Source organism: Aquila chrysaetos, chromosome Z, assembly GCF_900496995.4.
Source record: "Aquila chrysaetos chrysaetos chromosome Z, bAquChr1.4, whole genome shotgun sequence".
Lineage (NCBI taxonomy): Eukaryota > Metazoa > Chordata > Aves > Accipitriformes > Accipitridae > Aquila > Aquila chrysaetos.
The window spans coordinates 20,072,117-20,216,295 of NC_044030.1; the positions used below are offsets into that span (position 1 = coordinate 20,072,117).

General features: G+C 39.7%; 1 protein-coding gene across 4 annotated transcripts; it reads left to right on the forward strand.

Moving 5' to 3' along the window:
- The first annotated feature begins 13,326 nt into the window (after window positions 1-13,326).
- Window positions 13,327-104,818, forward strand: LOC115337143 (synuclein alpha interacting protein). Of its 4 annotated transcripts, none has more exons than XM_030005207.2 (12): window positions 13,327-13,528; window positions 49,933-50,035; window positions 59,436-59,508; window positions 71,553-72,415; window positions 74,094-74,273; window positions 77,354-77,467; window positions 82,800-82,925; window positions 86,919-87,088; window positions 94,161-94,253; window positions 96,738-97,803; window positions 99,604-99,674; window positions 104,263-104,818. In XM_030005207.2, the coding sequence occupies exons 2-12, from the start codon at window positions 49,979-49,981 to the stop codon at window positions 104,345-104,347; spliced, it is 2,898 nt and encodes a 965-aa protein (XP_029861067.1). In that variant the 5' UTR covers window positions 13,327-13,528; window positions 49,933-49,978; the 3' UTR covers window positions 104,348-104,818. The 4 variants fall into 4 exon arrangements, with proteins under 4 accessions (XP_029861067.1, XP_029861070.1, XP_029861068.1 ...); XM_030005208.2 differs by lacking the exon at window positions 13,327-13,528 and adding an exon at window positions 13,987-14,531; XM_030005209.2 differs by lacking the exon at window positions 13,327-13,528 and adding an exon at window positions 48,480-48,644.
- Window positions 104,819-144,179: the final 39,361 nt, after the last annotated feature.

The window sequence follows — 144,179 nt, forward strand, 5'->3', positions numbered from 1 at the left end:
ATTTGATGGTTATTTGCTATAAATAAATAACGGAGACTGTCCAGCGGTAGCAGAGGAAAGACAAACTTTGTCATCTTTTCTTCTTGGATATAAAGGAGGTAGCATGACAACCTTTACAGAAGAAAAAAAAAAAAAAAGATTACATTGAATTTGCAGTTGTAAATGGGGAAGTAACAGAAGAGATTTAAGTTACAAAGAAAACATGTTCTCAAAGACTTCTAGAAGAAAAGAGCTTTAAGTTCTGAAATATGGAAGAATGTTACTTGTTCCAGTTACAGGCATGAAGAAAAGCTGGGTGATATGAACAGAGAATAAACCTCCATGCCTCAATCTAGACTTATTCCACGTGCCAAAGGGTAGTACACCAATAGCAATCTGCATATTTTTATCTCCATACTGTCCAACCTTGGTCTGAGTTCTTCTATAACGCATTTCTTATTTGGTATCTTTTCCTTCATTTTACGGTCTATTTTGCTTGAGGCCTGCTTACTTTGACTGGTTATCCCTTTAGTCTTATCTGCTGTCCTATGAACAGAGAGCCCTTCATCTCTAGTCTATAATAAGCTAGTTGTGACTGTGTACTTCATGGATGCTGCTTTGAATCAAATTTCATGGAGGATATAGTGAAAGATATGAGTGACTTTTGGGGTAATGTGACTGGATATTTTATACTTTCAGAAAAGGTGATCACAAAGGACAGGTCAAATTTCCATAGTTGTACTTTTATTTTTCAAAGGCATACCAATTTGCTGTGGTTGTTACAGTTGACCAGAAAGTATGTAAATTCTGCTGTGCTTCCAACACCTTAATACACTCAGGGGTATCAGCATTTCGGGAGGGGAGCTGGGGGAGGAGGTAGTTTTGTTCGGGTTTTTTTCGTTTCCCATCACCCCCAATAACAATACATGCAATGCACCCAACCATTAGGGTCTTCAAATATCGCAACTTATCATAGAGTACAAGTACTTGAGTTTGCTCTTCTTACATACAAGCAAAATTCATTGCAGCAAAAGAAAAGACTGGTCTGATGTTCTGTCCTTTATTTACCACAAAATTTTCTTTTTAAAACAAATTAATTTACTCGCATGCTCAAACATGAGCTGATAGATCTAACTTCTGCCCTACTTTTGAGACTATGCTAGTCTCCTTGAGTGAAAATCTTATATGATAAACTTTTCATGAATTGGACTTCCAGGATTATAACTGAGAAAAACACTGACTTATAAAGGTGTTCTTTCATGCGTAAGGAGAAAGGTTTATCCAGCTTGATCCTATTATAAAGTCTGTTAGCACAGCTTATACTATTACCATGGCAGTGCTCCCAAATACTTCTGTAGCAAATCTGTCAGCATTTTTCCAACACTTATCTCTTTGAACAACACCCACCTATTCTTTTATCTCTCTTAAACTTCATAAAGATATGTGTTTTAAACAATTTGCTTTGGCTAAACAAGGTACATAGATATTTATAACTGTAGTTGTGTGAGATTGTAGGCTGCGTTATGTACATTGAAAATGTGCAGTAACATCAAAAGCATGTGAACAAAAAAATATAGTGGTGATGAACTTATTCCTTGGTTTTAAGAATGACAGCTTAGTGGAATAAATAAGTGTCTATTTCCATCAACTATCTTCATTTTTGTCTTGCCACATGATGTCCTCCCTAAATCTAAAAGAAGAAATGAGAGCCTAGGCTTATTCCACCCTGAAATAAAGCATTGCTTTCAAAACTGTTTAGCAGAACTGAGGGATCCGATACTTCAGGACTAATCTGCAATCTAACCCCATTCCTACAAACCTGGACGTATTTTGTTATTTTAAGCACTGACAACAGTTTAATTTCAGAAGTATAGAATTACATCAAATAAAAGATTTCCTATTTTAGCAGTTGTTGCACTCTCTGAATCCCTCAGAAAGATTTGAACTTTATGGGTCTGCCTCACAGGATATGCAAAAAGCAAACATAGGTTAAGTGGCAAATGAGTTGACATTTGCAATATGGAAACATGGCATCTTTCAAGTAAAATCCTGACCCCAGTGAAGCCAGTGGAAATTTTAAGTTTTTCCTTTCAGGAGAGCCAGAATTATGCTCTGAATGGGAGCTTGCAACACTTTGATAACCCACTATGAACCCTGTACATCTTTCAAAAAAAAAAAAAAAAAAAAGAAAGGAAAAAAAAGAGAGAAGCACACTGAAAAGGATTGTTTTAACTTTTTAACTTAGTTGACCCACTTCTCTTCACCATGGATTTAGTGATGGTGTGCAAATTACTCTGAACAGCTGTGTCGAAACAGCAAACCAAACAACTAACAACATAAAATTAATAATAGGTAGTTCTTGAGAGGCTGAATTTGTCCACACATTATTGAAGATGGAGTTATGTTACTATAAGTTTCATCCACAAAAAAAAAAAAAAAAAGAAAAAAGAAAAAAGTCTTCCATTACCTTCAGGCATGAAAATATGCAGAAATGGTGAACTAAAATTCACCAAATGCAGATAAAGAGAACTCGAAGAAACTTTATATTATTTTTGTATACTAATATTTTCCTGGAAATCTTAAAAATAATGAGGTTTCTGCAGGTAGCCATAACTCTGACCTTCAACCTTCATCCACTTACCTAACGGGATAGTTTTTCAGTGTATCATGATGTTCAAAATAGATGTAAACTTTCTGTATTCCTGACTACTTATGTTGGAAATCTGGTTTGGCTCTAACTCGGAGAGAAATGGTGATAATGGACAGTGCTTGCCAATGGACATGAGTACCTGAAAACATGATGAATTTGCCTTGTCTGTTGTTGATGGGATAGTTGAAGCAGGTTAGAAATTAAATTAATTCCGCTGCAGCATGTTCACCAAACATTCTCTGCATCCCTAGCACATTTAGCTTAAGCCATTCTGCAGTCAGAATGAAGTAGACATTCATCTCTAAGTTACTTGCCATAGTGTCATGATTCTGACCATGTGGGAAAATGCAGGATAGATATGGAGTGAAAGTATGGAAATGCAGTTTTCCACAACTGATATATCAAAATGCAAGGAGCTAAAGTAGGAGAAGGAGAGAGAAGATGAGCGATGAAAACATCTTGTCCACCCTAGGGAAATTAGATGTGGCAAGTAAATTTTCATTTCATTTGGACAACAATTACCTATGTGGTTATATACAGGATTTTGGATCAGATGAGGTTATTCTGTTTGTTTGCTTTTCCCTGATGATACTTTTGTTGATGTTCTCTTCTTGTTCTTTATCCCTGGTTAGTGTTGCATATGGAAGAATGACATGAACTGAAAAAAAGAAGCAAATAGAGCAAACAAAAGGGACACGTCAAGTCAAGGATGTTAAATCTAAAATAGCAGCTGACTGAGAAAATGTTTGGCAAGGGGAAGACCAATGCCAGAGATATGCATCTTGGTGCTGGGTCGGGATTACTTCATATTCAACTGCATGAAATGTTTTACTATTTCCTTAAAGTCAATAAGTCATTGAGAAGCCATTCAGCAGTCCAGGGACACGTGCTATTTCTATGCAATGCCAGAATAGATGGTTAACAATGAGGTGACGCTGGCAACAACATTGGATTTTTGTGTAAAAAGACAAACAAAAAGAAAACATGGAAGAATTCCTCTACCTTGTAAATGTCAGTTGGGCACCTATGCGGGCACTACTCTCTGTTCTCACCAACAAAAGAACAATACATTTTATAATTGCTCCATATGGTCTGAAATTCCTTGAAGATATTTCTCTTGCAGTTAACACCACTCTGACGTATTTTCTCTCTGGATCTGCTGACTGTACTCCCACCTTTCTTACATGCCATAATCAAGTTCTTACCCACTCACTCTAGACCCAGTATAATCCCTCTCCTGAACGTTTCCTATTTTTCTCTATTCATTGTGCCTTCCTTTTCTGCTGTCAGGATTCTCTCCAGTTTCACATTCCAACCTCTGTTTGGAAAAATTTTGTGAAGTCAGAGTGTTTAACCTTGACAGGTGCTGAGACTGCAAATTCCCCTACTTTCCTTAAATGGGGTGGCTTCAAAGGGAGAAGTGGGGTTCTGGTACCTGTCAATGTCAGATCACAATTACTCTTGTTTATTTTTATCCTTAAAATTCACAAATCCTTCTTAGCTAATTCACAGTTATCTCCATGATCTCCAATGCTTGAACTTTCACTTACATTTTACTTTTGCTGATATCAGCCTTAAGTGAAAGAACTGACCTCAGACTTTTAGGTCTGGTTCTGAACTTGGCCTTCTCATGCTCCACCATTACTAGGTACCCAAAAAGGTATCCTAAAAGCAATAGCTGGCAAAAGTACCTTGGCTTTTGTGGCTGGCCAGGAGACAGCCTGTTTTAGCAGATGGAGATTTGTCTAGGATGACCAATGAGCTTGTGAGCCTTCAGGCTTTTTTATTGCAGTGTACCATATCTGGCCCAGAATAATTTCCCACAGGGCGAAGGATGTAACAGCCTATCACTGTACAAATTCTGATAGTACAGATACAGCATCTGATCCAGTACATTTCTGGGTTAAACTCCTAATTCTTGATGCAAATTCTCTGAGGCATTCAATTTGGATTTGGCAATCACATAAAGGGGTGGGAGGGGAGGAGGGATGAATAGCTTTATCCCTATATTGGTCCAATGCCAGCTCCCAAACAGTTTAAAGCAACCAAAAGGCATTTCTAAACTACACCAGCTGCTGGCAGCTCCAGAAGAACCATCTGTCAGGTTAGCACATCCCAGTGCAGTCATGCCTTGATTGTGCTGCTTCCAGTTCTTGCACTGGGAGGACAAACTGTATGTAAGTAACCAGCTAGATGTTAACATAAGGCTTCCTTGGAAATTAGGAAATTCTGTTCTGGCAGCTGACAAGTTTCAAGCCCCTTTGTAATCCTCTCATACGGCAAAGAGACTAGAAAAAGGAGAGAAGATACAATTTCACGCCTTCATTTTCCAAGCTCTCAACAGGCTAAGTATTCTGGAGTTGTCCTCATTATGCAGGCACACCACAATAACAACAAATATCTAGAACAATAGAGTTGTCACTAAGTGCAGAGGCTGGTACTTCCATGGTGGCCCATGGGTGGGGAACATGCTGCCAAGAGAGATTCAAATAAATCTGTTTTCTTCTGGAGAAAAAAATTGGAACCTGTTTCTTTGCCAGTTCAAATAACAATAATATCTCAAGGGAAAAAACACAAAAGAAGGAGGAAGAGAAAAGGAAATGTCTGGAGAAAAGAGAAAAATAATTCTAGTGTAATACACAATACTAAGAGGACAAATGCAAAGAAAATATGAATACTACGCAAGACGTGTTATCATTGGCTACTATTATGATCCTTATTGACATATTGGAAAGAAAAAAATGAAAGATCAGAGCTGGAATCTCCATGGCTGTAAATCAGCATCATTCTTCCTTGACTGCAAAAAGCTATGACAATTTAGAACAGCTGTTATTTGGCCTGTATTGTTTTTTAAGGGTTTTTTTTCTGGTTTTATTTTTGTAAGTCACAGTGATGATCACGGGACAGAGGATGGATTGACAATATGAGCTGTGAATCCCATGGGACATGTCTGCTGTTTTGAGTTTTCGAAATCTTTTGAATGCTTAATGCAATGCTATTTGAATAACTAACAAAGTTTTCTTTGGCAAAAACCCTATTTGGTATCAGAACAACTAAATGATGACTTCAAATGATAATCACAAATTTGTGTTATTGCTGGTTCATAATTGCATGTTTGAGTGTTGGGAGAGGGAGAAATTAAATTCTGTATCATTGACCATGTCAAGAGAACTGGTATTCTGAGTTCAGAGGGAGTTAGTTTAGACTTCAGTTCAGCTTTTGCTTTGAAAATATGCTTTCTTCTTTGTGGAGAACAACATGTTGTTCCTTAATTAGGTTTTGGTCTGTTTTGCCCACAGTTCTTATCTGCTTGTCAAGGATATTTACAAAGAGTACCACAATCCAATATGCCTTTATAATGGTGATTCTTTTACAAATTATTTATTGCAGACAAATAGGAGTAAATATTACTTAGTAGCAATGGCAGAGTTGTAGAAAAAAGAACATAAATTGTTTCTTCTTTAGTTCACAGAACTTTAAATAGCTGTGTGCTAGACATCAGAGATGGCAAATAGATAAATACACACAACACTAAAAGAAAACAACACTGAAATATAACATAGTACAGCCGAAGGAAAATGCTGTCTGAAATAAGCTTGCTTGTAACTGCCTCCGTACAAGGGTAAGAAAAACAAGTTTCCCTATACAGTCATCAAGCAGTCGGGTTAAGTCAGTTTGAAGATTCACCAAACAATTCACTTTATCCATGAGGAATGTATAATACTGCGTAAAAATCTTTAGTTCAAAATGTTAATTATAGTAAATGAAAGCACAATTCTCCTGGGCTTTTCTTTGTTCACATTACTATTTCAGATCTTATACACAGAAATTCAGGCAGGGAGATGGTTTTAGTAAGCTCTGGTGAACACAGATTTGCTCAATAAGAAGTCATATGACTCAGAATTTTTTTTCTTAATGTGAACTCTAATGTTCAGAAGCATCTTGTCAGCCACTGAGGAGGTGAAAACCCTCAACACCTCAACACACAAAAATGAGACTCCCTTTTCTCTGATGCTACAGGTAAACTGGCTATTTTCCAGGACAAAGCAGCACCTTTAGTGAACATGGCCGTAGCCTCCTGTCGACACTGATCCATGAAATGCCTGTCCTCAATTTCTATGCAACTGCCATGGTCATTTCCTATCACCTGTCTCAATATACTGAAACTCTGTTATTATTTTTACCCAAAGTAGTGCCTTTGATCTTACAGGGGTATTTTGACAGGTTGTTTAAGAAGGCATCACAATGACAGTAGTCTGTAACTGTGTATTGTGGCCACTGTTAGCACCCTTACTTTTATAAGAAGCAAAGCAGACCGCTGTATACTCTCATTTGTTGAGCTAATACAACAGATGAAACCTGTCTTCTAAGCGATTCACAGAGAATTAAGAGGGATAAAGCATTGGTGTTTGCTTCCAAGGATTGATTTTCAGGCCTAGTTTTAGCAGTCACTGTGACAAGTTCCCTTCATACAGATAGATATGCAGATAGATGTGTGTGTCTGTATGCATCTGTGTGTCTGCATGTGTTGTTTGAGATCCAACAGGACAAGAAAACAGGAAACAGCAACCTCTCTAACTGCTTAGAAACTCCTCATCTTGTCTCTGTGGCCTCCAGGTTGCCTCCACCAAGAATTATTGCAGAACTCTTCATTTCAGCAGAGAAGTACCAGGCCCCAATATAGGCACTTGGTCAACTCTCAAAATTGAAGCTTTTCCACCCTAACTTCTTAATGAGAAATAGTCCTCCCTTCTCATGTAAAGATTTATTACAAAGTAGTCTAGAAGTCTTACTTTGCCTTCGTTTTAGGCCTTTATTAGACAGTCAGCTGGTTTCTAGAGATTTCACCAGACTGTTTTTTCGATATCATTATTTTAGCAATTAAAGATTGTTTGCAATGTCTTGCTTTGACCTAATTCAAAAGATGGAGCCTTCTGCCAAGAGATTGACAGTAAGCATGGATTAAAAATTTCTCAGAATAACATTATTAATGGGGGCATCTTCAAAACAGTTGAATTAGTAGTGATATATCGGCTATAGCTGTGAAGTTTTTCATTAATTCATAGGGTTGCTGTGATTAGAATTCATTTCTAGATCTCAATAAGTTTATGGTGGTACACATTTTGCTTAAGGCTCAAGTGAAACATAATATTTGGTCTTAATCCAATTTAATGTGTTGCCCAGTCAGGATTTCCTCTAATGACTCATTCATACTCCTACTGAATTGAAAAGGATATGTGTAAATTGACATTGAACTTCAACTCCAAGACTTTTGACTTTTTATCTTATCTCTAAATTGGCACCATACAACATCTTTATATTCTAATGATATGAAAAAACAACCTTTCCTTTTTACCCTGTTTTTCTTGTCTAATGAGGTCACATCAAAGAATGCAGGTCACACATACAGGGTGGGACATAAGCAGAGTGTAATTCTGGACAGCCAACTACATGTGTATTCCCAGGATAAAACAGTAGCTGAGTAAACCCACAAGCAAGCTATAATGTTGTAAGCTAATGCAGGAGCCAGTGGGGTTCAGCTACTTCGTGGGATCTGCTTCTGTTTGCACTCTAACCTTCCAATGAGTGCAAGCTTACTTGCCCCTTAACAAGAGCACATTCCCTTAGCAAGTGATCCGACTTCAGCACAGGAGAGAGAAGATGCTACACCAGGGCAGTTATGAAGCAGAGGATGTAATCCACTACTTCAAAGTCCATCTTACCTCGTGGTAGCTTGTTTATGTGGCCATATCCAAAGGTGGTCATTGTACATATAGCAGAGGAAGAACAGAAAAAAAAAAAAAAAAAGTATTACCAGCTGTAATTTGTTTTGAGGACCACACTTAAAAGCTTTCCAACTTGCCAACATTAATTTTCAGATTTAAAATTTGTGATATCAAATATTCATGAAGGCAAAGTTGTGGGCTTGTATTATTGTCAAAATCTCAGGGAATTCCAAAAAATCCTTTATAATCTATCCAAAAAATTTTTGAAAGGAAGCTTGAAAATATATTGGAAATACATGGGTGGTAAGAAAATCTATGAGAATGGACAGCTGCTTATTTACAGCAGGCAAAGGAAAAACTAAAGCCAGTGTCTGAATTTCTAAACTCAAATAGCTGAATGAGGAGCTGGACCAAGCATACATAATTTAACAGTGAAGCTAATTATCTGTTACAACAATGTTGTTAGGAGTGTAGTGATCAGGATTAGATCACTTTCTGAAAACCATTCTTTCTTTCAACCAGGGCTTTATGCCAGAACCTAGGGTAGCTGATTATGGTAATTGTCCCTGACCTTTCGATCCAGTAATGCCATGTAGTAGTTTTCCAACCATACATATTATGTTCAGCTCTTCTGCACAGTTCTGCTGAATGTGTGAGCAGGACATTGGATGCCACATTGTGAAATTTTCTGTGCGATCCACCCAACAGACTAGATCATATCAATAAGCTTTTAACAAAGCCCAGGCTTGAGAACCCTCTCCCCTCATGCTAGTTGACACGTAAATGGCCTCTTAAGATTGCAGAAAATACCTTCTTGCACTATTCCAGAAACAAAGCTGTATGCACGGAAAGATGTTTTCAAACTAATTATTAAAGTTTTCATAATCCCATCTCCTCTTATGGATGAGCATCTGACCTGCATTCTTTTCAAGGCAACCTCTTGCTTTCTGAAATTTATTGACAGCAGGTTGCCCCATTGTGGGCTAACAGATCAGGTTCAGACATTATAAACACAAAAACAGTACAAAAACACAGCAGAAAACCAATTCATTTTTACTGCAGTTCCAGGTACACAGTCTCACAGTTCCTTCAGATGTAGCAATTTCATGTATCTAAGATGGTAGACTTATTCATCAGCATGCATGTGGTACTGTTTGTCATGATCAAAGTGAAACAGTAAGTCAGTACTTCTAACAGCCTATGCAATGTTGTCATTCTCTTAGTCTAAGAGAATTATGCCTATACTTATATTTGCTATATTTTTACATGCTTTTCAGAATGAAAACATTTTTCCGAATTGAGTAAAATATTTTATATATTGTAAGGCAAACTGAAGGTAGGAAAAAATATGAACAATGTTTTTTGAAAGTTATATGCAAGGTTAAATTGATCTGTGTCCCATTTATCTCCACTCAGAATCTGAAGGTAAAGGTAGGAACAATGCACCTGGTTTGGGCTCACTCTTTTGAAGGGAGTACACAAATTCTGTCATGCTCTAAAAATGGTGGTTATTCTTACTGGTCCTCAAAGCTGAATGGGATTTTTTTTTTTTTTTTTTTTTTTTTTTTTTTAAAGAGAACATCTAAGTGCCCTGATGACTGCTTTGAATCACTGTGAGTCATCATGGATCATCATATGATGAAGTTAAAGCTTGCTCTTTGTTACTTCAGGAGATACACTTACTCTGTAATTGCTAGGTTTTGCTCAATGTGATACTGTTGGTGATGTTACTTTGTGGAGATATCACACATCAACAGTCCAAGGTCACCATCTGGAAGTCCACAGGCTGCCTTTATATATGAAGTACTTTAAAAACCCTACAGTTTTACCGACTGTTCAAGTTACCTGCACAGCAGAACACTGATTCCCAACCTTGCTGCTCTGAAAAAATTGGCAACATACTGTACCTTACCGGACTCATCTCTCCCAGTCTTCTGCTGCCTCCTTTCTGCTTCTGCCCACATTTTCCATAGCAGGACTGCTGCACATTTCCAGGAAAAAGTGAAGAGGCATCAGAGTTGCTCCTCCACAGGAATAGAAAAGCTCCTGCAGGACATATCTCCATGGGCTTCATGCCTTAACTAAAACGTGGTCGTGTCTTCATGAGCGGTATTATCAAGCACCACACTTTTAAATCTGTCTCAAGGTCATCTCTTAGGGGAGTTTCAAAAGTAGTGAAGGGTTTTGTCTCATATTCATTAACATCGATGGATGTGATCACTGATGGATGCTGCTGACCACCATGGGCCCTTGATGGGGGCCACAGAATTCAGTTTTGCAAGTGCTGCTAGTCCACAGAAGATCTGTCTTTTCCCATGTGCATCCAACCATACACTGTGCAGTTCTGACGCAGATACCAGCCTTGGCTTCATCAAGTAGGAATACTGAGATTCAACAAACCATTAAATGATCCTGGAGAAAGGTTCTGGAAAAACAATGTGCAAGACGTTTTCGAGCCACTTTACTCCATTGGGAATGATGACCAATGAGGAGTTGTTTCTATTTCAGCAAAGTTTTGTATCTGGTCACACAGTAAGAAGAGAGCTAGTGTTCTGTGATTTTATTTTAGACAAAAAGTAATGACGGTGCCATGTAACTGGCAGGAAAAATTCATCCTGAAATTCTTATAAGAACTGAAGTTGTATATCATAATTTAGTTTTTGTACAGCCATGTAGCCTAATCAGCACTTCTTATTCAAACAATATTTCCAGCAATGAGTTCAGAAGTAGATATATAAACAGGGTTATCAGCTCTAATTGAGATACTATCATACATAACACATACAAAGACACTTGGCAGGCATTTATCTTACAAGCTATATTTGCATATGGATGGTATTTATAGCCTCTAAATTAAAATAAGATTTTTTTGGTTTTGGTTTTTCATCAACACTGTTCGTCAAGCAGGCCATACTCCTATATGACATTGTGTTCTGGAGCTGACCTGCATTCCTTTCAAACCATTTAATCACACACAGCTGACCAACATTCCTGTATAAAACCACCTAATGAAATGCGTTACAAATACCCCAAATGGTTAGTTAACCTCCATATATGTACAAGTGTGAAATGTGCAGTGTCCAAATATGCCCTTTCATAAAAGCAAATGACATAAAAGCAAAAGACGTTTCCAAAGTAAACCTCCCTCACCCACCCCTCCACCCCCCTACCCCGCCCCAATCAGCACAGATATTTTTAAGGTGGTTAAGATAGCATTGCTCCACGTAGTTGGCCTTGCACTTGAAGATTAGAATTCCCTGTAATTTGTATTCAAGCTTGTTTTCTACACATCTTAAAAATGTAATTTAAGAAGAAAGAAATACAACAGCTTTCCACTACTGGGCAAGTATGTCAAATGAGCTGCAAAATATCTGAAAATGCGTGATGCTGCAGCACCTGGATAGCTCAAGGAACACACCCCGGAGGACTGACTATATGTCCTTTCATCTCCAAGTCACTGGGTTCAGATGAAAAGCTTCTCAAGGTTGTTACTGTCTGATGACCGTGTCTCAGGATTAAGTGGAATGAGTTCTACTTTTATGTCCAGTAGCCACACTTTGATTAGCACTTTCACTAGAAATCCCTACAGGGAGGACAGAGACACACTGAGCTGGAAACTGAACTGTTTTCCCTGTTTCCAGAGATACTCGTCCAGAGCAGTGCTACGTGCTGACTGATGTGGGCACACTTGCGGTACTGCTGAGTGTGCTCTGTGTGTTCTGTGGGCAATAGTTTTCCAAAATACCAGACAAGCATAAGTTCACTTTAATTTCCTACATGCATTTTTTGGGCTTTTGCAGTGTTTGCTCACGAAAGCAAATGAAATCTACAAAGTTCTGTGTTTGAAATGCAAAAGCACACAGAAGCAGGGGGAGATGGAAAGGTATATAAAGGGATACATTTAAGAGGCAGGATGGAAAATGTGCCGATGAACAGTGAGGCGGGGGGGGAAATTCCCTGTTAATGCTGTGAAAGCACGGCCCAGGGTAGGCTAAATCACGAAGAAGAAAACTAGCCAAAGGTTCACTTCTCTGCTCTTCTCCTGTTGCCATCAGATGCCCCAGCGGCAGGGTGCTCCTCGGGCCGCAGCCCCCGGGGAGAGCCTGCGGGTTTCTGGCAGGCTTGCCAAGTGCTCAGTGCGGCGGGGGGCAAGAGCACCCTTCGCAGCTCTGCTGACCCACAGCACTCCGAGAGAGAACACAGGTTTCTGGCCGGGGCAGGTGAGACCCGCTCAGCGGGAAGGTGGTCGAGGGTGCCACCGGCTCCATCCGCGTGAACCAGAGGGAAGTAGTGACACTTTCCAGGTCTTAGAGCAGACCAAGGAGAAAAAAAACCCAAACAAACCCCACAACCAAAAAAGCCCCAAACAAGAAAAAACCAAACACCAACCCCAAACCCACCAAGTTTTTATTTTAAACAGATGTGAGCGGGTCGAACTGAGCACTTTCAGGTATTTTTGGTGCGGCGCAGTGCCACGCGCTTGGCATTTGGCACGGCGGCGCGGCAATTTCCGATGCCGCGGGCATCGCTTCACACGCACGTAAAACCCGCGTGGGGTGCTGCCAGCAAGCCGCGGGCCGGGAGGCGGCACCCACCGCAGGCCGCGGGGCTCCCGGCGGGGCAGGGCTGCCTCGGCGGCGCGGCGGGGTGCGGCGCCCCGGAAACCCCGCGCCGGCAACCGCGGCCCCCATCGCCTCCGCGGGGGCCTCTTCTTCCCCCGCCCCGGGGGGGGGAAGAGGGGGGCGCCGCCGGTACCGTCCGCCCGCCGCCTCCGCCGCCGCCGGTCACGTGGCAGCGCCCTCCGCGCCCCGAGACCGCGGAGCGCGGCGCGGGCGCGGCCGCATTGTGACGCAGCAGGCCTCCGCCGCGGCGGCGGGAGGAGGCGCGGGAGCGGGCGCGGGCGCGGCGCGGCGGGTGAGTGCCGCCGCCGGGCGGCCGGGGAGCCGAGTGCGAGGCGGAGCCGCCCCCCGCCCTGCCTCCCGGCTGCGGGCCGGTGGAAGGGCAGGGGCGGAGGGCGGGGCCGCGGGAGCCGGGCCGCTGCCTGAGCCCTGCCTGCACCGGCGGGGAGTGGCGGGGGGCGGCAGCCGAGAGGCGGCACCTGGGTCCTTCCCCCGTCTCCATCACCCCGCGGCTGCCGTGAAACGGCCGCGGCCGAGCGGAGCGGAGGGGTGAGGTGAGGCGAGGGGAGCGGAGCGGAGGGGAGGGGAACGGAACGGAACGGACGGGGGGCTTTGTTGCCGCCGCTGTCCCCCGGGGCGGCGGGAGGGGGCGCGGAGCCGGGCCCGGGGTCCCCCGCGGGGGGGCACGGGGGGCGCGGGTAGCGCTGGAGACGCCCGGCGTGGCTGCGGGCTTTCCCCCGCCGGGCCGTCCCCGGGGAGCGCGGGAGCGGGGGTGCCCGGGCGGCGGGAGAGGCTGCCGGGGGGCGGGAGCGGGGTGTTGGGCGGGGGGGGGGCGAGCCCCGGCCCCCGCCAGCCCGCCCCCGCCCCGGGGAAGTGCTTTCCGCATGAAATCAGGGCTGAACGCGGGGGGTTTTATTGGGGCTGAGCACATACGTGATGTCAGCTCTGCGAAGTGCCGCTGCAAAACCCCTTGTAGCGCGGTGAAACGCGCTGACACCCGAAGCCGACGCAAATCTGCTTCTGCTCTGCTCGGAGCCGGGCGTCCCCGGCGGGCGGGCAGCCCTGAGCACCCTCCTGTCCCAGAGGGGTATGCCGAAATCTGGAAGAAAATCAAGTAGGAGCTGCATGTTTGTAACTGTGGGGAAGAAAATGCGAAGTTGCCTGGTAAAAAAACTGCGCCTTGGCTTGTACTTGGGTCAGTCCAAGATCGTGTTTTTGCAGCACCAGGAATTAAACCTTCTTCATACCCGTATCAGTGAGCGGTTTTATGCGATCAAATGCAATTTATGTGAAGAAGAGCTCGAGGATCAGGTCCTGATGATACTGGATACAAACCAACTCCTAAACAGTCTCAGTCTTCATTGTCAGTGTTATCACCTCATGGCACTTTCAATGGCTGGCTTAAAGCCACAGCTCTGAGAGGGATAATAATCAGTCACAACTGCTTCTCAAAAAGCCCCCCCCAAAACCTACCAAAACACTGATAGTGCCTATGGTTCCATAGAAAATCTTGGAAGCATGGCCTCATTGTACACCTCAGCCATCCAACTGCAAAAGGTAACTAAAAAAGTTTTAAAAAAAATTACTCTGAAGCAAATCACTTGATTGTTGGACCCTTTGGTGATACTTAAATGGCTGAAGAAAGGGGATACAAAGGTAGCATAGGAAAATCAAAATTACTTTGTATCTTGTGCAAATAGCTCTGATCCTCCAGCCAGGAATTATGTTGAATGATGTGCATGTGTTTAAGCATTGGCCAACATGCTGTAGCAGACTTTCATAGTGTCCAGCCCTTACTGAATTTAGTAGGTATATGTACTGTGTGTACTCCCAATGAGCCATAAATAATATGATCCATTGCCTTACTACTACCCATAAACAGGAGCTTCTTCACCCTAAAGTCCTCTGCAACTAGCTCATGGGCTACCTGGTGAGCCTCTTCTCTCTTCATACTGCTAAGCCTGCGAGTATGCCTGGTGCTATACTGGAGCCATATTTTGAAGATTTTGCACCTAAACTGGAAACCTGGTCTTGAGATCAGGCATGAGGCATCGTTCAAGAGGGAGTTCAAACACAATGAGAAGGCCTTTTCATGTGAATAAAAACAATTAGAATGTGACCTGTCCAGTTGTCAAGAAGAAACTTGCCTTGCCGCTATAGTTATAGTTACAAAATTGTATGGTAACCTTTCCTTTAGGTATTCCTTCAGTTAACGCAGAGGCATAGTGCCCATGCCTGGTGTGAAAAGGCTCCCTTTGTAAGATGTGGTATGTTTCATTTCTGTGTGTTTTTGTGTGTCAAAGACTGACTTATGCAAACTGACTGTTCCACTTCACCCCGTCACTAATGGTATCTTAAACCAGCAGTTCAGTCATCTTTCAGATCTTTGTGATTTCTGGTCTGTGTCATTGACTCAATGTGCTGCAGAAAGCAAATGTGGCTTGTAGCTTGTTGAAAAAGTGGGTAAAATAGAATTGTATCAGAGGAAGGGGCCAGTGAAGAGGAGCCTGTTAAAAAAGCTCCTTGTGTGAGAGAGTAGTCCAATGCGGGCTACTCAAAATACTTTAAGTGGCATTTTGTCATAAGGAGATGGGCAGTTTTTCCGGTAAGGAAGTCCTATAGAAGGCAGTAAATTATATTAGATAGAAACTGCTCCTCCTCTTAATGTTTTTTCTCTAATGACAGTGACGTGGTAAGTATGACATGATTTCTTTGGGGCCAGCGTCTGAGTTTACAAAGAGCTGCATGTAAAAGGTAGACTGGTTGGACAAGGTGACTGAGTGGTACCTTTGGAGATGCAGTCCTTCCCCCGAGCACTGTGAATAAGTGATAGGTCACTTTGCATTTATTTTTTTTGTGATTGAAAAACCCTAATCCCAAATATCTACACATTTTGTAACCATTGTTTGACAAGGCATCTGCAGAGCTTCAAGAAACTAAGTAGTGGTTCTTGTTGCCCCTCTGCTTCCCAATTGTCTGTTCTTGCCAGGGGCTGAAACCTGTCCCCATGCGAACTTCATAGGTGCCAGAAGTCTTCTTCCTACACATACCTGAGGTGGGATACCACCCACGCTGGTACAGCTCTCCCCCTTGCACAGTCCTCTTCCAGAATGTCCCAGGCCCCTGTTGTCTCTACACCCACAGCAGCTCCATCCTGGTTGGACACTTACCTGATTAGAACCAGGAAGGGGAAAGCGTGACAGATGTGCTGTGGCCGCTCTAGTTTCTACCCTCTGAATTGGAGACATGCAGGTAGTGCTGCCTTCACGCTGTGATGAGGTGCCAGCAAGAAAGGGGAGCACCCAGCCAGAGGCTGCCCAGTGTGTGGGGACTCAACTGTCACAGACAGCAGCACAAAAGTTGCGTTGACAGTAGTGCAGGGATGCTGGTACTCATAGTTGTGGCATCATTTGGTGTCCTGTATGCATGGAGTTGTGATGCTGCACCTCACAAGCGCAAAGACCAGTAGTTCAGCAGCCTTTGTGGGATGCAGCATGTTATGTCCCCATACCTGTTTTTTAAATGTTTCAGCTGACTAGATGGGATGTGCAGCAGAGCTTTATTTCTATCCGTCTGTCTCTGATTACCTGCATAAAGCTCCAGAGGCAACCCATGAATCACAAGCATGGTTACAGGAGCAAGGAAGGGAACAGAAGGGAACAATTACCATTTTTATTTCAGTTTTATTAGAATAAACCTACATCTATTTCAGGTTACAGTTGAAGGTAAAATGCTAGGAGGAGAATATTCTTATCCTTCCTTGTGCAGCCATGTTAATTAATGCTAAGTAAAATAAAGAAAAGTTCATATTTTTCAGGTGAAACTCTTTGTAAGGAACCCATTTGCCAATGCTTTACTGTATATTGCTTAGAAAATACAGTGATTTTGTACAGTTGAAATATAAATGTTCATTGTCAAGATGAAAAATATGTTAAAACAAGTTGAGAAGTATTGGATTTTGGAAGGGGAAGTAGTTGTTCTTTTCAACTGTTGTCAGAATAGGACCATAATTAAACTAAAGGAAATAATGCTTAGATAATTGGCAAGAGGACTTGGAGGAGTGTTGTGTCCATGCTCTCTCTTTTTCTGGCAGATCTGTCTGTTTCTCAAAGGAGGCAGAGAAGATAGGCTTACGTGGAGCAGGTGCATAGTAAACACAAGGGAATTTCTCTTTAAATGCAAATGTGGTTGTATGATAGATTTATATGCAGAGTGGAACCATTGGAAACAAGAGAAGACAACATATGCATCAGATATGCATATTGATTTAAGGTCCCAAGAAAGTTTTTAACTCAGGGGAAAAAAGTAATTAATTAATTATTGTGGTAGAAACATCACCTGCTGCTTACCTGTCTAAGGTGGAGCAGTAATTTCATCTTCTCAGTAAAAGCTCCAAGTGATTCAGAGGTCTGAAGATCTTAGAGGTATCAAAGAGAAGTACAATTCAGCTGTCATAGTTCAGCAGTTGGGGCAATTGTTCATTAGGTATATTTTCTTGTAAGTAGGTATATTTTCTTGCATGTTAAGGAACATTTACAAAAGCTTATTTTGAATATGAATGTGGTTGATTTGCACTTTATAAATAATTATTGAGTAAAGCTTGAAAATATATTTTTCTGGTTAAAACATAACAGTAGGTTTGTAAGGTTTTCTGCAAGCATTTCCTTTTCAGTTCCGTTTCCTCCCCAGTTCTTGTTTGCAGTCAAACTGCTGGCATGTTCTTTGTTTATACCAGAGAAAAAGGCATTGTCTCACTTATCTTTTAAACTCAATACAATGTATTACTTGACCTCTCCTTGTATATAAATCCTCCCCCTTCTCCCCCCATCTGTTTCATTGTTACTGTATCAATCTGGAACTTACTATTTAAAATGAAATTCTAATCAGGAACTTCACACTTCCCTTCAACCCCCCCCCCCCCCCCCCCCCCCCCCCCCATTTTAGCAAACTTGTTTACATCTGTGAGTAAAAATCAGGCTGTGCTGCATAACTTTCTCACATGTGCATGACAGGGGTATGCACATGATTATGATTTCAAGCTATACTGCTCTCCTTTTGCAGGTTCTGGCCATACTGACTGGCATTTTTCTTAAGAAATAAGAAATACCTTTAACTATCCAGACTAACAACATATAACTGCTGGCATGTTTATAAGTGCATGTACATATCTCATGTTCTCTTTTACTAAAATATGACTGTAAATATTCTGCCTTCTGTATGCTACGCTGTTCAGTTCCAGTTGAGTCACAGTAGTAAATTTATGAAGAACCCCAAAATTGCTTTTGAATTGCCTCAAGATTTTAAATATTGAAGTTGTCAGCATGGTGAGAGATTTATTTGAATATTTGTAAATGCTGTATCCAAGATGTTTTTAACAACAAAAACCAACCAAACAAACAAAATAAAGCAGAATAAAACTGGGGAATATAGTATACACAGAAGTAGAAGAGTGCTAGCAAGGTAAATAAGCTGCACGTCACATTCCCTGACCCACACCTCTGTTGTGCTCAGTCTAAGTATACCCTTTTGTCCTCTTGTACATTCAGAGAGTCTTAAGGTATGTGTCCTAATTATGTTAAATATTAGGATATTATCATTTTGCTAACTTGAAAGTTGAGCACTGGATAAAGCACAATATTTGTGCTTGTTGCTAAGACATGGGCAAAAACTTATCTTGAGTTACAGAATGTAACCAGGAAATTGAGTTATACTTACATCATTAATTATTTGCTTTTCATTAACCTAAACCAGATTTTAAGTTAGAGTTAAAGGAATTTAGGCAGCTAAATGTAAGCAACTTTGAATAAATACTGTAATCTTGAACTCCGCCAATGCTTTTCACTTCATATCTGCAGAATCATAGTTACCTGGGCTCCTTGACTAACATTGTTCATGTTTAAGTTAATGGGCATCCTTGTGGTAGATGTGAATGGAGTGAGGCAGTGTACCCATGGAACAAGAAACAGACTAGAAAAAGGAGGATTCAGCTTTTCACAGTCCTTTTGAATATAATACATCCTATAACATCTTGATGTGATACTTGCTTAAAGCAATGTGATAGCATAATTTTTAGGAGGCTGAGTTTGTTTGTATTACTCTGTATACATCTTTGTATTAATTATTTGCATATGGCATTTTAAGTTTTCCATAGTGTCGTGGTTTAACCCCATCCAGCAACTAATTCCCACACAGCCATTCACTCACTACCCCATGGCAGGATGGGGAAGAGAACTGGAAGAGTAAAAGTGAGAAAACTCATGGGTTGACATAAAGACAGTTTAATAGTTAAAGTATTACTTACTGTTTAGCATTATGAATCTGCTACTTGTAAATATGACACAAATTTAGCAGTTATCTCAGCTGCTTGATAGTGCTTTCAAAAGTATTGATAATGTCAGTCTAATGGGTAGGTTTTTCACACCATACTTGGTGACTTAAGCTGTCATTCTCCAAGACTGAACAGAGAGCAATTAAACTCTTGCCCATCTCCTTACAGTTGTTCTTGAGGGTCATAGATGAAGCACATTAGCAAACAGCATAATGGAGATTGTATTTCTGCTCTTTGCTGTGATGCTTCATATGTGGAGGAGTTAACTGTTGGAGCAGCACTGCCCAATAACTGGAGGTTTAGCTGTGACTGAGTGCTGAGATGCCCGTGTCTGGACAGCGAAGTGGAGCATGCCTGTGCACATGCTTAGGGTTTCCACAGAGACAGGCAGCAGCACGGGATTTTTATCCCTGTGCCCAGAAGTTTCTGTATATCGCTAGCTCTCTTCTTCCCATAGTAAATTAGCCTGTATGTAATTCCTGCTGCTGTGATCCAATTCCTACCAGAACTTTAATTGTTGGAGTCAACACTAACTTGTATAGCTTTATACTCTCCTCATAAGGCAGCTAAGCGTGCTGAAGAACTGCATTCCTTTTCCACTTGTCTTCTGGTTGCTATTTAACGAAATGCACACAAAATCTCCCTGGAGTGAATCATTCATTATGCAGTCAGTTTAAGAACATGCATAAGTCACTTTGGTCACTTGCTGGACAAATGGTAGTAAGCCATCTTTGAGAGGATGTAGTGTCTGTAGTAGTTTGTAGCTAGTAGAGGATGTAGTGTTGCAGCGATACAGCAAACCACTGTTTGAGGGGAGAAGGTCCTGAATTTGAAGGACTTTTATCAGCTCCTGGGTTTCTGCATCACAGTAAGTTCTGCCCCTGGTAGCAGCAGTAGTGGATGAAGGCATTGTTGGTATCTTGATGTGTTTTTGAAATAAGTGGCCTTGAAACAGTAGATAACTAATGTGCCTGCTTAGGTTCAGGCTTCGGCATCTGGCCTTAGTACTTTTATGAAGAGGAATGGGTGCCATTTACACCTAGCACGGTAACCTCCAGCTGCTTGTAGAGTGTAACAGTGTCTCTTTGTTAGACAGTAAAGCTGGGTGGGTCACTGTACCTGAAGGATCAGGTTAATCTGGCCTGACTCTGTGAATCCTCACAGGAAAGGCCAACCCGCACGTGTTACAGTGTCCTCCAGGAGCACAAGCGAAGCAGGTAGTGTAGAGGGAGGAACTAGCCCAGCTAATACAATTTAGCAAAATGGACACTCTCGCCAGCATGTGTTCCTCATCAGTTCCCATATGCTTTATGGTATGTTCCCAGGCTTTGCTTTTTGCAAATGCAGTTTTCAGATGAACATATCTACAGTAGCACTATTTCTGGATGTGTCTACACTGCAATCCAGTAGTGCGACTGCAGGACATGCAGACAGATCTGTACTAGGTTTGATCTACATGCGATGTGAAGACATGCCAGCCTAGACTTAAGAGAGGGCTGTCCAAGCCTTCTGGACAGATTGTTAAGCCATGCTGAAGTCTGCTTTCATCTGTCTTCACTGCTATTTTTAACTGTGCTATCTAGATTAGCACTGCCGTGGATACTCCTATACACGCCGATGTAAATTCACAACTGCGTGCCCACTGCTTTCCTACAATGTTGTCTGTCGATGCTCTGCATCTGGGTGTGCATCCCTTATTCTTTGTACTGAGACAGTCTAGTTTTCTTTTGCACTGAGTTTAGTTTGTTATTTCACCACTTAATTCCCCTCTGTAAGGAATTATAGAAAGGGCAATGGAGTGTAGGAGAGACTTCTGGCAATTTTCCACTCCAAAATTTCATTTTATAGTCTCTATTCCAAGTTTGATTGTTAAGCTCAGCCCTAAAGAACCTCCAGATCCAGGCCAAACACATTTTTGCAAGTGTTAAAATCCAGATGAGAGACCAGGCTGATGGAGCAATGTTAGAAAGTTAGCGTTTTAAAATGTTCTACATGAAAGCATTGAATCTAGTGCACAATTATGTGAAAAAAAATGTGAAATTACAGGAAAAATATCAGCAATGACAGTAAGGTGGTTATCATATATAAAACACAGTACAACTTTATATTAAAAGGATTTGAATGTATTTTTAAGACAAGTAATGTGTATGGTTTTTTAACATTTCAAGGAAGAGCCCTGCACTGCTAAGAGTTTCTTCTTGTTTTGGTTTGGTTTTTGTTTTGGTTTGTTGTTTGTTTTTTTTTTAAATGGATGTAATAAGGGTTATTTTTGCTTTGTCAGTCAGATTAATTTTTAAGTTACTCCACAGTCTTGTCAATGAAGTATGCTTCTAATTATGGTACCAAGTTGTAAGAGTGAAGTTTGACAACAACAACTATAATTGCATGTCAAATTTAGTATCTTTTATTCAGGAATAGACTTTCCCTTCCTCATTAAAAACCAACCAACCAAAGAAACAAGCAAACAAAACCACAGAAAACATCAAAACTGATCTGTATCTAAGGATATAGTCTGAAAAGATCTGCTGAGTATCCGACTCTTTTGCTGTGCAATTCTCATGCTATTTAACAAAGACAAGGGAGAAAACATGGCTTGAAAATTGAAGTTAGGACATAAAAAGATGAATTCATGCAATTTTTTTCATGCTACAAAAATATTTCACATGAAAGTGAGTACTGTCAAACAAAGAGGAATACGAAATAGACTAACAAGGCATATGTTTCTGTGACATGAGATACACTGTAGAGGAGTAAGGTGAAGCTGAGCTTTCCAGTTGGTGGAATGTTGCAGCTTACTTATCTGACAAGAAAATATTTTATTTCTAGATAAATGGTTAAACTGAAATAAATAAAATGTTCCATCATCTTTCCTTAAACAGTTCTTAAAAAAAGTATTTCTTATGACTGTCCTTGACACCTTTCTGAGGAAAAAGAACAGCCTTGGTACACTGAACAGAGCAAAAGAATGCAAGCACATACCAGCTAATCCCGGTTCTAGCACCACATGGTCTTGAATAAATTGTCTAACTCCTTTCACTTATCTGCCTATAAAATGAGAAGAAAATATATTAGGGAACTGCAGTAGCAGAATTGTCAATAGCAACATCCTTTTGTAATATGGAGTTCTAACAGTGCCTAATATTTTTCATTATGAAAAAGATTCATCCTTTTCCTGAACAGCTCTAGCACCTTCATAATTTGAAGGTGCTAGAGGTTGAGTGTATCTCCTGTGGTGTACTTAGTCTTCCTCAGTCCCTTCAGAGGTCCTGCATAATGCTACGGGAGCCCTCCCACAGGACTGTGCTCTACACAGATAGTTTGTTGTGTACTGGAAGTGGAGAACTCGATGTCTTCTTTTGGTTGAAGATCCATGAAAAAAAAAAAAGCCATCATTGGAAATTACATGAATAGCTAAAAGATTTGTGATAATTATGAAGTCAGGTGTTTTTAAATTAAAAAATGGGAAAGCCACTTCGTGCTGTCCTTGTCCTTCCCCTTTTTGGTAGGTTGCCTGGTGGGCAGGGATGTTTAGCAGATATCCTTGGCTCATTTGCTAATGGAGCTGGAAGGCACATAGATAACAGGGTAAAGAAATGATGTGGGGGACCTGGTTACACAGCACATGGAAAAGGTGGACGTACTGAATGCTGCCTTTGCCTCAGTCTTTACTAGCAAGACTGGCTTTTGGTGGGGGAAGGTTGGAGCAAGGAAGATGTACACTTGGTGGAAGAGGATCAGGACAGGGAATACTTCAGCAAACTGGACATACGTAAATCCATGAGCCCTGATGGGATGCACCCATGAGTGGAGCTGGCAGATGTCATTGTGAGGCCACTCTCAACAGTCTTTGATCATCATGGTGACTGGGAGAAGTACCTGAAGACTGGAGGAAAGCAAATGTCATCCCCCATCTTCAAGAACAGCAAGAAAGAGGACCCAGGGAACTACAGGCCTGTCAGCCTCACCTCAATCCCTGGGAGGATACTGCAGCAGCTAATCCTGGAAACCATTTCCAGGCATATGAAGAACAAGAAAATCGGCAGTAGTAGTCAGCGCGGGGGGGGAAGTCATGCTTGACCAACTTGATAAACTTCTGTGATGAAAAGTTTAGCCTGGTAGATGAGGGGAGAGCTGTGGATGGTGTCTACCTAGGCTTCACTGAGGCCTTTGACGCTGTTTCCCATAAGATCTTCACAGAGAAGCTGTTTATGTATGGGCTGGATGAGCAGGCAGTGAGGTGGATTGAAAACTGTCTGTATGGCCAGGTCCAGAGGGTCGTGACCAGTGGAACAAAGTCTAGTTGGAGACCAGTGACTAGCAGTGTACCCCAGGGGTCAAATCTGGGTCCAGTCCTGTTTAACATCATCATTAATGATCTGGATGATGGGGCAGAGTGCACCCTCAGCAAGTTTGCAGGTGACACAAAACTGGGACGAGTGGCTGGTATGCCAGAGGGTCATGCTGCCAACCAGAGGGACCTCAACAGGCTGCAGAATTGGGCTAACAGTAACCTCAGGTTACTGCACTGAAGTGCAAAGCCCTGCACCTGGGAAGGAACAACCCCATGGACCAATATACGCTGAGGGCCACCCAGCTGGAAAGCAGCCTGGCAGAAAAGGACCTGGGGACACCAGGTTGAACATGAGCCAGCAATGTGCCCTTTTGGCAAAGGCAGTAAACAGTATCCTGGGCTGCATTGCACAGAGTGTGTCCAGCAAGTCGAGGAAGGGGATCCTTCCCTGTACTTAGCACTAGTGAGGCTATGTCTGGAGTACTCTGTGGAGTGCTGGGCTTCCCAGTACAAGTGAGACATGGACATGCTGGAGAGAGTCCAGCAAAGGGCCACAAAAATGTGTAAGAGATTGGAGCATTTCACATGAGAAAAGACTGAGAGATCTGGGACTGTTCAGCCTGAAGAAGGAAGGCTCAGGGGGAGATCTCATCAATATGTATAAATACCTGCAGGGAGGGTGCAAGGGGGATGGAGCCAGGCTCTTTCCAGTGGTGCCCAGTGACAGGACCAGAGGCAATGGGCACAAACTGAAACACAGGAGGTTCCCTCTGAACATCAGGAAGCACTTTCCACTGTGAGGATGACTGGCACAGGTTGCCCAGGGAGGTGGTAGAGTCTCCGACCTTGGAGATATTCAAAAGCTGCCTGGACACAGTCCTGGGCAACTGGTTCTCGCTTGAGCATGGGTTGAACCAGATGACCTCCAGAGGTCCTTTCCAACCTCAACTGTTCTATGATTCTATGAAGCCCTGTGAAAAGAAGAGACATCATCATAATTAATATGGACAAGGCAACACTGACTAGCCTGTGTTTCTGCCTCTGTGATGGTGGCCTTGTGTGGTGCTAAGCACGAAACCCAAACCATTATATAGCAGGTAGCCATGAAAGCTGTGTGCTTTCACATTTATATTGTCTACATGGAGCCTTTTGGCATCTGATATATAGAAGAAATTAACTGCAGTGAGAGCTGTCTCCCACCTCTGGCAGTGATCAATACAGTCTGGAGACAAGGACAGATATGAACATACTCCCATATGCTTTCTGATCCTGGCCCTTCTGCTGTGTTCTGTGGCTTCCCATAAGTCCCTTTGTCTCTGTTTCCAATTTCTGGATGGGGATAATAATGCTTTCTCATCTTGTAATTGACATTGTGAATGAATTAATGAATGTTTGTGAAACACTTGGACAATACTGATGAGCATCCTTGAAAAAGCAGTAAGGATATAAATGATCTTCCATTCACTATAGGGCTTAGACAGACTAAAATAAATATGATTTAGACTAGCTAAATGCTGAATGGGGGAAAACAAGAAATAGAAATAGCCACCTGATATTTCCGAGTAGTTTTTGTTGTGCCCTGCATGAGGTAGATATCCTTTTGTAAAACATTACCGTGTGATCCTCCAGTTAGATTCTGTATGAAAATCAGTACAAGCAAATGAATGCCCCCATGCATAACTTATTTTAACATTGTAGTTTTTGATGTAGTGAGGTTTATTTCTTTGACATAGTTTCAAAAATGTAGTTCAATTTTTGTAAAGGGTTTTAGGAATCTCTGAAAGAAAGCATTACAAAATTGCAGCTTAAAATGATATTACTACTTCGATAGTTGGCATTTCTGCCATCATCTCGTCCCACACTTTTGTTAAAGCACTGATATCCGTACAACTGAGGGCTAATATTCCAACATATCTGCTGCCTATATTATTTAAAACAAATGGTATTGGATAGCAGTACTCTACGTAGGATAGCATTGTATAACTGTAGAAGTGCAGTTGCAGTCTATTTCTGATTTCTCATTTCTCAAATGAAAAAATAATGACAGTTTCAGAAGACTACATTCTCATCACAGGGGCACAGATGTCTCTCAAGAATAATTTAGCTGTTCTTCACTGAATTTTCCACTTTCCGCCAAACTTTAACTGAAAGAAAAAGTTCTTGTTTGACAATGCTTAAATTTAAAGTAGTTTACGCTGTTTAACTCCTAAGAATTTTTGCAAACAACATCATAGGCTATGTCTAGGGAATCAGGTATGAAAAATTGTCACATTTTTGTCCTTTTTTCACTTTAAATTTATCAAAATAAAGATACTAGCATAGATGTTAATGATCAAGTGCCATTGCTAATTATGAGAAAAATTGATATTCGCAGTAAAATTGTTGAATGTTTTTTAATAGTATTTCTTTGCTTTAAAATTCAATACCTGTAATATATGCATACAGTCAAATTTGTGTGATTCATCAAGTAGTCTCAAATGAAAGTGGGCTGGTCTGAGTGACAAGGAGAGTGAGTGCTTGTGAGTGAGGTTTTGAGTTCAGGATTAGTTTTTTGGCCCATGGCCACAAAATGTGCTGTGTGTTGTGGCCTGCCTAAGGCTGACTCACATATCTAATGGAAGTGTAATGCTGGTTACCCACTGGTGCCCCAGATCCTGACTGTGAGTAAAGCCCACTTTGCATCCATATAAAATTTGCAGTTTGAAATTTGGATTATTACATTTTGTTAAGAGTTTAGCCATTGAATGTCCTAGTGAATATCAGTGTGCAAAAGATGGGACAATAGAGTTGATTGTCCAAAAGTTAGAGAAGAGGGAAAAAAGGGTGCAGATGGAGGACAGAAGAGGAAAGTGGTTTGGCCCTTGTTGGGGAGAAAACAGGCCTTCCACACGTGAGCAGGGCAGTGCATAGACTTCACACAGATGGTGGATACACTTGACATATTGTGATCCTTGCAGAGAATGTTAGGAGTCTTCCCTTGAATTTATAATTAAAGCTCACATGAAGCAAAAAATCATCATGGGACTAAATGCAGGATATATATTTTGGCAGGCAAATGTAAGTGAGGCAAGCTCTAAATTTCTAACTTCAAATACAGCATTTGAATGTTACAAACTTAAGAGAGTACCATTTGGCATTAGTTCTTTCCCAGGATATTTCTAAAAGTAATTGAACAGACTACTATGGGACTACAAGGTGTTGAAATTCTAATGGACGATTATTGAATTTGGGTTGAGGAATTTAAATAAGAAAATGAAAGATGCAGGGAAGTGTTTGAAAAATGCTCATCCTTCTCATTCTCATCCTCATGAGAAACAGAAAAATGCTGTTTCTCATCCTAAAAACAATAATACAAAAAAACTCAAACCCAACATGACCTAACAGATGTTTTCAGCATTTGAATCATATTGAGCAAAGATACCTCAGACTACTTGGTTTATTGAAACAACAGTTATAAATGAAATGTGTTCTTCAATGAAAAAAAGCAGGTTAGGAAGCTTTATGGGGATGGTATACTGATTAAATTAATTCCACATTTTTCTATGATCAGTGCCACTGCAGAAGATAAGGTGAATAAGCATGTTGCATAGCATTAAGGAGACAAACAAAGCCAGGATTTGAGCACTGTGTCACAAAACTGCAGTGTCAGATACTATGATTTAATTGAGCTGATTGTACTGAGAGCAGAAACTTATGAAGGATCGCTGCCCCAGTGCTACTGCCCCCAGTGCTGCTGCTGTTGATTCAGTGGAAAAAGGAGAGACCTCAGTTTCTGATTTTAAATGAGAGTGCAATGAGTCACATGTGCTTTATTAAAGATGTTGAGACAGAATTCCCCACCTCCCCCCAAACCAACGCATGGTTTGGAAAGGCTGAGCTCTGCTATGCTTGATTTCATCCTAACATAAGTGCTGGAGCCTACATTTGCAGTGGTAGTTGCCATAAGCCCTTTGCTGCTCTGTCTTACTTCGGGGCCAAGTATCTGGTTCCTTGTGGATGCCGTTACTAGAGTGTATTATTTTTGGATTTTTACACAAGAACTAGGCTACCAAAAGAAGGCATATTTTTTATTTCTGTAGTTCATGAACTTGCAACAGCCCCGCAGATGTTGAATATTCATTACCTTTGCCAAAAGACTTTAGAAGTTGTGAACACTTTTATGGCACAGTACTTTTCAGATTGTACCTGGAGAAAACTGTTGCTAAAGCAAAATATCATGCATATTTGTATGTATCACTTTCTTCTCAAGTTGATTGGGAATCATATGTAACCATTCATTTCCTGAATATTATGTTTAATTCTCCTAAAAATGCATATCTCTGAAGTCTTGCTCAAGTAAATACAAGGACAGTGTGTCCACTCACACAGGCTTTCTCATGTGGTGTTTTTTTACTTTGGTTAAGTTTTGTGTTACTATGGAGTGGTTTTAGGTGACACATGCGCTTTATACTTTCAGCCAGGATGTAATGGCTGAATTTTCATTTTTCTGTGTGTTCTTCATACAGAACGAGTCATGGTGGTTGTCTTGACTAATGGCTTATGGTATGTTATGAGGCTTGACAGAGAATGTGGAAATGCAAAGCAAGACATCATTAGTATTGAAATAGTTAATTCCTTCTTATTTGACAATGTTACTGAATAGCTGCACAAGGCTCTGCTCTTTCTTTGCTTACATTAGCAGTGTACCGATTGTGTCAAATAATTTAGGAGTCCTGTCAGCTGATCTCCCAATTGTCATTTAGTGGTTGCCTCCTGAATTAAAGAGAAGGAATAAGCATTGGCTTTAATGTAGAGTGCACTGTATTTCAGTCACTAGTATTCTTTGAAATAATGAAGTGAACTACAAATAATCTTGACATGAAATAGCACAGCATTATATGTCTCTCAGTGTTCCAAGCAACCATGACTTGATCCATATAAGTCTTTGGTTCAGTCTCAAATCTAAGTTTAATGGAGGATTTACAGAAATGTTGAACAGCGCTAGTACTTGTACATGATTGATGCAGTGTTCTATATATATTTTACAGTTCTGCATTATAAATTATTTGGTGTTTTAGTATTAAAAACAGATGACAACCTCTAGCTTTAGTATTATGTATGCATAGAAGATGGATATATACCAATATATACTCTCTGTGTTTGTGATTATTGAATCTCTATACTATATTAAAATGTATTATTCATATCTGCCAACAATCATGAGTTAGTGGAAAATAATGGGCGCAATCATTTGAAAAATGCGCATTCACAATTTGCTTGTATTCATCTCAAAGTTCAGACTGCAGATGTGTAACCATTCATTTTACTGTTCTCAGTGATGCGTGTAAGCCTCCTGAGGATTCACATTTATGAACTTCCTGCATTACCATTGGTATCTAAAGTACAACAGATAGGTAACATGAAATAAAATTTATTCCTGCCATAGAATTTACTGATATAAGAGGTAGTTGTAAAAAAAAATCAACACTCAACCTGATTTTGTTAGTTCAGCTGCTGTATTTTCACTTGTAAAGTCATAAATTCAATTTGCAGTGGGCTTTTCCTAGTAATTGCAAATATTGTATGTGCGTTTTCTTCAAGGAGTCACACTTTGAAGTAGAAGCCGCTTTCTCTTCTAAAATTTTGCAGGAAGTAGAGAAAAAAGATGAGTATCTTTTAAGCTTACTTTGTTAAGCAAGCTTTTCTGGTCAGATTTCACATCTCTAAAATGACTGAAGAACGGAATTGTTAATTCCTGATGTTTCTGCTCAATCATAATTTTCCATGGAAAGTTATGTCATACACAATCTCCTGATCTGTATGTGAATGTATTATTTTAACCTGGGTTTGGTGTTAGCATTAAATTACCAATACTCAAAACAAATGTATTTGAAGACTTCTTTGGGTAGCTCTGCTTAAGAAAATATTTTTAAAGCACAGAGGAGGTACAATGAACTAGTTACTAGCTGTGCAATTTAAACTTGAGCCTTCGTACATTCAGTGCTCCAAAATATATTAATGGCAGATTTCCCACTGTTGTGCATTTTCTGTTGTTTTATTACTGATTGTTCCAGATTGTGCTTCTGGTCTAAATTAATCTTATTCATAACTTGATAGGATATGTAATTTTTTTCCCCTTTGGTTCAGTTGCTTTTGTTTTGTTTTAGTCCATTCATTGATATTATATCCTTTATGTTTTTTCACCATTTCAGTAAGCAAACGAAAAAGCCCTTTCACAGACGTTCTTAACAGAGCTGCTTTTTGAGTAGTGCAGTGTGCAGCGTGAGTGCAGTGAGAGTGCAGTGTGATTAATCATAATTTCAATCTTATTAGAACCTCCATAAGAAAAAATTGCAGTATCAATCCATTGCTGTAATTTGGGCTCTTGAAACCATTTGGAATCCAAATTAAGAAAACCATTTTTTTCTTCTTTTTTTAAGTTTAAAAACATGTTAAGATTGATTGCTGTGATGGGGGAGAAAGTAAACACGGTGTTTTAACTACAGGTATAGTGTAATATAATGTTTCCTAAGTGTATTTTAGATCTCCAAGTGCAATGTAAAAAATGCAAGTTTCACCAGGACCAGCAGAAACAAAAATTCTTTTCCCGTAAATGGAGTGGTTTAAACCAAACAGGATGCTTGAAAAATTACAGCACTTACAAAATCTTTTAAAAATATTTGCAGATTACAGTTTTTCTAGACATGGGCCTCCAGGATGGCAACATAATAAATAACCTGCTTTGAGGGAAATTGCTTCCATAAAATTGAGAAAGTGAAAAAATCACCAATGCTGTATTTACATCACCATAATTTTGCAGAGTGAAGGAAGTAATTCTCTTTCTTGCTTTGAAAACTAAATTTAGTGTACATTAAGACAGAGATAGTAATTTTTTTTTTTTGCATGCCTCACTCACACCCTATGGAGTGCTTTAAGGTGCCCTGTCCTGGCTGAGAGGTGGTGATTTGGAGCCAGCGCAGCTGATGCCAGAACTGTTAACGTCATTCATGGGTGAAAGCAGGATGATAATCAGTGCTTGCTCTTTTCTAGACTCAAAGGGAGCTTTTCAGATTTCTGAACTGGAAAGAGCACATGTCATGAGTTCTGGGGGCTCAAGTACCTTCCCCTGAGTCCAGTTTTGGAGACTGGCTGATTTGGCAGCTCTGGTTTTCAGGTAGGTAGGTGAATCTCAGTTACATTAGCAGCAAATCCTGTCTGGTTGCTCGGTGTAAATCTGAATTTTAGGTTCTGTAGGATATTAGATAGAGCGTGATATTCTGTAGAATTGCTTATTATATGCACTCTTGGTTTCCATATACAAAAAAATACGCAACAGTGTGTTTTCTGTCCTAGTGAGACTGCCAGCTGATACTGAAAGATCTTATTCAAATGTGATTTAGATTCACTTTCCTTAGCATGGAAATAACTGCTTAAAAGGTCCTGCTACATTTTTAGAGAATTTGTGCAAGCCTTAACTAACTTGCAGGCAAATGGAAAGTTGAGTCATCTTGCAGGGAAGAATGTGGCTTCATAAGTATTGTGGTGATGGGCTCTTTGAATCTATCAGTTAGAGGAGAGACTATTGTCTTTACCACTTACAGTTCTACAGATGTGCCTAATCTCTTGTCGAAACTTTCCCATAAGCCATTTAGTAGTTTCTCTGTGTGACTCTTGAGCATGTCTTATGGCTCTGCATGTGGTTCTGCAAATCCACAAAGACAGACACTGCTGCAAAACTCAGTTGCTTATCTGCACTAGTGACTGTGTTGGATCTTTGATGTTTGAACAGCCAAAGTGGGTGAAATTCTTCATAAATGGTCAGAACTTTAAAAACTTGGCCATGAGGGTTGGAGACTCTGTCAGATCCAGGATTTCAGGCAGACTCAGAATTCACTTGCCTCTGTTATTCTGCCTTCTTTAAACTCAATATCCTTTTTAAGGCAGTAAAGTTGCAAAATATATATTTCTGAATAACTGCCTGTTCAGTGCAGTATCTGTACTGTAATTCACATAAGGTTTTACTATGATATCATAACTATTCACAAAAAAAGAACTGATGGTGATGACATAAGAGACATTCATATTTTACGTGAGCCTGAATCACCAGTTTGCAGACGACTCTGACAGCTGCAGACAATGCACTCTTTTCTTTGCCCAGCCAGGGTTCTTCTGGAATTGTAAGACATCATCTCTCATCTCCTAAGAGCATTCGTGAGAGTTACAACTGACTTTTAAGTAGCAAGAACATACTTCTTGGAAGATAGATTTGCTAGATAACAAGCAACCTAAGGTCATATTCGTCCGTAGCAGCTAAATGCTGAACTGACATTGCACTCGAGAGTTCCTTTTCAGACTATATGGCTATGATAAAGATCAGTGAATCATCTGTATAATTGAAACACCATATAAACATCCTGGACCACATAAGGTTTCCAACTTTGACAGTATTCCACAATGCAAATTCTGGGATTGACAATGCTTTCTTCTGTGTAGTAGGATATATGAACCAGGAAATCCTTGTTCCTCCCTGCTCACCAGATGTAATGCCCCTTTTACCTTGCAACAAGTGAAGGGAAAAGATTGGAGCTGGTTTAAAAAGAATAATCTCTTAAACAGTTGCAACTGGTGCTGGTTTGTTCTGAATGGTATTAAACCTGTCTTCTCTTCCTGGAACTGGGACAGATCCTACCTGGAGTGTTGTTGCTTGTTTCACTGTATGTGTGGGGGAAGAAGAGGCAGTAAAAGAAATATTCTTTTGTTGGAAAAATGGAATAACAGTCTTACAACACTGCCTAGCCAACTGCATTTATTCCCAGTACAGTGACTACACTTGTAACTTGGTCATATGCCAAGAATCATGATGTGCTTTATAGATGCAGAAAATTAATGTTAATAAAACTTCAAATTATAGTGCTACTATCCACAAGCACAAGCTTTCCTATGACAATATTGTTTACTTAAAAACTAAACATTATAACATTGATGCTAAATTACTTGTGCAGATTTTAAACCAAATCTAGCCAATCAGTGTTTCTGCTTACTTGTCAGTTGCGGATAACTAAATATTTGCTTGTGAAGCTAAGCTGCTGTCTGCCAAATGTTCTCAGGGTTTTTTTTATCTCAGTAAATAGATGTATTCCCAGTTTCTAATTTTATTCTTTTACACCCTCCTAGAACTAGAAATGTTGGTTGTTTTAATTTTTAGTGAAAAAAAAGAGATTGTGGTATTTGGCCATACATTCTTTCAATAATCCCCGTCAACAGATTTTACTAAATCTAACAGCTGTTCCTGGTGGACCCAATAGTCATTACTGGAGAAGAGTTCAAGAGTGCAGTACAGGCTATCTCAGTGGAGGTGGAGGAGTTGGTGGGACCAGAAATGAAGATGATAGCTCAATGGTGAGATCTCAGTCCTTCTCTTTGTATGATAAGCAGCTCAGGCATACAGTTTCTGTATCTTACATTACAGTCCCTTTCTGAGGTCATCCTAAGTGATATGGTTGCATAGTTTCACTTGTGAAGGCTAACAGCTAGGAATCAGAATTGGATATTAGTTAATAGTTACTGCAGATCAGAAGTATCTGGTTTTGGCATGCTTTCTTGTTGCCTTAAACAGAAATGTAGTTGGTGTGGAGCAAAAATGCAGCTACCGCGGATTAAAAAACTTAGTTACAAATCAGTGTATACATAAGTGTATCTCTCTTGTCCCATTCTGGTTTATCACCAGGCCCTATCTGATCATCTTTAGCTATTAAACTTCCTAGTTCTCACTGTCTAGCTCACTACATGGTTTGATAGCTTTATGAATGACTTTTTGTTCAGTGAAGTTTGAGTAGAATATATAAAAAGAAAATAAAATGTGTTTTTAACAGTTTCGATAGGCTCATCCTTGTTAATGTTTTTGGTTTTCTGTTACCTTTGAAACTTTGAGGTCATTGACCTGATTTTTCATTCGAGGCTGATTTTTGAGTCATTCAGCTTCTTCATATGCTTGAACAAGAGGCGCTAGACTGTTTCTCTCAGCTGCAAACATTTCCTGTTATCCAGCTCCGATTTTTCCTAATGTTGTCACCCATGGCCATGTATTCTGGTGCTTTTCCAGACAACAAGGCTGCTTTTTGGCTCCTTCATTTCCTTTCCATGTGTCCTTAATTAACAGTGACACCCACAGAAGTAGCTAGAGTCCTTTAGGCAGAGCACTTAAAATCTTGCGCTTTAAGGGAGTCACATGTAATGGAGCAGGGGAGTCTGAATAGTTGTCTGGAGAGTACAGTCTTGGATGGAAAGTAACAGAAGTGCAAATGAAAAGTTTTTCTGTTTGTTTTAGTAATTTATAGTGTGGAGTCAAACCCAAGAGATAGATTTAAACTTTAGCGGTAGGACATCTGTGGTCTGGTTTCCAACTGTAGTAGCAAGTCATTGTGGCCAACTGACATCCAAAAAGTTAAAAATACTATTGCAATATTTTTGCATGTGGTAAAGGAAAGCACGCTGGTTTAAAAACTAATCTTACCATCTGTGACACTTCAACATGGAGGACATTGGTTACAAATTTCTGTATGTTCATTAAAGGTCTGATTCTTTCTTTCTCTCTCCTGCATTTTCTGCAGCTGTTTCTATCAATACGGAGTAAGTGTAAGTGAGAGTAAAATACTGGTAAATCAGAATAGTGGAGTTCTAAATCCACTTTTTACAAATGTAGTAAATTACATAGGGCAGAAGTGCACCCACCCACTTTCCTTATCTGTGCTATCTTTTAAACACATAATTTAAACTTGCACAAATCATAAAGGTCAGTATTGCTCCAGCGAGTGGAAGACAATAAGGCATGCCTGTTCGTCTGTCTGGTAAACAATTCTGAAAAAAAATAGCAGTTGAGAGAGGGGGTGATGCATGCTTTCAGAGACAACATACACAGTAGTCCTGGCAGAGTTCTGACTGCTACTGGTTCTGGTTTTGGTAAAAACAGATAATTACAGTAGGTGGTGCTGGATCACAGAGCTCTTCAGGAAGACTAAATGCTAGGTGTCTGATTTGGAATATGAAAGAGCTATACTTAGAATAAAAAGTTCAAGATATTTCTTGCATTTTTCTCTGGTTGCAGTCAGAATGTTTCCATGTCTAGTGTGATCTCATTTGCTTTAACTGAATTGCCTTGTTTCATGCAAGAGGATGAAAACTCAGAAAAGAAGTAGTGAAGAAAAAATAGCTGAGGAAATCATGCTGTCCATTTTAGATTGTAAAGAGTCATCTACATTTTTCAAGTGGAGAAGTTTTTTAAAATTTTCATCAATGTTAGTGTTCCCCATCCAGAAGTTTGTGACTTTTATATGTCCCTAATGGCTTATAGATATTTAGCTGAATGACAATTAGTAAGGGAGCTATGTTGATCTGTTTGTGTTCTTTTTGACATATCAGTCAATAGTAATAAAAAACCTGTAAGATCAATTTCAAAACCTCTTAGCAACCACATAAAAAAATAACAACTGTATTGATTTCTCTGATAATTGTCCTGGAAGAATGGTAGGAACTCAATGGTACAAACGTAATTAAATGCATTTATCAATAGACTATGTGTTGGATATACTGCATTAGAAGCCTACAGTAAGATGCTGTCAGTGGGGGGTCCAGATGTAAACTTTCATGGCCTCTTTCACAGATTGATGGAAGTGCAGAAATCATGAAAATAGGAGAGAAAACAAATATTGCAGAATACCTGTAACAAAAGGCAGACATTTGAAAGGAAATGCAAGAGTAATGTCCCCTTCATTAATCTAGCAAGTTCCTTAAAAGGACATGAAACACAGTCTGTTGTACATATGTTCTAGATTTTATAGAAGAGACTTTGTGAGAAATTTTTTCAGAGCCTGCTGGGATATAGTCAGGATTATGGCAATTTCCCATAAGAACATGTGTTTACCAGCTCCAGCTTCCTTTTGAAACACTGTAAAGAATTGTTTTCATGAATAGGTTTGGGTTGGGGTTTTTTTTCTGTTTGAACAGGAAGAACAAACAAGATATCTTGGTCATAACGAGCAGCATAATGAAATGATAAGTACATCCTAATTGCAGCTTGTTTATATCATGATTACACAAACAATTATTATGATAGGTATTTCTGTTTCTACACACCCTAAAAAGTCATTAAGCGGCATTGTCTCTTTTTTGTTCTTTTCTCTGTTAAATACTTAAATATATAAGAAGGACTCTAAAATGAAAAAACATTGAAACCATGCCAACCTGTAAAAATGTATATAAATGCAAAATTAGTCTTGATCTCTGCCTTGGGTTTAGTATTCAGTGTTGGATATCCTACATTACTAGCATTATGATATCCAGTGTTTGAAATGTAAACTTCCTTTTATTAAGTTTCACACAAATTTATAAGCTAGCAAAATAATAGAAAATAAATGTTTAGGGAAAGAAGTCATTGTTAACAGAACAGCCACCAATACTAGTCTATACATCTTTTTAGAGAATTGCTTGGAAGAATCCCATGGGTTACAGCCCTGGAAAGAAGAGGATTCTGAAAGCACCTGTTGATATACAAGGATCACCTTGAAGCTCAAGAAAAGTCCATCCCAACAAGCAGGAAATCAAGCAAAGGTGGCAGGAGTCAGTCCTACTTGGTGCATGGATGAGCCAGGAGCTCCTGACTGAACTCAGACAGGAAATGTACAAGAGGTGGAAACAGGGGCAGGTGATCCAGGAGCAGTATAGAGTTGTTGTCTGATCTTGCATGGATAGGATTAGGAAAGCCAAGGCTGACCTGGAGTTGAATCTGGCAAATGATGTGAAGGGTAACAGGAAAGGCTTCTACAAGTACATAAATAGCAAAAGGAAGACTAGGTAAAACATGAAGCTGCTGCTGAATGGGGCAGGGAAAGTGGTGACAGAGGACACAGAAAAGGCCAAGGTACTCAATGTCTTGTGTAGGTCTTTACTGGTATGACAGGCTGCAGTAATCCCAGGCACCTGTGATCGGAAGGAAGGTCTGGAGCTAGGAGGAGGAGAAGAAAGAGGAGGAAGAAGAGAAAGAGTAGGAGGAGAAGGAGGTTATGGAGCACTTAAACTGGACACACATAAGTCCATGGGGCCTGACAGGCTGAACTCGTGAGTGGTGAGTGACATGGCTGATGTCATTGTGTGACCACTTTTGATTATCTTTGAAAGGTCATGGTGATTGAAGACTGGAGGAGACCAAATGTCACTCCTGTTTTCAAGAAGGACAAGAAGGAAAACCTGGGGAAAAACACACTGATCAGCCTCACTTCAATCTCCACTAAGGTGATGGAGAGAATCTTCCCGCAAAGCACTTCGAAACACATGAAGTGTAAGTAATCTGGAGTAGTCAGCATTGATTTATGAAGGGGAAACAATGCATAACCAACCTGACAGTGTTCTACAATTAGGTGAATATCAGACAACAGGAGAGCAGTGGATGTTGTTTACTAGGACTTTTGATGCTGTCTCCCATAACATCCTTACAGACAAGCTGACAAATGTTGGGTGAAATAAGTGGACAGTGAGATGGATTCAAAACTGAGTGGCTGGGCCCAGAGGGTTGTGATCAGCAACACAGGTCTAGTTGGTGGCAAGTCACTAGTGGTCTACCCCAGCAGTCAGTACTGGTGCCAGTACTGCTTAAAATCTTCATATTAACAGTTAAACAGACCTGGACAATGGGACAGAGTGCAGTCTCATTAAGTTTGCAGATGATACAAAACTGGGAGGAGTTGTGCTGCCATTCAGAGGGATGTGAACAAACTGATGGACTGGGCTGGGGGGAATCACACAAAGTTCAACATAGGGAAATGCAAAGTCCTGCATCTGGGGAGGAATAAACCCATGCACCAATACATGCTGGGGGCTAGCCGGCTGGAAATGAGCTTTGCAGAGAAGGACCTGAGGGTCCCGGTGGACACCAAGCTGACCATAAGCCAGAAATATGGCCCTGTGGCAAAGACAGCCAACAGCCTTCTGGGCTGCTTTAGGGAGAGTGTTGCCAGCAAGACAGGTGGTTCTTCCTCTCTATTCAGCCCTGATGAGGCCATGCCTGGAGTACTGAGTCCAGTTCTGGGCTTCCCAGTAAAAGACATATATGGACTTACTGGAGCAAATCCAGCACGGAGACACAAAGATGATTAAGGGGCAGGAGCTTCTTTCATATGAATAGAGGCTGAGAGAGCTGGGACTGTTGAGCCCGGAGAAGAGAAGGGTCAGGAGAATCTTACCCATGTGTATGAATACCTGATGGGATGGAATGAAGAAGAGGGAGCAAGGTTTTTCTCCGTGATGGCCACTGACAGGACAAGAGGCAATGGGCACAAAGTGAAACACATGAAATTCCGTCTGAACACAAGAAAACACTTTTTTACTGTGAGGCTGGTCAAACACTGGAACAGGTTGCCCAGAGACATTGTGAAGTCTCCATCCTTGGAGATACTCAAAACCTGACTGGACACAGTCCTGGGTTTAACCTGCTCTAGCTGACCCTGTGAGAGCAGAGGGGTTGGACTAAATGATCTTACGTGGACCCTTCCAGCCTAAGACATTCTGTGCTTTAACCTCAACAACTCTATGCTATTTTGGGGGATAACGTTGATTTATCTATGAGTTATTTCTGAGGATATATAAAGATGTTAAAAATGTCTTTGCTCATTTTTTCATTTTTTTCCCTTGTGGAAATGAATTTTCCTTTTCTGAAAATTTATTTTTTTGATGGAAAAATATTTTTGAAATTCAGTCTTTGCTGTTAAAATTTCTGCTTTTAAGTGCACTGTTTGCCTCAAGCATCCATTTTTTTTAAACCATTGGAACATTTCATATGAGGAAATGAAGTATATTTCATGAGGAAGATACTGATCTTTTTTTGTGAGTGGAAAAAGTGGCCCTTTCATACCTGAATGGTAAAAATGTCACACTTTATGTAGCTTGGGGTTTTTTGTGACTATTTCGTATACTATGAGATGACTAGTTTTTAAATTTACAAGTAGATAATTTAAAATGGACATTAGTATTTCTCCTGTAACAGGGATTTGAGAACTATTATTCTCTACATTAAGCAGAAACACTTTGTCATTTTAGAGTCACTCTGTCACAAAATGTTTAGTGGGAAGACTGAACAAATTAGTTTTGATAACAAGCCATAACTGGAGATAACATCAGGTTAAATACATATTCATAGAACAGTTTAGAGGAAGAAGCAGAATCTCATTACCATTTAAAGACCATTTTTAAACAAGTGAAGGGAGCAGCCATCATGCCCAAATAGGGTCAGCGACTGGCAGGAAGTAGTACTCCACAGCTTAGATAAGTTGGGTGACAGTAGCAGTGGAAATAAGTAGAACTACAGGATATTTTAGACACTTGTCTAGTTTAATGCCCCTCTGTTGTCTCTAGGTCACTACAAACAATGGCATTATAGAAATCAGTTATAGTAATGGAACAGCATGTATTCTTGCTGTGTGTTCTAGTGAGGTTTCTGTCTGGTCTTTCCCTCCATTTATACATATATGTACATATGTCATTTACAGAGGGGAGGAGTTTGATCTGGTTTTGATCTGCATGTTGGTGAGTCTTAAAGCCCATAAAAAAAGTTAGCTGGTGTGAAATAACTGAAACAGTTGCCATATAAGCTAGAGTACAATGAAGTAAGCGTATTAATTTTGCATGACTGTATGCTACTTCATGTTAAGAGCAAATAGCCTTGTAGTAGTTCAAAGGGAATAAAAACATAAATTAATCAAATACAGCCAATGAAATATCTCTTTTTCAATGGAACAGTTGACCTCTTATTTGTTTTGATCCTGTCATTAAAGTTAAGCAGACAATGCATTAGCTTTTGTTCAGTGCTTGAATCACGTATGCTGTTTCAGTTTTAATATAACAGCTATTAATTTCCAATTCCAAAGGTTTCTCCTTCAAGGTTAATTGAAGCAAACAAGTTTATTTTTCTAGGCCTCATTCCAGAATGCTCAAGTGCATATGTTCTGGCTGAGTGCTTGGAGTCCAGTTTTCTTTATGCTTGAATCTTGAAGGAAACATAAAACTGTGGGGTGGAAAGGATGGTTTTATTAGGAGAAATCTGGGGTGGTTTGCAGTGAGCAGATGTCTTTCAAGTTCTGTTACAGTAAAAACCACTCTTCAGTTAGACAGATCACTCAGTAGCCTAAATATTGATTTCTTTTTATTAGGTTGCTGTTTTCTTTTCGAATGAAGAAGTAAAATCACTCTCTTTTAATATTAAATGTAATGGTTATTCATGACAGCACTAAATGGAGTAGTATTTAGAAAAGCAAGAAGGAAGTACTTCCTAACAGCTAAACAGACACTCCTTGCCTTAAGGTGGATGACATCTTAGTCACACAGATATTAATGGCAAAGCTTGCTTGTATTTTACTGGAGCTCAGAAGTCATCCTTGGAGTAACACTTCCCTTTTGCAGTAAGTTATGTGGAGTACTATTCAGTGTGCTAAAAAAACCCAACAAACATGAGGAAATGTGTCTTAATAAACATACTTTTATCTTCACTCTGTGCGTCCTGACATACATATTACCTACAGACTACATAGTGTCAGTCATTGTAATTGTTAAAACTACTAGATGTCAAAATGCCTCAAGTTGTGATGAATTTTCCATGCAATTCATGGGGGTAGAAGAAAGCGTAGGTGAACCATACATTATTACCTACTTCCACATGACTTCATTGAAATCATAGAATCATAGAATAGTTTGGGTTGGAAGGGACCTTTAAAGGTCCTCTAGTCCAACCCCCCTGCAATAAGCAGGGACATCTTCAACTAGATTGGGTTGCTTCAGAGCCCCATCCAGCCTGACCTTGAATGTTTCCAGGGATGGGACATCTACCACCTCTCTGGGCAACCTGTTCCAGTGTTTCACCACCCTCATTGTAAAAAATTTCTTCCTTATATCTAGTCTAAATCTGCCCTCTTTTAGTTAAAACCATTACCCCTTGTCCTATTGCAACAGGCCCTACTAAAACGTCTGTCCCCAGCTTTCTTATAAGCCCCCTTTAAGTACTGAAAGGCCACAGTGAGGTCTCCCCGGAGCCTTCTCTTTTCCAGGCTGAACAACCCCAACTCTCTCAGCCTTTCCTCATAGCAGATGTGTTCCATCCCTCTAATCATTTGTGGCCCTCCTCTAGACTGGCTCCAACAGGTCCATGTCTTTTTTTGTACTGGGGACCCCAGAGCTGGATGCAGTACTCCAGGTGGGGTCTTGCCAGAGCAGAGTAGAGGGGCAGAATCACCCCCCTTGACCTGCTGGCCACACTTCTTTTGATGCAGTCCAGGATACCGTTGGCTTTCTGGGCTGTGAGCGCACTTTGCCAGCTCATTTCCCTTAAGACTCCATAGGTTTGCTTTACATCCAAGCAATATGGATGAATATGTGATCTTGAGGTCTAGGTAGATAAGTAGGAGAAGTTCAATTCTGTTTGGCCAGAAACAAATACATTTGTTCTTATCTAAAACCAGTGCTGAAAGTGCATTGACTTCATTAGGAGCAGAACTGGGCTCAGTATTTGTGCCTCTTCAGGGCTGCTGGTGGATTGTTTCTGCATGTCTGGAATGCAGAGTTTTTCTGAAATTAAATTTTAAAAATAGCATCTTTTGGTCTTGGAAAATTATTGTGCTTTGCTGCATTCCTTCTTCCTGTCCTGTCAGTGTAACTTGTGCACTGATGGTACTTGCGTGGTGATTAAAAGCAGTGCTTTTATTTTGACTTGCTTTAGAAGTATCTCCTATGAACTTTTAAACTCAGGAAAATTTCTGAATAAATGTGATAAAGGATAAGGTAATCCTGGCCTCAGAATTCATTCCTGCATTGAAAGAAATCACATCATTTTTCAGCCTCACTGATAACTTTTCTTTTTTTACAATAAATTGTTATTTAAAATTCATCTTTACTTTTTAAAATCTCCCCCTGCTCCTATTGAGCCTTCCCTTTATATTTTTATATTTTAAATTTGACTGGACAGATAATTTCCTTTGCATGAGATATTTTTCTTGGCTTACATAGAAGGAAGAAAAGTAAATAAAACAAACTAGTACACAAGAGGTGCTCAGTCAGTAATACACAATCCAGACACTGAGCATGACAAGTAATAGAAAAAATGTTATTTCATGTAATTAAAAAAAACACTTTGGGAGCCCTAGAAGGTAATAAAAATTGTTTTCACAATGCACTTCAGACTGCATTATAATATCACAAACCCTTATAAGCATGACACTTTTAAGTGTCAACATAGTCTAACCATGTGTCAGGTTGTCATTTTATTTGAATGCATGAAGCTAAAGTGGTATGCTTGAAAAGCAAATGAACCTCTGTTTGAGCTGCAGTGTCACTCTTTACATTCCCAAAGTCATGTGCTTGAATATTTATTGATTATATCCAAGTAATTCCCCCCTTAGAGATAATGAGAGTGTAAATATGAATGAGAAGCTTGGGTATTCAAAGAGTGCATGTATGTATAGTACTAAATTTAAAGTATTGCTTAGGACTAGATGATCATTGTAGGTCCTTTCCAACTGAAATATTCTATTCTATTCTATTCTGTTCTATTCTATTCTATTCTATTCTATTCTATTCTAGTGAAACTGCAAGCTTTCTATGTCTTTGATGCTTTCTCCTTGTGTTCTGCATTTATCACCTGCGGAGGTGCCATCTGTTTTTGCTGGATAAAGTTTTTCAGTTGTCCTGGGGATCCCCCACAAAGCTTCAAATATGACCTCCTCCAGTGTCCATTGCAGTGTATTTGCATCATGTTTATTATTTAATTGGATTACTCTTGTACCACAGAGCTCTGTTAGTAGACAAGGACACAAGCTATGCGAAAAGCTAGACAAATGTAGAGAGACTACACAATACCCGTCTCAAAGAACATGTAGTCTTTAATATGAGACAGAACAGAGCTGGGCACCGGGGAGCATAAGAAGTAGTAAGAGGTGTGACAGCTGGAGAAGCAGTGGTGTTAGCCCAGACTAGCTTTGCTAGGACCCAGTGGCCAAGCTTTCTTGCCGTCATTCAATAGTCCAGCTCTCATATCCCCTAATTATGGCAGTGCCCTGAACATACTATAGTGCTTTCCTTATATGCATAGTAGATAGGGTTACAAGGCCAAATTAATTTTTGGTAGAACTTCACTCTTAGTGTTGAATATGAGGATGGAGGAACCGAATTCTAAGTCCTAGATATTTCCTGCTGCTGACAGATGATGTGCTTTCCTGTACTGTAGATTTTAGTAGGGTGCTGGGCTTTTCACTGCCTGCTAAATACATTTAACATAATGTAACATTACACTGTTCTATTTGTTTGAAAGTGAAAAAACTTGGGTTTATGCTCTTGGTATTTCTTAATGTTAGGGAATGAAATTCAGATGCTCACCAGATTTCAAGCATTACTTGAAACACATACTGTGTGCTTAAATTAAAGATTTAAAGTCTTCCCTTTCTGTCCATGAATCTTGTTCATCTTGAGCTACTATAGCCTCTGATGCCTAGGAAAGGGCAATATGTTATTTTGTTATCTTAGACCTATAATTGTAAAATGTAACCTTATCCCCTAATTAAAAAAGCAACCACCATGGCATTCTGGCATTTAAAGCCTAAATCTTTAATATTAACTGTGCTTAAGGAAACAGCATTTTGCCAACCACTATAGAAGTATTTACATCTGATTTACTTTATATTTGATTGAAAGTTTAAGTAAGTCCCCAAATATTTTGCTATAGTAGTTCTGAGATGTGGAAAATAAAATCCCATGTGGCATTTAGCAGGATTTCTTAAGAGTTACAACTGCAGTAGACATTTAATTGACAGCAGATCTTTTTATTGTTATTTGTTCTTATTATTTATGTGTCCATAAATAATCAAAATGATGCATTCTCAATTAGTTGTTTTGGTTTGGCTCAATAAAGGACATTTCCCCTGTGCTCCCTCTTGGATTTAGTCTTTCACATGCAGCACTGAGACTGTTTATGGCTGAGGTACTGGATCACATTCCTTTCGAAGCTACCGAATCTGCTACAGCCTTGTTGCAGTCACTACAAATCTGCTATGCTATTTTTTATTCCATAATTTTGCACTGGGCAAACATAACAAGAAACTGAACCTGATGCTTGCTTAGTTTCTGCCTGCCACACCGGTCTCTTCATTCACTCAGTTAATTGACAGACAGCAAATGCTCACCTGTGTGGACTTGTTCTTGCCTGATGTGCTTTAGTAAGGATAAGGCAATGGCCATTGGCTTCGCAATACAAAGTCAGCATCAGGACTGGCTTTTAAAGCATTCCTGCCATTCCACATTGAGTCTTCTTCATCCTCAAAAGATGCACCAGCCCCTAGAGATCGTTGCTGGTGTGTTTTTTAAGACTGTGGCGAGACAAATCCAAGGCTTGATCTACCTTAAAAAAGAAATTTGTGAATAATGTAAGTGTTTCACCTGTAGGTAATGCATGCCATCAGTCTAGAGTGGAGTTTTAGTGTATGCAGAAATTGATGGATTTGTTCCCTGTATGTAATACTTCATTGCTTTTTAAATTATTATTATTGTACTGGGAATTGCTTTCTTTGCCCCTTTTTTTCCTCATTCACTTAATTTTGTCTGTAACAGGATTTGAGTTCAGACAACTAGTTTTAGCTGAGAAGGACAACAGCAGAGAAAATCTATGTTTTGGAAAAACAATAAGGGTTATTGCTGTTGATTGAAGAGGAGAAGGTTTGAGGGGGGGGTTGTGCTTTATTTTACAACCTAATCACTGTTTAGTATCTGTTGCAATGCAACATATGCAGTATGTTATTATACCGATACTACTATTACCACTTTTCTGTGTGGTAATTTTTAGCCAGATGTTTTCTCCTGGTGGAACTGCTTCATCAAACTATAAAAAACACTTTTTCTTCAATACATATGGGTCATGTTTATGCAGTTTTCTTCTTTAAGCTGTGAATTCTGAGAGCAAACAGGATTTCTTTTATCTGTATAAAATGTATATATGTGTGTGTGTCTCTCTGCAAGCCAAATTGCCAGACAAGAAATGCCCGTTTTTGGGTTAAAATTTTGTGGAATATTTAATGACTAGTTTCCAAAATGCGGTTAGGAAAACTGATCAGTTAAATGTCAGACATTTCTGCTGGCAGGCTAGAGACAGTCATCTGTATTGCTTTGGTATTGATGCTGGAAATACATTATTCATCTAATGTCATCCATTGCTGGCAATTACAATTTTGGTTGCAATTATTTTTACCTTGTATTTGACCAGTTGTGCTTATTATCTGCTTGTGAATGCCATTCAGATTGTTTATACTTCTGCTGATATGCTGGATTCAGCCATTTCAAAGGTCTCAAAATAGTCACAACTCTGAGTATTATCCTTACCATATGGTTCGCATTATACATGGTGTAGTTCTACTAAGTTAAATTGCATCAAAAAAGTGCACCTCTTGAATAAGACTCCAAGTATAGCCATGGGAAATCTTACTTGGTCATAGTATTTGTCCTGAGTTGCTGTCCAGTTTTACCTCATCAAGAAAAAAAATTAAAATCTTATAGCAAACAGAATGCATGAGTGTCTTACCCTTTCTTTACATATAACTGAACACTGTCTTCAGAAAGATAAGTTTTCCATAGAGAAAATTTTTTTGTTTTGGTTACCAACTTTCTCTTCAGACTTTGTGTGTTTCATAGTCTTTATGCTTTGAGAAGACAGAAGATAACATTTTGGGGAAGTAATGTTGCAAGACTATGGACTGGCATGAGTTTTGTACATCTCTAGGTGAAATGCAGTTCTTTCATCAGCCGTGGATGGATGCAGCATTTTTTTGCCCCAATGGCTTCTTGCAATTTAAATTTAAGAAGTAAGTTCAGAAGGTTGAGATCTTTTTGTTCTAAAATCTTGAGATATGTGGTAACCAGGAATAGTATTTTTTTGTTAAAGCTGTGGAGGTTTTTTACTTGAATAAATCAGTTTTAATTGCAAAATAAAAACTTTAGGTCACTTCTTGATTCTGGCTTTTTATGTGGCATGTTCAGAGTAGGTTTATTTATTTCTTCCACTGATTTTTAAACATACTGTGTGGGGTTCTTTTTAATCCATTGAATTCCAGTGAAAAACTGAAACTCAGTGAAGTTTTGGTTTGGTTTTAGGCTATTTGTATGTGATACGGTCCATATATGACTCTAACCTTTAAACTTTTATATTTTCATTCTCATTCTTACTTCATACATGTATCATTTTAAGGAATGACACTGGGTAGATTCTACAGTCCTGTAATTTGTGCAGGACATGTACATGTACAGTTGGCATTTATCTTGCTTCTAAAACTGACTTAATAATTTGGTTTGAGCTGGTATCAATAGTCACAGTGGTAAACTGACAGCTTGTCTTTACCTCCGTGGAGGGACACTGTGATGGGTTGGTGTTGGCTGGCTGTCAGATGCCCACCCAGCTGCTTTGTCATTCCCCCTCCTGAACAGGACAAGGGGACAAAATAAGATTAAAAAGTTCATGGGTTGAGATCAAGACAGGGGGGTTGCTCACCCATTACCATCACAAGCAAAACAGACTCAAGAAAACTAATTTAATTTACTGCTAATTAAAAATAGAGTAGGATAGTGAGAAACAAATACAAAAAATAAAACACCTTCCCTCAGCCCCTCCCTTCCCAGGTCCAACTTCACTCCTTTGTTCCCACCTCCTTTACATCCTCCTCCCTGAGTGGTGCAGGGGCACAAGGAATGGGGGTTGTGGTCAGTCCATCACATATTGTCTCTGCTGCTCCTTCCTCCTCACGCTCTTCCCCTGCGCCAGTGTGGGTCCCTCCCATGGGCTGCAGTCCTTCATGAGCTGCTCCAGCATGGGTCCCTTCCATGGGCTGCAGTCCTTCAGGCACAGACTGCTCCAGAGTGGGTCCCCTGCGGGGTCACAAGTCCTGCCAGAAAACCTGCTCCAGTGTGGGCTTCTGTCTCCATGGGTCCACAGGTCCTGCTGGGAGCCTGTTCCAGCACGGGCTTCCTATAGCATAGCCTCCTCTGGGCATCCACCTGCTCTGGCGTATGGTCCTCCATGGGCTGCAGGTGGAAATCTGCTCCACCATGGACCTCCATGGGCTGCAGGGGAATCTCTGCTCCGGCACCTGGAACACCGCCTCCCTCTCCTTCTTCACTGACCTGGGTGTCTGTAGAGTTGTTGCTCTCACATATTCTCACTCCTCTCTGCAGCTGCAATTGAGCAGTTCGGGGTTTTTTTTTTCCCCTTCTTAAATCTGTTATCCCAGAGGTGCTACCACTGTCACTGATGGGCTTGGCCTTGGCCAGCAGTGGGTCTGTCTTGGAACAGGCTGGCATTGTATCTATAAGACATGGGGACAGCTTCCAGCATCTTCTCACAGAAGCCAGGCCCATAACCCCCCCGCTACCAAAACCTTGCCACACAAACCCAATACAATGATGGTGCACTTTGCCGCAAATAAGCTGTCATGTCACCTAAATGCAACACATTCAAGTATAACCCTTAAAAAAATATACTGAAATTCTATATTTCTGTTAAGAAAGCAAAATCTCTAATGTGGAAAAGAATCTGAAGGCTTGAATGTGTCATGTTTTTTCACAACAGCTAATTCCTTTCATTGCAAGGATTTCGTCTGATTTTAGTGGTTCCCTATAAGAATAAACTTAGCATTTGGGAATTGTGCAAAATGAAAAGCTTCTGACTAGTTTCACATTATAGCCACTTCTGTTTCCTCATATCAGGTTGGACTGAGGGCTTTATACTGTTTTTACCTTTTTGAAGCCATCTCCTTTCCCACTGCTTCACTCAGAGGCAGAAATATACTAATACATTAAAAAAAAAAAAAGTTTGGAGAGGTTTTTTCATATCCATTTAAGGAGAAAATTATGCTGAATAGTCCTTTACCTTCAGTAACTTGGTCAGAAATAAAAATGTGCTTTTCCAGCTCTTTCAGCTTAAAACTGTAGATTTGCCTTTTGGTTCTTCTTCTAATAACTTTTCAAGAACACATGTTGTGCTGGTTTCATCTGGAATGAACTTAATTTTCTTCATAGTAGCTAGTATGGGGCTATGTTTTGGATTTGTGTTGGAAACAGTGTTGATAACACAGGGCTGTTTTCATTACTGCTGAGCAGTGCTCACACAGAGTCCAGGCCTTTTCTGCTTCTCACCCCACCCCACCAGCGAGCAGGCTGGGGGTGCACAAGAAATTGGGGGGACACAGCTGGGACAGCTGACCCCAACTGACCAAAGGGATATCCGGTAGCATATGACATCATGCTCAGCAAGTAAAGCTGGGGGAAGAAGAAGAAAGGGAGGGACGTTCGAAGTGATGGTGTTTGTCTTCCCACATAACCGTTACGTGTGATGGAGCCCTGGTTTCCTGGAGATGGCTGAACACCTGCCTGCCGATAGGAAGTGGTGAATGAATTCCTTGTTTTGCTTTGCTTCCGTGCACAGCTTTTGCTTTACCTGTTGAACTGCCTGTATCTCATCCCACGAGTTTTCTCTCTTTTACCCTTCCGATTCTCTCCCCCATCCCACCGCGGGGGGAATGGGCGACCGGCTACGTGGTGCTTAGTTGCTGGCTGGGGTTAAATCATGACACTCCTTTTTGGCGCCCAACGTGGGGCTTGAAGTGTTCAAGATAACCACAGGTTTGACTGGAATGTGCTAGATTGAATTTATAGTTGTTATTGCTGTTTAGCTATTAATTGGCAGGGTCCTGTACTTGCCATGAGGCTTGCTTCCGTTACTGTATATTAGAGTCTCGTGGTCATTAGTGGCTGCTTTTTGATTTCTCTGCCTGCTGTGCTGCTGTACTAGACAGACTGGAACTCCAGTGGGAACTCGAGTCGAAGGGACTGTGACAAGTGGATGAGTCCATGTGGGAGCAGAACACTCCAAAGCATCCGTGGCCGTGGTTATGTCTGTGCCACAGCAGGTATACCTTGGAAGGGATTGTGGCCCAGGGATAAGTCCACACTGGAGAAGGTACACCTCGAAGCATCTGTGGTTGTGGCTAAGTCTATGCTGCAGCAGGTATACCCCTGAAGAAGGTGTGTGGTGCTTAGTTGCCAGCTGGGGTTAAACCATGACAGATGTCTTAGGATCAGCTCTGTGCTTGGGTGGGGTGTTATGAAGGAGATTAATGACTGAGGTTTTGTTTGCCAATAAGTATAACACCTGCAGAAAAGCATTTTCTTCAAAGCCCTTGTCCTAGGACATTCTTAACTGCATATGATTGTTTCACACAGTGATTTTATTTAGACCTACACAGCTGAATTCATTATTCATAAACATATTTCTTGGCAGTTGTCATATGAATAAACTGGGCTTGTATTATTTTTTCCTTTAGGCATTTCCTTTTGTTATGTACAAGTGCTAGAAAGATTTAGTTTGCTTCCATAATAATACTTAACACTTATGTAGTGCTTCACATTATTTAAAAATGCATTATGCTTTTCTTTTTCAGCTTCCTTTAAAACAGCTTCCTTTCCACTTTTACTCCTGTTATGCTTGTCTGTAGGGATAATGCACACCTTTATTCTAGTCAGGATTAAGAAAATAATGAGAGTTTTATTGTCTTTGGTCTTCTGATTGTTTAAGCACCAATTTACTCAGAATTACGTATTGACTTTTCCAGCCAAATTTCTTGCTTGCAAGAGAATTTTCTCTTCTTTTTCCCTTGCTGTGAGGAAGTGGTTAAGGCCCCTGATAATCAGTGCACACTGATGTAATTCTGGTTTTGCCATGGTTACTGGTTTGGGGGAAGTGCACTTGCAGGCTGAGGAAAGATAAATCATCCATCTGTAAAGCACTGACTGTATTGTGTGTTAGTCTGCTTGTAAGTTGAGATAAGGTGTGATAGGATTTTGTTTTCTGTGCACAGCATGATTCTCAGTTCTTTTCTGCCTTCTTGAGCAGGGGAAAACTATAGTAACAGAAGTTGTTGTGTTCAGGCCAGTAAAGTAATAGCATCCTTAAGAGAAGTTACGTCATTAACACAGCTATGGTTGCAGGCTCATGAGGGTGCTCAACAGCTTAGGTCTTTACACCTATATTGAACTTCTGGAAGGACTGAGGGAAGACTGAATCAACTATTTTTGACTTCCAGTTCAAGTGCCACTTAGCTATTCTCCCTAAATATTGAAATGGCTTCTTCATGATATGCAGAGTAGAGATAGCAAATCATATTTAGCTTTTAGGATTAAGTTATGAAAGCCTACTATACAAGTTAAATGTTTTCAGTAATCTAGCAACTATATTAAACCATTTCTGTGTGGTTTTGACTCTTTAGTAGACAATCCATTTCTCTTTTCTTAATTAGGTCTTTACTACTGTGCTGACTCACCCAAAATGTCCATAGAAGAATAATGGAAGCCCCTGAATACCTTGATTTGGATGAAATAGATTTTAGTGATGATATATCGGTAAGTACAAATCTTATTTTATTTGTTCAAGTTGAGACAATCTTGGATATCTCAATCCTGATATAACAAACAACACTATTTTTGGAAGCCACACTCCTTTTTACCTCATATATAGGAATGTTTAAATAGGTTGAATCTAGAATAAAATAAGGTGTTTTATAAGGGAAATCTCTAATAAGCTTGGAAGGAAAACTTGATTCCTCTCCTTCAGGCAGTAAAAATGACTTGCAAATCAAATTAATAAATGTGTTTTATTTCTGGGTTCTTTATCTACTCTCTTGTCTTGAATGAGTTATATGCACTCTAATGTTAGCCTTAGAAACCACAATAATAAGTTTACCTTTTTTTAAATTGAATGTATTTCAGTTGTAAAAAAACTCCTGCCTCTCTCACCTCTGAATTGCTCCTTTTTCATGTAAGTTGTTACTCTGCTCTTTCCACCAGTAGCCATCTCCAAATACAGCAAGATTTTATCAATAGATGTGATGTAGCTGCCTGTGACATGGTAGAGTACAGAAAGAGGCAGAAAGACTTCCAGGGGTTCATAGACAGCACTGATCCTTAGTGTCACAACTAAACCAACTGCAGCTGTAATTGAAAGCAAAAGTACTGTTCATCTACATTGTTAGTGGTTCTTATAGGAAGCACTGATACAGTATATTCTATTACTCATAATAATACTCCTACTGCTAGTGTTTCTGGGTTTTGTGTAAGAGTTTTGCTAATATGTTGAATACCTGATTAACAATGGACTTGAATACATAAATTAAATCCGCTATAAGAAAGTTTATTAATTCAATTTTCAGGTCAAAGAAAGTGTGCCACCATCTCCTTCCATGTTTTTTCATAATTTTATAGTTTGTTGTTTTTTTTTTTTTTTTAACAAAGGGCCTGGTTTTCCCTTTAGCATTCAGGACTCTTGATTCATTTTAAAACATTCCAGATGCTTTATTTGCAGACAGATTCCTTTTGGAGAGGTTTTTTTTTTACCTACTGTAATGTTGAATTTTTATTAAAGAGGAATATGGCAAATGCCCAGAATAATACAAAAGAATGAGCCAATCTTGAGCATATACCTTATTCTGGGCAACTTTCTTTTTATTACTGTTATATACTAGATCATGTCCTGCTATCTGTTTCTATACACAGTTTTGTAAAACTGTAAAACATAATAGATGTAACCTCTCCATGTCTCTCCCATTGTGGCTGTTGCTGCATACTGGTGGGTTAGGTTACTCACTTTTCCGCTGAACAGCTCAGGCTGCCTGTTTTAATAGGCTGTTCTTTCATTGGGTACTGAACCTTGGATAAAAAACCTGCACAAATTATAGAGGTAGCATTTTTACTCCCTGCTTTAGCAGGTAAGAGAACAAAGGATTTGTTGCCAGAATCCAGATTAACGAGAGAATTCATGGTTATTCTAGTGCTCTACTCATAGTTCCCCATATACAATTTAGAGATACCTGACCTTCACATTTTATCATTAGCCTGCCATGGAAAAAGCAGCTGCACAGCATCAGCGTTAGCAATTTATATTGCTCCTGTTAGCCCTCTGGTTCTAATCCAGTGCAGAAAAGTACTGACTAAAAATAATGGCAGCAAGAAGGCTGTTAAAATGACGTACTTATAAATGTACCTGAGTTAGAAAGCCACTGTGTATAGTCCGACCCTTGTAGACCATTTCAGCCAAAATGACCAAAATGTAATAGACATAAAAAATAGACAGGAATTTGTTTTAAAAGGCAAATAGATATGCAAGTGGTTTTGGTTTCTTTTGTTTGTTTGTTTTTGTTTTTGTTTTGTTTACGTTGCATTTATACATAAGAAAATGAAACTGTGTATTTCTCCATTATCATAGACACATAGAATGGTTTTGGTTGGAAAGGACCTTCAAAGGTCATCTAGTTCCAACCCCCCTAGGTTGCTCAAAGCCCCATTGTGGTGAGTTGACCTTGGCTGGCCACCAAGTGCCCACCAAAATGCTCTATGACTCCCCCTCCATCAACAAGATGGGAAGAAAAATATGACAAAAACCTTGTGGGTCAAGATAAGGACAGAGAGATCACTCCACAATTACCATCACAGGCAAAAAAGACTTGACTTGTTGACGTTAATTTAATTTATTGCCAATCAAACAGCATAAGATAATGAGAAACAAGAAAAAAATCTAAAAACACCTGCCCACCACCCCTCCCTTCTTCCCAGGCTCAACTTCACTCCTGACTTCTCTATGTCCCTGTCCCGATAAGCACAGGAGGGCAGGGGGAATGGTGGTTGCATTCAGTCCATCACATCTTGTCTCTGCCGCTCGTTACTGCTCACGCTTTTCCCCTGCTCCATCATGGGGTCCCTCCCATGGGAGACAGTCCTCCATGAACTGCTCCAGCATGTGTCCCCCATGAGGCCACAGGTCCTGCCAGAAAACCTGCTCCTGCATGGGCTCCTCTCCACGGGCCACAGTTCCTGCCAGGAGCCTGCTCCAGCATGGGCTCTCCACAGGCTGCAGATTCCTTCAGGGCACATCCACCTGCTCCGGCATGAGGTCCTCCATGGGCTGCAGGGTGGATATCTGCTCTACCATGGTCTTCTCCGTGGGCTGCAGGGGAATCTACTCCAATGCCTGGAGCACCTCCTCCCCCTCTTTCTTCACTGACCTTGGTGTCTACAAAGCTGTTTCTCTCACATTTTTTTCACCCCTCTCTCCCAGCTGCTTTTGTGCAGTGTTTTTTACCCTTTCTTAAATATGTTATCTCAGAGGTGCTGCCAGCATTGCTGATGTGCTCAGCTTTAGCCAGCTGCAGGTCCATCTTGGAGCCAACTGGAAGTGTCTCTGTCCCACATGGGGGCAGCCCCTGGTGTCTTCTCACAGAAGCCACCTCTGCAGCCCCCTGCTGCTGGTTTGCCACATAAACCCAATACAGTCATCAATGATGGCCATCCACCATTTCTCTGGGCAACCTGTTCCAGTGTCTCACCACCCTCATTGTAAAAAACTTCTTCCTTATCGTCAATCTATATTGACCCTCTTTCAGTTGCCCCTTGTCCTATCACTACAGTCCCTGGTAAACAGTTGTTCACTATTTTTCTTATAAGCCCCCTTCATATATTGAAAGGTCATGAGAAGGTCTCCCTGCAGCCTTCTCTTCTCCTGGGTGAACAAAGCCAACTCTCTCAACATTTCTTCATAGCAGAGGTGTCCCAGCCCTCTCACCATTTTCATAGCCCTGCTCTGGACCCACTCAACAGGTCCATGTCTTTCTTGTACTGGGCAGCTCAGAGCTGGATGCAGTACTCCAGGTGGGGTCTCCCGAGAGTGGGGACCAGGGGGAGAATCACCTCCCTCAGCCTGCTGGCCACACTTCTTTTTGTGCAGCCCAGCATATGTTTGGCTTTCTGCGCTGCAAGTGCACGTTGCGAGCTTATGTCCAATTTTTCATCCACCAGTATCCCCAAGTCTTTCTCTGCAGTGCAGGTCTGAGTCCCCCAGTCTGTATTGATAACGGTGGTTGCCCTGACCTAGGTGCATCACCTTGGCCTTGTTGAACTTCATAAGATTTGCATGCGCCCACTCCTCAGGCCTGTTAAGTAAGGTCCCTCTGGATGGCGTTCCTTCCCTCAAGCAAATCAACTGCACTACCCAGCCTGGTGTCATGTGAAAACTTTCTGAGGATGCACTCCATTCCACTATGTCATTGATGAAGATATTAAATAGTATTGGTTCCAGTATGCACCCTTGAGGGATGCCACTAGTTACTGATTTCCACTTGGAGATTGAGCTGTTGGCTATAACTCGTTGGGCATGGCCAATTCCTGATCCATCTAACCATCCATTCGTGAAACCCATATCTTTCCAAATCAGAGGCAAGGATGTTGTATAGGACTGTGCCAAAGGCCTTACAGAAGTTGAGGTAGATGACATCCATAGCTCTTGTCACTCTGTTGTAGAAGGCCACTAGATTAGTCAGGCACAATTTGCCCTTTGTGAAGCCATGTTGGCTGTCTCTGATCACCTCTCTGTCATCCATATGTTTCAACATATTCCAGGAGGATCTGTTCCACAGTCTTACTGGGCACTGAGGTGAGGCTGACTGGTTGGTAGTTCCAGGGCCCTCCTTTCTACCCTTGTTAAAAATGAGTGTGATATTCACATATCTCCAGTCACTGGAGACTTGACCTGACTGCCATGTCTTTTCAAATATGATTGAGTGGCTTAGCAACTACAACTACCAATTCCCTCAGGGCCCTGGAATGCAAAAGTGCTTATTTTGCAAACTAAGATGGTGGTATTCTAGATGTATCTGGTATAGTATATTTGAGTGTAATTTAGAGAGCAGAATAGGTTTCTGGGACTCTTTGTTTACATTAAACAAAAATAATATTCTGTCTGCAATGATGTTAAGCAACCAAGCTGAATATTTTCATTTATTTCTTCATTATACCTACTAACAGAAAGGAAGAAAAAAAAAAATGACCTTTAAGTTGCACTAAATGATAGATACACTGTTAAAAGTATGTTTTAAACTTTCCCCTTTTTCCCATTAGTACTCTTGATTTTGCTGATAAATTTATTCCTGCTTGTAAGTTGTATGCTATTGTTATGGTTACCTGAAGGTTTCCTAATCCTTTAATTAAAATATGGGATTTCTACTGCACTGGCAAATTGTGCAAATTAAAACTATTGTGTTTCTTGGTTTACAGAAATAATACCAAATGACCTAGTCATAACCAGAGCTCCTGGTGCTAGTTATTTGTAAACTGTTTGAGATTGAGTGTATAGATTATGGCTCTGATCATTCAAATAGCTCTATATGAATAAAAGCCTGGTTCAGTGGTGCCAGTGCAGGACTGGGCCTAATTTGAAAGTTTGTGAAATGTGAGTGCAGTAAGTGAATTAAAAAATAATTAAGCAGCTGAATTGTCAGTTATTTTGAAACAGCTTGAAAAATTTCTTCATGTCAATCCTCACCTGGCAGGGCAGATGTAAACTACATATGGTCAGGAGTATGACCGATCTTCCAGCCTCCCATTTAATTTGCATGGGGCATGTCCTGAGCCTGCTGTCACTCTTCCTTGGCCGTGGAAGGAGCTGGGTTACCCCTCAGGTTCACACAGGTATACAGGTGACACATAGCCAGACTTTGCCTACCCAGTGACCAGGACCTCAGGGCTCAGCATGGACAGTCCTACATAGCTGCACAGGCACAGGCACAGGCACTAACTGCAGTGGGTTGATTTATTTCCCACCCAGCTGATGAACTCATTGATAATTTTCTTCTTTTTTTTCCCTCTCTCCCTTTTCAGAATGAAACAAAATGCAGATTGCCACTAAAATGTTCATAGAAAGTATTAGATTCAGACAGACATTTTGTACGTTTAACAGTGTTAGTGTCTATATAGGTCTGCTTTAAAGTTAAAGGGCAGAATAACATATGGAGTGTCTATTTAAGATGCTATAAACAATACATAGCACAAATAAGCTAACCAGTACTCCAAAGATGCTGATCACAGCCATTAAGTAAGAATTTTATTTGGGGAAGGTATTATTTCTCAAATGCACTGTGCCAGCCTAATTTCTTTCCTCCACTTTTTTACTCTGGAGCTGCTTAAATTGACACTACTATTGAGAAAAATCTTCCTGCAACCAAGTATTTTTGCTTTACTTGGTCTTGATGTAGCTTGCTACTCCCAAATAAATGTCTAAGAAAAAGGGTGGTGTTGCACAGTTATAAATGATTAAGCAAATGTAATATAAAGTTATTAATTTAATGGGATTTGAATATTAATGTAGCAGTTTATTTTCCACAATAGCAAATAAACTGAAATGAGACTGTTAAATGGCTTACAGTAGTAATAACACCCGGAAACGAATTAGCTATAATGAAGGAAGGTGTCTGTTTTCTCTATCTAAATGAAAACAAGGACCTGTGCATTTAAGAGCAGGATGCAGTCACTGGTGTCTTGATCCAGTGGAGGTGAATTTGTTGAGTTTTGATACCGACTCCAGTTGGAGCAGGACATGGTCCTTAGTGTTTCTGGGGGGTCGTGGTTCTGATGACGTGGTCTTAGAGTCACACTATGTGTCCAACTTTGCCCTTTGACTCAATTTCAGGAGACATTAAAGGTATTCTCCACAACAGAAAGTTAAAAAATAACTTCTGCTTTTTATTTTAGTGGTTTTTTTACTATTTTGTGTATACATTTCTATGCTACTATTCATGATTCAGTATTTCTTCTTCCTGATACTTCTCAGACACAAGTGAGTCTGCAAGTGGCAGACAAGCTGCACAGCACAAAAGAGCCTTAGTAGAGATTGAAGTTTTTTTTCTCATGTGCTGGGTTTAAAACTCATTGCATTAAAATTTGAGAACCATGTGAAATTTAAAAGGTTAACATTTGCATTAACTCAAATTCTGTAGTGCAGTTTTACATAATGAACAAATGTTTAGTATGGTAAGGGAGGTTCCATTTTCCCCTGAATTAATAGTGCCTGTTGAAGAAAATAGGGAATATCTTGCATTTGCATGGATTACTTGTTAATGCTTCTTGTTTCTTGTTTGCTAGTGATACTGTTCTTCCACCTTACAAAGTTCTTAAGGGGTCTACTGAAATTCACTATTTCGGGTTGGACATAGGCATGCCTTAAATGCAGAACAGGAACCCAAACCTCAAACAGCAATCAAAAATACCATTGTATGCATTATCCTGGGAAGAAGCCCTTAGTTTTGTTACTGAATTTCACCATCAACCACAACACACTTTGATAAAATACCAACAATCACAGTAAGCATTGACTAATGAAGCAACCCGATGTGCTTAGCTCTCACATTGTCACTTATGCCTTTGGGCATGGCCCTCAACTCAGGTTGACTTGGTTACTCTAATGGTGAAATGTGAGAAGTGTTTTGTATGTAAAACAACTTAAGCTTATTGAATGAAAAGTGGGAAATAATTAATTTTAAATGCCATTGAATAAGCATTAGGTCTAAAATTCTGTTCCAGGGAAGGGTTGCAATCTCAACCTCTTTTGCTGTCTCTCTGTGATACCACTAGTAACCTTGAAATTTTTGGTTGAAGAAAAGCTAACAAACATTACTATTGATCAGAGCTGGAGCTAGAGTATGAGAGAAAGTAGTTCTAGAGGGAAGAACTGGCAATGGATTGTGCTTATGGTTGGGCAAGGTCCACTTTAAGGAGTAATTTTAATTGCTTCCTGGACCAAAAGCCAGTTCTTCACATCTTGACCACAAAATACAGATGGCAGAAATGTAAATGCACAGAAGGCTTTTTGAGGACAGAGGTGAATGGGAGGAAATCTGTTAATGAAATCAAACCAATATGATTAAAATGTATAATCACATTTATAATACCTAATAGATTTTTGGTGGTGGGAGGTGGTTACTGAATACATTTTAGTGCAATGATGAAACAGAAAGAAAATCCGTTCTTCCAGGAAAGAACAGGAAAAAAGACAAAAAGAAATATGGCTTTCTGTTTTTGAGGTTGCCTGAGAAAACACGTAGCAATGGATTACAAAAGGCCTGATTCTAATTGAATTACAAACTGTGTAATAGCTTAAACTGCACCAGCTGGTCTTATGAAGCTACCATATTCCTTGGAAACATGTTCCTTGGATTCTCTTAAGAATCTTACTAGACCAGTTCAACATTGCCTTCTGAGTCCTTGTCCTGAAATAGCAAGATGTATAGCTTAACTGCTAAATCTTTATTAAACAATAACTAGAGTGAAGCACAGCACATGGTGTTTGTGCATGTGTGTTTAACTTGTATTAATTTGTATTTAGTAGCATCTTTCTCCCTGACGCTGTTCTTCTGGCCTTTGTCGCTTTAGGCCATCACATCCTGGAGCAGTCACAGCCTTATAGACAACTCCTTGTTTAATGGTGATTGGAGTCACTGGGTAGCTCTGTAGAGTGCTGCTACACAGTTTAATTAATAAGTTCTATGTTGATCCTGGGAATACTTATGAGAGATACTTTTTGTAGTCGAGGTTTCTCAATACATCCCTGAATTAGGACAGCAAGGGAAAAAGTAAGGTATGGGAGGTTTTTGAGGCTTAATAAAGTAACAATCAATTGAGCAACAGTCTTAAACTTGCACCAGAGAAGTAAATTACTTCTGCAATTGGTCACATGAGGTCGACTTTAGATTATTTTGAAGCAGATTGCCAGCTGTGCATCAGAAGCACATCAAACTTTGAATGACGAATTGTCAGCAAAAGACAGGACAATGTATGACAGCTTCTTTTTTGTGTGGAAAGCTCATGTGGTTTTATGTGTAGTTGTTTTGCTTCATTGGTCAATAGCACACCGGCTAAAAATATCTGTCTTTGAAAACATATGGTGTTTATATATTCTTTATATATTCTTTTTTTTCAGTTGTGCTAATCCTAAATGGTTTTTTCTGTTTTAGTTTCCAAAATACTGTTTTTAATAGTTTTTTTTATATGAGCAAAGCCATTGATCTTTCACAAACATAATGATTTTCATTTGTTTAAGTGAAGATTCCTGTAATATTTAAGCATTTGATTAAAGAAGGCTTGCTATTAAGTAACTTAAGTTCTGTATGTCAGAATGTGTAGTTTTGTAACACTGGATCATGTGTCTTACCAAGGGTATTCCACAAGTTTATAAGAAAAAGATTTCTGTTAGTAAGATACATATGTCATCCCTGTTTTTTTTCCTTTATAATGCTGAATTCAGAGAATAACATACTGATTAATATCAGGCATATCCTGTCACATCAAAGTAATACTGCAAGTTTGCTTTAATAAAGCCTAGTTAGAGAAATAAGCCTGTCATCTGATATGTGTATGTACATATACATACACACAGATGTATACTGTACACATACATCTGAGGAAGTGTATGCATCCCTCTCTGAAAACAGATCTCTACGGTGCAAATATTCTGCATCACTTTTACATACTGGTTTGTGAAACCTTGAATTCTAATTTTTAAGCATGAAGTGTCTTGCAGTATAATCACCATAATACATGCCCAGGTGGACAAAGTGAGAAACCTTGACATTTACTGTGAAGCCTACATCTATTCTCACCTTTGTTGTATCTTGCATCCCATGGAAAGGATGGATGTATAAAAAGTATTTGTGACTTGAATAATGGTGATCTGCAGGAAGGAGAAATCTGAGGTGGGGATATGCTTTGCTGTAGCTTTGAAAGTCTGTTTGATATCCCTCAAGGTGGGGCACAAAAGCAGATGCCATCTGCTTTTCTCATGCAACCTGAGAAGACCATCAGACTGCCGGAAGTACCCTTGGGCTGGTAGATTTAGGCTGTGCCCATGACATCAGGACCTCTTGAAAGTCTTACTTTTTATCTTTTTAATTTAATTACTTCATACACATTTTTTCTTTTTTTACAGTATTCTGTAACTTCTCTCAAGACCATCCCAGAATTATGTAGAAGGTGTGATTCACAAAACGAAGACAGATCAGGTATGATGCCCACTTCTGTCCACCCACCATTTTCTAGGCTGCTTTTTATCATGGAAAACTTGGCAACAATAGCTTCTTGGCAGTGTTCTGTTGTTTTGTTTTCTCTCATTTTTGTACAGCTTTCTGGAAACATGACTTTTTTTTTTTCAACAGATGTTAGTTCATTAGAAAGAAAAAAGTTCCAAAAAAGGATTTGGCTGTATACAGATAAATGTAGGGCTTCATCTCAGCAGCTCCAAACCACAGTATATGCAACAATTTACTTGAAAACCCGAGAAACCATTGGTGACAAGACGTAATAATGTAGGCGCCAATGAAAAAATGTTGGATACATTTACTACCCATATGGCCACGACCAGTTTGAGGGATGATGTTTTGCCAGAGTCTGAAACTGTATCAAGGATGCTACATGATAGAATCTACTCTAAGGCATACTGTAATAGTTAAGATTAAAGCTGAGTTTTTTAGTTTAATAGTGTAAACTAGATGAAGAATCATGGCATATAGATGAGAACCAGCTGGAGACCTTCCCCCTGCCCCCCTGACAAAAAGTGTATTCAGTGTTGTTTTTCACTCTGTAAATCAGATTAGTCCGCTTTTGTTTTTCTCTTGCTGATGGAGGAGAAATGAACTGGTGAGAGGAGCATTTTTGTTGAGCTATGAAAAGTTTATTGTGCTTTCTGATGTTTTAATTGAACTTTCATTAATGTTGTTTCATCAAATACTTTTATAACAGTAATGAGAGACCTGGAATTTGTGGGATGATAAAAAGCTTTAAGAACTGTGCTATACTTTGGCAACTTTTATTTCTATATTTCCTTTCAGAGAGTGGCAAATTTCCGAGGTGCGTAACTAAGTTGAAACTTTCTGAGAGCTACTTCTTCTACCAGAGTCATTAAAGGCCAGGTCACCACAGCCGTATGCCTCTGCCCTTGGCAATAAAGGGAAGAAAAGCTTTCCTTACCATACCTCCTTGCCGTGTTACTGCCCACACAGGGCACAGCAGTGACTATGCACAAGGTATTATCTGCTGCAAGCAGAGGCAGGGAAGAAGTGGAAAGGCACAGGACCCCTGATTCACCTCCTTCAATTTGCCCTATGTCATTCTACCACAATCTTCCTCCGTCTTCCCCCGTCCTCTGACACCCTCCCCTCCATATTTCCCCCATCCTCTCCACTTCCATCCTTGCCCTGCCTCACTCCCACCCCTTTTCTTTCTTCTTCCTACCTTCTTGCTCCTTCTTCCCCCTTTCCTCAACCCTTTCTTCCTCCCTTCTTCCCCTCTCCTTCCCTCTTTCTCACCCATTCTTACCGCCATCCTCCCCACTCTCTCCCCATTCTCCCATTCTTGCCCCGTTTCTCACCACCATTCTTCTACCCATTCTTCCCTCATTCCTTCTCCTTCCTTCCCTCCTCCTTCCCTCTTTCTCCCCCATTTCTTGCCCCCTTCTCCTCCTCATTCTTCCCTGCCATTCTCCTTACCATTCATTCCCTCGTTCCTCCCCATATTCCTAGGACCATTCTTCCCCCCATTCCTCCTCCCATTCTTCTTTCCCCATTCTCCCCACCATTTTCTCTGCCATTCTCCCCACTGTTTTGTCACCTGTTCTCCCTACCATTCGTCCCCACCATTCTTCATCCCCATTTTCCTCAATGCTCACCCCACCATTCTTTCCCCCATTTCCCCAGAGCTTACCTTTTCTTCCCCCACATTATTCCCTCCCCAGTCTTTCCCACCATTCTTCCCCACGAGTCTTTCCCCTGTTATTCCCCCCAGCCTTCCCCCCAAGTCTTTCCCAATATTCTTCCCATCATTCTTCTAGACCATTCTTCTTCCCATTCTTCTCACCATTCTCATCCCCACAATTCTCCATCCACAACCTCTCCTGCCCAGAGAGGCTGTGGATGCCCCATCCCTGGAAGTGTTCAAGGCCAGGCTGGATGGGGCTTTGAGCAACCTGGTCTAGTGGAAGGTGTCCCTGCCCATGGCAGGGGGGTTGGAACTAGATGATCTTTAAGGTCCCTTCCAACCCAAACCATTCTATGTTTCTATGATTTACTGCTCCTCGTCACACCCTTCATTGCCCACCCAGAAGCCCCCTCATCTCTTCCACATCCCCTTCCTCCCCATTTTCTCCCTACTGCCATTTCTCCCCCGCCCCTACCTGTCAGTATTAGCAGCTGATCATGTGGCAGCAGGGCATTATCTCATCTTGTCATAAAAAGAGTTAAAGCCACTCATTCATTCAGCTGCTCCAAGAGCAAGGTGAACCAGAGAAGCAGAACAAGAGTAGCCCCTAAGATGCATCATACTGGGTGGTCTGTTCATGAGGACTGCTCCATAACAGTGGCAGCATCAATATCTGTCTTCAGGAAACAAAGTGTATTCTTTTCAAAATTCAGATAGTAATCTTAAAGTAAAATGCAGACCAATAGCAAAGAAGAAGAACTGGTTATGAGCTCTTCCTTAACACGGTGGGATATTGTCAACTTATTGTGTAGCTCTGTTGTTTCATGGTTGCCTCTGCAGCCAGACATTTTTCAATGATGATTTTAATTACATCTGCACTCATCTATTGCCTTGAAAAGGGGTTGATGGAAGCAAGTACAGGCATTCCTGGAAGACGGTAGTAGCACTGGGGATTCTGCCAGTGAAATTTAATTCACAGCTTTGTTTAAAAGTCTTGAGTCAAAAAAGACATCTTTAGCACTGATAATAGTACTGGCAAACTGAAAACTGTACTAAAATCTGTTTTTTCTCTCTACTCCTCACTTATGAGTTTTGGTGAATTGGAAATAGTACTAAAATCTATTTTATTTTTACTCTGCTTAATCACTGAGTAAACATACAGGGCTGAACAGGAAGGTATCACTTTACAGACTTCAATATCTGAAGTATCTTGAAATATCAACAGAGCTACATCAGTCAACATTGTATAAGGCCCCTTCTGTTGTTTTTTCATAGTTGCTTTTGATGCAGTCTCTTGCCTTCCTCATATCGTAGACGATTAAAAAAATGTTCCCCAAATTATTTTTCTATGTGCTATTCTTGATGAAGATATATTATATCATAAATCTTTAGTATGCATGACATTCATGCTATTTTATATCTGTATTCCATTGACAATTTAAGTAGTTACATGTAGAAAAACTCGGAGGTTTTACAAAGAGCTGATCCAGCTTTCTACGTCATACTAACTCCTGCTTAGTTAGAGATTGCTTTTCTTCTTTAAAACAGGGAAGAATGTGTAAGTAGAACTATCTAAGAATTATTTTTTTTTAAAAGAACTAAAAGTTAAGCATAAGTTAGCCATAGGATTAGATATGTCAGGACCCTAATAATCTAAAAAATAATTCTCTGTCAGCTTCGTCTCAGAAAAATATCTAGTTCACTAAGACAGTTAAGACAAAATTATAGGGAAAATAAGACTCAACTTTATACTTAAATATATATATATATATATATATATATATATGCAGATAACCATTTTCACCACCAAGATTGTTAGAACAGATTTAAACCAGACAGTTTCTCTTTGTGGAATTACATTTTTTAATTACATGGCTGATATTATGGAAGTCTTATTATTCATTGTTCACAAATAAATTTAGTAAATAGCCCTGTAAATCCCATTTTCTTTCCCTGTTTCATGTAAACATTGAATAATATGTTAGTAACATCGGACAGTGTTTGGTTACATTGTTTTCAAATTACTTTAAGCACTTTTAATCCTAGGCAAACATACCAGTGTTTACCAGTCAGTGTGCTTTCTCAAGCATTTCACATAGACCTTTCAACAGGCTTTGGGGGTTTCTTTAACTATTTCTGCCTGCCTGTAACTTTTGCTCAAATTACTTGTTCTTTTGGACGAGAAGAGATTAGAAAGTCTGAGAAAGGATTTCCTTACATGTAGTTTTTCCCCCCTGAATTCCCAGTGTCACCTCCCTTTATTGGACAGCACTGGCCAGTGATCAGTACCAGTGGGAAGCTCCTGTGGTTCATTCCTCACCCTTTTGCAAGATGTGCATGAAAGTCATGCAGTCAATACAGTCTCAGTGCTGACTCCTCCGTGTCCTTCCTTGGATTAAAGGAATTCTCACTCAGGAGAATTCCAAGGGATCCTTGGAGCCAAAGTGTGTGTGTCAGTACCCCCAGATTACAAGGTAAAAGATGTATGAGATTGGAGAAAAGGTGTGGGGCAAATCCTGGTTTATGCACAATAAAGTGTGATTAAGGGTAACTGTTTTCTCTACCATTAGGCTTCCAGAGAATGATCTTTGTAGCTAGCATAATAACCACTAATATGGACATTGTTCTTCTTCAAAGATAGAAAATTAAAGAGCGTAGTTTAAAAATGGATCTAGCTAACTCATTTTTCTGAAATGAAGTGTTAGCTAGCCTGCCCATTGATTTCCAGCATTGTCTAATGTAGAATGATGAATCGAAACAGAAATCAGTCCTTTATGCTTTTGTTATTAAGCATGAAATTGGTTGCTTTCTTTCTGGGCAGATTTTCTAAGGCCACTTGAGCAAATGGTTCAAGACATCTGTGTTCAACAAGCTTCACTGAGCCATATCGTTGTTGAAGTATATTCTGTCAGCTGTGATGCCTTTCGGTTGTCATTAAATGTATGCCTCAAATGAGGACAATATCCTACTCTAGATCTTTATACACAGGTTGATAAAAGCAAGTTCACCTTTATTCTCCAGCAGTTATCCTTCTGCACTGCTTTATTCATTCCCAAAGCAAGTGTCATTCAGAAAATTATTCAGAAGATTAGTTTCCTATTTAAGAAAAAGAAATAAATCAGTAAATACAAGATTGCACACAATTTCTGTCTCAAGGTCTTCGTAGTTTTTTAGCTATAGGAGAAAATAAAGTAAAATTGGATTTGGAGGCAGTGTTATATGGCATTAATTTCACAGAGTCTGTTGTACTCCAGATATTTCCCAGGTAAATATGTCTGGAACAATACAATATTGATTGGATAATTCCTTGGTAGAATATTGAAGACGTTTCTCAGAAAAAAACAATAATTAGTATGCAGTGACACCTGTGATAGCTATATATAAGCTCTTTTCCTACTTCGTTATCACATCCTCCCTCTTCCTGTTTTACACATGTTGCGCCAGAATGACCTCTTCTGATTTTTAGGTAGAACTTTACTTGTTACCTCCCTTTCACATCTGTAGATCAGTCTGGACAAGGGTAAACCCAATTTATTAATTTTGAAATTATCTTTGCCTCTTCTATATACTCTACTTGAGAAATGACAGCTTTTGTAGTGTTCTTCCTCAAGACAAGATAAGAAAAATCATTTATTCACTAAGGCTCATATTAAAGTTTGAATTACCTGGCAAAGATGCATTGTTATTTAAAAGGATGAATTATTATTATTTACCCTGTTTACCCTTTCTTTCTTCTTTAGAGTGGCTTCAAATTCCACTTAAATGGGAACAAACCCTCTCTGTTCTTATCTGTGCAGGGCTGTTTTTTAATTCAGGTTCTGTTGCTATAGAGCTTACATTAAAGAACCCTAAAATATACTCCTGGAAGTTATTAATATATTAAAACTGTAAAACAGTGCCACCTTCAGTTAAAATTGTTAAATATTATTTCAGTGATATTAATAAAACAGTAAATAGATATTCAGAACTAGTTTTGATTATCCATTGATATGTAAGGGACATCCCTTCCTCCATCTCTTGGAGCCCCGATATGCTGCCAGTGTTGGAGATAATTTCGTGTTAACAGCCACGAGGAATTTTCTAAAAGTTTTCCTAGTGTAGACAACACCTTAGTGTCTATATACAAAGTCAGAATCACAGTGCTCTAAATGGACCTGGAATGAGTACAACTCTTAATCGATTCAAGAATCTCTGCTGAAGTCATATCACAAGGAAGAAGTTCAGGCATTTTTTTCAGAGGACAGTAAACTCCAAATGTGAAACTTTGTACATACTGCCTGCAGGGCCCCAAATGATTATATAGTGCATGAGCAATATGGTCAATACTGCATTTAAAAAAATATTTAACAGGTATGGGCAGTTGTCAATGCAACTCCCAGGCTTCCTTGATGATGATGATGGAAAGTGAAGTAAACTCCACAGTAAGTGAATTTTTAAAACAAGGAGGAAGAGTTTCAGATAAAGGAATGCATTCATCCTTTGGTAGCAATGGATTCAACCTAACAAAGTTTGGTTTTATTTATAGAATCATAGAATCCTAGAATGATTTGGGTTGGAAGGGACCTTCAAAGATCATCTAGGTCCAACCCCACTTTCATGGGCAGTGACAACTTTCACTAGATCAGGTTGCTCAAAGCCCCATCCAGCTTGACATTTGAACACTTCCAGGTATGGGGCATACACAACTTCTCTGGGCAACCTGTTCCACTGTCTCACCACCCTCATCGTAAGGGTGCAAGACCTTGCACTTGGCCTTGTTGAACTTCATGAGGTTCACATGGGCCCAGTCCTCAAGCCTGGTCAAGTTCCCTCTGGATAGTATCCCTTCCCTCAAGCAAACCGACTGCACCACTCAACTTGGTGTCATCTGCAAATTTTCTAAGAATGCACTCAATCCCACTGTCTATGCTGTTAATAAAGATATCAAACAGTACCAGTCCCAATACAAAGCCCAGAGGAACGCCACTCATTACTAATCTCCATTTGGACATTGAGCTGTTGACCCCAAGTCTTTGGTCATGGCCATCCAGCCAATTCTTTTTGTGTCAAACAGTCCATCCATCAAACCCATCTCTCCAAATTAGGTGCAAGAATGTTGTGGGGGACTGTGTCAAAGGCCTTCCAGTAGTCAAGGTAGATGAAATCAGTAACTTTTCCCTTGTCCACTGATGCAGTCACTCCATCATAGAAAGCCACATAGAAGGTATGATTTTCCCTTGGTAAAACCTTATTGGCTGTCTCTACTCACCTCTTGGTCATCCATATGCCTTCACATAGCTTCCAGGAGGATCTGTTCCACAATCTTCCCAGGCACAGAGGTGAGGCTGACTGGTCAGTAGCTCCCAAGGCCCGCCTCTTCATCCTTTTTAGAGGGTAAACAGTTGAAGCCTAAATGGTAAAGAAGCTGCTTCTTGTGTTGTCAGCAAGGGTAGAGAGTACCTCTCACTATTGTGTACTGGGAGTGTCCAAGTACATGCCCTCAAAGTGTTGAGGTAAAAGCCCCCAAACAGTGTCTTGTCTTGTCTCTTTGTCAGTCTTGCACTTTGTTTCCAGTCTTGCTACTACCTGCAGGCAAATGACATTCTTTCAGCATGGTTACGTCTTCATCATAGCATAACTTAAGTCAGAAGGCACCTCTGAAGGCCATCCTGTCCACGTCCCTGTGCTGAGAGCAGTTCCAGTCACACCAGATTTCTCAAGGACCTATTCTCCAAATGAATGCTGCAATAAAGAACATCACAACCAGGTTACTTTGGGGAAGTGTTATTAGGGAAGCAACCATAATGCTGCCATTTCTTTGTCAGCAAGAAATAACCGTGATTCAACCTCAGAGGTTCATAGACCATTGAAAGATCTATTAGGCATTATAAAGTCAGCAGATAGTCTTATCATAGTCAAGGACTCTCAGCTCCAGGGTTCAAGCAGCATATTGTTCTCCATTATTCACAGTTTTACTGTGGTTTGTGACTGCACATGCATGGAGTTCATAGAAAACGAAGGTTGAAATACAGACAAGTTAGAGTTAGCACAGTCTGGATGCAGGTCAGGTGATTAAGCAGAAGCATTAACGGCACTGATGACTCATAACTGTTTGGATAAAAGGAAGTCACCCAGTTTTTCTCCTGGACAGTGGTTCAACGTAGTTGACTATAAGGTACTGCTCTCCATCCTGAAAAGGAACAGAGATAGCAAGCTAAAAAGGCTCAAGAATTTCATTGAGGGATGTAGCATAGTAATGGGGATCATTTGTTGCCACATACAGAAGAACAGGAGTGAATTGTGTAGGTGTCAAGTGACCTAGTAGAGCAACATGGACAGTTGCCAACTGATCCGCAAATGATTCAGATCTTTACATCCATTTTCCTGCTTGCCTGTAACGCTGCCTGTTGTATGTCCCAGCTGTTCAACAGCAGCATTCGTGACTACAGAACATTGGTCACAGCATAAACCTAAGTTAGTCCGTGGTGCTGGTGACAGAAACACACTGTTAGGAGTTTGACCATTTCCTCAGTCAGTCAGTGCTCTTTGAATGTGAGTCATTCTGGGTTCATGAAGATCTAGCATAGCAACATCTACAAATACCACTCTGCAGTATGTTCAGTTCATTTTGTAAGGGTACTGATGTGTGATATACAGCCTTTTGCCGCTTCCTATTTGTGTCACCAGTGCTGTAAACTTCATGAAGCCATCATCGCTTAAAGAATGTTACCCATATGCCAGGGAGACAGGCTCTTGCACGCACACCAGCAATGAATTTCAGCAGTAGTTTCCTTATAGAGCTGAACTGAAAGCTGAGTTCTTTGTTATTTTCATGATACTCAGGACAATTTAAAGGTATTCTGAAGTTTGGCATTAGATTGTAAGTATTCACAGAAACTGCCTGTCACAAGGGTAAAGTTTCATCTGTGCATGAGGTAGTCTTGATGGTTGGACAAAACTCATATAGTTACCCTATAATTTTACAGATGCTCGTATACCAGATAAAACTCCCCCTCTCACCTCCCCATGCCCTAGGTACAGAGATGATGTTGAAAAATGCTCTCAAGTCAACACATGCTTCCAATTGGAAACATGTTACATGGATCTTTTTTAGAAAGTTCAAGGTAAATTTTGATTCCTAAAATAAAATCTGATGAAGTGATTAAATTGCAAGAGAAGTTGCTTCCTAATTGTCCTCTTTTCTGATTATTGGCCCCCAGTAATTCTAGGACAGCTATAATTAAATAAATAAATAAGTGAAACTATAGTTAAGCCTACAGGCCTCTTTATTCACATTTTGCATTTTCTCTTCCTCAAGAAGAGTGTAGAGCACAATATATAGTGAAGAACTACTTTTGCAAATTTGACCCTTGCAGATTTTCATCAGATAATATTTTCTTTAGCGCTAGGGAAATGCTTTGACACCTCAAGTCTACCAGGCAGCACAACACCTCTTTACTGATGTGAATGAAGTCTCCCCAGTTTTTGTGTTCCTCTATCTTTTTACTTCCTCAACACAACGATGGGATCGTCCAAATCTCTCATATTAATGAATAAAATTAAAGAAATAATTTTAAGAACGTAGTTGGAAAAAAAAATTGTCATCACCTTTTTACATTTGAAATACTGGTGCATGGAAGAGATATGGCTTATCAGATTATATCAGAATTATTTGTCAGATTCTGGAATCAAGCTAGCTGCTCCACATTCTAGTCCCCTGCCTTAAACTCAGACCATTCTTTACTGTTGTTTATAAAAGAATCAAACAGTATTTATTTGACCCAGACTTTTAATAGCCCCTGCCTGAGTTCATAAGTATGGATAGATGAGCAAGAGGCTTTTCCCCTGGAGCAGCTGTTGAAGACTACTCACATAACTCCTGCTGCGCTGGTGTTTTGGAGGACATAGGCAGCACTTGCTTTTACTTCTTCAGGGAACAAGCATATGAAAACAGAAGAGATTCAAGCCATGCCCTGGTCCACTCTGGCCTATGGTTTCAGTGTTTTGTAAGGGGAAACCATGCTGTAACTGCCTAAGCACTGATGCAGCCTGCACAGCACCCAAATAGAAAATAGCACAAAGAAGGATTGTGTCTACCAGTCTGACTTGCTTTCTTCCCTACTGCTATATTCTCATCCTCTATTAAATGCAGTGTAAATTCATCATCGAAGTTAAATTAAGAATATGTTTATAAGTCAGTAAAAATATTGCTAACTGTTCTCGGTGTTCCAGTTTGTTTTCTGGAAAAACAATGTTTATAAAAAGGTGTTGGGAAGAAAAACAATGAAAAAAATTGAAATACCTGACTCTGCAGTAACTGTAATAAAAGAAAAGAGAAATACATGACTTTACAATGATCCAAGACAGATTTGTAACAAAGGTCATTGCTTCTTCACAGTGTCCGATTTTACAATTTTGTCATCAGTGGTTTATGTAAATGTGTGTTATTAAGGTTAGAAAGTAGAGAATGCCAAGCAACAAAATAAATGTAAGCTTAAATAAAGTGACGACAAACAAAATGCTGATGCCTTTTCCTCTGTCTAGACCCCTGTGTGGAAAGCAGTGTTTTCATAAAACTCAGACAGAATTCATTTCCATACTGAGTGCTTAATAGTTCCTGTCAGAGCAAAACAGCTGGCAAACATATGGTATCCATTTCCCTGTATCACTTGGAAAAAATTTCACATGTAAATAAAACCAACATAAAAGTGTAGGCCTTTGAACCTAGACTCTTATACAATACATAAATAAGTCAGCACAGTGTGTTCTTTGTATTGGCCCACTAAGTTACATGCCTTTTGATTATTATTATTTTTATTTCTTCTTCGGAAATGTATTCTTAATCACTTCCAAAAGTATTAAGGTAATTTTCAGACATCCGTAACTACTAAGCTGGGCTAATCTTTCACTTCAGACATTAATGTTGCACTGAAAGTGTGTATATCTGTTTCCTTAGGAAGGTGTTCATGGCAAATTGTGTGTTTTGACCACAAATTAGATCCCACTGATATGCAGTTAGCACATGTAATAAATCTGCTTTGTTTAAACAGTATTCTTGACTTTTAGAATGCATTAACTCTTAGTGTACATTGAAAGGGGCATAGAAACTGCCTAAAGGCTTTAGTGGTTTTAGTGCTGTCTCTCAACTGAAAATAACAAAATAAGGAAAACTGTTTGCCAGAGTTCCACTGATTATGGAGATCATAAGTACCAACAGCTGGCACTGTGTGAAAGAGTGCAAGTTCAGTGAGTTTGAGTTCAAGTTCAATAGGATTAAGAGTTCAGGTGTCTTGACTTCCCTTTCTTCTCTGCAAGTCAGACTCACTGGTCAAACTCCATATCCTGCAGTGCACTGAAATAATGGTCTAGAAGGTCCAGAGCTATATGTGTGTGTGTGAGTGTGTGCGTGTATATATATGTGTGTGTGTGTGTACAGGTTATATATATAAGGGATGGAAAGTTTGACAGAGAAGCCCAGCACAGAGAGGAAAAGTGGAAAAGGAAACATCATTCACATTGGCAGGGACCACTTGAGATCATCTAGTCCAATGGCTCTGCTTAAGCAGGGTCAGCTAGAGCAGGTTAAACCCAGTCAGGTTTTGAGTATCTCCAAGGATGGAGACTCCACAATGTCTCTGGGCAATCTGTGCCAGTGTTTGACCAGCCTCACAGTAAAAAAGTGTTTTCTTGTGTTCAGATGGAATTTCATGTGTTTCACTTTGTGCCCATTGGCTCTTGTCCTGTCAGTGGCCATCACGGAGAAGAGCCTCGCTCCCTCTTCTTCACTGCTTCCCATCACGTAATTATACCCAAGGATAAGATTCCTTCTGGCCCTTCTCTTCTCCAGGCTCAACAGTCCCAGCTGTCAGTCACTATTCATATGAATTTCCAGTTCTTGTATGAAAAGTACATATCCCAGAGATAACAAGCCTTAAAAATTAAATTGTTATTACTGTTGTTAAAACAAATCCACTAAAAAGTTTTGACTAACCCTTTTGTTGACCTCCCAGAAAATCATCCTACTCTTATGATGTATCTCTGTGCAATAAAAAAAGCAGAGTGCAAATTAGTGTAGTTGGACAAGACCACTGTAAATGCCACTAGGCTCTTATTAACGCCCATTACTTGATTAAAACTACTTTATTTGTAATTGATTACAATGTATGTCCTGTTTGAAGAAAGTTTCTTTTCTGGATTGTCAGATTCTTGAGCTGTTTTGATAGAGGTGCCATTAAATCTGCTTAGATATGAATGTGGCATGTTATCATGTAATTCTTGTTTCCGGTGTTTGGTCAGGTATATCTTTAAAGCATGCTATATCATGTCACACGTCTGGTAGTAATCACTTCTAAGTCACATTCCTCTATTTGTCTAGTTTCCAGCAGCAGCTGGAACTGTGGAGTCTCAACTCTTATCGGAAATGCACAGAAACCAACAGGAATTGCAGATGTGTGCAATAAATTCAGACCAGTGAAGAGGGTTTCCCCATTAAAGCACCAGCCAGAAAGCTCTGAGAACAATGAAAGTGATGACCAGAAGAATCAAAAAGGAGAGAACCAGAAAGGCAGCGATTCTCAATCTGCGCCTCCAAATGATGACAAGAGTCCCGGAGAAGGAGAGAGTCTTAAAAGCAAAAACATCGAGCCAACTGTTCTGCTTGGGGAGCTGGAGCACTATGACCTGGATATGGATGAAATTTTGGATGTGCCTTATATTAAATCAAGCCAGCAACTTGTTCCTTTTACAAAGGTAGCTCCTGAGAAAAAACTTTTGGGTGTATGTTCAACAGTGAATGGTCTTAGTGGCAAGACCTGCTCTGCAGGGAGCACAGAGAACTCGCCTGCCGGAGGGACACAGTTCTGTGTGCTGTCTCCTGTGAAAGGCTCTCAGCTGAGAAAAACGCAGCCCATTGTCCTTGATCAGCACAAGCATTTAACAGAAGAATTAGAGCTTTCCCAGCCTTTAGTTAAGTGTAGCTCAGTCCATGAATCTGAAGCCCAGGGCAAGGGCTTCCTCAGCAGGACATTTGTTGATCCTCATGCTCACAAAACAGAGAAGACTATGCCAAACTGCCACCTAAGGACTTTCCACCTGCAGACGGCAGTGGCAGAAAGCAAGCAGCTAGAGGAACTGAGTATGAACTGGAGCAGTGCAGGGGGCCCAGAAGAGAGAAGCGAAGAGGTGAAAAAAATTAAGAGCATCTTAAACATTGTAAAGGAAGGCCAAATATCTTTACTGGTAAGTATCATCTTTTTCATAAACCACATAGAATAAGGGCGATCTGTGATGTGGTTTGTTAAGCCAGCAAAGCTGATGAAGTGCGCATTTTGAACCACTGCCCTTTTTATCTTGTACGCTCCTTAGAAATTGAGCATATGGGCTTCTAAATAGAAAGTTTTAATCTTTAAATCAAATACGTAGCAAAACCAAGATACTAGTTTTATGTAAATGTGGCCAAGATTACTAGTTTATGCAGTACAGTGAAATCATATAGAAGGCAGGTATTTTAACTACTGAGATCACTTAAATATTGAATTTAAATCTTAACTGAGTTTTGCCTTTCACAACATTCGTGCGTCGCTTTGTTCAGTTATTGCTGGTTTACCTCAGTTGTTACTTAGAGGCTGATGATGGGAACAGAGGGGCTTCTGTTGTATTCTGATTATTATTCAGGAGTGTTTATGCTGTCTTGTTGCAGCAGCATTCTCGGGCAGGAGCTTTCTCTAAAGCCTCATTGGCCTCTGACCCATATGAAGTTTTTTAGTAAATTCTAGCACTGTGATCAGGCACTATCAATGAATGTTTCCAAAGTAACTCAATGCAGGTTAACACAATGATGCAGAGCATGTGATCTCCACTCATAACGGCTGGTGGAGGCACAGTGTATGTGTAAGAACGGTTTTTGTTAAGATTTTTGTTTAGCTTCTCTGTTTACCAGTCTAGCTCAGGCACAAAGGCATGCTATTAACATAGCAACAAGAACAAAGGGAGATATTCAAAGACTAGACAGAGGCAGAAGAGAATATTAGATTGCTCAGTAAGAAATAAAAGCAAATTAAATTCACCCTGAGATAGGAATTGGGGGGAAAAAAGAGGTCATCATAGGTAGGTAGATGGAAAGAAAATGCATATTTTTTCCAAACAGGTCGAATCCTCTGAATGAAGTAGACTCGTTGAACAGTACTCTGGCAAGACTGCACAATTCTAGGAACTTATCATTGCTACTCCTTAACTCTGTCTTCCTTTTTCCATTTTCCTTCTGGAGTTTCTCAATCCAATTGCTTTGTCTCAAAATTAGGTTTGGGCAGAAATAATGTATTAGGTTGTGTAGTACTTCAGATAAATATTCAACAATTTTTTTTGTAGAAACAAGCTGTCAAATAAAAGTCTTCTGTTACATGCTTTAACTACATTTTTGATGGTGCTTAACAAGCTGCCATTTTTGTGATGAGCAAAATTAATCAGGAATGTTTTTTAGGAGTCATGGATGTTTTCTGTTCAATTACTCATCAATATAATGCCTCCCCTCCCCCCCAAAAAAAGAAAGAAAAAGGAGAGAAACCAGATGCTAAATAGACAGAAATTATGAAAATATGGGTATTTTTGCAGCTACTTCATTGATCAAATTAGTACAAAGACTTAAAGCTATTCAAGATCTTGCACTGTTGTATGACAACTGCATGAGAAGGAGCAAAACTACGCAGTGAATCAAGCCTGTAAGCATCCCACCTCTATCCTTCTGCTAAGGTTGCCACGTTCTGTATAGTGAAGTGAAAAGCTCTTGGTTTTGAGTTATAAAAGAATATGCCTATGGGGAAGCATTTTTGTATTTGGCTTGTGTCTTTGGCTGTGAGGCTTACTGTTCTGTGTATCTTTTTATCTTTAGTTGTAACTAACATAATGCTTTTTTTCACAGCCACATTTAGCAGCAGATAATCTGGATAAGATCCATGATGAATGTGACAACAATCTGTTGCATGTAGCAGCATCAAAGGGACATGCAGAATGCCTGCAGCATCTCACTTCTTTGATGGGTGAAGACTGTCTGAATGAACGAAACATTGAGCAGCTAACTCCAGCCGGATTAGCAATAAAGGTAACTTGGTCTCTCTCTCTACTGTAATGTGACATAAAGGTCATTTAGTTTCTTTCTGTGATGGCAATAAGTAATACATCCAGCAGGATGTTATTTTTCAAGCATTTTGGTAAGTGAGAGCAAAAAGAACTGTTGGCTGATACCACATAAGCAAATAAAAATGGATTACTATGCAGGATACAACATCAGCTGTATAACATTGACATTTTATATGTTGTTGTCAATGCATATACATTCATTTTTAAATCAGTTAACTGACTTTAAAAAAATTTGTAATATTTTAAGGAACTTTAACTCAGACTCAGTTGTTTCTTTAGAGAGCATAACAGTTGCTTGATTTTTTACAAATACAGGTATAATCTTGTAAGTCAAGTGTGAGAACATGTTTACAAAGCATAAAAAACCTCTGATCCACATCTGGAGGTGAAAATTCTTGGATGTCTAGAACAATCGCATCAAGGTTAAAATGTACGTGTTACAGAACAACCTGTTAGAAACTGCAAAAATTGTTCTCAAAGCTTACAGGAAAACCTATTATGTAGGAAAATGGGAAAAATGTTGGTGTTACTGCACTGAAATAAAACAGTGGTGTACAGGAAGGCTCATAATTTAACCATACTGATTCTGGTTCTTCAGTAGGTGAGATTGAATGGTTGAATGCTGTTCCTTTTAGTCACTAAGTACCTTAATAAGAAACAAGGCAAGGGTATAAATATAATACAGGAGTTTCTGTTTCTTCTGGGGGTGTATTGGGTTTTGCTTCTTGCAAAAACTTTAGAAACTGACAGAGGAGTGGTGGATTCCAACCTACAGGTTTCCATCTTTGAGATGTCATTTCAGTGACCTAGGGCCCTGGTGCAGGTTTCAGGGTTGGATTTTTTTTTTTTTTTTTCTGGGACAAGCTGTATGAATGTAAAATTAAACTGATACCTAGTTGTACTAATGAAATGCTATTATAAAAGTCAGGTATTTAGCTTCAATACCTTGGCCCATGTCCAAACTGAATAGTTACAGCCTGCCAATTTAATGTCATATAATTTTAGTTGGAAATCATTTTCTTTCTTGTTTTTTCAACCTGGGTACATAATGTGTTTATAAGCCAATAAAGCCTTTTGTTTTTTTCTCCAGAAAGACTGGCTTTTTTAATAATTGGTTACTTTAGTTTCTGTGTTACTTGAACATGCTTAGACATTCACAGAAAAGTGTGTAAATGTAATGGAGTTCCTCATGTAAGTGAGGCTACAGAGGCCCAGGTGTTTCTAAGGATGACCTACGTGGCTGGACTTGTTCTGGATCATGGCAAATTTTTGTGAGAGCCTTAAACTAATCTGGCATAACTAAACTTTGTAGATCTTGATCCTTACTCTCAAAGTGTTTTTGCACACTGATAGAATGGACTTTATTCTTCTTGCTCTTACTTTATACCGTTAACTCACATAATGTTATACCATGTGGGGCATGCACGTATGTTCCGCAAGAATTATGACTATCAGAACAGAAGAAAACTTGTATGCAGGAACATAAATTTCCATGGAAGAGAATTTCAACAATTTAGTGATGATCCGTAACATTTCCCAGTAAGGAATGAATGAATTAAAGCTAGTTCTTTTGATTAAAGGCCTCTTTCTGACCTTGAGATAAGAGCTAGAGAGTGAAAATAGAGTGGTATATTATGGCCAGTCGCACTGTCATATTGATAGTTTATTTTAACTAACTGAGGAGAAATCCTTTCCACATTAGCAAAATTATCATATTTAGCAGGTACTTAATTATATTAATTCTTTAACTTAATTTTAAAAATACGAAAATATTTTACTCAGTTGTGGTATAAAGGAAAACAAAATAAAAAATCATTAGTTAGTCATGCTTACTAATATTTGAACCCAAATAGGATTAGGAGGATTTTTCTAACGTAGTAAAAAGAATACAAGTAGTTTCATTGTTTTGCTTCATTACTGAAATCAAGAGAAATAGATTTAAGTAAGTAAAGGAAAATGGTGTGCATTTTTGTGTTTATATACAGACATTACATATGGAATGAATAAGACAAATATCAAATTAATTTTATTCCAATTTTTCTTTCTCCTGTATAATTTTAAATGGGTTAATATTTATTACATTCTTCTCCTTGTTCTTATAAAACTGAAACTTGAAATAGATATTTCGTTCCTTCTCCTGATGGCTTTTTCCATTTTATGCACACAGACAGCTTTTTATGTCATGTATGTTGACCTTTGTGAGGTTTTGACTGAACAATTGAAATACTTGTTTCAGCTATAAAGGATATAATAGCCCTTATGAACAGGAAAGTTGAAAAATGAAGTAAGAGCAGGCTGGAATGTAGGTCATGCCAAACTGCATTTACCAAGGTACCATTGCTGAAAGAGGGCTGCAGCAAGAGAAGCTGCTAAAAACTCCTACCTTTACCCTGAGCCACAAGCATGCTCTGAAGAACATGTTCCATCTGTTTCCACAGCATCTAAATCCCATTTCATAGTAACTTGCAAACTACTAGGAGTGTGCATAGCAGCTTGAGAATCTTGAGACTAGGCTCTAAAAGGTGTTCAGGGCCAGAACCATCTCCTTGTTTGTGTTTGTACAGTATCTATTACAGATAGGTCCTAATCCATGAGGATTAGGTGTTCAGATACTACATACATGAGAATAACTTAGGAAGCGTGCATTTAATTAGTGATTAATGAAGACTTGAGTTTGTAGGAAGACTGTTCACCCTGCTCCAGCAAATGATCTCATTTAGTCATTGAACCTTGCTGTCCAAGTGATAGAAACAGAACTATGGTTTTGCTCTGAAAAATCTGAGTGGGGACCAGATTGTGTATGTAAGACTATCTGACTGTCACTTTCACATTGCCACTTTCACTATAATCAGTAGCCAAACTGTAAGTGACACAGGACAGCAAGATAAACAAGGGCATTACGTGAGAGCAGATAAAAGAACACATTTTCAAATGAACTGGAATTTCATAGCATTTTAATAATTCTGATAAGCTTTTCCCTGTTTAGTAGAAGTGTTTAGAATTGAAACAGCTGGAATGTGAAATTTGTTTTTATTTGTTTAGAACGGTCAGCTGGAGTGTGTTCGATGGATGGTGAGCGAAACAGAAGCTATTGCAGAATTAAGTTGCTCAAAAGACCACCCAAGCCTTATTCATTATGCAGGTTGCTATGGCCAGGTATGACTTTCATTTACTTTTCCAAATAGGTTATTTAGATGCTTGTACAACAATTTCAATTCAAAGCATGTTTATAATTTTGTGGCTTTTAATTACAGGTGTTCTTAATTAGTTCAAATACAGCAAGATCTTTTCCCACTTAATCTGTGGGTTTTTTTCAGTATTTTCCCTCTTAAGTCTTTTTTTTTTTTTTTTTTTTTAAGCTTTAAGTGATGGCTAGGAGAAGATCAGCTGGCATATTGGGCCAACCTATCAATCCCAAGAACATCAGGGAAGATTAGCTGTCATGATCCCTAGAGGACTCCTAGGACACATCAGAAAATCACCAAATATTTTGGGATAGTTCATATTCTCTTTCCAGGAGAGACTAATCTCAAAAAATGTTGGCAAATTCTGACAATTTAGGAATTCAGTATATTGGCAGTGAAGTGAAATGTGGTGAAACTTGAACATCATCTGTCTAGCTCTAGCCAGTTTTATTGAGAATTACATATAAAAATATGTTGTAAATCAATAGTGTTCCACACCTAACTTATCTATAAATCTAATGATGAGAAACCACAGAAGTACAGCATTTCAGTGCTTTGCTAATGTCTGGGGAAACATATACCACTTAATTGCACCACATTCTCTTCCCACAAAGTCTGTTTTTCCTGAATAGACCTTGCAATAACCCCTCTTCAAAGGACCTTCTCCAGGATCTGCTATGCAAGGAATAGCGATTGGTTATTCTTCTCTAATCTCTTTGGCAGATGGGCCACTTTATCATGCAGTTTCTTCAACAGACATTAAGGATAAATGCATAAAACCCACTATTTTTGTGCTAATGCTTTTTTTTCTCTTACTTATTGAGAGAGCAAGCAAAATGTAACCACTAAGAAAATTATCTTTTTCTTTCCTGTACAAGTGTGGTTGTTTCATTGAATGCCATACAATTATTGTGGCTTATTTCTGCTGTTAACTGATCCTGTCCAAGAATGAATTTACTGGAGGGTTAAGGAAAGAGAGGGGGCAGGTTTCAAAGGCTATGGAGCTAGAATTCTACCCTTTTTCCTGCTGTTTCCATAGGCACACAGACACCCTTGTTTTCATGCTGTACAAAGACCTCCTTTGCCTTTTCTCCACTCACCTACTATGCAGATGTTACTGGTGCAAGTTAGGACTCTGCTGGATATACTGATTGATTGTGTCCTGCTTTCCGTAGCAAGTTTGGCTTGTAAACCTAGCACTGAATATAGGGAGGCTGGGAGCCAGATCAGAACTGGATTTGAGAAAGGCATGTTTGCTACTGGCAAGAAAAAGTTTGGAAGAGAAAGTCTCATATGAACTTACATTCATATCTTCAATTGATTAGCCTGATTTTGTCCTCATCTCTAGAGATATTTATACAAACTAAATCCAGTGAAGCTTTGGTTTTTTTCAGTGAACTATGGTGTCTACTGCCAGAAACAGATCTGGCACACTTTATCTAGATTCTTTTCAGAGCAGGACAGAAGCTCTACCAGTTAAGAAACACCAGCTACAATCAGCCACCCATGAAATTTAAAAAGGTGATATATAAATTGCTGCCAAATTTTTTAGTTAGCTGAATGCCAAAGAAAGTTCACATGTAATGTCAATTATCTTTTTTTTTATAATCCATAAACATCTTGCAAACATGAGGGAATGCTGAGGCTGAAGGGATGCCAGACTATCTTACCCAACTGTGTTAAGAAGAAAAAAACTGAGAAATTCAAATGCGTAGTTGGCACTATCCTTGAAGCTTTAATTTATTTTACCATTACGTACACAAGAGATAATCCATGTAAACACTGGTCTTGGCAGAATTACAAGAGTAATATTTTTACAAGGAAGACCTGTTAGTGAATCATTTTCTAAAAGAGCCAGTCCGTCCATTGTTTCCCCAGGCATTAGACATGCGCACCATATTTTTCTTCAATAAGTATCATTTAGAATGGGCAGCAAAAGGGAGTTCATAGCAATGCTCCTATGTGAAAGGTGATCAAACCACAGTCATGGCCTGACTCCAAAGACATCTCCACAATATTGTATTTTTCCAGTGAGAGAGGAACCACAGAAGTTCATCTGATGGAAGATGAGAAGTCAACCTGTAGCCTGGTCAGCATACCCCCTAGCAAGGCTTTCTTTAAGCATGGGATTATGCAAGAAGCAACCATGGTTGTTGGCAGGCCTCTCCGTGCCAAGCATAAGTCATGGGTACATGGCAGATTGTGTACCAGCTGTGTCTGGCACAGTCACCATGTGACAGGAGGGGATGCTGGTGCAGTCCTAGGCGCACATATTAGGCCCTGACTAAGCTTCAAAGGGCTGTAATTTCTTTTCAACACAGATGCTGTGGTAGCATGGACTGCTCAGGTAAGAGGCAGAGGGTGGGGAATGCCAAGGGTTTGTTGCCTCTGAGCTCCAGGGAGTCTAGAGGGACTTTGGGGAACCAGAGCTACAGCATGACTGAAGACCTAGAAGGGGTTCTGTACACTACTTGTCGGTGGTGTAGTGCCGGAGAGTGCAGTGGGGAGGAGTGTGTGACATTCAGATACGCAAATGCCTAACAACACACCTTTTTTGCACCTCAGGATGTTTGTCTTCCTGTCTAATGTCATTTTTGCAAGAGCAATGTGTGGTTTTCACTCGCTTCTACTCCTCTACTGTGAAGGGATACTGGGAAGGGCAGCTTATTTATTTAATATTGGGTGATGGGGCTAGGATTAGCTGTAGAATCGGTACTCTTCACCATGCTAATCCTTCCATTTGTAGTCAATTTAATTATTTAAATGGCCTTTGTTAGTTGTTCTTTCTGCTTCAAAAGTCAGCTGATGGAGCCAAAGTCTGCAGCCTGTCCCAAAACAGAAATTACTTACTGTGACATTTTCCCAGAATCTTTTCTTAGGGAGGTTTGAATTATTATAGGTCTAGAATATGCCAGAGGGATGTCAACCACTGCTACAACATAAGACCATTGTAGGTCTTAAAATTATCAGATATACTGAATACTTTGTCAGTATTTATCAGTAACTGTTACATAACAAATATGTGATCATTTTCCATTATCTTAATTTCATGAATTTTCTTATTATCCTTCATTTTGTCTCAATAAATTGAGTTGATGACTATAAACCTACTCTTAAGAGTACTTTTCTTCCAAATACCTAATGTGAGTGTTACTAAAGTGATACATGATATATTTTGATATATGATGTTTTCATTTTCCCTAGATCTAAGTGAAGAAAATAGTTGTTTTCTCTCTTTTTTTTTTTTTTTTTTTTTTAAATCAAGGATACATTTGTTTAAAAACAGTCATTTGAGAGAAACACAAGCTATTTGAGTAGGACTCTGACGCTGTGCCTGTGATCAGCTGATGCACAGACAGTCCTAAGTACAGATGATTGCATTTAGCCATCCAGGCACTTGATATCCGTGATGATAAGATAAATGACTAGAAAGCATCATTTGCTCCATGCTGATTGTGATCATAAAATTACAGAACATGCTTAACATTCTGGTGCCTGTTATGTTCCAAAGAAATATATAATTTCAAAGCTATAGTTGTCTTCATATTCTGCAGAGGAGCTTTGCTAAAATATTTTTCTTTTAATTATTAAAACATAAAGGCAATTCATAGGAGTAGTGTAATCCTTCTTCACTGCTGGCCAACACCACAGGCATCTCGAGAAATTGCTCAAAAGTATTTTAAAAGGGATTTGTGATCTGAAGTCATCTCTTCATGCTGGCTGTCAGCTGTATTGGGCATTCAGCCAAGGAGAAGTAAAAATACCTATCCCTTCACCCTGTAATAAAAACAAAACTGCTGCTAAAGTGAAAATATGAAGAAGGTAAGTTCCAGACAGACTAGCCCTCTGAAGTAGTGAGCAGAGATCCAGGTGCTTGAATGGGCAGAATTGTTTAGAGGAGACCTAAAAGAGTCTCAGGATCCATCTCCTTTTCCTTGACATTAAAATTTCTTTGGTACTTTTATACATAAAATGAGGTTTATACCCAAGGTTCCTAGCTAGAATTTCCTTCCCTCATTCTTATTCATTCTTTTTTCCTACTTGATTACTGCTCAGAGTCCTAGACATGCTTTCAGTACTGTTTTATTTAGGTACACTTCACTCTTACAGACCCATATATCTGTGGGTGTTTATGTACTTACGTACCACTGAAGCTACCAAAGTGCTGCAGGTTAAGTCTGTGCATTGGTGTTTGCCTCACCAACACTAGAATCTACAAAGCCCTTTTGAACTAGAGGTCCTAGCAAGTATAATGCATGACATATCGATGGAAGATAATAGAAAATACATGTTTAAATAAAAAAGTTTTAAGCTTGAAAGTAATTTATTCTTTTCAGCTATTCAGGTGCAAATACTGGGAGTACAGCTGTACCGTATGGCATAGGCAGCTATGCTTTAATGGACCTCACTTTTTTATGTTATCTATACATGTATTCTAGATTTTCAATATGTATCACATTCAGCAGGGCACAATGAAATTTAATCTGGAGAGGCACGGAAGGTTCCTAGAGAGAAGAAGGTTTTTCCAAATAAACCTGCTGGGGAAAATAAGAAATGAATTAAGTTTAGTGCACATATATAAACTTCATTGTTAGAAAAGAATACCCATATAAATGTGTATTACACCTCCATACACACACAAAGAGTGATGTTAAAAAGAATTAAGTTGGCACCTCAGTTTTGGCTTCCAGGCTTTCACTTGCAAGTTTTGCAGTCCAAGTCTCCCCAACCTTCCCAACATGCAGGCACATATAAATGGTCCATTAGTCAATACACTGAGATCTCAGGATAGAGAGATTTCCTGGTTTTAGTTGTGTTGCTTCTCCTCTTGCACAACAGCCCAGAGCTGGGGCATGATGATAGATTGGAAGAATCTAATTGCTCAGCTCTGTGATCTGCACATACTCCTGTTTTAATTTTCCAAAGAGGCTTGTGAAGTTTCACCAAATTTCACAAGCTGTTTTTCAGATTGACGCACAGGCTGTTCTGCCTCAGGTCTCCAGCATACAGGCATGCATGCTTTTTAATGTACAATTTCTCAGAATGTGTTACAGTACTCATATTTTTCCTATTGTCTTTTTATAAAAGAAATAAAGTGTTTCGTCTTACTTCCCTGGGGAAAAAAAAAAACCAAACCAGAGGCAGACCCATGATACACTAAGTCCTACAAAGTTTAGAGAGACTGAAAACAAGGAATTATTAGACAATATTAGTAACAGATGACAGAACCAGTATTCCTCTATTATATTTAGCTTTTCATTATTTCATTATCTTTTGTGACATCTCTTTCCCTCTCCCCCTAGGAGAAAATCCTTCTGTGGCTTCTTCAGTTTATGCAAGAACAAGGGATTTCACTGGATGAAGTTGACCAGGATGGAAATACTGCTGTTCACATAGCTGCTCAACATGGCTATCTAGGATGCATACAGGTAGAGTGATACATCAGATATATCAGAAACCCCTTTACATCAAACTTGAATGACAACAATCATTAAAATGATTATAGATCTTACAAGTGGGAATAATTATTGATACATTAAAATATACTAGAAGGAAGAACTTTAAACCTGTAGGACTCAGACTGAAATACCGAAAAGCTCTGGGTTTTTGGATTCCATTCTGTTATGCTATTGTTAGGCTAAAGTAACTGTTGTACTGCAAGAAGAAAGCATGATTATATTGTTTCTACATAAGCAGCCAATGCATATGTTTTTATGCTACAAAAGGGCAGCCAGTGTAGATATGCTTACTCTACTGTTCTGATACTTTCCTTCTGTTTCTTTTTCCAATGAATAGTTGTAGTTCTACAGTTTAGGGGGAGTCTAACAGATAAGTTTGTTCTATGTTGAAGGATTTCTACCTTGAGTAAACCATCCTTTCCAGACTTGTAATCTTTGAATGTATCTATGCTAAACAATGCAGCATGATGGTGATTTCTAACTAATTCTCAATGAATCAGCTTCGCCACTGAAAGCAATATAGTTCTGTTGTAGATTCCTGCTGAAAAGGGTAATTTGTCCTGCTGAGAAGGCTTACACAGCTACAATACTTTGGGAGCCAGATCTGAATAAACCAGTTTGGATGCCTCTGTACAGTACCAGTGTTCAATGCAGACATACCAAAAAACTGTAGGGTTGAACTGGATGGCTAGGTGAAGCGTCTCGACTTTGTGTTGAATTGCAGATGTACCCTCTGTCCATCAAAGTTACTAGAACCCTTAGTCACAGGAGTACATTTCAGTATTTGGTGTTGTCAGCCCTTTGAGTGAAAGCTCTTTGGAGAAGAAATAATAATAATAATAAAATTATTACAGGAGATTGCAGAAAGGTATCTGAGAAACAAATTAGTCACTGAAGAAGAATAGATAAAGAATAAATAACCACGTGGCAGAAAGGCAGGAAGTAGAAATCAAAGTAATCTGGTCAAGTAGAGGAGGAAAACATGTCTAAGAAGGAGTAGTAATTCTCAGAGTCTAAGGACTCAGATACATATCAGTAAACATGTTAATCCTATTATCACACATGAACTGATCCACAGGATCTCTTAGGCCAGTGCAAACACAGAAGATTTGTATTAGTTGAACCCTAAAAGAAATACAGCCAGCCAATTCTCATTAGCTAACCTCTTCAGAGAGCTAAATATATTTGTGCACACTGTTATGTTGAATCTACAGATGCATAGCTTATTATTATTATTATTATTATTATTATTATTATTATTATTATTACTACTATTATTACTATTATTACTATTATTATTATTATAGCAGTCTATTTATATATCTGGACACAGAGAAGATGTAACTCCATAAAAGCCAGTTTGAGAGTCTCACACAGTAAAGAAAGTAAAACAGGTGACAGTTGAGCTGAATGAATAATCTTGAAAAGAACACAGTGAAATAGATTTGGACATGACCATCTCTGCATTTTGTCACTGATGGGACATGTCTGTCTTTTAAAGATGTCAGGAATGGACCTTGTACAAATTCTTATGAGAATAAAATAAATAAATCATCACATCCAAGCTAAATCAAGTGTTTATATTCTTGTATTGTAGATAATTGCTATGATCAGTTGGAAAAAAGTGGGAAGAAATGTTTATGATTTACTAGTGGGGAGCATCTTTGTGGTAGGGTGTGTGCTTAGGGTTGCTAACTCAACAATGCCTCATCAAGGTGTACAATGCATTTGAAGGAGAAATGAGAGTAGATGATTTTGAACAGAGTGGTGACATATGCAGGCTGTTTTCATGGATAAAACTAAACCAAGAAGAGAATAGCCCTGCTTTCCCTGTGAAGAATGAACCTTAATAAATGGCTTAGAATTCTCAAGATTATTTTATTGTAGATAAATATACAAATCAACAAGTGTTTTGTGTTGAAGTGAAGCCATGAGAAATAAATCATGAAAATATCTAACAACAACAAAAATACACTATGTTAGTAATGTCACTTCATTAACAACTCACAGTCTTTAAGTGTAGTTGATGTTTTGTTGTGCTGTGAAACAAAATAAGCCCTCTGCCCAGTGAGCTTATAGTCTAATTTAAAACAATGTACAGTGAATGATCTGGTGAAAAGAAAGAAGCAATAAAGGAGTCAGAGAGAATATAAGGAGCAAAAGATGGAGGGTCACAGGCTGTCAGTGATTCCTTGGGCCTCTCATTCACTGTGTTTATGAGCAGGTGACACTCCTATCATGTTCCAAACTGAAAGATTGCTTTCTGCAGGGTCATAACTCTCTCTTCTTTATTTTCTTTATTGGTAAATTAAACCAAATTTATTACACATGAGATGCAGTGCAAGACTGTTCATAAGTTTTCTTTCTGTATAGATTCAGCAGACCAGACAGACCACCACTCCTCTCTCCTGTCAGCAGGTGTAGAGGTGTCTGTGCCTGCTGGTTTGAGTCAACAAAGCCACTCCAATCCTTCGTGGCTTACAGCTCTGCTTGGATAAGTCAACCAAGAGCTCAGCCACACAATTCCTCTTCTGCATGTGTACGTGTAATGTTAATGATGCTGTAGTTTTTGAATGCATCATGATTTTGTTCAGAGTTTTTTCTGAAGTGCTATGAGCCATGTGTGTCTGAACATTGCTGAGGACATTTAGGTCCTATTCTAGGCTCTTCAGTAAAGTGAATACTGCATAACACTGATTATCACAACCAGATCAGAAAGAGTGAAGGTTTGGTCTCAATTCTTGCTTCAGTTATCGGATGTCTTGAGGTCAGCCTGGCAGAACTTCTTTTGCCCTTACAATGCTCTGGGTTCAAGTCCCAGAGGTAACTCAGATGTCATGCTCACAACCTGGACAATTCTCCAGCCACAAGCTAGGGTTCATAAGCCATCATTTTTCTTAAAGACTGAAAGCTGACATATATTTGAGTATCTCTTTAAAAGAAAGTAGAGGGTGATCAAGCAATTGCAAAGCAATGAGACTTCTTTCAGCATTAAAAAAAAAAACAAACAAAAAAAACCAAGCAGATTGAAAAAGTCATTATACAAATTTCTTTCTGCAAAAAGAAATTTGTGCCTGTCTGACCTAAAGGAGTTGTTGGAAAGTATCTGCCATACCTTTCATATCCAAACATCCCTTGGCTAAGGAATCAGTACATTGAGGCTGCTGCGTTGAGTGTTTTAAACTCAGGGATTCTGCTGTGGTAGGAAATTGAGAGCTAAACCACAAAAGGACTCAGCAAATTTTGTAGCAAAGACATTCCTAAAATGAGATTCTAAGGGTGTGTTGCAATGCCTTGCAGTGTGGAGATCCCATGAACAGCAAATACCAGACCTGGTCGGTCATTACAGGTCATCACCACCCTCTGTAAACTGGCTAGCAATGTGTTCATGCTGCCCTGGACCCTGATTTTATCTAGCACAGATGTCCTTTGAATTGCACTTGCCTGTGTCTTCTTTTCTAGGTCTACCATGTGCAAAGTTAGCACAATGTTTAGTAATGCATAGACAGGTGCATCTGAAAAAGTTTATCACTGTGACTCAGGAGAGAATCAATAGGTGCCTAAATGTAAGTCCTCTGTTTTCATTTGGCGGTTCCAGTCACTGTATGAATGCTACAAGTCATGCTACACTGTACAAACAAATGAACAGAAAACAAATTAATTGAGTAGAATGGCAAGGGAAGAGGAAGGAAGAATATAGTCTTTTTATAGTTCTTCTGAACCACAGCTCAGTCTTCTGTGTTATCCTTGCACCTGAGTGATAGATTTTAGTGGTATGTGTTTTGAGTTCAAGCTGCATACAGGCTTGTCAGTGACTGATTTTTAAAAATGTTTGGCTTAGACCAACATTTTCAAGCATTTTATTCAGGAGAGCTTTGTGTCCAGCTGGTTTTGTGGTTGACCAGAAATCACAACAGAGACCTACATTTACAGGTGTCAATGTTTCCTTTTGTGTTTTTACAGACATTGGTTGAATATGGAGCAAATGTCACCATGCAAAACCACGTGGGAGAGAAACCCTCACAAAGTGCTGAGCGACATGGGCACACCATGTGTTCCCGCTACTTAGTAGTTGTGGAGACATGTATGTCATTGGCCTCGCAGGTTGTCAAGCTAACAAAGCAGCTGAAGGAGTAAGTGTTTCACCATTAGCAGAGGGATCGTTCTTAAAACACTACCCTACTTTGTCTTCAGTTTATTAGCAGTGTCTGTTTTCTGCTTCTTATGTATGATATTTTCAAGTCATATTTCTACCTTATTTCTCCACTCTTTCCTGCTCTTAAGCATTTGCCCCCTTCCCCTTTAGCAGCTCAGTTTTTCAGCTGTTCTCTTTGTGGCAGTTTACTGTCAACATAGATGAAAGAGTGGGAGTGGAAAAGGGTATGTATGAAGCGATCCGGTCCCTTTTCCCTTTGCATACCTTGGGATCATTGCTGATCATAATTTCTGTTCACATAGCATGCTTTTATATACAGTAAGTGGCTCTTCCCTGTTACAGTGCTGGGTGTTGATGTTGGGAAGAATAACGGAAACATAGATGGAGGGGTTTTTTTGGACTTGAAAGGTCACCAAAGCCCACAATGGCTACTCAGGAAATATCTTATGTTCTGTTTTTTCTTCATAGGAGCTCGTTTTAATATTTTAGTATGGTTTTTAATAAACATTCTGTAAAGAGCTTGTTATTTTGAAACATGAATGTATGCAATTGCTTGTTTTTATTATAGGTGCAGTTACTGTGACTTAGCATGTCAATGGGCTCATAAGATAAGACTCTTAGAAACCATCAGCACTGACCTAATGTTGTTGCATCTTACATAAATGATCAAGAGCTTGTCAGCTACCAGAAGGCTTGAATATTACTTCTGACAAACCCATGTTTAGAGGAGACCATATCATTTTATGCAAGCAGTATGTGGGTAATTGCACTGGGAATAAATTACAAGACTGTTAGCAGGGGAGCTGCAGGGGTGGCCTCTATAAGAACAGGTGAGGGGCTGCTCTTTGCTGGACACAACTGGTTCCAGCCATCTCCGCAACAGACCCACTGCAGGACACAGCTAAGCCCATCAACCAAGTTGTTGACACCTCTGTGAAAACATATTTGAGAAAGGGGAGAAAATGCCAGAGAGGAGAAGGGAAGAGAAGAGTGACAAAGAGAGGAAGCAGCAAGGTCAGAGGAGCAGGAGGTGCACCATGGTGGAGCAGGCATATCCCCAAAGAGTCTGTGGCCCATGGAGTACCCATACTAGAACAGGTATACCCCTTGAAAGGACAGCAGCCCTTGGAAAACGCCACACCAGAACCAGTGCTTCCCTGAATGGACTGCAACCTGTAAAGGACCCACAGTAGAGCACAGGAAAAAGTGAGAAGGAAGGAGCAGCAGAGAGAAACTGCTACACACAAACGCTGACCTGTGCTGCTCATTGCCTCCCTGAAAAGACTGAGTGTAACCGGCAGCGATGACAAGAGGGGAAGAGAGGTGTCTGGAGTAAAGCCTGAGAAAGGGGGAGAAGAGGGGCTTGGAGTGCAGATGAACCTGGGAGTGAAGTTGAGCCTGGAAAAGGGGAGGATAGGTATTTTAATGTCTGTCCTTTTTTGTTTCCCAATACCTGAATCAATAATGAAATATTTATTCTAATTGGCAATGAATTAAGTTAAATTCCCCAAGTTGAGTCTCTTTTGCCCATGACAGTAACTGGTAAGTGATCTCCCTGTCTTTATCTTGACCAACGAGCTTTTTTGCCTCTCTTCTTCCTATTTTCTCCCCCCATCCCACTGAGGAATAGGGGCAGTGAGAGACCGGCTGCATGGGTCCTTTTTGCCAGCTGAAGCCAACACATTACAGTGATACAATTTTTAGTTTCAAACTGCATGTCTTCCAAATAAGGGTAAAAATTATCTGTATTGTTAATTCACCCTTTTGGTATAATCAGGTATCTCTTTTGTACTGTTTTCACAGCAAAAGGAGTGTGTAGTAGCAGTCTTCTCTGTCATTACAGAATACCTTCCTGCATTTGAAGTATGCTTATTTTTATGTTTGTACCTCTAAGTTTTATATTATAAAGGCATTTTCTCTTTATGATATCTTTACTCTTCTTTTACTTTTATACTCTCATAAATACAAACAGAGAACTAAGGATTATTATAATTCTCACTGTTTTCATTTTTACAGTTTAACACTGTTCACTGGATATTTCAAAGTACCAGGTGTTTTGTAGCTGGTTTATTTGCTGAGAAATACTAAAATATACAAATCAGCTGATATAAAGGAAAAAAACCGGAACATAGGGTATTTCCTGAGTAGCCTGCATTAGCAGCTGACTCATCTCAATATACAATGAAATGTATTTTCCCCATAACTCAGCAGAAAAAACCCGCACACACCAGAAAGTAGAAATGGCAACCACAGATTCTCAGTGTTTCAGTTCTCTTCAGTGGTCACCCAGTACTTGATATAAGTGTTAACCTCTCATATGGAAAAGAAAGACTTGTAATGTCAGTCAGCAGGCTGTTCACCTCCATAGAAATATTCTAGTTCTGACTTTCCTGACAAAAGCATTAACACCGTTCCAAGTCTCCTGCCCTGTCATCTCACAGACTGCATGCACAGGAAGTCATTTAAATCATTCTTATCTGGCTCCTGATGGGTTCCTTTGCTTGTCTCAGCTGGAGTTAAATCTGCTTCCCTTCAGCAGTCTATTTTTTCAGTCTTCAGATTTACCTCCAGTAAGTGCAGCAGCAGCCTTTTCTTCCTCTTCTACAGAGATGTCAGTCTCCTGTGCAACCCTGTTTCAGTTTACTGAGGCAGTGATATATTCTATTTTCTTCTTGAAAGAACAGCTTCTGCATGGCTATTTGGGCTGCAAGCCTCAGGCTGTGAGTGGCTCTGATAGAAGCAATGGACCATGTTCAGAAGCCCATGCTCAGGAGCCAGAGGGGATGATGCAAGAAGACTCTTGCCCAGTTTTGCAGTCCCATCCTGCGTAAAAATCCAAGGATGATATGAAGTACATGCCTGGGGCAGTTTCTCAAGGGGCCTTACCTCTGGAATAGCAGAATTCATTGTCTACAGCACCTCTGAAGATCCAGAAAGCATCAGATGGCAACAGATGGAAGTCCAGTTTACAGTCTGAGTCACTTCAAACTGCTGTTACATAGGAATAGCTCCAACTTGGGCAGCTGAGCTGGCTTTCCTGTATTTTCTCCACTTACTTCCGCTGGTGTTAATGGATGTTGTTCTAAAGACAGAGGAGTTATGATTGTATTATGATGGATTACTTGAATGGTCAATATCAACACAGAAAGCCCTATGTGCTTCTCAGCCTTCCCTCAGCTGCTGTAAACACAAGCTGATAATGCAATCTTCTTTTATTCTGTGTGCCTTATTAGCCAGGGATAAGAGCCTCTCTCTGATAACACTGTATGTCCCCAACCACAGGGAGACTGGAATGGTTGATATTGTGCAAGAAGAACAGAAGCACAGAAACTGTCTTAGACCAGCACCTAGCAAAATGTATCTTCAAAGGTCCTAAACCAAAGAAGGAACTACCATCTTTCATTCTCTTTTTATAATCTCTTTCAGTCATCAAGGCAACATAGAGCTGTTCTAGAGAGAAGTTATCCCAATCCATCACGCTTTTTGGAGCCATTCCTGAAAAGAAGGCACAAAACCAAAACAATAAAAGCACATTTTGCCAGAGTCTTCACATCTTTCAGTACTTTGATCCAAAGCCGCTCAGATGACAAATACAGAGGAGTATAGCAAAACCTTTTGAGTTGGGTCTAAGTCTCCATTCAGAGAGAAAAGCCTTTATGTTTGAAAGAAGGAAATAAGTGGTAACTAGAAATGTTCCATTGAATCTTCGCAAGAGGATTAACTGACACTTTTCCCCAAAAGAGGGAAGGATCCAAGCAATTCTTTCCATAGGTAAAAAAGGAAAGTGGCCCACAAAAACTGCTGTTACTGTCTTCAAAATAAAAGCTTTGGTTTTCATCTCTTGCTAAGTATAGAAGTTTGGTCAATCCAATAGGACTTTCTGAACTAAACAAAATGCTTAGGACAGTCATAAAAGTTTCTGAGAGTCTATACAAAATATTGGCTTTCATTTTACTTCCTGAGGTCTCCATAGGTCTTACATTCGTAATTATTCTCTCACTGATTTTATCTGCCTGAAAAAAACTGAGTTGCTAGTGTAGAAAATTCCTATCTGCACAGATACATGGTTTCTAGCACCAATGACATTAGCAGTAATGACTTGTATTGTTTGGGCTTTCTGGGCCTCAAGACACCAAGTCAGAACTAATGACATAGGATTAATGCTTCCCTAGACTTCTTTACAATGCTGCTTGATGACAGACCATTCTACCTGCATTCCCAAAGGTTTGCACTGTCCTACATTTATGGACCTGGATGTGCAAAACAAATAATGAATGAGACACTTGCTGATCCTTTTAATACACTATCAAGCCAAAATCTCTGGCAAGGCAAAGATCGAAGCAAACCATGAGTCAAAAGATGAAGATGAGAAAGTGGTTTAATAGCCTCTGTTGCCACCACTTTTCTGTATTCTGTAAACAAAATCCATGATTTTCCTGAAACTTCATAGGAATAGCTGTAAAAATAGCTGAATAAAAAAAATTATTGTAGTGGTATGGTAAGGTGTGTGCAACTTGCTGATTTGGGGGGTTTTTTGGTGTGTGTTATATAGATGTGTAGTAAGAAACCCAATATAAACTTTACAGTGTTCATCTATTTTTTAGTTAGTTAAGCTGTTTTATTTTCTGCTTTGTAGAGTGGCCATTCTTGTTTTATTTGAAACAAAATGGAGAAGGCAACATACTGTGAAAGGTACTTCAGTAAAGCCCAGTGCCTCAGCCTGTTCCCTGTTCAGTTACTGAGCTCCCTGATTTCATTAGGAGGTAGCTGGGGTCCACAATTGTCTAAGTAGACACAGAAGGGTCCTTACATATTACTTACTGGGAACACTGTCTAAGCTAAGACTCTCAGAATTTGAGCATTAAATATAAAGTAAGTAGACCCTCTTACTGCTGAAGCTACAGTGATCTTGTCTTCTAAATCTGGTTTTAATACTTAGCAATATTGCTATTCCAAGAACTTGCGATCCTTTGTTTTCAATGTTATCTTAGTATATATGTGTATGTTATATATCTTTAGGGGTAGTGCTGGCAAGATGTGTGTGTTTCTGGGAGCTATTTACTAACTGGTTAAACTGTTAAAATGGAGGAAACTTTAATTCTTTTAGCACAATAAAATGTTTAAGTGGAATGAGAACATTATCTCAGCAGAAGAGGTGTCAGAGATTTCCATTAAAGCTAAAAGCATAAGAAGCTTTTAGCTACATTATTTAGATATTTAGAAATAGAAGTTGAAGGAAGCATAAAAGGCAAATAAAACAGATAAATTGCATCACAATCTAATCTCAGATGAAAATTTCCCTGGCTCTTAAAATACAGTATCTGGGGAGTTGCAATATAAGCCAATGTTGACAGATGGCAGGAGTAATTTTAAAATATTCTAAGGAAGAGTGTAGGCAAGATGAAGGAAGATGGAAAATTAAAGGAAGAAAGGATCTACGTAAAGTATGGTTGTATTGTAAAATGTGATGGCAAGGCAATATGTCAAGATCCCACCTTTATTTCTGTGGCACTTTTCAGAAGCATTCTGATATGTTAAAAGTAAAACGTTTGTTTTCTGCCAACTCTGCAAGTACACCCCCTAGTCTAAAAAGTCATCTGGATTCTTTCTGGCTTTGACATTGCCAGTTATAAAGAGTGCATTTGGAACTCAGCTAACTCTTCTGCTGATGGCATGCAAGCTAGGAAAGAGTCCAGCTCACTGGTGGAGAACTGTATTAGTTCTGCAGATCCAACAAGAATAAAAGTACTAAAAACATATTACTTCTATGGCAACAGAAGCAGCCTGGGAGAAGCAGATAAAAAGTCATTTTCACATGGTCATTTGATCAGAACTGGGGAATAAAACCAAATGTACCAGTTGTATACCAGGTGAAAGATATCATAAGTACAGTAACAAAATGCTGTAAGTCTCTTGTTTTCTAGTAGTTTCCCAATAATTCTGTCTGTGCAGTGTTTAGAGGCACTGGAACAGGTCACTAAACAGGATTGAATGTTATCTGTGGTGGTCGACAAGCTAAAGGGGTGTTTTGATTTTAGAATGGAATGTCTAAATTGGATGGGAGCAGGGAGAGGAAGAACTTTTTGTGGCAAACTGATCTATTCCTTCATTTTCATAGAACTACTTGAAAGTTTGCAGGTTATCTTTTTCAACTGAGTCCTTCTTATGGAAAGAACTATGTGGCAGGACATCAGAGATTGTGACTATAGTTATATAGTAAATGGAGTTTGTAGTATGGATGTCACTTTGATATTACTAATATCATTTTTACAATTTTTACAATACAATTTTACACATGGGTCTCTAAAGTTATTTACAAAGCAGCATAGATCACAAGACCACACTGAAAGTGATAGACTGCAGTAGGTACAGCACTACTGAGTATAAGGTGGGTGCAGAGCACGGGTAGGACCTTTAGTAAGGTTGGGCAGCAAGCAGATGTGTTTTTTCCTACTCCCCTGAATACACAGAGGTTATGCTTAGCTCCATCCTGCAGCTGAAGAAGATTTGACCAACCCTTCTCAGTGGGCAAAGGCTCCTCTCTAAGTTCATTTGCAGATAGAAAAGGAGAGAGCCGTTGTCTGAGCTATCATTTAGCTGAGTAAAAGCCATCCACCAAATGTAGGAAGTGACTTCTTAATCTGTCCCTTTCCTCTTCCTTTGCACAAACAAGTAAGAACTAAGTGATCCTAAGTTTGCTCTGCCATATCTTGTTTCTGGACTGTTATTTTCTGTGAGTTACTCAGTTCCAATTAACTGCTGCTTATGATCCCACTCTTGTCCTTATATGAAGTAAAATAAATAATATCTGACAAGTAAGCATCTCTCAGTTGGTCTTGTACAGTGATCACAAAATGTTCACAGGGATTCAGAGACAAACTCCTTCTTTATGTTATTATTTATAATCTCTCTTTTTATTTACTATGTAAAGTATAGGTGAAGAGGACTTCTTTGAATACAAAGTTGAATGGCTACTATCAGTTATCCTGTAACTTACTAATGCTGACAGTTCTACAATTCAAGGTAAACAGTCTTACATTTTCTTGCAGGCAGACAGTGGAACGTGTGACGTTACAGAGCCAGCTCCAGCAGCTTTTAGAAGCCCAGCGGTCAGAGGGCAAGTCACTGCCCACATCCCCAGGGTAAGGTGACTGGAATTGTGTTGCAGCCTGGATTTGCGCAGTTTCATGGTACATCAGTTATCAGGAGAAGCTGTAACCTGTCTAAATAGCAGATGTGTTCTGTAAAGTAAATGTGTTTTTTTACCTCGTGGGCTTGAAGCTGAGCTTCTAGAATTTGACAGTGTATAATGTTGTATAAATATTGGAAATTTTACGTATGAAATTAATAGTCCCTGTTTCCCAACAGAGCGAAAATCAGATTTACAGTGGGATACAATATATTTTGTATTATATGAATAGCAGAGGATCCTAGAAACCCCTAGGAAAGTTGTAAAGTTTGACCTTGTGGTGTCCACTGTACATTACTGCCAGCACTAATTCATAATTCAGTTACCAGCAAAACCTGCTTTCAGATTAATAAGACTCCTTACGCTCATTAAATCTTTCGCCTGCAGTAGCTTGTATAAAAAGTCAAAACTCCAGAAATTTTATGTACTGTTTACATATCCTGCCAGAAGTCCCAGAAATAGACACAAACTGAGTAATGTTAAAGAGGAGGAAAGTAAAGGCAGAGGACTGGATCTGGGGTCTGCTAATGTATCTCTGATTTCTGCCATAGACTTCCAGTGTGATGCATGGAAGTGAAGCAAGCACACGACTTCTCTCTGATAGCAATCTGAAGAAGACTTTGAAAGGAATTAAGTAACTCACGTGCAAATAGGACTCAATTTATCATTACCTTCTAATTCAGTTTCCTCTCTGGAAGACATATACAGCGCTTCTCCTTGTTTCAGAGCTGTTAGGGAGCTACATATATGTTAAATTATAAAGCCAGCATAAAAGCTTCTGCAGGCATTGATGGTCAGAGCTTTGGGTCTTCAAGTATGAACTCATAGGATCAGTGACTGCTCTTTTTCCATTCTCACAGAATCTCAAGCACTTTTCTGGACAAGTGATCCATGTCCCTGAATTTCATGTGTCAGTATTTCAGACAAATGCAAATAGTTACAGAAATAGATAACAAAGACATTGGGATTGGAGAAGCTTTGTGTAAAGGAACTTCGGCTAGGAAAGGGCTGTAAACTCCAAAATCCTGCTGAAGTAGAAAACCACACTGGAAAGAGTTGTTCTGTCCGGTTTTTTTAGAATCATGGTCTTTGTCTTCCCTGTCTGCCAGCTCAACAGGGACAATGGGACCAAACACTGTCTTCCAGCTCATTTGGTTTCTGTGATTTTTGCTGACTGGTCTTTCCAAGTGGTCTCGCATCTGAGTACTGGTGAGCACCAGGACTGTTTTACTTTCAGTATCAGATAAGATCAGGTGAGAGCAGATCTCTCATCATTCATTATTGCTTTAAAAGGGCAGGTTTCAACATCTTTTTAGTTAAATGAGCAAGTCTGAAAATTTATTTCATAGTTGGCTACTACTTTTCCTTCCAGCTAGAACTCACTTGTGGATATTATCCAAGGAGCCGGTAGCAGATTTAAAAGAACCTATCCCTTTTACTAGGAATGTCTATTGTAGATACATGCACATTCTTCAGTGTATGTTTCGGTTTCCCACAGGAGAAAAAGCGCAAAATTAATTGAAGATGAGGTGGCTAGTATAGGCACATGAATTTTGTACACTGTGAGAACTATGGACTCATCAGAGTAGAAGTTGCTTGCAAAAAAAGAAATTAAATTCATTAATGCACTGCCTCACACAAACCTTAATTTTGTCACCTTACCCTTGCTTAGAGGGGAAGTGGTTTAAAATAAGAATGTGGAGTATTATGAGCTCTGGCATATGTCACGGGGAAAGAAATGGTGTCTGTAATTTACGTTCTTTGCAAATCAGACTTACTTGAGATTGCTGTTTCCTCGATATATAACATTTGGAGTTCTAAATTTAATTTATTATTCTAACAGTATTGAAATAAATTCATGTCACCTTTCTCATGCTTTTCAGTATTTCATATCTGAAAAGGTTTTGAGTGCAAATGGCCCTGACTTTTTATGAGGTCTTATATGGCTATTATTAATACCAGATGAAGTTTAGATTTATGAAATCATTGCTATGCAGAGAGCTGGTACTTTTGCAGTATTTAGAATAAGCTACTTTTGTATTATGGTGTGACTTGGATAGTAGGCATTTGGCCTTGCGGGTTTTTTCGCCTTTTAAAACATGTCAACTCCCACAAATAAGAAATAGTATTTTCTCTGAAGTTTTCCTCAGAAAGTCATCTTTGACACTGAAATAACCATTCTAAGTTTTTATTTTAAGGAGTTTTCTTTGTATGAGAAAGTGAAAAGACTCAAATCCTAATTAGGAGTGGAAGCAGGGTTATGTCCTTCGCTGTGTAATCTTCACTGTGGCATCATAATAATGAATTCCATGTGAGTAGCGATGAAGAGGATAAGTAACAATAAGCTGAGACAGACACATACACTGGAAATGGCAGTTTCACATTTTCTATGTGCATTAATTTGGCTGTGGTATTTCCTCTTCTTTTTTTCTTTAAGCTTGCCATCATCTCCTGCTTCTGGCAAACCTCAATGGAAACCATCTGAAGCAGATGAATTGTCTCTACCAAAAAGTAAATTGAACACCCAAGATGGGATTCAGATTCTTGGCAGCTTGGGAACTTCTAGTCGCTCTCGAGCCAAGATAAAAGATGAAGACTCAGATAAAATCTTGCGCCAGTTGTTGGGGAAGGAAATCTCTGAAAATGTCTGTATGCAGGAAAAGCTGACTTTGGAATTTCAGGATGCTCATGCATCCTCCAAGAACGTGAAGAAGATTTTGCCAGAGAAAAGGGAGCTGAAGTTAGCCAGACTGAGGCAACTGATGCAGAGGTCACTCAGCGAGTCTGACACAGACTCAGCTAATTCTGAGGACCACAAGAACACCCCTGTGAAAAGAACTGACAAACCAAGGCCTCAGCCCATAGTGGAGAGTGTTGAGAGCACAGAGAGTTTGCACCTGATGATTAAGAAACACACTTCTGCAGCAGGACGCCGCTTCCCTTTTGGTATCAGGGTCTCTAAGTCTGTGGACGGCCACAGTCCTTCCCCTACTTCAGAGAGCAGCGATCTGGATAATGAAGCCCAGTATCAGCCTGGTGCTGTACCTCAGAGCCAGTTTTGTGGAGACAACTCTCCATCCAGCACGGACAGTGCCGCTGCTCAAAAGGTTGCCACCAGCCCTAAGAGTGCTCTCAAGTCTCCATCTTCAAAGCGCAGAACCTCCCAAAATTTGAAACTCCGAGTAACTTTTGAGGAGCCTGTGGTGCAGGTGGAGCTAGCAGAGTCAGAACTAAGCGAGGAAAAGGATAAAGACCGGGGCAAAGGACTGGTGCGGTCTCCACCTGGCTCTGGGGAGCCAGCGGGGGACCAGCTGAAAAGGCCTTTTGGAACCTTTCGGTCCATAATGGAGACACTGAGTGGCAACCAAAATAACAACAACAACAACTGTCAAACAGCAAACCTGATCAAAACCTCATCGACACTGCCCTTTACTTCATTAGGAAGGAAGACAGCAGACAGCAAGGGAAATCCAGCAGCTCTCACAAAAGGAAGAAACAAGCCAGTGAGTGCACTGAAAAGAGGAAGGGCCTTTTTTTTTCTCCTGCCTCTTTAAGTGATGAATAAGTTTGACAGCTTCTTCTTCCTGTCTTTCTGTAGCAAAAGGATGCACACAAATATTTTACTGTATTTGATCTGTAGAAAGCCCATCCACTGTTTTAATTCCTGTTTTAATTTTGGAAGGCTTTTCCAAGGAGTGGTAGGTATTGCTTGTGTACAGAGTCTGTACTCTTAGTGCACATGGTTTGCATGTTCTATGTTGAAAGCTTTCCACAGAGACGTGATTTACCTGGAGATGATGTTTGATATTGCTCTGAGTGACAAGTCATACAATGAGAATGTCATGCTTGAGTCTGTGGGATTTCTGGGGAGTAAATAACTGAAGGACTAGCCCTGTCCTGTCATATAGCCAAGACTGATGAGGCCAACAGGATAAAAATAAGTGGTGGTATATAAAGAGGAAAAATAGCAGAAATGGTCCTTCCTGCTTCTGTGGGAGCTATAGCCATCCCCTAGGTGTTGAAGCTGTCAGTACTCAGCTTTTTTTTCCCACCCTCTCCTCATAGCACAGAGTCTTCTCATGGCAGAGCGTATGGTTGGTCTGGAGCAAAATGTACTGGATCCAGATCATCCCCTCTCTACAGTCAACAGAGTTCCCTTTCTGGGATCCTAACAGAAAGAGGGGTGTCTCCAGTTAGGAGGCTGGGTCTCTTGTTCGAAGGAAAGGAGAAAGTACTTTGAACAAATGTATCTTTCAAGAGAAAGGAAGAGGTATGGAATGAAAGAGGCAGAGGTAGGAAATACTCTGAGTGCAGTGTGTCTGTGGAGCAGAGAGGAGAAGTGCAAACATCTGGAGATACAATAAAGAGTTGAGTGAGAGGGAATGGTAGATGATTTAATCCTCTGTGAAAGACAGGGTGGGAGGGAAGGGGTGGGTGGAAAGACATGAGGCGAAAGAATAACTTCAAGATGAAAAAAAGAACATAAAGTAGGCCAAGAGGAGGAGAAGGAATAGTGAATTATATACTGTAAAAAGTATGACAAGGTAATGGGAGAAAAACACAGGAAAATCTTAGGCACAGAGGAGGCAAAATGAGTATGGAAAAGACACAGTGGAAACAGAGAACTGGGAAACAGTGAGCAGTCCATATTAGTGGGTACTGCTAGTACAGTAGCACTATAGCAGAATGTGAAGTGAAGTGAAATGAAAAAATCAAAGGAGACCTAATAGGCTAAATTGAAGTGGACTGCATTTATTAAAGTTTACTCAGAATCACAGTAAGAACTACTAATTTGAGCCTTTAAAACATGCACCACCTAGTTGAACAGCCAATTTAACATAGAAGTATTTTCATAATACAATGGCAATTTTTTTCAAAAGACTGATTCAGATTTTGTAGTGACAGAGGAAAAGGCAGTCTGTCTTCAAAGATGTTCTGATAGATTGCAAGGTCATGAGCAGTTTTCATAGTTCCCTAAGAAATTTGAAGAGTTGGATAAGGTAATTCTAACAGCATTGACGCTTACACTGTAAAACGCATGTTGTCTGTGAAAAGGCCGTGTTTGTACGTAATTGTTGCCAACATCAATATTGTGGAAAGGGTACATTTTCATACCAAGCCAAAGGACCACAGCACACATCTCAAAGAGGTAACAGATTCAGCCTCATTTACTAACTCAAAAAAAAAAAATCTGTTAAAATGTTATTGTGGCTATTTTACTGCATGTTTTGATAGACTTCCATGTTATGCATGTGGTAAGCTCAGTGCATGTTTTTAACTGATATGATGTTGTACTTCCTTAGGCTCCTTACTGCAGCTACACCAGTCTTTCCTCTAGCACGTTGAATGAAGAACTTCTGTGTAACAATGCTTGGTATGTGCTTATGCATGGTGATATTTAGCATCTCTGTTGCTTTGTTTTCTGAAATTGCATGTGTTTGCTAACATTATTCATAACTGAAATACTGGAATTGATTGATGCACAAGAAGGGAAATAGATGAACAGATGGACATCTAAATTCCTAGAAAAGCAGAAATTTATGATGGATTTCTGCTGATGTCACCATTGAACTGGCTACAGGATTTCAGTTCCAAGCAAGTATAGAAAGTATTCATACTCATAAATCCACCAGGGAGTATAGTGCACTTTGGCTGAGTATTCAGCCTCTGTTGAATGAAAGTCAAGTACCAGATGAGAATGGAAATTAAATTTCCTCTCATGAGGAGAGCAAAAAGACCACAGTTCATCTCGAAATGGATAGTACAGAGAACATGAGGCAGAATGCTGTACTTTAAGTCTAGTGCTCTCCTATTCTCACACATTTTTCTTACTCTCCCTCAAACTTTGAAGTTAAATCTGTTTTTTAAATGTCTGATAGTTTTAACTGTGTTCAAACTGCTTAATTTAGACATGTTCCATCAGGACTATTCAGGCAGATAGAGACCAGTCCCTCAAAGTCCATAAAGACATTTTGGAAAAAGTAACATTTGACAAAATGTGTGTTTATTTTATAAACAAACGCTTTGTAAAAATTACCTGTCATTTTTATTCAACTCTTAACACTCACAAATTCTTGTGCTGATAATTTTTTTCTGTTAAACTGAGATGTAAATCCTTTCATTAGGCCTGAAAATTATTGCTATTCACACCAAAATTATACATTTGAAGATACTTCTGGGAAAATTATAAATTAGTCAGTCTGCAGTTTGGGAGCCTGAATTACTTTCAAGTTACTCTTTTCTAAATGTCTAATGATTTGTTGTTGTTGTTCGCTTGTTTTTCTAATGCCAGGACCTTTCCATACTTAAAAACTCAATTTCCGTAATAGAAATGGGAGTCTTGTTCTGAAATCATTGGCACAGTGTATGTGAAACCAGAAACAGAACTGTAAGGTTTCCAAGAGGTTTCATTCTCTCCTGAAAACAAAGAGGGAAATTCCAGTGCAGAAAACTGACTGCACAGCAGCAGTTTGAGGGAGCATCAGTGGGCAGCCTCCAGTCAAAACACCCAGCTGCCTGTCCAGACCGTGGAGTAATACAAAACCATTAATCTCATTTTCACATTAGAGCTGTCTCCTGGATGTAGCCAGTTGTAATTTGGTATTGCCTTTTGTAAATGCTCTTGTGTGAGAAACCCCTGGCAGCATGGCATTTCCCCAGAAGCAGTGAGAGAGGGGGAAGGTCTGGCTGCTGCTGCAGAGCTGCAGAGTCACCTGCTGGGTGGGTGACGGTTGGGCTTGAACTCCTGGCTGTCCCTCCAGGCACTGCTGATCCAGACACCTTGTCCTGAAGTTGGGCACCCAGAAAACCAGAGAGTAGGAAGCAAGGAGCAGAGTGCACTAGGGGCACAGCTTGAGGAGGCTGTTACTGTACCCACAGATTAGGACAGAAGTGGGCAAATTGTGTGCCAGAGTCTGTGGTGTGAGATTTCCAAACATCACATAAGAATGGAAGATGTATTGTGCTTTTCAGAAATCAGAACGCAGACCTGAAGGCTCTCAGAGCTTCTAAGCCAGGCTTTGTGATGCCTTTTAGGGTGTGTTGTGATTTTTTAATGGCAAAATGGGTGCCTGTTGTTAGTCCACTGCATGCTGCCCTGTAGCCTGTGAAATTTAAATAATAGAAGAACATCACCATCACATGCACTACAAGCCCCTGGACACTGTCTGAATTTTCCATGGATGGTCTGGGGTGACTGTGTATTACCATTTCAGAGCTATTCTGAAAAAGAATCTTTCTGGAAAACAGTGCACTCTTTGGTGTTTTAAAACTTTGTAGATTGTTATATTGGGGGGCTACATTTCTGGACACAGTCCCAAAACCCATTTTAACTCTCGACCCTTATGTAGGGGATTTTATTAGCATCTTCTGAAGTCATTATACAAAATCTACCTTCAATCAGATGACATTCCTGTCCACCAGTTTCCAGCTTCTTTTTCTTCAGCTTCTGTTTATTTTGTTTGTTTTATTTTTTCATTCAAAATACCCAAGTACATTAAGGCTTTGTAGTTTACTTTTTCAAATTGGTCACAGCTCAAGAGCAGCGCATTGTATTAAATTTTCTAGCATCCTTTTAAAGTTTGGTACACCCTATTTTTCTTCAGGCCCTAGAGTAAATTTCAGATGTGTGGTATGGGTTGGGATATTTTTTCCCCTGTTGGAAGGATATCCAACTAGGATACGCTAGTTTCTTGCATAGTATGACTGCAAGCAAGTGCTTGTAGTTTTTTCCATCTTACATGTATGGCAATGAATGGTTCTTTCCCACACTCTAACTCATCTGAGACCTGCCGTACATTCAAGTAAGCACTAATTCACCATATCAATACAAAACCTTGTATTAGCTGCAGCTATCAACAGCAAAAATTGCTTCATATGTCAGGGGCAATCAGCAGAATCTACCATCAGGTTTCTGTCAGATAGTAAACTGGGCATGCTTCTAAAATAGCAAGTGGATCTAGCCTAACAGATATCCCACTGCCACACCTAGTGCTGGATAAATGACAACTTCAAATATATACTCTAGAAAAAGGATGCTTGTCTGTATGTCTAATAAAATAGTTACAATCCAAACTAGAACAGTATAAAATCAATACAAAAGTCATTTAGGCCTAGTCCAAAACAATTTAGAGTTGTTTTGTTGTGAACTGTTATGATCATGCATCAGTGCTTTTTGCTTGAGGGGATTTTAGCATTCCGAGAAGATATTAGAAATTTGGTCAGTAATTAGTAATCTTGGTAATACATTTCCTTCAGGTCAGCAGGCACAGTTGTAAAAAGCATGTCTGTTCAGCATTCTCACCTAGAGACATCTGCATTAGCTAAGAATGATCCTCTTTGAGGTCACAGTACAACTGTAGAGCTGCAAAATGGTGTCTTTGGAGTGCCTAGTGAGCCTCTACATGGGGGACTCACCCACAAGGTCTTTCAGCACTGCAAGTCTAAGCTAACATGGTAGTTAATTGTTTTGCAAGTCTTAGCCTTAGAGAGCATCCTTTAATAAAGCTCCATGGTTAACGCCAAACGTGCTGTTGATAACAGCAATGCATGTTACGTGCCAAAAACTAGTTACAGCAAAAAATTCATTGCTCCTCTTTTACCTCCTCAAACTCAGTCCTACAAATTCTACCTCCTCTACCTCAATTCTATGTCTTTTGCTCTTGCTTTGGGTATGTGGTAACAGTAATTTAGATGAATGAAGAGTGTTTTAAAACAAAGTGATCCCTCCTGTCCTCTTATTAGGACCCACAACCGTGGTCCCTGAGGTCAGCTTCTGTTAAATCCTGAAGTAACCGCAAGGTTATCTAGGCATCCTAAGTACCAGTCTCTTGGTGATATTTGGTTCTTTGTGATGATTGTAGATGGGAATAAAGCTATTCTGGTTTATAAGAATCAGGCTCACAAATACGTGAATTTAAGGCAAACTTTTTATACACATACTCTTGCCCTTTGCTGTGGGTTTTTAACCTCCCGCTAGTATCTGTCCTTTACAGCAACAAACCAGCTAGTCATGATTGTATTGTAGGAGTTTTACTGTTCAGCAGTAATAACTAAAAATGAGCCTTTTAACATGTTTGAAAGTTGCTGTGGGTGGGATGCTTAATCAAAAATCCTTAGCTGGAAGAGTGGGGGGAACAAACTGGGGATTCAGAACAAGGACATATGAAAGGAAGTGAAAAAACTGAGTGTTATAAATATTCAGTGTTTAATTGTTCTACTTTAATTAGCAGTTTGGGTCTCATACACAAACGATAGCTTTTAAATTATTTTTTAAAATTTAAATTTACCTAGTGTGGAAATAAAGACACTCTATAGAGAAATTATCCTTGTCTGTGTATCTAATAAAATCTTAATGATTTGAATTGAGATTTTACCTGAATTACCATGTTAAAAGAGATATAGACCCCGTGTCAGAAAGAGAATTACTGCTTGCCATTTTTCCTGTGGCCTTTGCCACCGTCTTCTACTTAAGTGGACACAAAAAGTCCAATGAATCACCTTCTGAAAGTGTTTATTTCACTCTGATGATTATTAATGGGGACTAGATGATTCTTTTACAGGTAGATTCAGAAACAAACAGGGTATGTCTAATGTTTGTTTTAGTGGATCTTTTTATCACTATGGTACTTCTCCCTAAAGTACAAGGAATTTTTGGACAGTCTGTCCATTATTACCAGAACATTATGACAGTGTACAAATTAATGCCATGACTTAAAAACCTCTTCATTGTCCCATTGGTTTCCAGTTTTGATTTCAGAATAGGGACTACAAGAAAGTCAGTAAGAATCCACAATATTAAAAAGTATTGTGTGTAGTACATGTCTAGTGAAATAAGCCCAGAGAGAAAGATTATCTCAGAGTTCAATACTTGCAAATGGAATAAAACATGGTAAACAAACACAAGGCATATCCGTCTATATTCTTCGTGTTACCATGAGTAATTTTCTTCTTTTTTTCTCCAGGCATGATGACATCAATAGGAAAAGCTGGAAATCCGACAGTCAAAAGAGTACTAAAGAGCCAGAGCTGCAGGAATTCTTCCTCTAAACCACATCTTATGATGTCTCACTTTGTTTGAAATACCTGAAATATATCCTTTTGAAACACTAATATGAGACATACCCCTCACCAGCAAAACAGCAGCTGTTAGGATGCCTTAATTTGTAGCGGTTAGACCATATACAAAACTTTTTTATGATATGTATGTATATGTAACTTGTTTGTAAGCTGTGCTGTGTAAAGGCATGGGTGAGCAAAAGTAACAATTTGAAAATCGTTCTGACACAGGCAACCTCCAAAATGTTTGTTGGGCCACAGAACACATTTTGTACTTTGTGTCTTGCATGGATATATCTTTATTTCCCTTTGTCAATGGCATATACTGTCAAAGTTTCAGTCAGGACTCTGCCTGCTCAGCTCCTTAGTGAGACCAAGGCAAAAGCATTGATTTTTTTTTGAGTATGTGTCTGTGTTATTTCTATTTTTTGTAAAAAGGAAATAAAGACAGTGTTAATAGGACACACTGAGTGCAGATACTTCTTACACTTCAGTGATTCAACTTTTGAGCTTTAAGTGTTTTATTGGTCTTTTTGGTGCTCATTTGATAATGAAACAGTACCAGGATTTCAGTTCAGTCAATCAGTTGTGTCAAGAATTGCTTTAATGTTTAGTGATCCTTTTTCAGCTTTAAAATGTATAGAAATAAAAAGAAAGCATAAATGCAATTTTAAATTACCATTTATGCTTACTTGCCAAACACTGGCAATGTGCTCGGCTCTTTTCAAATTACCAAGTAATCTGCTAAAACCTAATCCATATTGTCTCAAAGCTGTCATGATCCTTTTATTGAGTGTTCTTTGAACCTTTCAGAGAAAATGCAATCTATTACTGAATTCACTTCGTTTCTGGTAAACTAAGTACATTCTGCAAATGTGTTCATACAGCACGACATCCAAAAGCAGACTACTAGGCAATCTTTACTTGACACATTTATCTATATCAAATATGTATGTATATATTTTCTTTATTTTTATTATATTGGTCTATTCCATTTGAAGACTGCTACGGTTTGATGAGAAAGATCCAAATACATGAGGATTTATTTTACTGACTGTTCCAATAGAACATAGGGAAGTCATAGGAAGTTTGCCAAAGAAATTTTTTGTCACAAAGAGAGCCATAGAATCATGGAGTGGTTTGGGTTGGAAGGGACCTTTGAAGATCATCTAGTTCCAACCTCCCTACAGTGGGCAGGGACATAAAAAATTATGAGATTATGCAAATTAATTTTCTGCAGTTGCAGAACTAGTAAGTAAATAGTGTGGACACTCAAGAAGATTTTGATTAAGTACAAGGGAGTTGCTTTCTGTGCAGTTTCTCTTGCCTGTTTTTTGCTGTGTTCATCTTGACCATTGGGCTTCCTTTCTGGTCAGTGAGAAGAGAGAGGGACTTCCTGAATGTGATTCAGCCTACTTACTGTAGATACCTCATTTACAAGAGTACCAGTCCCTTCCTACTTATTACAGGGGAAGTTGAGGTAGTAGAGCTCTTGGAAAAGTTACTTAGTATTTGAATGCCTTTAATTAAGTGAGATAAATATCTTTCTTCGGGTCACTCTTCAGAGTGATGTCACATTTGTCCATACAGCTGCCATGGACCAAGATGACTGAATGCCCCAGGCACCCTGGTTATAGGCTTTAGATAATCACAGGGTACTACTGGGTAACATGGAGCCAACTGAGAGATCAGAAAGAAAAAAAAAAAACAACAAAAACATAAACCAAAACCCCACAAATAGAATTAATAAAAGCATGCACTTACAGAAATGAAATTCTGAGGTTTTTTCCACAGTTCTTATCTGTCATTTGGCAACACTTTGATTTTTGAGCTAAAGCAATAAACCTAGCACTTGAGCTGACCTGAGCTGTGTTGTCTAAAGAAACAACCAAACCTCCAAAAATATCCATCAGCCAGGAACAGCAATACCTCTAACTGGGCCTCCTGTCATCTCTGTGCATATGAAAAATCTGAATGTAAAGTGAGGAGAGACACATGTGCTGCAATTGCCAGAGCACTGAAAGAGAACATAAGAAGAAGAGATCCTGTGTCTGGTAGATGGGCTTAAAACAAATCGGCAATTTGCATTTTTGAGAGTGTGAAGAGTGTTGACTATAGTCATGTGAGTGGCAGAAGCAGCAATCCTGCTGAGGAATCTTGACTGGCTGGAGATATGTAAAGTCTGCCATAGCTATCTGCCATAGCTATCTGTAGTATCTAGCTGAAGCAGGGGGATGAAACTGAACTTCTGTGAAATGATTTGAAACAGACCAAGGTGTAAGTATTGTCAAATCCCAGAAGAAAGAAATTGCCTGTTCTGGAGACTGAGGATTTAAAAGTAACCTGCTCTCTGCAGGGCAGCAATTTCTACAGGGTATATTCTCATACAGCACATGGTGAATCAAATTATGCAAGTATCTTAGGGCAATAGGGATTACTAAATGGGATAGGATTGGGATGCCAGAAGATGTTCAGGGTCTGTGGTTAAAGATCTGCTAGGTAATTGATGTTGTGTCGAAGACTCCCATCTCAGATAATTGGATAATTGAATACAGCTAGGGAGGGCTGGGTGTTCTGAGTGAGAGCTACATGTGCTGTTCATATGGCTATCCATGGTTTCTGAGCACACTGGGACAGACAGCAGTTTCAGGGCTAGCTAGTGCAAGAGAGGCCAACTTGATGTAAGCATGAAAAGTAGTGTCTGGAGGGTTTTCTCTCTGGAGAAGGTGAACTCATATTGTATAAACTGCTGATTTTATTGTTCCCAATTTGTAGTTTCTTTCCTACCTAGGGCCCCAAAGCCTACACGTGGTACAATCTGATGTCATGCCTATTAGAGAAATGCTGATTCTGTGATCTTCAGCTGGCTGAAGCATATGCTCTGCATATTTGTATCCTTAGTAGCTATAAAATCCAGGTGCCATAACTCCTTCTGTTTGGTTTATAATCCTCCAGGCAGATCCCTCCTGGCACGAGTCTAAGTCAGGCTTCTGTCAGCAAAGCATACGCATCTCCCAGAGGCAGAAGAGCTGATCTGGGACTTTCCAGCAAACATCTTCAGAAAATATCAGTTAGCCAAAGCTTTTAACAGGAGCACAAACCCCTTTTGATTACACCCCTTGGCAGAAAAGGTCCTCCCCTGTCCACCCAGAAATTTCTTATCAAAAGAAGGTAGTGAGCCAATACGTATCCTAGTAAAACTATATCTGTAGACAGCACCGGTACAAAGAATGGTTTTTCATGTTCTCTCACTCCCAAAGATGTCAGAAGAAGACCTCTCTGTGTTTCTCCTGCAGTTCTGTACCAAAGGTGATAAATAGGGTGTTGGAGAGCAGTAGTGAATTCCCAAATTCATGTAATCTCTGGCTCTCCTTTTTTGAATACTGAAAATCATTTGCTAGGAGCCTTGTTTTTTCATGGTTAGCTGATTCATTTGGTTGTTTCAGGTATTTTAGATGGCCAGCATATGGATACGTGCTGTATCAAAAGTGCAAGTACTGTACTTCAGCAGGATGGTGTGCTATGCTTTGTCCTGCATTAGCAGAGCAGCATTTTAGTAATATTTTATTTATTTGGCTTTCAGTCTCCATATTAGAGGGCAAATACATTGGTTTACTAGGTCACTAATGAATAAAATAACTATAGTCAACATAGTTGCTGGATGAAGGAGATAAAGGAGACAAGTTAGACAATTTAGATTTAATATTCATTTCACTGCACCTGTCATTCAGAAACCTTTTCATAACATCAAGCTGACATAAGATCAATGGCATAACAAAATACAATTGACAGCATAACAGTAAAAAAAATACTCCAACACCCACTTATTTACAACAAAATGGTAACTTGTTTCAGAAACGTTCTCTGAGAGCTGATTTGTTGCATGTTTCATCACCTACCATTACAGCAATGTCAGAATATGGCCATGCAATGCAGTCAAAAGTAAAGTAAAATGTCAGGACATCATACGGTAGGTATGAATTAATGTATTAGTGAATGGATCTCATGGTCAGACAACTTCTGTTTGCAAGTAGACCAAGATTCAGCTCCTAGTACCCTTGAAATATTTCTTAGCCTTTTATTAACCTACTTGATGAAAATTTGACAGAAAGGTCTGTGAAAAATGTAGTCCCTGCATTTGTAGCATCAAACTGCAAGGCTTAATTGTATGTCATGAAATGGTTTCTCAATGACATAATAGGAATAATTTCTCTAAATTATATTGTATTTCCTATTGTAAGTTCAGAAATGTCTTTCTAACTGTACATCAACTGTACCCAAGTATAGCCTGTTAGATAATTAGCTCTCGTATAACCTTGTTTCTCTGTTTATAAATGCATTTTGAGGTTGCGGGTAAGTACACGGTTGTGTATGAGAGGTATAGCACATGCCCTGTAACCAAAATGTCTGTCAAACACAGAAGTATGTTGAGTATAAATTGCCCAAGTGAAAAAGCGCAAGCACTGGATAACCTGTAGTTCATCCTCTGCCTCGGCACAATATCACTGCCATATCACCTTGCATACACCAGACATACTGCCCACTATTTGTACCTGTCTTTTCTTCATTATATTGACCAGTTAATACTTAACTTTGACCCAAGTATGAGAGACTGCAGCGAGGAGAAATCAGGTAGGTTCTTAATATGCTGCACAACCTCTTCCAAATAAAGAAGGGGTGCTACGTATACAGCATCCACCATCTATCCTCCTTGCACACATTTAATAGTGCATCACCAGTTCTCCAGATACTCCAGATTTTGTAACATGGACTGCTTTTGTCTAACATATATGGACAGCTATAAATAGCTCAAGCCATCTGTTTCCTGAAGAAAACGTTACTCTCTTGACATCTGCACAGCCACTTCCTTTCCCACTCTAACTGCTAGGTGTTTTGCCAGTATGCTTACTGGCAAGCAGTGCACAAGAGGAAGGAAAATAATTATTCTGGGTATATTTGGGAAACTGATAAGAAATCCTGAGGCTGCTATAACACAGAGCTAGCTTTTAAGTATCTCTTTTGTCAGTCAGCAATACTGCTCCAAGAAAAGACAAAATAAAATCATGTGGCTCTTGGATGGGAAGAGGCCTGAAAGGAGTTTACGCTCCTTCCTATATAGATGTGAACATAAACTTACATGTTGATGGTGTGCAGATATCTGTAGAACCTTGAAAAACTGCAGAATAGGGACCAATTCAGGGGTTTTGCAATGCAAAAAGCTGTAGCCCAGCCTTATACATATATGTCTGCATATGCATGCACATAAATATCTGTTTGGACATGCAGTAGAAGAAGACAATCTGTACATTTTTCTTCTCAGCTGTGGATATGGACAGCAAACCTAGATGTATATTAAACAATGAAACATGAAAATGCACAAGTGCAAAGCCATAAGGAAACACTGAAAAAAAGTTACTTACGGGGGAAAAAAAAAGGCAAGTAACAAAGACAAGACAACTGGCTTCCAGTACACAACTAAAAAGGAGGATGGGAATAAATGCCCCTCCTTGTTGCTCTGCACATTGTCTACTAGGGGTAGAATAAGAAGCAGTGAATATAGAACTGTAGCAAAGTGGATGGAGGTTAAGTGTTAGCAAAACTTCTTGCAAGTAATGATGGCACTGGAATCAATAGCCTGGGAGAAGATATGACAGAGTAGTAATTGGAGGATTTTCAGAACAGGTGGGAGAAAGAACTGCCAGAAATGATATGCCAGCAACAACCATCAGAAATGCCATGGGGCAGGTGGTTGAACTGGGATGACCTCCTAAGATCCCTTTCAGGCTGCTCTTTTTTAAGGGGTCTGTGATTCAATTTTGGCAGAATCAGCTTAAGAGAGAAAACTGTTGAGGTCTTTAAAACTCATGGCTTTTATAGCACTGCCAAGACAACCAACAATTCTGTCAGAGGCCTGTGATATGGCATTTATTATCTGAGAACATTGATCAAATAATATCCACATACAGGTTTGCTAAAGAATCAAATAGATGACATAACTTTAGGCTTCCTTGAAAATGTCTGCCTGAATTGTGGTAGCTTCTAAAGTAAGTTTCTGGTCCATTAAGAAACCAGATTAAATCCTTTTGCTCAGTGCAAGGCCAGTTTTCATGAGGCACCAGGCTTCTGAGCTATAAGAAAGGGTTCTTTTACAGGATCCTCAGATTTCACTGTACATGTACTAGTGGCACAGGAAAGAGCAGAGATAATTCAGTGAGGCTAAATGATCAGTCCAGGTTTAGTGAAAAGGTATAGCCTCCAGCAGCAACTAAAGGTGCCCATTTTGGTGAAGAGAAACTGCCACTGCCCAAGCAAGGTAGTAGAGCAAGTGTGGGATGAGAAAGTGGCAATCCTGGGAGTGATGCTGGTCCTGTACTTAGCCTTCAGTTCCCTTCCCTGTTGCTCAAACATGGATTCAGTCTTTCCCTGGCTGGAGATATGCATAAAAAAGCATCCTAGAGATATCAGCAAGATAAATGCGGCTTGTCCCAGCAGCACAGGAAAAAGTTACTTCTGCTGTTCCAGTGATAAAGGGCTGAGTCCTTGGCATGAACAGGGTGCACTGGTGAAGGGCTCTTGAGAGCAAGACTTGCTGATGCTGCTGCCAGGTTCTGGGAGGAAAAGAGGACAGGAGAGTTGCATCTTCAGCAATAGCTACTGCCGAAAGTATTCCCACCTCTCACTTAGCAATAGCCGCTGCCATTTCCACTGCCCTGACACCTGTAAAGTGGCAGGAGTGCTGGTGCCCTACAGAACTGCCTGCTTTACCAGTAATGGGAACAAGGCCTGTGCAGAAAATAAGAGCTGCACTGAGAGACCACATATGTAAAACAGGCTGTTGGTGAGCCTTTTCGTGTTTTTCAGAGGGAAATGTTTGCAAGATGCCATTGGGTAAATCTGTTACAGGTACTGCTAGATCTTTTGAGTACCTTGTTCTGCAGAGCACTCGCTGTACTGGTCACTGTTTACTGCTGGTGTCAGGGCCTGATTCACTGATGTTGCTCAAGAAGGTCTCACTTGGCAATACACAATATGATGCTGGTTACATCTGTGTTACTCCAGGTCCTTTATTTACCTGAGCAGGGCCAGGTAAATAAATCAGCCGTGTTTTTTTGTTTCCTGGAGCATGATGCCTGACAGTTCTCCAAGCGGAGGTAATAAACTTTATCTTAGAGTGAAGATTTACACCCCAAAACAGTGGCTGAGGCAGCTGCATTTCTATGAATTACTTTCTGAGACACTTGCTAATTAAAATACCCTTTAGAGCACCCCTTACAGATGATGTTACAGTTCACAATTGTACTTTGACTTCATAAAATCTTAACAGAAAAAAGAAATATCCTCAAAATCTATAGCCTATAATTTCTGGGTCCCCTGGGAATGTATTTGCAAGAAATAATTTTAAATGCATTGCTTTTAAACAAAGTACAAGCAGTGCTGTGTCCAAAGTGCTGACTGTTCTCACCTCAAAGTCACTTGGATGTCTCACTGGCTTGAAAGTGTCTGCCTGATATGTTCCCAGGCACCCTGTCCTAAGCTGCTTTTCTGAAGCTATTTTTCTCTCTATAGTATGAAGTAGTTAGAAAACAGTCAACCATATTCATGAGCATCTCTAATTCTATGATGGAAAATTGCCATTCAGTGACATCCAGTATCAGCACTGGACACAATTTTTTGCTAGTTTTGAGTCAAATTGTGCTGTGTCTTCACAAACCTGATGGTGCTGAAGGTAAGTGCTTTAAAGAGTACTTCAAAGCATTAAAAGACACTGTGTACAAAGATTACTCACAAAGAAATTCCAGTGTAGCTAGCCACACTAAAAGATTTTGCTGTCTTCCTATGAAAAACCTAAGCAAATGCTGCAGTAGAGTCTACAGTAAAAGAAACGGGGAGAAAAGCCTTTCGTGCTGAAGCAATTAAAAAGAACAGGCATTGTCCTCCTTTGCTTATTATTGTACTTTTACAACAAACATAAAATATGCATGTATTTCATTAGGCAGTGTTAAATATACAAAACATCCATCTGGGGATCAAATGCTTATGTATGTTCCAACTTATTTTGAGGTTTTATTTATAAAAGTCCACTACTGGAAAAGTAGTGATGCTCCTCTTTTTGATTTTCTGGTTTCCTCGGGTAAAGAAATTTCCCACATGAAAAATAGTAGGCGTCTTTAGGGAGCTGTTATTCATCCCCTTCCAGCCTTTTTCACTAGAAAGAGAGGAGAGGTTTGTACTTCAACATAAAATTTTTAGGCCAGAATCTGGGCGTGCTTAACAGGTCTGTTATCTGTTCTGAACAGCCTTTAAAACAAGGACCAAGCCATATCCAGCAGAGACTAAGGGGAAGAGAGTTGGAGATCTCCATTGCTGTCTCTTAGAGAAGTGCTTGGCAGTCAAGAGGCCACTTCATGCTTCTCCTGCAACTGCACCTTTTGAATCTGTTGGAAGTCACCATCTCTTGGACTGATAAGTCAGATACTGCAACAGAATTAATTTATTCTGAAAGCAAAGAGAGCACAGAGGTCCATAAATAGGAGAAATCCATTTCTAACAGAGAACAATTTTTCACTTCTACCCTTGTCCTCTAGATGGATGGATGGATGGATGGATGGGTAGATAGGTAGATTAGATAGATAGATAGGTAGATAGATAGATATTCTTCTATATGTATATGTAAAAGTATACATATCTATCAGAAGAAATTAAGATATCACGTAGGTATAAGATATAACTTGTCAGCTACCTGTTAAACTAACAGGGTTTTCTCTGGCATTTTGTGCTCCTCATATGCATTTATGCAGCAGAACATAGGTCAGTCAAACACTGTTTTTTCAGAATAATGGCAACTTCAAAGCAGTGAATGCATGCTGTGCAAGGCACCAAGGAGCTGTTTAAGAAATATTTCACATAAAAGCCTTTTTAGGAGCCAAAATTTTTACTGATGATATAGTTAGATCTTGATTCAACGTAAGTTTGGAAAGATTTTATGTCTGAACTTTTTAGAAGTTCAGTTCAAACTGTGTGCATTGAAATTATATTTGAAACCCAGTAACTGCAAAATCGTAAGTCAGTAGTATGATTATCCAATTAGCAACTGTCCTTAGGGTATTCGTTTCCGTATTCCAGATGCTTTTCTTGTGCCATTTCATGTGCAGTGTGCTCCAGGCTTTAAGGCATAGCTCTTTAACATGGTCTCCAGCTTCTGGCGTTAAAGTATTACAGGAACATATTTCAGCAAACTGTTGACAAAATTATTATTGCAGGGACTGAACTGTTAAAAAATAAAGTTTGTGGGGAAGAATGTAGACATTGTTTGTATACAATCATTTGGGTTTTAGGTGGAAAATGAACAGTACCTTGCATGTAGAACACGAGTGACGGAGAGAGTACGGTGACAGACAAACCACGGCAGCACGGAGATGCTCGCTGCCGTGTGGCCTTGTTGATCACCAGAGGGAGACAGAGCGTGTAACATCTCCGGGTAGCGCTGAAAGTGGCCAGCAATGCTCCTGGAAAGGTAGCGCAAGATCATACGCGTTTCCAAACCAGTGATAGGTATGCATAATAATGAGATTTCACTGCTTTGCTCTGTTTTCCTTAGGGTGGGCATGCACAGGACGAGAGAGAGAAAAGTAACGGTATCAGCTAAGGACAAACTATTCCTGAATAAAGGCAGACTCACTAGTAATCACTTTGTTTTATTCTAAGTTAATGCAATACTTATGCAAACATGAACGGTTTGACCAAGTCAACACAGAAGCACATGCATATGTGCTTTGTTGGGGTGCAGCCTTGTTGAGAGAGAACTAAAAGGGTGTTTGAGATGTCATCTTCAAACCAGAGGAAACCTCTTATTAAAAAGAGCATGTCTACATTCATACTTAATTGTTTCAAAACTTCTTAATAATAATGTAAATTTTGGTGGCCAGAATACTGGGTGGGGGTGGGGGGGGATGGGGGGGAAGTGCATTCTCTTTTATAACCACAGTGCTTGTAATGAGCCTGTGTTACAACATGGCTGAAAATACAGCAGAGATCGTCTCTGCCTGGGCGCCAGGGCCTGACACCTGCAGAGCAGTGAGATCAGCCTGTGGATGAGGAACTCAAGCCTTCCCTGTTTCATCAGCCAAAATAATGATTTAGAAGTCTACAGTGGCTGTAGCAATGACTGCTGGAAAAAAAAACCTGGCAGCCAAAAATCATGGTACTGCTCCAGGCAACAGACCTGCAGATCTCAGAGGCATCATAATTACCTGGATGAGATGGCTTCTCACAGCTACCACAGCTAATCAACATCCTCTGCTCTCAAGAAGTTGAATTTGATAACTGCCTACCTGGCTAAATGCCTTCGTTCTGCTTTCTATCTTACCTTATTGATAGGAAAGAAAAAATTGGCAACTTAATGATTTGCCAGTACTTGGGCTGTCAGACGCTGTTTTTCCCTGAAAGCCCATTCAGTGTAATTTCCCTGACATGTCTCAGAGCAGAACCATTCTGTAATGGTCAAGATAATGTGGACTCTCAAATACTCTGTATTCCAGAACACACGCAGAAAATCTATCATTTATTCTGTATACCACCCATGATTGCAGGAGGAATGGATTGCTTACACAGCACTCATTTTAAATTACCAGATGAAATTATTCATCTATTCAAGCACAGAGACGTGAAGAGTTATTTAAAGTGTAGGAGAGAAAAAAGAAAGACACACCAGCTTCTACAGCATGGAAAGGCAAAAAAAATCTGTTAATCAGATAGCTCATTTTGTTCTGTTCAGAATAGTGCCTTCATATATGGCTCTGGCCTAGGTTCATTTTGGCTATTGCAACTGTTTTAGATTTACTTTGGAAAAAGTGTCCCATATGCCAGTTTTATGCATTTCTTTTGTAGCACTGAAATAATACCGTTCTGGATTGGTGAGGCCAACAGGATTACCTGGTTGTTGATTGCTTCAGTTTGGCTTTCTTGAAAATTTTTCACACTTAGGAATAAACTTGAACAGATAAGCAGGCACATACTGTTCTTCTCTTATTCTATTTTCTCTCAGATTTGCCAAGTTTCTGCTAGTTCTCACAGGAGTTCTGCATAGTGGGTGAAGAAAAGAAGCCATATGTATTTTTACAGGTAGTACACGCATTCATCTGAATATTACCTGAACTGGAAGTTTGTGTGCTAGTGTACCATGGTTTGCTTCAGGAAATCTCTCTGTTACTGCAAACAGAAACTTAAACAGGACAAAAAGGTTCTGAAGAACGCAAAAGCCTAACATTATATCTATTTTGAATGTCTATTTTAAGATCACTTTAGAAAATATACACTACTATTGTTTTTATTTCATTGTTTCTTTTCCTTTTTTATTTAGTCATTTACACTGTATCCATCATGATAAAATTTAGCCATCTGTACTATGTCATATGAGCCAAATATTCCTTCTAATGAAGTTCCTTGGGAATTTTGTCATTAATTTTCATCTATACTGGGAATTTTCCCAGTGTTTACAATTAAGTAATGTCTTTCATCTCCAGAGATCCTCCAAGTTTCTCACATGCTGTGGACCTGCCCCCCATCATTCTTAGTTCTTCAAAGAATTTGTCTCCGGTGATGGGATTTAGGGTTTAGTTCAGCACATGCAGTGTTAGGTGTGTATATATAATGTTTTTATATCAAAACCAAACACAGATTTGTGTGAGCACGTGAGTCTGTACATGCACAAAGACAGGTTGTGTGTTTTAAAGAGCCATTGTTTCATTTACTGGCAGAGCGTAACATGGGAGAGGCTGGTGGGAGGCAACAGAGATATTAACTATCTTGGCCTGGGAGTCAGAAAGGTAGCTGAGATCCAAAGAAGCAATTTGATGCTTTCTCACCATCTGTAAAAAGGTTTTCTCAGCTGGTTGGTATAGGATGCTATGGACCATAAGTGAGCTCATGCCTGTGTCTGTCTCACAGAGCTTCCTGCTGCAGTCGCTGGAAAGCCCATTTTTCTCTCTCTGCACTTTCACACAACTTTGCTAAGGAAAGACCATGACAGCATGAAAGTGGAACACATAAGCCCTTCCTATGAGAGGCCAACTTCTGAAAATTAGTTTTATTCCTTTTATTTTGTCTTTTGATTTAAAAAAATGTTACAATTCAATAGTAACAGGAAACTGCTAATAAACCTTCTTCAACTTCTATGGTTCTTGTTGGAATCTAAACCACATTGGCCAATAATTGCTGCTCAAATTCTTCCTTACCTTTTCTGGTGTTCTTTCTCCTTTTCTCTCCTTCTGGAGGGAAGGAAGGGTTAAGTCCATGTCCTCACAGAGGAGTAATAGTTCTTCCCAAAAGACAAGTCACAAGCAAACTATTTAATTGTAAATGTCTCACTGAAGAATTGGTACACGAATGAGACATGACTTCATCCTTTAACCCACATGCTTCACTGGTCTAGGGAACCCTGGTGGGTTTGGCCCATTTTAGTCATAGTTGTCATGGGAGATCCTTAATGACTTAGTAAGGTAGCTTAAAAAATCTTCATACAGAATCCAGCATATGGTATATTTATTGGCAAATGTTAATCCCCTTAGGAACAAGTTCTGTAGTAACAAATGATGAATTATGTGGCTTCATAAGCACTCATGTCATCAAATGCACCATTGACCTTTTTACATTTTCAGGGGGATTTTCTGCTGTGTGCAGTTTCTCTGGTTTGGAAGTGAAACAGTTTAACAATGTGTCCTGAAGGAAACAGGTAATCAATAATTTCAGTTTTGGTTACTGTAAAAGGTAAATGAGACCCATATTGGGCAAGTAAGCAATCCAGGATTTAGCAAACCTTAAGCAGGGGCTAACAAAGAACATGAATAGTCATAGTACAGGGACACAAAGTAGAATTCCTTGACAGAAAAGTAGGTCAAACAGGTCTTACAGTGCCAGAGGAAAAAAATGTTCATTTAAAGCATGATTTTGGGGGGGCAAGAAGCAAAACTGGCAAAATACGTCACTCCAGTGAATAAATCTGTTAAGAATTTTAACAGAAGATGCTTATAATGTAGCCTGCAGTTAGCAACTAAGAGGATGGATCCCCATTTAGGTTAACCTGAGAGATGATCTGAATCTGTTGCCTGGATCCTGTGATTATAATTTTGATCTTGGGCTTGTTAGGACATGGAAACTCTAGGAACCATATTGAGAACTGGAGAAGGGCTGCCTGGAATGACCAGATTGAAAAATGGAGCAGAGAGGATCAGAATACAGTCATGTCTCGCTGTCCTCATAGTTTGAGACTAATCTGCCCACAAGAACAGCATCTGAACCATCAATTCAGCAAAATAAGACTGCTGCTGGAAGCAAAGCACCATTTCCAGCAGAACAGTTTTCCAAAACTAACATTTTAAGATCTGATAGAAAGGATCAGCTATTACTACGTGTATATAACACACACAGCGCTGTGTGTACAGTCTGTACTGCACGTGGGTACCCACTGACTGCAGTATAGGCAGAGCTGGGACAACGAATGCTTTCTTTTTCTCATTGACCATAGTCCATGTTAAATTCAAAACTATACCCTGTGTTGAGTCAGCTGATGAATTTGAGCTCTTCTGTCCTTGCACTAATCATTACCGGAGTCTGCTGTACCCAAAACTATTTCTGAAAGCTGGATGCTAGAGCTGGTATCAGGTCAGGCAGCCCACGTGGGAGAAATTGAACCTATGTTTCACAAGGTGCATGTGTTGCCAAGTGAAACCAAGGAATCCATAGCTACAGTGGTATTGTAGTTATTTTTGGTCCTGGTCTCTCCCTGTGCTTTGCACAACAGCTGAGATGAACTAATGTAACACGGTGTTGCAATGCATATATGTGCTGCCCGAGCTGGGGGCAGACAGATAGCTGTTGGAAACAACTTTTTTCCTTGTAGCTGAATCTGTAGAAGACATGTAAGTAAACATGTAGGTAAGTTATCCTGATTGTAATTCACTTGCGTGGTAGACGTCAGCACAATTCTGAGGAACAGCTAATATTAATTTACCACGCACTGCACTGGCACACTACATGCCCCTAAAATCAGTGCTAGGAATTGTTCAGTGATTAGTCAGAAGGAAAGGGTGAGCTGTTGGCTGGACCACCCCCAGTGTTTCTTTGTTTTAATGTATTTCCTATGGGGATTTTCTCCATGGCTTGCCTGGGCTGGATCATAATTCACTGTAGAAGCTGAGCAGGGTTGCAGTTGAAATAGCAGTGCCACCTTCATTACTTTTGTGAAGACTGACCATAGCCACAGCATGAGTGCAGGAAGCTGGGCACTTCTGCAGATCCTCTCCCATCATACGCCTCAGGCTGCCCATCCACATCCACAGGAACTGTTCACCAGAGACCTGTCAACTATGTCCCCTATGCCTGCTGCTCACCCTCAGGATCCAAGGTAAGTAGATGCCTTGTCAGCATTGCAGAAAAAATTCTTGAGGTCCTACTCACCCCAAAAGTATGAAGCAAACCACACTATACCGGCACAGGCACACTGGAAAACAGAGTAATTTAAGCAGACTGAATCACTTGGGGCTTGGGCTGCCAAGAGAATTTTTGGGACCTGAGAACATTTATACGCCCTGGGCCTGAGCTGCCTTCTCCATCCCATCATGACTAATGGTCCTAATTGATTGGAACTGCCAAGCTGAGCTGCCAAGCAGAATATTTTTACAATCCTGGGTCTGTTTATGCAATGACAAATACAAAACTCGGTGTCAGAAAAGAAAGTGCGAAGCAGAACTCCAGGAAAGGAAACAAACTGGCAGTGAGGATTGTGAAATGATGAATGACGAGGCACTGAGGGGTCGTACCACACGTGACTACCTGTGCCTGGTGCAAGTGAGTGCTGAGGGTGCTTCTAGAAATAAGTCTATACAGGTCTCTGAAACAGCATTTGGCACATACTTTTAGACATTGTTTTATTTTGAAATATCCACTGGCCTCTCCTGGAGATGCACTTGCTTTTCTGCTTTCAGTCTTTTTCAGGGACAAATGCCACCCAAATTTATCTCCTTTATCAGAGCACTTTGAAATGAAGAACCACACCTGTTACAAAATGACAGCAACAAACGGTCTCAGTAGGAGCAGATTGCTTTTATTGTCTATGACAGAGAAAACCCATTCTTTGGAAAAGACCATTCCCTTCTCAGGCAGCACCGCAGCTTTTTTAGCCAGGCAGAGGAAAAGGTGGTGTCCTGATTTGATTTCTTCTGCTAGCCAGAATAATCAGTGCATGTCCACTAGGAAACAGCTGGGAGGAGCATGGTGTTTTTAAGGCTGGTTTTTACACTAGGACATGATAACCAAAGATTTTACTACAGCTGATCTGATCTAAAATAAATTTTCTCTTTCATTGCTACCTAAAAAAAGACATAGGAATAGTAACAGCTTCTCTCATAACAGGTCCTCAGCTCTGCTACTCCTTGTGCACTGACCGCAAGCCTTCACAAGCCTGTTTGGCTTGTCTTTATTCAGGCGAGGCTGTCCCTCCAGTTACACCTACTGTGCTTTTACGAATGCATCAAGCTTAAGTGAAGCACTTGGGAAAAGCCAGCAAATATCTCGAGTAGACCCTAAGAGGCAGGAAGGTGAGGGTAATCTGCGAGGTGATGATTTTTACTTCATCAGAGTTTGGATTCTCTCAGCTTTTGCTCTTTTGCTATTTGATATTACTGACCTGTTTCCTGTCGGTCTCTGAGCCCAACCCTTCCTACAGCAGAGACTGTCTGCAGCTGCCCATGAGGCTGGTAAAATCAAAGAGTAAAAGTGAGAAGTGGCTGCTTTTCCAATACTTGGTAAGGGCTTATCTGAGCTCTTACATCGGTTTCTTTGGTTTTCTTGACTGTAGCAATGAGCAAGGAGATGCCCAGGCACAGACTGGAAGCAGATAATCTTGTCAAAGGACAATAGCAAAGCAAAGAGGTGCAATAGAAACTGTGTTACTCAGTAAGTAAATAACAGCTGCAATGACAACACGGGAGGCAGACTGCCCCAGAATTGCCTTACTGTAGTAAGATCAGTGCCCCTTCTCATGTATGAAGCAGATGACCTGATCTTTTACGTGATCCACCAGGAGTGTTTTATAAGCAGAACTGCCACAGAGTCATTTGTCACTGTAGGCCTGGGAAGATGACTGCTGAGTTTTGCCCTTCTGTCTGCCTCCAGATATGAAAATTGATTGTGTATTGATTGTATGGTATATTGGCTTACTGCTAACATCATAAATAAGGGCTGTAAATTTGCTCACTTTTTCACAGCACTGGCTAAGATAAGGGACGGCCTTCATGTGATGAGTGCCCTACCATGTTTTCCCATCCAGGCATTGGTAGCAGCAGCAAGGGGGAGAAAAATGACCAGTTATCTCATGTGATATGACACAAGATTGTGGCATGGCCAGGTAGCAACGGGCACAGGTGGAGAAAAACGCTTGTGAAGTGACCTCATCACGTCTTTCTTCCCACCAGAGCCTTGCTGGAAAGAAGAGGTACCACGCTTTCCTTTCGGCATCCCTCCAGCAGGAGAGATGCTCGGCTTTAAAATTCACTCTCAAACAACACCGCCCTGTCGAAGAGCGGCGGCGCCAACCGAAAAAGCGCGGTTTTCCTCCGGAAACTCATTTCCCCGAGGAAGGCAGTAGAGGGGGCCCTTGCCCCGCAATGAGGCAGCAGACGGCCGCCTCCTGCCTCTTCCCCTCCTCCGCCGAAGTGAGACGGGGTACCAGCCCACGCAGGCGGCTGGCGGATTCGCCTCCGTCCGCTGGGAAGTGCCCCGAGCCCCCGAGGCGCAGGAGGGGTCGGGAGCCGGAGGAAACCCTGCCTCCCCCCCAGCCCCCGCCGCAGCGGCGGGGATGCCCCGCTCCCCGCGTCCTTCCCATCTGCCGCCCGGTTCTGTCGCCTGCGAGCGGGGAGGGAGGCAGGGAAGAGGAGGAAGGAAGTAAAATTTGCCAGACGCTGCCCCTGAGTTGAAGGATGAGCTGAAACCTCTCTGTGACACGGGAGAGGGCTCGCCGGACTCCTGCCTGCCTGTGCTGCCCCTCGCAAAACTAAAATTAAAGGTGGTAACCCAGGAGAAGCGTTGCTGTGGGCAGCTGTGTCCTTTTTCCGTTCCCTGCACCAATCCTCCCTCCCTGCAACAGGCAGTCTGAGAAAAATGCTCTTCCCCGTCACGCCCCGGTGACTAGTACAGGCACATCTGATGGTTTTGCTGCCCTTATTAAGGCACAGTTTGGTCTTGCAAGTTTTTGGAACGGGCAGGTCTCAAAAACAAAAGAAGAGAAATCCAGCGAGATTGAATTGCTTCCTCTGTATTCAGGAAAATCAGCCACAAAGGGCATCACGCTCTCAATGCTGCCTGATTTTCCAGGAAAGTCATTTAGAGTGGCGTGTGTTTGCATCCATTGTGATTCAAGAACATGAAATGAGAACTTTCCAGAATATTTGCCCTTTGCATGTCAAGTGTATGGGATGAAACTGATAAAAACTACAGAATGAATTTTCACTAATAAGGCAGCATTTTTTTTAATCACACCTTGAATTAAAGGGTAGGTAGTGAAGAACTGATTTATCACTCATCACCAGAATTCATCTTATCTCTGGGCCTGGTTCAACAGCACAGCATTAATGCCAAGGGGACAGTGCACAGAGGTATTAAAGAGGGAACCTCATTGTAAGACTCTGCTGTAAAGCACAGGGTACTTTACTGCAGCTATCACTGCAAAAGAGTTTGTTTTAGTAATTATTATTTCCTGGTTTCATATTCTCTACATGTTCTCTACAGGAATAAAAGAGTGAAGAGTTGTCACATATAATTCACACTTATTCCATTTGTGTTTATTAAGCAAGAACTATATACCTTAGCATAAAACGCAGTCAATCCATGATGCAACAGCCTACAATTCAGAGACAAGATAGAAACAGAAATGAAAGGAACTGAATGGTGAATGGCAGCAAAAACCATTTTTACTTACTTGTGATGTTTATCCTTTCTCTGGGATTCTACCTTGTACAGCTGACTCACTTCTTGGGGTATTCTGTCTTCAGGTGCAATGTAATACATTATGTTTGATTCCTCAAATGGGGCAAAATTTTCATAACAACCTGGAAAAGAATTTGTGTGGAAATTGTACGGTACTTCCTCATTACTTTTTTTAAAGTGTCTGGACAACAGATAGACTGTGAGGGGAAAGAAGGGATAAAACACCAGGCTACATAATCCTATTTTAATATCAGTTTAGAGGTTTTATGCATAAAGAGGTCATAATTTTCTTTTTCATAGTTTTTAAGTAGTCATCTGATTATTTAAAAGCATGCATTTCTGAGCAATTTTTTCTCTACAGGAAAATTCACCAGAAATGTCAAAGTTACTGCACAATTGATCTTCATGAAGTATAACTGTTAAGTATAGGGGAAATATCTGCACATTTTTTAAAGAAAATTTTTGTGAGTAATTTTGTCATCTTGTTCTTTTGGGGATTGGAAAGGTTTTGCTTCTTTGCCAAATGCATGAAGGAGAGAGAAAGGTGTTGAGCATGCACTAATGATTCAGATTGAGTCCTTGAACTGTCAGCACTGTCCAACTGCCAGGACAACCTGCTTTGGATAAACAGTGAGAAGCCAGCAGGAAGATACTAGGTTTTAATGACTGCTAGGGAGGAAAAGCGAGGGGAAAGTGTGTGAAACAGAAGACGAAGCAAGAATTTGAGAACTTCTCCAGAGTTGTGCAGCAAGTCCATCTCTGGGAAAGCATCACAAGGTAGCATCAAGCTGAACTTGCTTAGGACCAGCTGGACCATCACTCTGCTGCACCTCACAGGACAGAATGGATATAGCCTGTGGATAGCCCTCATGTGCCCCCACAGCAAGGGTCATAAACTTGACAGAGATTAAGAGATGAAACTGGGTTTGTGGCCCCTTGCAGCTCAGGAACCTTTGCAGTTCCTTGGGTTTTGCCTGTTTCTCACCTGCCCAAGCTACTCTCAGCTCCCTTCTTCTGTAAGCAAGTTTGTCTGCCTTACTCTCCCTAGACAGAGGGTGGCTGGGCAGTTGCAGCAGAATTGGAGTCAGAAGGAGGAGGAGCAGCTTTTGGGAAGGCCACGCAGCGGGCTGTGAACCTGGGGGCAGTGAGAAAGGCTGGAGAGGGAGAACAGGTGGAAGTAAGGAAAAGCCAGAAATCTAGATCATTTGCTTATACCCGTGTGCCTCTGTGACCTTTTGGCCACTTCGTGTCACCCCATCTGTCAGCCTAGAGCCTTGGAGCCATTTGATGTGCCCATGTGTCAGTGGGTAGCCAAAAAGCACAAGGAGGCTGGGATTTCGGCTGGCAATTACCAGCCAGTGATACTGTAACATTGAACATGTTTCTAGTGACCTTAATGCTCAACCTTTCACTGAAACCAGTCAATGCTTCTAATGCTTCTCTGAGTTGGGTAAGGAAGCACTGCTGTTCTGAGTTTCCTGATGAAAGAACAGTGGCAGAGTAGGTATGTTACTCTCATAGCCTTGAAACATCACATCAGCAATATCCCCCCTCCCAGCTCTGTGGCCAGCACTGTGTGTCCCTTCAGGCACTTTCCCATGGGACCACATGCTAGAGCTGCTACAGCTCTGTTAAAGTGCACATCAACCTGGAAAGAGCTAAATTATCTTTGATGCTTCCCATGTCATCAGTATAATTGTGCTTAGAGTTTTTGTTTTTCAGTGGATCCTGGTTTTACAATAGGTCCTGTGAAAAAAAAATTGGAATAATAAATGAGCATAAATAGTGTGCAGTAATGACCTGGGAACTAGTCTTTCACAGCATCCAGGAAAACCATCCTTTACTGGCTTGCATTATGCTGCTGAGATGCTGCTGCTAACCTGATACTACTTCTTGTCCATCTTGACTAAAAAGGTAGCATTTGATTTGGAAACAGTACATTTTTTATTTTAACTGGAATAGAAAAAAATTGATTTTAAGCCCTAATTGCATACATGTCAAATAACATGTCACATTTAAAGGCTGTCGTGGGAGCCAACCAGTGTAATTGTATATGGACAATGTTATCTAATTTACCCCGGTTTGTATGATTTACTGGTATGTTTTGCTGTGGGTTGCATTATTTAGTTGTTTGATAATCTCTTTTCTTTCTATTGTGATTTATGAGATGGCATTTCTGCTTGTTTTATACCAGCATGTTATTTTGTCAATCAAAATCTCTTTGTGCAATAACAATATACAAAAAAGATAGTGGAGAACAACCCGTAGAGTGTACATAATGTTTGCTTTAAACAGATTATTTATGGGGAAATATATCGGAGGAACCAATTTGCAAAGCAATGGTTGGTTATATGTAAAGAATAAATGCTGCAATCAGCACTCTGTGGGTTTGCTTGCATATGTTTTGTGGATCTGTACAGTTGTCTAAATGATTAATGAGGACAAAATGAAAATTCTTTTTTTCCTTTTGAGCCTTTGTACTTTTCCCTTCTCTCTCCTGATGGTGGAGTCATATCCTCTGTCTTTGTTGCATCACATTTCCTCTTCACCTTTATAGCCATATCTGGGACCAAGCACAGAAATGGTACAGGGCCTGGCTATTGCCTTTCCCTGCTACACAGGCTACTGCTGCAGGCTGGGGAAGTTCAGAGGGTTTTGCCTGATTTGGTGGCTCTGTGCCCCTGAGTTGCAGCTGATGATAGAAAAGGGGATGGAATACATCCTCAGCATTCAAGGCTGTGTGTTCAAGGGGCTCTGCATGCATGCCAAAGGCAAGATGTAGAAAAAATAAGTTAATTATGGTCCTTAATATCTCCTAGTGAGATGAGAATGCAGGTGCTTCATTTGATCTCTTTCTACATGGGTATCAGATTTTGCATTTCATAACATAATTTTACAAGCTCTTTCACTGATCATTTACTGAGATTTTTATTTATGAAAACTACCAAAACCCAAGAATTTACTGAAATGAAATAAAATGCACTTTAGGCCTGTGAAACACATAGTTTACTAAGAACTCTTCACAAAATACATCAATGCAGTGACAGCTATGCCAATACTGTTATACAAATTAGAGAGAACAATCTTGTAAGGGTACCCAATGCTTAAAAGAAAATTTCATATCAAATGTTTTCCATTTTATTAGAACCAAAGTTGTTAAGACAGGCACCCATTCAGGTAATCAACTTGAGTCCCAAGCAGTTGAATGATGATGTATAGTACATGCAGGCAGCCTTCTTAGATCACTACAGAGGGCATAAACACTGTTAAATTGGTGCTGTTCAGTTTTGCACCTGTACGAATTCATGGTCCTGTTTCTGGCAACAGCAAAAATCAAACTGGCTTCTGTAGGCACTTAAATTCACTTTTGATATTAATTTATCAGCTAAAGCATTAAATCTCTGATTATGACCTCAGTTATTTACTATACATATGATTCAGCTGTCAGCATGATATAATCAGGACTTTAGATGGTTATAAGAAGAAGAAAACAAGACAAAATTAGCTCTATTGACAAGAAGTAAATAAATGTGTCTGAAATAACTTAGGAAGCAGAGCCTTTTTGTTGTTTTCAAAGAGCTTTGGAGGGAATGCAAAATACTTGGTACAATATTGCATGAGGTGTACTTACACCTTTAATACATCTCACATATTTGTCAGGGGAAAAAAGTGAATCTATTTTTAGAAACAAACTTTGCCAGAGAAAAGGGAGCATGAGAAAGTGCAGTTCCCACCCAAGCTGTGAATTGGTATTTCCGGGTTAAGCGACCAGAAGGCTTGATGGCCCTACTCAGAATTACAGGTTTACATGCTTTCTTTCTCTGTTTTTATCTCTGCATGCACAAGCTCAATGGATGCTAGGTATTTAACCAAAAGATGACAAATGATTCCCTTGAAGCAAGAAAATTTCACAGGTCCAGGTGACTTTAAAATTTACAATGCAAACAAAAGCAAGACAGAAAATAAACTAACGTAACTCTTTAGCATCAAAGCTGCTGCTAGGAGAAATTAAAAAAATATCCTTACTTATACAAAATGTCTAGACAATCAAAGAGCATTTTGTAAGGAAATGAGAAGACAAGCAGGGTGCTTGTTTAGATGGAGGAAATAAACAGGTATGGTATTTTGTTTGATTTGTATATCTTTCTGACAAAATGTAAAAATTCAAAAAATTAACTGCAGAGGCAGTGCTCAGAGCATATATAAACCAAAGGCTTTCCTTTAATCCTTTACTAATCCCTTACTTATCTCTCCTACTGTACACGCATTGTTAACAAAGACACAAACGGAGCAGAGACACGCAGGCACTCTAAAGAAGTTAAATTCCAATATTTCAAGTACAAAATGCAGAATATCCTCCACTGAAAAAGTCTTTGTACTGACCATGGAGTATTTAATTTTTAAGATTTATAAAACATTTTCATAGTAGTTAGTAGCTCATGTGTATTTCTGGATTACTGAAACATTTATTTTTTTTTTATTATGAAAGAAATAGGACATTTTTAAAGATAATGTAATGATCACCTTTGAATTATACATGTACTAAATTCTCATTATAATTTAGAAATAAATAACAGGAATGTAATTAAACTTCTATATTTTAAATGTATATTTTATGAGAGAAATTGAGTTAAAATATTTATCTTTTACTAGAAAATTACTTCTAGTAGAAGAAGAACAGAAGGTGGTCCCTAAGTGATATTCCAGTCCTTTTCTGAAATTTAGTTCAAAATGAAGGTTGGTGGAAGTAACATAAATTATTGACGGTGAATGCACTGCTTATATCTGAAGAACAGACCATTTGTGGTGATAATGAATTTAGCATTTGAGTGTGTTCCAGAGACCTGCAACATTTTGTTAAAGGATACAATGCAACTAGAATTTTCGATCTGCCTTTTTTCAGGCAATTTGAAAGAGACACGGCTACAAAATTGAAGCACAACTTTGTTTACCTTAATCTTGGTTTCTGTTTTATTTTATAAGTTACTTCTATCATTGTGATTTTAAAATTGCAGTGAAGGGGAAAACCTTTGCAGATATGACTTGTATAATTGAGTGTTGTTGATTCCACATCCTTTAGTGCATATTTTAATGGCTAAATGTGAAGGATTATCAAGTCATCGAGTATGGAGGTGTCCGTGACTATAATATTTAATGCTAGATATTTATATGAAAAATCTTCACCACTGTTCTTTGTGTGTATGATGATGCTGCTGGAGCAGGTATGAAGCAAAGTTACAAACAAAATAAACTAAAAAAAAAAAAAAATCCCAACTCTTTAGAGACTGTGTAAATAGTAAGAAGCATGTTTAATACAACTAATTTATAGATGAATGTGGTGCCAAGCCAGAATACATTAACAAGGTAAGGCTGCAGGGTCTCTAGGTAAGATAATATATTGCTTTCATTAAAAAGCAATCTGCATGGACCATATCCACTAACACTGGAAACTCTGCAGCTGTCACCTTTATCAGGGGAACAAGAGCAAGCCACTACATTTTAATCACTGGAGTTTGTCAGGAACGAAAAACAGCCAGCTTCCCACAAATCAACAGACATGTATCCTGATAAGGAGAGTGAATTGGAAAAGGACAGCTACACCCCGCACTACACCACCTATTCTGGAGTGATCAAAGCGCTGTAATTGTAGCAGATAAATCTACTGAATTAGGCTCTGGGATGAAACACCCGTCTTTTCACAAAACAAACGCATGCCTACTTGAGTCATCTGTGACATATTTCACTTTTTAGTTTGAGTATTCCCAGTAGGTCACAAAGGCAGCAGGAGAGAAAAATAGGACACTTGTACCCAAAATCCAGCAGCATTTTTTCAAAAATCTCTTTCCTGATCATTACACAGTAATTAATATCTTCACTACAGTTACTGAGCTATTCTTTTGAGTAGCTCTGCCAATAAAAGTAAACATAATTATTTGTTAATACTCCTAGTCTTTGAATTTGTCATATCTGATATACACAAGAGCATATACTATTTGTCTATGGTAGATAATTATTCTTCAAAGAGATGGCACTAAGGAATTGAGAGGGGCAATGCTTGGGATAAAAAGAACACTTAATTCTTCCAGAATACATATTATGAGAGTCAAATTTTAGCCTCTAGTGCAATGAAAGTTATATGATAGCTATATGGTAGGCAATGATAACAGATACAACCTCTGTAATGGATAATATAGCAAGGATTTCCTGTAATAAAAGAAGTACTAACTATAAAACTGTCATGGAAAATTATTTTGTCCAAGGGAAATATGGACATATTTGCTTGCTTGTGGAGGGATGACTAACTTTTTTTAAAGGCAGGGAGGGACTGACAGACAAGATTTCTTCTTTTTTATGAACTAGCACAGAAAAAGAAAATTAGGTTTTGGGAAGAGGTATTTTCATTTGCAAGAGCTTTGGAGTACTGATTAAAATCAGTATAATGTAACAGAGAAGTCTTTTAAAAAGATTCTAATTCTAATACTATGTATACAAAGCTTGGACGGAATGAGATATACGAGCTTCATAGGATTTACTGTTCTAAACTCCACACTAATGTACTAAATTGGCTAGGATTAGCCCATTTCCATGAGCTGGTACGATTCTTGCTGGCAGTTCAGGTGAGAGCGCTTAGCTAAACAGCTTATTACCATTTGCACTGGCAGTTCGGGTTCTTAATCAGCAGTGAGAGGGGAATAAAATAACTATTACCTCACAAAGTAACAGTATTAATCTTGAGAAATACAACGCACTAAGGATCATTACTGTGATCTGCTCATTAGAAGATCAAATGTAGATGGTACATGTCTTCTTATTTACAGTATTTCAAAACTTCCTAACATTCAGAAAACCTTCCTAATGAATCAATTAAATATATGTCATTGGAACCCTTCAAGGTAGTTTTGTGTATGGGAACCTTTCTCCCATTGTTTATTTACATATAGTTAACAATCATCAAATGTCAAAGCCACAGATCTCAGAAATTAATTTGCATTCATAACTAGAAAAGTTATTGTTGGGCTGTCCTGAGAGCTAAGCCTCAGAGAAATCATCCTGCGGTGTAGTCTCCATGAGGACACGCATCCCATCTACAGCAATTAAAAAGGCATGTGGAGGCAGGCACCAACAGATACAGGCAGGTCACTGCAGAGATTCAGGAAAGTGCCTGAGCAGTTGTGCAGGACACTTATCCGAGCCTCCATCAGAAGTCTCGGACATTGGGAGTATAATTTCCACAGGCACTCTTACGAGCATATGAGTTCTGTAGTTGTCTGACTGCTTCTCCCCATGCCCCTTTACCAGGCTTACACGATTATGCCACTGCAATAAACCAGAGTTCACAGGACTGTCCACCGTATCTTTTTGCTGCTTGTAGGCCTGGCCAGCTATCCATGAGAACGGCGCGAGATGATTACAGTGCTCACATGGTAAGCAGGTAGCTAAGCAAACCAGCCCCTGTCACTTTCCCCATTGTGTTTTTGTTCTTGCTAAAAGCTGTGATATCCAGGCACCACCCCCCCCCAGCGCTCATACACACAGAGAGAGATAAGTGCACAAACACTGTTCCTGCATGCTCAGCCGTGCTGTAGAATGAAACCACAAATACATGATTCCCCCTGGTTCCACTGAGAGATATTATTTATTTATTTATTTATTTATTTATTTATTTTAATATCACGGTGGTTCTGCATGTCTTAACTGCTACAGAGGTGGGGACATCAGGATTTATTTTGACGGGTGTAGGAAACTTGCTAGACGACAGCAAAGAAGAGCTACCTACCTCTGTTTTCAGGCTCTGTTTAATTCTACAATTGATCTCAAAGTATAAGAGAATGATGTTACTAAACTCTTCTGGAAAAAACAGGGAATTGTGTTTGCATTTTCTGAATTCTTCAAATATTTATCTAGGAGAGAACCCCAGGCTGGATTTCGTCATATGCTTGAAACCTGTTGGTTAGCTGAAGACCAGAAAACCAAATACGAAATCAGTTTCTTCTTATGTTTTCACCTTTCAAAATCAATTATTTTTATCTCCTCTGCATTTCAACAGTCCTTTTAAGGGTAAAATAATATCCAGAATGACATGAGAATCAAAGATTTCTTTTTGGCTGTCATTTTCTTCTGGAATAAAAATTCATGTAATCCATCATCCGGAGAGCTACTGAAATAAAATCACCAATACTACGTCAACACTATGAAGAAAGTCCCATTGTCTTTCTGTTTTCTTGTATTTTACAAGAGAAGATCTGAGTATTTCATGTTGATTGCTTGATTGGCTGCACTGGGACTCTTTAAAAATACTAAAAAATCAACAGTCTGGTACAAATCAAACAGAGGCTTCTATCAGTCATGAGCCTGGGGTATTATCTGAGGTTTTTACCCAGAAAGATGTCATTAAAAGTTGCAGAAATTAATTGGTGCCATTGGCTGTAATGGCCTTTCCTGACACAGTTTCTCAAATGTAAAGAAAAATTATGGATAAGGCAAATTCCTCGTGGGATTTTTATAGATGTCTGCTTTGTTCTGTTATTGTTTATTGCAAATGTTATTACTGTGATCTATTGCCCCATCATGCTTTGTCTATACTGCTTATGCCATTTTGCAGCCCGCAACAACTGAGGGCTTCTGTCACTGACCAAGTTAGCATTTATTTTTAAATTCTATGTTTTATATATTCCTATAGCAATCTCTAGGCGTTAATTTTGTGTGTTTAAAATTTCATACTCAAACAGATCTTGTTCTGATTGATTAAATGTTGCCAATGATCTTCCTAGAACAATTGTGAATCTTTCCTCAGTATGTGCATCTTCTACAGTTAGTTTAATTGCTGTACAAAGCTGCAGGAGCTATTAGTTTATTTCAATTGTTCTGTTTTGCATATCTGTGAAACAGGCCTGTTAAAAGACAGCTTTCACTCCCATCCTTTTTAAATTTATTACTTACAAGACTATCTTCTTAATTACAAATTAGATTATCCTTAGAGCTAACCTTCCAGAAAGGTAAATATTTTAGGAGCGGAAAACTAAGAAATGCAGCCTATGTCTTACAGCTGTGCAAATACAGTAGTAAATGAATCCTCAAAAATTAGATTTGAAATTCACAAAAGGTTTCATATTTAATACCAGCAGGTCTTCTTAATACCATCACTGAAGTCAGATTATGCAACTATATTGCATTGCATTTTCCATTCTGGGGCTTGAAAGATCCACTTAAAGGCATTTGGGACCATAAGTCTTCCTTTAAAAAAACTGCTGTGAATTAAACCTTAAAGTATACTTTTCTTCATTAAACGTCCTCAGAATAAGCTATGTGTAATTTATCGGACTTTTAGGTTAACCTGTTCCCTGTTTTCTGTAAAATGCAATAGATTGAGTGTGAAGAGCACTGACAATATAACCAAAAGCCAACAAACATGGGCAAAGAGGAAAACTTATTGCTACGTTGTAATTTCAGCAAGGTAGGGGTGTTTTCTTTCTTCTAGGCTTTGGGCTCATCATACACACATGTGAAGTAGCATAAAAGGATCAGCATCTTTAACCATCTGCACAGCCTTCAGCCTGTAGAATAGTGATGGTTAGCCTGTCCTCTTTCAGGTTTAATCTGCTTTTGCTGTGTGCATTAGTCATCTGTCTTCTGCCCATGCCTTTTAACTCTGTCTGGTGATGCAATACCACTACTCTATCTAGTTCTGGTAACTTCAGCGTACGGCTTTCAAATACACACTTGATCTCTTTGTGACTGTCGGTTTGGTTTTGTTTGGATAGTTTCAGAGCTGTGTTTCAGTACTCAACTTGATTATCTTGTGCTAAAGTTGTAAATCCTTGCAGAGCCCCAGCAAGAGTCCACTGAAAACAGGAACAATGGGCTGCGTGGCTCAAGGGATCAGTAACAGAAACACAGATTTTCTTTCATGTGGATTTTTTGTGGTGCGCCTTCTCTCGCCACTGATAGTCTTATTCTAGAGTATGTCTTTTGTGGCCTATTTTACATGGCATTATAGTCACATCCTGGTTGTAATAGTCAAACATCCCCATAGCAGAAGTATGACCATTGTTATTTAGACTTTTGCTGTCACTCTCAGGAAAAAAGGTCTGCATTTTAATAACTCTAGAGTTTGAATATGGCCTTTTTCATAAAGGCAGTTCCTGCAGGACACCATTGTTAGACTGGAGATGTTGACAAGTTTCATCCTGTGAATCTCTGATCAATGGGAAAGGGCTTTTGATTTCCAAGACCACTACTCTGCCATCTTTCTTTCTTCATGTTTATTGTTTCATCCTCTTCTCTCCATTATGGGTCAGACATCCCATATCATTTAATGGCCCTCGTTGGGGGTATTAGGGAATTGCTGAGAACAGCTGTATGTTTGCTGCCAGATTGGGTCTTCAGTCGGCTCCATCAAAGTAACACAAATCTAAGCTGGAGCTCCCAGTGACATTGTTCCCATCTGGAACTGTTACTTTTAGGACCACAAACACCACTGTCCATATAGCTAGGTACTTGTCCGACAACTTTTTTTACCATTAAAGCAGCCATGGTACATGTATTTCTGCAGTGCCTGCCTGGAACTTAAAGCACTGCTTAAGACTGGGATCTTGTCTCCCCTTGTCTGATCATCTCCTGGCTCCATATGGTTTTTCAGGTGCTCATTATGAGTATGATGCTGAAGCCATTCAGTGAAGCTGTGACACAGTATGTCAAGTGATATGACATTTACAGCAAAAGCTGTAAGTAGGCAGACACGTTTTTTTAAATCCACTATTGATCATACGATTTAGATTATTCATCATTTTGTATAGTCGTGATCTATTCTTAAGCATCTTACAAAAAGGCTACATCTGCCAGATTGTTTTCAACACCCAGTTCAACCCTCCGTAATTCATACCTAGAAAGATAAAGTGACATGTCTGAGGTCTCATAAACGCTGTGTGTCCTTGTTTGTACTGAAAATGGAGACTTGCTCATATTTGTTTGATTTCATGGGAAGAGGAATCCTTGGTCAGTATTCTGTTTCTTCTTTCTCATTCAGATAAATTTGTACAAAGGTACTCAGAAGCAATACATCAGAAAGTTCCTGGGTGCCCATGTGAACCACCTGTACCTAGCGCACTCCCTTGGCTGCCAGCTCCCAAGATGACACCCTGAGGAGGTGTGAGGAGCATCTACAGAGAGGGTGGGCAGTTACCTGCTACAGTAATTTCTACCATGCAGTGTTATCTTCCTCGTGCCTTATGGGGTAAGGAGGCAGGCTGCCCTCGCTCACCCTTAATTTCCCCTGAGGTCTGGTCAAAGGATATATGAGATAGATGCAAGGACACCAGCTTGCTGGATCTCAACCGCTTGCTCTGCTTTCCACCAGGTTGCAGTAGCAGCAACCAACAGGTCTCAGAGTGGTATTTCCTAATTATACTCTATGTACCTCTCTTCTGACAGCCATCCTTACAAAGAAGAGCTATAAAAAGCAGCCTGTCAATGTGCTCTGGGAGTGGAGTTAGGTTTTCTTAGAGGATATTGTTCTGATTTATTGAACCTGCTGATCACTTGACAAAGTTAACAGAGAGAAACCTTTATTTTTATCAGGTCATCCATATAGTCAGGCTACAAGCCTCTGTGTAAAGACTCTGCAAGACACACAAAAAAAAGCTTGTTGTGCTTCCACTCATGTTGAGGTGGTGTGAAGAGGACCCGCTTCTGATTTCTCAGTGGTGTAGTTCTGCTGTTCCCAGAGGTGTAGAGACAATACATAAGAGAGTAGTCAGGTCCTTTTAAAGCCCTGGAACAACAGGATGCAGACCAGACCAACTCTTTTTCAGTTTGTGTAAACTGGCACAGCTGTGACTAGCTTTATTAGAGAACTGTGGCAATTTAAAACATTTGAAAGGCTGACTCCACAAGCAAAGCAATGAGAAATGTAGGACAGCCAAAAAGAGACATAGACCATTAAAAATATGTTGATAATAGAGATTTTATATATATATACTGCAGGCTTGTCTTTAATCTTTAAAGTTTTAATCTTTTGCTGTCTATGAGACAGAACATGATGCATTTTTGATATATTTTCAAAGGTCAGGCCCAAAGTCATGCTCCTTTAGAGGCCTTATGGCTGTTTGTGCTTTTTTGATGTTTGTACCATCATGCAGACCTGATAAGTAGATGAATGACCATGATAAATGTGCATAATGAGAAAGTGATAAGAATTGCAGCATCTGACATGAGTTATGTCTCTGTTGTCCAGAAATGGGGATGCTCTACTTTTATCTTTACTCTCTAATTTCTTAATTAGAAAGAAAGCATATTTTCCACCCAGTGCATATGTATTTGGCAAGCATGCTGTCTAATAACAAGATATCTCAGCCAATGACCTTATTATAGATACTGCTATAATTTTTTGTTTAAAAATGTCTCTCCTCCCTGTAGAGCATGAGCCGCAGGACCAAGCTTTACACAGTGATGTACAACAAAAATTGCTAGACATGAAAACTGATGGGATCCTGATAATTTGCAAAAAAAAGAAAGATTAGAGCCCAGTCCAGCAAGCTTTTGAAAATACAGGCTCGTTTTCTCACATATATGGTCTGATTCAAGTTCCTGGTATTAGTTATATGAGTAATGACACACACATGTATTTTGAAAACCTAGCTATTGAGATCAGATTCTAATCTGAGATGCCCAGAAAGTCTGGATCCTGAAAGCCTTATAAGGGCAAAATTCCCTTTAATGAGATTTCTCCCATTGATAGGACTCTTACTTTAGAAAGACAATAAAAGTGTAGCCATTGAAATAGTCCTCTAAAAATGAGCCACTGCATGCTGTTGGAGAATCAGAGCTATGGATCTTTTTAGAAAATACAGTCTGCATTAACTTTCCAGAAATCAACTGAATGGTCTGAATTAATTTATACCAGGGATGCTTTCAATCTAGTGATCGTTCCTTGTCTTATGCCTCTACGCTGCAAAGATTCACACACTTGCATGTTTTTTCATGCTGAGCACTTCCGCTGAAAAAGGATATATATTTGTGGAAGCAGACCTTAATGGATTGAACCTACTTCTCTCAAAGTGAGTGGCAAAACTGTTCTCTTGAGTGAGAGGAAGATAAGATTAACAGCAATAAAGCTATACCAAGTTAAGAAATTCTGCATGCTGTGAGCAGCAAAACTGTATTGGCTTCAAAATCATAGAAAGAGAAATTAAAATTAATCTCTTTTGATTACATACTGCATAACTGTTGTAATACATATTTTATTCTGCCATGTAATTATTTGCATTACTTTTCTGTAATAATACCAAATTACTTGTTCTTAAAAGCTATTATGAATAGTTGAAAGCAACTATCCCAAGTAGCTGCAAAAGCATATTTTGCATATCCTTGTTTTGCTTGCATCAAAAGGCAAAGTTTATAAAAAATCAACAATACTACATGTAGCAAAGAGGAGAGAAACATTTTGTGGAGGGTGTTTATTTAGATTTTCTTCGTTTCCTTTCAAACTAAGATTTGTTTACTAGAGGCATTACAATTTAGTGAGACAAATTAGGCTAAACTTTTTATCTCTGGTGGTTTGCACATGCACTGATTGAACTAGTATTTCTTCTAAAGATTGCCTAGGAAGATAAATGAACAAGAGGAGCAATTAGAGTAAGGAAAAACTAAAGATTGGCTGACATGATTTAAGTTTACCTCTAAGGCAGTTTGTCATTTTGTCTCTATAATCTCTATCAGAATTGACTAAAACCGTAAACATAAATCATTATACTAATTTATTTCACCACACTGTGGTCCGGGAGAAGAAGATTTCATTTTTTTTCAACAGACTTTGGGGGATTCAAGCATTTGCAGAACTTTTTTAACGTAGTAAAAAAACAAGCCAGCCTAAAGAATCATTGATTAGTATTTCAGGTTCTTTAAAATCTGATTCTTTTGGTGTGAAGCCAAGAAATGTTCCTGTTATTATTGCTAAAATGTCTATTAAGAATTCAGAATAAATGGACATGGATTTGATTTTTTAAGTGACTGTATAAAGCTTAATGCATGACAAAATGTAATGCAAGGCCATCAGTTAATACTTCACACTAGACCAGTTAATAAGCAGTCTTCTCTCCTGAGATGCATCAGAACGAAGTCTGTAGGAGCGTGGAATACCTTTGTGGGAGGGAAACCAGTAGATATCTGAGGACATCCTGCAGTATAAATCTCCATGGGCTGTCACGAGGCCTGTTATATACTCTCCAAAAATAGAGCTCTGTATATCTTCATTAGGAACTGTACTAACAACACTGGCCGCCTGCAATTTTATTCAGACACCATAGTAAAGCAAGGATTATATTATGTTGCTCTTGTCAAGTGAAATATTCCTTAACAGTGACTTTAAGGGACAGATTTTCAAATGCCACTTAGACATCTACGTCCTGCTGACTTGCCTATTTGTGAATGGTCTCATTTGGTTCAGTGGAGTTCCTTGTATATGCCAATAGCAGCAGGATCACTGCCCAAATAGTTCCCCCAAAGGAACCCCATCAGAGATTTTGGCTCCCTTGTGCCCGCACTCCCACAGACCCCTTACAGCACGGGCTGCTCATTGCCTAATTTCACTGCCAGCCAACCCTACCAAAACCAAAACAAATGAAGGTTAGTTCTGATAGCTAGATACAATGAAAGGGAGAAGGGATGTGTCTCCAGGTCTGGGAGGGCAGCCCGCAGCTAGATCTGGTTAAGCATATTGTGAATATTCTGAGTGTATTTCTAAACCTGGGCTAGGGGTGGCACTTTTGTACAAAACCTTTACTTAAAAATAGGTAATTTGAGGATGACCAGAAATTCAGGAGTCTGATTTCCTATGGATTTGTGTCTTCTGCTTGATTTACTTAGTAGTCCAAGATGGAAAGTGTCTGGCAGAGCCATTTTCCCAGTCAGATTATTTATAGGTCTCTGTGCCCTGCCTTGGCACCTGTTTTCATGAAACCTTAAGGAGTTAACTCTCTTTCAGACCAATCTTCCTGCATCTCCCATATCTCTATGTAATCAAGGGTTCAAATGCTGTTATAAGGGAATACACAGGTAAACATTACATATACTTACAGAGCCTGATTCTGTAAGCCATAGGAAAATACAATAAACCAGGATCCATCAGAAAGTATTTTTAAGCAGAAAACTTCAGGGTTTCAGAAGCCAAGCTTGCCTTGATAGATATTTCAGTTATCAGTCTCCTGTGTCTGTACTCTACTTAACTGACACTAAACTCAGCACAAGGAAAATATGGCAGGAAAACGTGTCATCTCATTACTTCACTGCTAATGTACCACATTACACACCACAGACATGCATATCTCACTGAGAAAAGTAACAGGACTTGGTGTTCCATTGATTTCACTGGCACATCCACTGTGGGTGGCAGTTCATCCTCCAGCCCATAGTGATCCCTTGTAGGCCCTGCAAACCACAGAAGCAGCCTACAGAGTTTGGCTCCAAGCACTGGAATAAACTCTGCTACCTGTATTTTCCTTTCTGTCCTAGTTTCAGCTGGAATAGAGTTAACTGTCTTCCTAGTAGCTGGTACGGTGCTATGTTTTGAGTTCAGTATGAGAAGAATGTTGATAACACCGATGTTTTCAGTTGCTGCTAGCAGTGTTTAGACTAATGTCAAGGATTTTTCAGCTTCTCATGCCCAGCCAGCGAGAAAGCTGGAGGGGCACAAGAAGTTGGCACAGGACACAGCCAGGGCACCTGACCCAAACTGGCCAACGGGGTATTCCATACCATGTGACGTCCCATCTAGTATAGGAACTGGGGAGTGGGGGCAGGGAATCGCCGCTCGGGGACTAGCTGGGTGCCGGTCGGTGGGTGGTGAGCAATTACACTGTGCATCATTTGTACATTCCAATCCTTTCATTATTGCTGTTGTCATTTTATTAGTGTTATCATTATCATTATTCGTTTCTTCTTTTCTGTTCTATTAAACTGTTCTTATCTCAACCCGTGGATTTGCTTCTTTTCCCGATTTTCTCCCCCATCCCACTGGGTGGGGGGGGAGTGAGTGAGCGGCTGCGTGGTGCTTAGTTGCTGGCTGGGGTTAAACCACGACACTTTCCTTCCACTTTATACTTTTTTTCACTGTTTCACCGGCAAGTATGAGTAACTGAAATCGCACTCTTTCTCAATTTTGTATTTCTAGACCAGAGCTTTTGCCAGAGCTTTTTTGCGTGAGCAGCTTTGAATACAAACAAAAACCTGTGGCTCTGAACTGTCCAATTCCCACAGAATACAATAGAACCGCAGGGGCTCTTACTTTTTTTTCAGCTTGGTTTCCTATACTTTTTCTGTAAAAAGCATGCTACAAGAGGTTAGGTGAGTTTCTTACCTTTCCCCTCCCCCACCCCCATGATAGCTGGGACTGTCTATTAGGGCTGGAACAGTAATTTTCTTAATAATGGCAACCTGTGGGAACAAGAAACCACTGATGCCCAAACATGCCAAAGACTTCTAAACTTCTTTGAAATGGTTCTAAAGTCAAGGTGAGCATTAGTGATGTAATGAACCAAGATTAGCTCCACTGCTGGCTTGGCCCTAAAGCAAAATATGTGATTGGAAGGAGCAAATATTTCAGTGCTCTCTATACAGGTAGGCCAGGGTGAGTGAAAGCCAGAAAAATTCCTGCTTAGTTGTAAACTTACTCAGTGGAGGGAGAAGAGGCAAATAGTGCCAAGTTTTCTGCCTAAGCGGGAAAGAAATGTTGAGAAAACACTCATCCCAGCTTTGAACTCCAGAGGGCAATAGCCCACAGCACGACAGGTATGCAGGCGTTTATTTAAAAAAAAGTAATTTCCAATAGCTTTCTTGATACTACCCGCAGGACGGGTGTCATGCCAATAGACACATAACAATGGTGGGTGCAGAACGTACAGCCAGGGTTGCTAGAAGCGCAGCTGGTAACGGACTATGGGGCTAACTGGAAAAAAAATGCTCCCTTACCTCTGAAAGCAGTCAAACAGCAGCTTAGTAGCATGCTGGAGGAAGAGCAGGGTAGGACATAAGTGAGAAGATATGTTGTGGAAGCAGGTCAGAAAGGTCATGTAATTTGGATAAGTCCTCATAGCTTTAAGCTGAGTGTGACAGGTGTATAAAACCCTATGATTATTTATTCTGATTTTACTTTAAAAAAATCACACTTTTCACATGTTAGGAACACAGGAACTCTTGCAAGCATCATCCAAGCTGCAAACACTCTTGCACAGCTTTGCTAATGCAACACACCATTTGATGCTGATTAATCAGGAACAAAAATATCTTAATACCATAAAAAGCTTTAATATTATAATTGGTTTTTGAAAGGTGCATTAGATAGGGCCTATGTTATTTAAGTAAACCAGTCGCACTCTGGCTGTGTCACTGGCAATACCAGTAAGCCCTCTCAAGCTTCTTGCAGAAGGTCACTACTATGGTGGCTTTTGCTACTGCCTGGAGTCTATGAGTTGTTTTAATCCCTCGCCAAGATGTCTGCTGCTTACCTTGTCGCTGCTGGCATTGTGCCTCTACTCCCATCATGCAGAGAAGGTTTCCTTGCCCTGCTCCAGCTCTGAGCAGAGGTAACCTCACTTGGGCACCATTATAGGTTTAATCACAGGCTCAGCAAAGCAAAACAGGTTCCAAACAAAACTTCCATGAGTCATGTTTTTCAGATAAAGACTTTGCACCATTTGCTGCTCCATGCTAGTATCACTTCTCTCCCTAAGATTAAGGGAAGAGCTACACCTGCCTGCCAACACTTTGCTGGGGAAGAAAAGTTTGCCAGGAAGCAATAGGAAGCTAGTCAGTTACCCATCTAGGATTTGGAGAGGTAAGGGATGAAAAAGTACTTCACTGTACATAGATACTTCTGAACATCTTTTTTTTTTTTTAATCCCAAACTGATGTTATAACCAGATACTCCTGTTCCTGTAGCTATCTGTTTATGTTGTACAAATAACTGGCTATTTGGCTTTATTATTTTTAGGTTTTCTGGGGTTTGCCTTCCCACACTAGTTTTCAGAGTGGATATTGTATGGCTGCATTTTGTTGTAGTTTTACAGAGGCAGCATGTGTATAAGCTCTATTACCCACATTTAATGAAAACAGCACCATCTCATCTGCTCTCTGCATAATAGGAAGCTGTGTCTGGTTCAGGCTGAGTACAAGTAAATTTGAGATAAATCTAGGTTTGGGTTTTTTTTCCTTTAGTTGGGTTTATTTTTGCATTCTTTTTAAAACACCTAAGTTTTAGGGTTTATTTTTGCATCCTTTTTAAAACACCTAAGTTTTAGGGTTTCTTCTCTTGAACCATTAACTGGAGCAAGAGCACAGATTCTTTACAGTTCCACAAAGCTTTTGGATGATCACATCCTTATAGAGGCAATACCTATGATGCCAGAACTTTTAAACCTATCCTGTTAATCCCAGAAATGGGCACAGTAATCATAGATTTGTTATCCTTGGGTGTGACTCTTATTTTTAAAACTAGAATCACCACATAGTCTTAATATTGCCATGCTTGCCTGTAACTAAATCTAGAATCTGTTCTATCACTGCCTTCATACTGAAAGCACTACATTTGCCTGTTTTAGATACCTGGGGGTTGTATTTCCTTCTGCAGAGATAACCTCTTATGGCAGTTGCATTCCACTATACCCAGGAAACTACTGCGCAGTGAAACTAAAGAGGATCTTGTTTCTTCTTATTATTCCTCCTTATTAATAAGAACAAATTTTAGGATGAAAATATTGGCACAATATAAAGGGACACTGAGTGAGGGAATCATATCCAAGATAGAAGTAAAGCTCAAATTTACGTTTAACTCTTTGAGTTCAATGTGAGTTTAAAATAGAGGGAGCAAATAATCTCTGTTTGGCAATTGTGAGAGCTCTGGCATACAAGTTTGCAAGTCAGGCAGTAAGGGTTTGTAAGAAAACTGTGATATCACAATCAACTTTACAGGTTCATAATTAGCAGTTTATAGCTAAAAGAAAACAAGTGAGCCAGCCAACTTACTCTCTCAAAGTTCGATACCATTCTTTTGTAATTGATTTTGTGGAGAAGGTGAAACAAAGCTACCTGGACTTCAGTAAGCATCTGGTACCCTCTAATATGGAAAATCATCAGTTAAGGTAGAGATTAACATAAGAACTGTGAAGTCAGTGGTAATTGGCTAAAAATGAGGTGGCAGCAGGTTCTTTTGAACAGGAGATTAAATACCTGCTCTAAGGTTACAGGTGGAGTTTCTGAGAGGTTGCTGTGGGGAGTGATATTACTTAGCAATCTTTGCAGAAAAAGTTACGACAGTTGTCCAAGGTGCAGAGCTGAGAGGAATTGTCAGCAGAAGGGAATCTGAGGGTCCTACAGGAGCAACCAAATAATGGCGAGGGTTACAGCAACAGAAACAAAAAAGAATTAATCATAAAACTGTTGGATTAATAATGTAGGTACTGGTAAAACTCTCTGCTACAAGTGAGAGGCTTTGTACTTGAAAATGGGAGAGGGAGAGAAACAGCAGTGATCATAGATCACAATATAGTCCTCAATCATGTACATGAAGAAAAAACGATATAGTAGACGAGAAATATTGTACAGAAACATTGCACAAAGACTTGCTGAGACTTCATGGGGATGTATGTGGCATGTAAAGTTTTAGTGTCTGCTAAAGATAAATGAAGTCTGCAGGTGTTGAGAAAGATGTTCAGGGAAGATGAGTAGATTACAAAGTCATTCCCCTCTACTCATGTCCTTTCGATATGTCTTTAAGGTGAAGAGAGTTCCTATGCTTTTTTACTCACTCTGATGTTGCAAAAGATGGCTCTTTATATGTGGATTTGTAATTGTTATTAAATTTGTATCTTACATATTACTATTCCAGTTTCACCCACTGTCTCTCCTTCTTGACATTCTTTTTTCAAGGGCAAGTCTTTCAGAGCTCTTTTGCAATGGTGTCTTCTTTCTGAATGTGGAAATGCATTGCCCTAAGCTTTTGCTAGACTGTTTCTTCTTGCCCTGTTTGTAAGCTTGGAGTCTAAAATGTTTCCAATGTGCCATGCTAATATCAATGGTATAACGAACTTCAACATTAAATTAAGGTTCTAAAGTTATATGACGGAGTGGTTCCAGGTTAGGAGTGGGTGTGTTGCAGATACCTTTGGATCAAAACAGAGGAAGGCAAGTTAAGAAGGTTGCACAGAAAATATATTAATCCTCATCCTAAGGTGTGACCACCACACAGTGTAGTGTACGTGGGGTTTTGTTTCATGTGCAAGAAAGGTCTTTTCTGTAGATTTCAAATCCTGTATTGGATAGGATACATTAAAAAAAAATTTTGCATTGAAGCAGCAGCTCACATGAGAATGTCTTTGCCTCACTGAGCAGCTTGGCATCTATATGAAAAAAAATAAAAACATAAAAGTAACACTTCTGTATTACTCAAATATGCAATTAAAGCTGCCCTGCATTACCAGAATCTCCATTACTACTGATGTATATTAATCTTGATATATGTGAAAACAATATTTTTTTTCCCAGCCAAGCTTTGTCAGTATCAAAAACGTATTGTACCTTTTAATGCTAAAAAAGTACTACTTTTCTGTAACAAGAGTATATGTCCACTAATTCTGTGTTGTCTTTTCCACCCTTGCTTTTCCACATCTCTCCATTGCATCTGCTTGCTTCCCAGGACAGCCACAAATTAGGTTAAGAATATTATATGGCAGAACAATTAGTCTTTAGTCATAAATACTTTGCATGCTTTTTTTCTTGAGGCACAGTTTTGGTCCCTATATATTTTAATAATTATATCCTAAATTTACATCCTACCCTTCCGACCTTTTGGGTCTGTGCCTGCCTGATACTTTTAGAGCGCTGATGATGAACTATAGCCCTATCCTGCACCTTGTTCCTTGAAGAGCGTATCCTCTGCCAGAGCATCTCCTGTGATGGCCACAGATTTCCTGCATCTCGAACACTTAAAAAAGCCCCAGTAAGTTAGTTTCCACTGTTCCCATGCAGGGTCAAAGTAAAAGGATCACAGTAAAAGTAACTAGAGTCTGTGTTTTAAGGTGTAATCAAACCCTCCCATAACAAAACCAGCACTGGGTTTAATTCTTTTTATTTGTTTTTCTAGGAATAGTTTATTGAGGTACCATAGTATGCAAGTCCATACCACTCAAGTATATTTTATTCAAATACATTTTTCAAAAGGGGAGAAAAGGTATGACAGACAAAACATGTGATTGCTAACAAGAGCTCATACAACTTTCAAAATGCGACGTGGCAGGCATCTCTTCACACTCTGGGCAAATGGCACACGGTACCGGGAGACATTAGGTTTTTAAAAGTGAAGTTAAACTGATAAATTAGACCTCATTTATTGAACAGCAGTTACAGCCAATTGCCCAGGGAGTCATTTGACACCTTTGAAGACCCTGCTAACTTAATTGGTGATAGTTTGGGGGCTGAAGGAAACATTTAAGCCTGTAGCAGCAGGACACCGTGCAGCATGAAAATGGAGAAGACAGGCATTCTCACTGACAAGGGGAGTCATATATAGATTTTTGTGTCCATTGTTTTCGCTTATTTCTGTGTGTGCTTTACTCAGTCAATCAAATATAATTGACACCACTGGGTTCTGTTGTTTTGTGGATGACAGGAGCTAATGCAAGGGAAAAAAGCTGGAAGTAAACTTCCCCCTGAAAGGCTGTGTAAAGGTTTTTCCACTGGGCTTGTGACATTTTTTGCTCAATTGTATTAATTGATGTAGTGACAAGGCAGTTGGAAAGATGATGGATACTGATCACTACACTTTTTTTTTTTTTTTTTTTTTTTTAAGTATCTGGGC

Bases quoted from the DNA above. Each gene is read 5' to 3' on its own strand.
- LOC115337143 (XM_030005207.2), top strand. From the start codon at position 49,979: ATGGAAGCCCCTGAATACCTTGATTTGGATGAAATAGATTTTAGTGAT. The intron at 50,036-59,435 runs GTAAGTACAAAT...CTTTTTTTACAG, and splicing joins ATTTTAGTGATGATATATCG to TATTCTGTAACTTCTCTCAA. The intron at 72,416-74,093 runs GTAAGTATCATC...TTTTTTTCACAG, and splicing joins AAGGCCAAATATCTTTACTG to CCACATTTAGCAGCAGATAA.